This window comes from Orbicella faveolata, unplaced genomic scaffold (genome assembly GCF_042242905.1).
Source record: "Orbicella faveolata isolate gen_17 unplaced genomic scaffold, um_ofav_v1 contig_25, whole genome shotgun sequence".
NCBI classification, from domain to species: domain Eukaryota; kingdom Metazoa; phylum Cnidaria; class Anthozoa; order Scleractinia; family Merulinidae; genus Orbicella; species Orbicella faveolata.
This window is the reverse complement of record NW_028301553.1, coordinates 31,113,792-31,235,972: the sequence shown is the minus strand read 5'-3', so window position 1 is coordinate 31,235,972 and position 122,181 is coordinate 31,113,792. Positions and strand designations below refer to the sequence as shown.

The window sequence follows — 122,181 nt, the reverse complement described above, 5'->3', positions numbered from 1 at the left end:
TATACCCACATCACAGAAGAACTGGTCTTCTTCTAAGTGTCTCGATCGTTTCTTCGACGTGAGAGCATAATTCCTTCAAACGAAAAATCTTCTGCTATTCTACAGGCGAGATGATTTGGTGTTAACTCAAGAGAGAGAGAAAAGAGGCTCTTAGAATTGTGTTAAAACTTTACCTGAGGAAAAAAAAAATGTTTTAACATGCATGCATTGTGCATGTTTATGTTTCTTGGCGTTTTGTTGCATTTTGTGACTCGAATATTTTTCACGTGTGAGGGCAACGAGCTGTGACCAGACAGAAATCTAGACAAGGCATGACAAGGAACACGAGTGGAATAAAGTCAAAAAGGTATCGTACTAAAACATAGCCCTTAAATTACATGCAGATGTCGATTAATTTGTTCCGGTAATTGCAACCTTTGGCATGGGTCCATTTTCCTAGTCTCCGTAAGGGTATTTTTAAAACGGAATTCGCAAACTGCAAGTGGCCGCGCGTTTTCTATGCCAATGCAAGGTGAAGCAAAGGTATATCTTTTTTCCCTGCTGCCACCAAATACTGTCTGCAAAAAGATCTAGAAACGCCTGGTTCCTTTGCGAGGGGACATCGGTCTCTCGTGAACAGAGAGGATGGACAAAGGAAAACGTCGGTAATTTACATGAGGCCGTATCTAATTGCGTCCGCAAGTCTTATGTAAGCCAGCATTACATAACAGATCGAGCGCTAATGATGGTGACCTTTTTACCTTTGCCGCGAAATTTCCTCAGGGGTCTCGCCCGTTGACAAGATTATGACACCTTTGAAAATGTTTTTTCTTTAATAACTCGGCCGCTTTTTGAGATCTTTAATGTTTTTCTTTTGGAAACACTAGATAAAATGACGAACTTAAATTTTGTCAAATAAAAGAAAAGAAACGATTTTTTTCCCTCTGAAGGTGGGAAGTAACCTTAAGGCGCTACGACGTAGCAATCATTGTTTATTTTCGATTTATTACAACTTCTCTATAAAATATTATGATTCGAGGATATCTTCGATTTGGAAGTAATTCTGTCCTTTAGATAAAAAAAAAACCTCGCAATTTCGTCACATAACACCTTTAAATTCCCCATTCAAAAAAGTCTAGGGCACTAATCTTTAGACCTCTGCTCTCTCTTCCGCAGGGGGAGTAGGCAGGGGTGAAAAACAGAAAAAGAGGGCGCGCGCGAGGCGTGACCCAAGAGCATTTTCCTCTCTTTCTATCCCGCCTTCGAACTGCTAAGGTACACAGTAAAGGAGTGCTAACGAGGCTTCTGTAAAGGATCGGGAGTGTTTCCTGGGAGAGTCTGGCGAACGCAGGCTGTGAAGGGGTTATTACTGACTGTGCCATATGAGAGCCGAATGCTTATCTGCTCCCCAGAAGCCTCGATCTCTAAAACTCGTAAAATGAAGTTTAACTCGATCTTAGGATTACAACAAAAATCTGAATTCTTTCAAATCCGAAGACAGTTTATTTAATTCAAACAAACGCGTTTGGCTCGAAAATTCTTAAATATACCTTAACTTTCTTCAGTGTCGCTGTATGTACAGAAAAAACCATCACACGTTAAAAACACTGTAAAAAGGCACCAGGCCACTGTAGACTTTTCCCCATGAGAAAGACGGTAATACCTTTGACAAAAGCTAGATGAGAGAAAAACGACTTTAAAGAATGCAACGAGTACACGTGGATTGGGTAGGTAAAAAGACCTTACATACTGAACAGTAACGTTTTCAAATGAAGGCGTAATTAAGGCTCGAACACATTGTTCAAGAGTCACAATGTGTCGGGAGATGTTCGGCTGGCTTCGGAAGCTTCTTGGTGATATCTTTGTGACGGTGAGGTTTTCGTTGATATTTGCTGTTGCTGTTGTTGTTTTTTTAATATGGGAATCTTGCTTCCGACAGTCTTCGGAAAACGCCGGAAAGTTTTCCACAGGCTTCGGTTTTCCGTCGGCCCTGCTTCGCTACGTTGTAAAAGCAGCAGGCTTTGCGTTGACCAGTTCCATAGCTCGGACGAATCGATCGCACAGATCACGTGAGCTGGTCGGTCGTATGACCGGCGGCGGTTTGATTTCGGGGCAAGATTCGTTTGTGACGTCAAGCAACTTAGGCAGATACTCTTCAAGCTTGGCACGATGGCGATCTAAAGGAGACGAAAAAGACAATTTCATTCTCATTGGAACTGCTGTAACTAAGATAGTCCTCAAAACGTCAGGCACGGGTAATGGGAGGAGACAAAAACTTTGGCTTGTCACGCAGTCTTCGTTTGGAAAAATGTTGCGTGACAAAACCACGGACACTGTTTATCTCATTTCGGACAAATTTCGGACGACAATTTTGGACACTTTGTAAGGCATAACTTAAGTAAATTTACGCCTGCAAAACACGAATTAGACTGAAACAATATCTATGAAAATGATAGTTTTACTGCACCCTCAAGGTTTTGTGAATACATCGACGAAAAAACAACACAAATTCTATCAAACCGTTACGTATGTCAAGCAGTGCCTTCACTGGGGTTCGCTCAGTAGAGGAAACTGAGAGCTTTGAAGCTACTTCAAAGTTTTATTCTGTGCTGATGATATTTGGGACACTTAAAATTTCGTACGCTTAAAAACTTCGACACTTTTCTTGTCCGACATTAAACTCGTCCGAATTTTTTTTGGCAAGTAATGTAACCTTTTTAGTGTTTCCTTACCGTCAAGCGGAGATCCCAAGAAGTTACACCAGCAATTTCTGACCTGTTCCACGGCCAAGCTGTCGTCGGCCTGGGGCGAGACGCTGAGTCTACGAATACACGGCACGACCAGTTCGCTGACTAGTTCCAGTCCGCCGCACACAGATTTCCAATCGCTGCTTTTAAACATCCCCACCGCCAATTCATTCAAGCGGAGAAAACACACGCGCCGCCAGTGGGTCAGCAGCTGTACGTTCATGGCTTGGCCGGGGTTGCCTGGGTTGAGTAGCTTGGAATTGAGGTTGCACGCGTGTACCAAATATGGTAATGCTTTACGACAACTGAGAATACAACAATAGAAGCCGTAATAAGAACGTGTGTGTTACTGAGCAGTACTTTCATGTGGTACAGTCTATCGTGCTGTACAAGGTGCTTCTAAATTTAGTCTGTGGATGAAACCCTAGTGTGTGACCATTTAAATGAAAGCTATTGAGCAATACTTTCATGTGGTACTGTTTATTATGTTGTACGAGGTGGTTCTAACTCTTAAGTCTGTGGATAAAACCCCAGTGTGTGACCATTCAAATGAAAGCTATTGTAGAGTACGTTCATGTGGTACTGTTTATTGCGCTGTACAATGTGGCTCGAGCTCTTAAAATTTTGGATAACACCTTAGTGCCATTTGTTTATCACTTTTACTTACTTGTTACTGTGCAGATGCTCAAGGCCCGTGAGGAAACAAGAGTTAACTTTTTGAAACAAATTATATTGTTCTTTCCAGGTCTGAAAAAACCAAAAAAACCAAAAAAAACACAGAAACACAAAAACGAAGTGATACACAAGATCCATTAGTATAAATAGCATAAGAAACTAAACCTCTGAAAACAGGTACTTTCGCGCCAAAATAACAGCATGAAATCCAAAATTTACGGATCTTTAACTCTTGCGTAAAGAACCGTAAATATAAGGCCTCTTCTTTACGGACAAGTTACGAGTTGCGTAAAGATGCGTGTAAAGATAGCGTTTTATAGTCTCTCTCTCCGTAATCTTTACGCACTATCGTTTACAATGCGTAAAGACGTTCTTTACGAAAGTGTAAAGAGGTTTGTAAAGACGCGTAAAGAGGATCTTAACGCAGGAAGAGAGAGAGACCCTGGGCCCGAGGTTGGACAGATGACTGGAAGTCATTAGCAGTAGAGGATGTAAAAAGTTTTGACATGATTCATAACTACCTGAAATTCAAGATTTGCTCCTTCTCTCTCGGCATTCAATCGATTCTGTCCGCACTGTTTCACCATAAGGAGACTAACACGGAAAAAATTAAGAAACTTACTTTCGTACATGTACTACACATTTCTGCTGTCCAAAACACACTTAATATTCCTTCCCTACATCAGATTAATCAACATCTGATCAATAACAAATCAGCCAGTTGTTGTAGTCAATCGAATGACGGCAACCAATAGAGAAATGAACTGCTGGAACTAATATTAAATTCTATGTACATGATCAACTTTTACTAATGAAGGACATTTTTTTCCACTCTGTTTCTAAACCAATGTCTTCTGTTTTAACAATAGCTCTGCCATCAGCAATTGGAAGGAATGTGAAAAGCAGCATTTTCCAAAAGCCATAAAAAAGAGTAACATTTTACACTCCCTTTCACTGCTCTTATTCCTTCTTTCCATTCCACTCCCAGCACCCTTCCCTCTCCTCCTCATTCATCTCTTCTCCCATTCCCTCCGTCTCCCCTCCCATTCTACCTCTCTTTTCTTTCCTTCCCTCTAATTCCCATTCATCTCTTCTCTCATTCCCCCAGTCTCTTTCCCTCCTTTCTTTCTTCTCGATCCCTCTATATAACTCACGTTTCTTCTTGTGTCCTAATATCTTCCACAATTTGTTCCAGTATCCCCAAGCTGATTGTATGTTCGGGAGCTTTACATTTCATGAGGTAGATGGCGAAGTGCTCTAGGCGCACATCTCCAGGGTACTCATGCGAGTATTCACGGGCGAGCCTCTCCAGGCGGGTCCGTTGCTGAATGCACCATTTTGTCAGAGCTTCTTCCACGCCCAGACTCCTTGCAGCATCTAGCAGTGAGTTCAGAGAAGATTCCTCATCAGTTTCAGATGCGTCAGGAGTCTGGGTACAAGATTCGGCATCGATGACAACGTCTGGTCTGGGAACTATGGATTTACATTGGTTTTCTGTGTGGAAATCAATCAATCAATCAATCAATCAATCAATCAATCAATCAATCAATCAATCAATCGGTCGGTCGGTCGGTCGGTCGGTCGGTCAGTCAGTCAGTCAGTCAATCAATCAATCGATCAATTGCGATTTTGGTAAAGCAGAAGTTCCTGATTAAGATTAAAGACAGCGTATCTAAATGATTACGTTGTTGAGTTCGAAACGGACAAGAACGTCAACTTTGAATGCAGACTGTTTGAATGAGCGCGGGGGTTCTTGACTTTTAACTCAAATTCCAGTCAAGGCATTTAGCATCATTCTTTTGCTTTTAAATTCTATGCTCAAGTCTTGATGTCTACAAAAAATGTGTTCGTAACGTTTGTTCTGGGAGCCCGCTTAATGTCGACAGCCGGCAGGGTTCGCACTCTTTTAGGTTTTTGAAATTCCATGGCTTTCCATGACCCTTTCAATCTTTCCGAGTTTTCCAAGACCTATGTTAAGCAGTTGTTCTCAAAGTATAGTAAAAAAATCTCTTATTTATGGTATTTTCCCACATTATGACGCATAAAATGCGTGCTAGTGTTTATTATTTTTTTTTACTGGAATTAACTGGTTTTCTGACTTGTTTGTTATTTTTTCCACTTTTGATTCTTTTTTTTTGCTTGTTCATTCCCAGAACGCTTATTGTTTTTCCATGACTTTCCATGACCCACACTTCAATTTCAGGACTTTGCAGGCCTGGAAAATGAAATTATAAAATTCAATTACTTTTCAGGTTTTCCGTGACCCTTACGAACCCTAACCGGATAATACAGACACCTGGCTTGTCCTTTTCATAACCGGATCCCACTGTAATGTGTTAGGAGAATTCCTATTTTGATCTTCAATTGTCCTCTTACCCGCGGCAGCCGCTTTATTCAGCTGCTTCTCGTCCCAGTCTCTCATCTCATTTTCAAACTCCGCATTGTCTTTATCAACGAGCTCCTGCAAGTCCGCTGGCAGCTCCTGAATGTTACCGCCGGCGCCGATACAGCCCTCGCGCCGAGCGTCAATATACATCAGACAGTACGCACTCACGTGACGAAAGCCACCCAGTGACTCACGGGATACCTCGTCCCACGTGACCTCGCTGACAGTGATGTCATTGAATTTGCACCACCTCTGTTGGTTAGGATCTTGAATGTACGCCCAGTAATGGCCACCTGATGCTTGACCCTCGTGGACAAGAACTGCGTGCAGACGGTACGGCAACTGCAAAAACAAGAATTACAGCGGAACCTCGTCAATACCAAACGAGCGATAATCAGTCCCCAAAACGTTTGGTGTGAGCTGGTAGCACACTTCTTGAAACCATTACCTTAATTTACATCAGATTCGTATTTTCGGTGTTGGACTGGAACTACTCTTTTCACATGCAAATGACATTAATCTCTTTATTTTTAATGATATTTCCCCGCATGAACCTTCATTGCAAGCTAGTTCCAGTCCAAAATAGAGAATAAAAATATGGTGTAATCTCTATCTACACCTGACCCAAATATCACTTAACTCCACCTGGAAATTGCTTTGGTTAGCGTAATCATTTGAGAAGAGCTTGAAGTCACAGATTCCTGATAATTCGATTAACCGGCTCTAAAGACAAACGATGCTCGTATTTTGAAATGTAAGCTACAACCCAACCAGCTTTTGATGGAACCAAATGCTGGCATTCGAGGGGGGAAGACCAACTGCTGTATATAACACAGCTTTGTTAAGTATTCGTAAAGTTTCCGATTTTCACCGACAAATCAAAGAATTGCCCGAGCACCCAAAGGTACTCCGAAAAGTGTCACCCCATTATCGGGCCCTCAGTTGCTTAACAACCCTAGAAAACTGCAGGGAAAGTCCAGTATTCGCTATCTTGTAATACTTCTTCATACATGACATGACTTACCTCTGATCAGGATTGCCAAGTGTTCCAATCACCTGCTTGCTTGACAAATTACAGAAATGCTAGGTGGATCATGGTTCAACTCACCTTTTTAAGACTTGCATCATCATATATAGTCGATATAACGTCTTCTGTTTCTCGAAGATGGGCGTTGAGATCTTTCAAAGAAGAAAAAGATCAAGAAGATTAAAAGAGAAAGGTGTGATTCCACCACTCTCTCAAGTTGTAATAGATCTTAAATTTTCCGCGAACTATGTCCGTGTCGTCGCAACTGTTTTTAGGCGTTATGGGCTATTCTTTTGCTTTTAATTACGCGAGAAAACGTTTCCTCTCGATTCGAAAATTCAGGAAAAAGATTGGTGAAGGGACCATTTCTTCCTCTGCGTTCGCCCTTCTCGCACGATGATCATTAAGAAGAAGTATAGAGTCTTGAAGTCTACCGTTAAGTGAAGCTTTATATCTGATATTGCTAGTTTTGTTACACCTTGCGGTGTCACACCAGTGAACAGCTCTGCCATTCTAAGTCTTCTGTTTCTTACAAACAAAACGGACTTGACATGTTTTCTACGTGCTGACTAAATAATCAGACTACGCAAATAGCACAGGTTCATGGAGTGATGCTGGGGTGCACCCGTGAAATTGGAAGAAAAAGTCGGAAGAGTGAAGTTTCACCTTGGGGTTCTCTCTCAACTTTAACTCGACAACTCGACAAACGTACAACAAAAGCATGGATGGATCATTATATTACATAATTGCGAGAAACAGAGCCTGCCTTTTTGGGTTGTTGTTATGCCGGGGTTTGCACTAAATTTTTTTGTCTAAGACATAAATTCGCTTTAGTTCACATCATATATTTCTTCTACAGTACAGCTACATGTGAGAATTTGGTGATTCATCAAGCCAAGTCGCCTAGTTTATGATGTTCTTTATTCAGATCGCGTGTCTGCTTCACGATGCACTGGAACTGTAAGGAGAAACTAGATGTTTGATCATTTCGGTGCCCTACCTTTAACATCCTGCTCCATCTCTTGTCTCCAGCGTCTTAGACACCCCTCCAACACAGCCACTTCTGTTTCTGTCACGTGACGCGGGGCGGGGTTCCACCGTACCTCGGACAAGGGGCACGGCGAGGGAGTGGATGTGTGTGTATCTGTCGCCATACCCGAAGTGCTCATGGGGGTGGGTGAACCAGAAATTGGAGTTTTCATGTCTACATCTACATCAGAGTCGAGTTCGTCGCTAGAGGGGGGTGTGCTATGTACAAAAGTCATGGTGCTCTCTAATACGTCTTGGATTGGACAGCGCTTGGATCCTTGTCCGTACTTAAGGTACCTTAATAAGGAACGTCATAAATGAGCAAGCACTAGAAGGGGTAAAATGCACGTGGAGTTTGGGAAATCATCCAAGTCTCCCACAGGCATTCAGAAACTGTAGCCTGGTATATCTAACAAACAGATTACAAGGCTGTGGTCTCAGGAAAATTACAAGAAGCCCAAAGGTTCCTAACCATGAATTCCTGGGTGCCCAGCACTTAACCTTATATGAAAAAGGTAAGTTTTTCCAATCGCCCAATTTAAGGCAAAAGTTAGTCGCCTGTGGCACCTGAGCACCTCTAGAGCACAGCCCTGATTATGAGTTCGAGATTTCTATCGCGTGATAGTTGACGAGGGCGCTCACTCGTAGATTTATACTAAACCTAGATATAAAATATTGAAAAAAAATTTAAATAAATAAAACACTTCATTACAGTGCATGCTTTTCTGTTGAGTGTGGTAAAACCAAAACCAAAGTAATCACTCTAGCCAATCACAAAGGATTAAGACAATCCAGTGAACCAATCAAAACTCGAAGCAAATACATGTAGCTGACATAAAGCGCGGGAAAACGTGTGCGAGCGAGCCACGATTGGTTTTGGTTTTACTTCTGATTGGATGAAAAAGTGGCGCGAGTTTTTTTAAGCCAATCGTGTAACGTAGTGGATGCTAAACCAATTACTGTTCGACACTCAAGTGAAAACCACTCCAAGTGTTTTTTAGCATGGTAAATCCCATTATTCAAAATCCCAACTGGTGGGAGGCTGACCAGTTGACTGTTTACAAAGCATGTAGGAATTGAATTCGGGACCACCGAACACCAAAAGTGTACTTACTTTTCAAGGCTGTTTTTAAGCTTGGTTCTTCTCTCTTTCAGCTTCTTTACTTCCTCCCTGTATCTTCGCGTAACTTCCTTGTTACCCTCCATGTACCTGAATGAAATGTGACACTGTGTTCAACTTAATGCTGGAATCAGTTGACATAATTTACAAGAAGCCTTCTTAAAGGAGGTACGTCATGGTTTGCGCACCTTGAAAAGTTTGGCCTGAATTTTTCAAGTTTGTCATCCGTGTTAATCTTCTCCATCCTAAACCATCCTTGTTCCTTTATGGTTTATTATTATCTCTTTGGTGTTGTTCTATCTTTGCAAATGAATATTTTCAGGTTTCCTTTCAATTCAAATGTAATTTTGTACGTGGAAATAACTCGAAATAACATGACTGAGCTCCTTTAACCTGCCCACTTAGTACTACAATATACTTGCAAGGTTAAAAGAGTAGTGGATCTGTACATTCAGTCCATACCGATCCATGAAGATAACACGGTCAAACAAGAACCTCTCGTGGATTTTCTCTGCTCGGCCAGTTGATTGATTAAACAGGAATCTGGAGAGCATAAACTTCAGTACAACTGGAAGACCAGTGAACCAGTGCTGAAATAAAACAAACAATGCACCATAAACGCTTAAGTATAAGTCGCATACCACATTTGTAAGCTCAGATTATTAATAAAAAAGGAGAAGACCATAATTTGTTAAAGTTCCAGTGAAGGCTTGATGGTAAACAAACTAAAAAGTTGGAAATGGCTTAATAATCCGGCATTTTTTAGGGAAGATCTCAAATTTTGTTTACTTTTTTTTGCAGGGGGTAGAAGGAGTTGGAAAAGAAGCAATTTTAGGGTACAATTTTTCCCTTAAATCCCAATTCCCTTCCTCTATATGGTATGATATGTCTCCAACCTCTTGTCCAGACTTGTGAGATCCCTCAGGTCCAACAGGCTCAATCTCCACTTGAGCCATGGCTCCCTCTAAACTATCATGAAGGTCACCATACCCCTGAACTTGAAGAGGAAATGCGCCAAATGTTTCCTTTTTGCTGAACGTCTTCCCTGTAATGACACAGATTAAAATACCACAAAGATGATAATACAGTCAGAAACAAAAACTACTTGTAAGTAGGATAACTTTAGCACTGTTTTGTCAAAACTGCAAGATCACTGAGTAATGGTTAAGTCCATGCCAATCAGGCCGGAGCTTATTCTGGTTTCTGTAGCATGAAGTGACTAGAAGTATTTCTACTCCCCCCTGGATGGGATGCTAGTCCATCGCAGGGTTACCCCCTGCATTAAATGCGCCGGTACCCATTTGTACACCTGGGCGGAGAGAGGCACTGTGAGAGTAAAGTGTCTTGCCCGAGAACACAACACAGTGTCTCTAGCCAGGGCTTGAACCTGGACCGCCCAATCTGGTGACGAGTGCACTAACCATGAGGCCACCATGCCTCTCACTAAAAAAAATATCACTGTGATAGTAACCCTTTAGAGACACAGTGAAGCAGTGCTTTGTCTGTCTACAACAAAGACCCTTGCATTGGAAAACTTACCTTCATAAACACCTTCCACATTTGATTGTCCAAAAAACAGTTCAACAACTGGATTGAGATCATTACCACTGCAAATGCAAAAAAAGAATATTGGAATCTCAAAAGAAATGTTATGCTATCCATGGAATGAAATTTAAACAGTTGTATTTAGCAAAAGACTGGACAACAAGATAAAATCATATTTAAGTTACCATTCTGGCAACATCTCATTTTAATTAGTATACTAAAAACAGCTTTTTTGATTAGTTTTCAGTATTGCAACCTTAGCTAGCAGATGTTAGTGTCTGTATCACCTTGATTGTTAGATAAAATTGGTTTAACTAACCATTGCCCGCATATTATATGCACAAAGTGGAACCATGTGGTACTAAGTATAAGAGAACTCTGCCTTGCAACCATCTCATTAATTACTACTGCAGCAATTTCAAATTTTGTTTTTGTTGTTTTTGGAAGAAGGGAAAATAGTCAATAATTCCAGCCATCTTGCCGCGATAAACTAGCGTCCCTTCTTAGGAGTGACTAATAGTGACTAATAAGTTATTAGTCACTATTAGTCACTTGTAAGATGGGATGCTAGTCCATCACACGGTCACCCCCTGCATTAAATTGACCGGTACCCAGTTATAAACGTGGCCAGAGAAAGGAACTGTGAGAGGAAACTTTCCTCTCACAGTTAATAGTCAGCATAGCATGCTACTTTATTACCGCTGTTGCTGATGTTGCTTGTCTTACTGACCTTCTTTTTGGCATGTTCTTTGCACTATTGTTGTGGTCTACTTTAAATGAGTCTTCCAACCACTCCAGCAGCTTGTGAGTAAACTCACTAACATCCTATGAAAACAAACAAGCATTTCAGTAACATTGCAGAAGAGAAGTCCTGCAAGTTGCAACCTATTAAAGATTGAGTAACACAAGTATGAAGCAACCAGGCACACTGTTACTTCCACCTGAATGGAACTCTACAATTAGTTACAGTAAGCCTTTCAGATCCAACAATTGCCACAATTCTAAACAGGAGTTTCATTAATGTTTTCAGTAGGAGGGAACTGGTTTTCACAGGCAGACAACACTTTTTGAACTGAACTTCTTTATCACAAAAACTTTCCCTAGATTGTCAAATCAGGCAGGCAGAGTCATTCTCACAGCAGGTCACTTTGCTCAGTGCCTGGACCTTAATGAAGTCCCTGTCTAACACGTCAGCAAATTATTACAAATTATGGGAAATTCAACAAAAATTCATATGCTCCAGCTGTTCTATCTAGCAACTGCATAAGCATTACAGATCTCATTTAGATTCTGTTTTGGCAGTTTTTAAAAGCTTTTTATTTAACTGCTATTCAACCTTAACACTCCCCTAATCAAAAATGTAATTAAACATTCTCTGTCAGTCTACTGAAAAATTTACAGAAATGTTGAGATTTCTGCACTGACTGCAGTCTTCGAAGCAAGAGAGCCTTTCATCTTGGCTACACTGCAGTTGTACTCTGCAAATTGGTAGGCTATTACTTCCTGTGTGCTTAATCACTCTTTGTCTTCATCTTCACTTTGTCCTTAGCTTCTCGTTTCTAGAGATTTCCATTTAAATACAGCCTCACAGGTAGAGAAAGGCTTTGTGACTATGAGAGCTAAGCATCTTGTCCAGGAAGACAACAGGAAGATGGTTAATATGATTGCACAGTTTATCTTCTGGAGCATAAATCTAACATGCCCTCCACCTTGTTCAAGTGCACAAACCAGAGTAAAAAATAATTTTAATTGTAAATTATTTACACACACCTGCTGATTACCAGGATTGCTTTCACTGCCATTATATTTCAGAGCTTCCTTTAAGATCTGAAAACAAATCAGTTAATAAGTACTTCAATTGTCTTTTTCAAGTGACAATAATTATGGTTGACCCTGTGAAGAAACTGAAATTTTTTTATTTAAACTTTAATTTACAAAGCATGCAGTACGTGTTTTCTACCAAACCTGCACAGCCTTGGTTGGGTCCACATATTTTCTTTTACTACCAAGCATTAATGCAAATAGGATTCGTAGTTCAGTCATGAAGGAAACACGATAACCATCCTACAAAACAAATCCATGAGAAAACAAATTTCATGTTAATGGCACTTCTGTTATATATGCTGTCTTGAGAACTCACGCTTAATTTTCCAGTAGAAATCCCATAAATGAACTTGTCAAGTGTGACTATACAAGTGGCAGTTTGTAATGTAACATAACGTAAAGTAATGTAAATCATTTAATTCTCTCCAAGCACTTTATTTCTTTCTTTGATGATATCAGGGTGTGGAATGTAAGTGCTCACCTCTTGTTTCTCTTGAGGATCTAATGGTGGAGTATAGTACAGAACCAGACGTCGAAAAACAGGAAGATGAAACAAAGACTGTTGATAGTAACAGACAACACAACATCATATGAAATGACATAATTATCTTAACTATTTGATGCAGGATATCTAGTATTTGACAAGTACCACCTGATAGATAAATAATCCTTCACTGAGGAAATTGTAAAATGTGTCTTCACACACTCAAGATGAAATAATTTGACAGCTGCTCAACTTAACCACCTATGCCAGTGTCTTAGTCAAGAGTTATGTGATTTGATTAATCACCCAAAACGTCATCTTACTCAAGTGAAGATTATATTCAACTGTATCATACAAGCATCAAACAGGTTTGATAACTACAGTAAAAACCAGTCAAACCTGATAATCTGACCCTTGAATGGATTTCTTTAGCAGCCCTGTTTACTAATCCAGCCATGAAATTATTTTAACTGAAGTAGTGATTGAGGGTGCAATTTAAAACTTAACTTCTCAAAGTGTTTAATCATTGATCTTGGGTTTAAACAAAGAAATAAATTATGACCGTGACCGTGTTTCGATATCTGGTCTTAATTAGCATAGATTTTTATGATTTTATTCCCCCTGTTTTCTCTTCAGTTTTACTTCAATTGAGAAGATAATCAAATACTAAGAAACGTATTTGATGGCAATTCCAAACACCTAGAAATTTGTTGAAAATGCTATGCTGTTCATTGTATTTTCAATGTTCTTCTTGATGTCTCTGTTTGGAAATATGGCCAAACAGAATCTTCCATGTTTGATATATTACTTCCAAATACTGATCAGCAGCTTTAGTTAGCTGTCCTCCACATAATCAGTACAATTAAACCTGGCAGTCAGTTAAACTAGTTAGCATTCCCCTTCTCCCCCCCCCCCCCCCCCCCAAAAAAAAAAACACTTGCTAGTACAATTAATCATCAAAACAAAAATTTAATTTCATATAGCATCTCTATTCCAAATATTCTCAACTACAGTATTTTCCCCAAAAAATACACTTGGCCATCAGGAAAGAGGAGTAGCAGAATCCATAACTAAGGGACCATAGAGCTGCAAGTTTGTTCGCTTGCTATACGCGGCCTTCATGGTAGCTGCATATCTGAAATTCAGGTATGAGTCACATAGAATATACACCTTACCTGTATCACAGCACTAAACCAACAAGTGTTTCCAACATTCTTCAAGCCCACAGGACACCCATCTTGCCGTTGTCGTTCATAAGGGTTCACAGGATCCACAAATCTCACCCAAGGATCGCCTCTCTTTCTTTTCAGTCCAGATTTGTTCTCAGCTAAACTTGCCTCTAAAACCCTGAAACAGACAAACGAAAGAAAAACAAAAACAAAAACAAAAAGGAAAAAAATTAGGCATGTTGTACCTAAATAGGATGAAATTCCAGGGTGGTATGAAATTTTTGATCATTTAATTGCCCCCTAGAGATGATAGGTCAGGCTGTGCAAAGCTGTATCACATCATGGAAAAGCCAAACTAGATACAAGAGCAGGGCGTGAAAAAAGTGTTGTCTGGTTGTCTGACGGGACAAGCAGATTTTCCTGGCAGGCAAGCAAGTTTCATTTCCAGTTGCCCGATGGGGAAGGGCCCATGCAAGTTGTCTGGCGATTAAGTAAAGAGGAGTCAACTAAGCCTCACCCAGGGCAAGCAAAATTTGAGAGCTGCTTGTCCGAAGGCAAGCTGGAATTCTTCAAATTTTTTTCAAGCGCTGAAGAGACTTACCAGGAAACTGAATGGTTTAGTACATTGTATTAATACCTGCTAATATCCTGTTCTTCTACAGTAATTCCCTGTAATGTAATCAAATATTGTTGAAATCTTCAGTTTTGCTGAATTCACATGTAGCTTTAAAAGCTTCATTAGTGCAAATGTGCAGCCAAAATAAAATGACTGAAGGATAAAATAAAAGTTGCTGGAAACTACAGTATTAACCCTTAAAAGTTTATTCTGCATTTATTGGCTCTTGGATACTTGATTGTTCACCTCTCCTGGGTAGGTTCTGCTCACAATTTATTAATCTCTAATTGTTATTGAAAACCAAATGAATTCCTTTTAACATTAATAGTACTACAACTGTCAATAAGCCCTTCTGAATTGAACAAACCTTTCACAGAGATGTGCCAGAACAAAACCCTTAGCAACATACATTTAGGGTATTTGTCTGCGCACACCATCTGTTCTGAGAGTGTGGCTGGAGGAAAACTGTCAGCTTTGGGGAACAGATACTGTCCAAGGACAAATATGCGAACATATTTTCGCACCAAATGCAGGCTATTGCGTTTGCTATCCTTCAAATATTTTGTGCAACACACATGTTTTGAAACTCAGATATTCCCCAGTTTTAGCTGGGGAATAGTCAGTCCTGTGACGCATTTAGACCAATTGTGTGCAATCGCAAATACTTAATTGATTATACTTACAGGTATCCAACTAAAAAAGTAATTGAAATTGGATGCGTGCAGTTAGATGCCCATGTGATTGTGCAGCAATTTACATAACAACAAATAGGCATGCAGAGACAACCAAATTATTAGGATCAAGAATTTTGTTATTATACATGTATATGATTAATATTAAAACTGAACGGAAGCGTGAAAACTGTGCACCTGTGCCTCTCTCAAACTGAGTGCAATGGCCAAGTCTAGGTCTTCATTTTCCTTTGTCAGGTCAATTACATCTGCTACAAGTTTAATAAATACATAGATTACTAAGATTGTATTGTCTTTCTATAAATGGACTTAGAAATGAAGAGTTAGACAACATTGGCATCTACAGTAAAAACCTGCATATAAGAACCTAGGTTTTTTCAAGTTAGCCTCCATAGGTTCTTATATAAATGGTGTTTACTATAAAATTAGGCTACCTAGGTTCTTAATCAGGTTCATTATTTTGGTTAAAAACAAAAACAAAAACAAAAACTCGCACACATTGGTGTGGCCTTTATGTTGAATCATTCACAGTACAGTATTGAGGTCTTAAAAGCCTGCCAGTGTTCTGGCTAGTTTTTGCTACATTTTTTGTATCGCATGCAATGTACTTTATTATATTTGAAAAAAAAACTATTTTAAAATAAGAACCTGTATTGAGATTTTAGCCTACAGTGGTTCTTATGTGATGGGTGCTTCACTGGGAAGTTTTAGCCTAACAGGTTCTTACTGGGTTTTTGCTGTATTTAGGTCTTAGTCAGGACAGTGGCCCATATAGCCGGATCTCCTAGCTTCTGTAGCATATATAAAGTGACTAGGAGTATTTTTACTTCCCGCTTGATTGGATTCTAGTCCACTGCAGGGTTACACCAGGCAGCATTAAATTCCCTGTCACCCATGCATACACCTGAGTGGAAAGAAACACTGAGAGAGGTTAAGCATCTTGCCCAAGAACACAATGTATTGACCCTGGCCAGAATTCGAACAGAGACTGCTCAATGCACTAACCATTAGGCCATTGTGCTTGATCTACACAAGGTAAGGTTAAGCTACATGTAGGCTAGCCTAACTACAGCTGAGAATATAAACATTAAATTCTTACTTTCTGGTTTTTGTGGTCCAATAAAGGTTTGTGTTCCTGTACAAAAGGAAAAATGAAATATAACATTAAATAAATTTCTTTTTTGTGCTGTTCAGACGAGTATTCTTTAGTTTACTATAGAAATCTGAACTGACAAACTGCAGATGTTTGTGGGACTTGTGTGAAGCCCTGTAAGTTTTCGTTGAAGCTATACAAAAAACATACCTGTTTGGTTTGCAACACCCTGTGAAAGACAAAAGACACAGATGTTAAGAATTACATGCACAGTACAGTCTGTCTTTAAATATAGGATGTTTAACAAGGTATACAATCATACAATTATACACTAAGGTGGCTTATATTAAGGAATCTTGTTTTCTGTTTTAAGCTGTCCTCAAATTCATTGGATTGAATTGTTCAACGTCATGTAATTTGGAATTTTCATTAAAGATTTTTTTTTTTAATTAAAGAAAATATCCATACCCCTCCCACTGTACATTTTAGCATAACCCCCTTCCCCTTCCCCCCACTCAACCCACTGGAAATTCCAGAATAGCTTTATACTTTTCTCTGGAAATTTGGGCTTTTGAGACCTGTCACCTCCTATACTTCAGAATTTCCAGTGACTTTCCAGCAACATGCAGGGTTGTCGCTAAGTGCCTACCGTCAGCGGAATTTGCCAGCTGAGAAAGACATGATTGCCGGCTGGATTTTGTCATGTGATCATTCGGTAAAGGGCAATGAACTGTCTTTAGGTTATGCACGTACAATCACTTGATATCTGATCCATATCACACTGTCTAAATGAAAAGTTTGGAATAAATTCCTGACTACCTTGAGTATCCGTGGTACTGTGACAAGTAAAGTAATTGAAATAAAATCTTGTTTTGAGCACTTGTTTAGCATGTTATTTTTCCATGTACCGTGTCCACCATCTTATAAACATGAAGCTTGGTAGCCCTGTATTCAAGGTGTTGCAAAAGATTGGGGACGAAAAATTTGTTCCTGGTCTCTTGGGAAAAATGGTGACCAGCTCATTGAAAATCTTAGCCAGGAGACTATTTTCTTGGCTACAACCCTGGGCATGGATAAATTCTGGAACTGCACAACAATTTTCTTCAGAAACACACCATTTGTTTGAAATATGTGTACATATATTTCAAACAAATTCAAAGTCTGTATACCAATATTTTAATATTTAATCAAAATTTACAGTTGTATATGTATCCTGTGCACCAAATGAGCGCAAAATGATTTTTTTTTAAAATACGAGTCTTAATAATTATTTTAATACTTATTATTGGGAGACTTTAAAATGTTAAAAAGGCCTTTTCTGTATACGTTCTATGAACTGTTGTGAACTTATTAAATACAACCCACACTGAATGGGATATCAGTTCATTGCAGGTCATGACCAGTTGACATTTTGATAGGTTATCCCAGAATTAACAGCATTGTAGCAAAGTTTCGAAGTAGACAGCTCAATTGTTGGAGTGGGCAGCTGATTTGGTCAGCTTTTCTGAAGAGTCAAGTGAATACCTAGGCAGAGTAACTCGACAAGATTGTCTGCAGAAGCAGATGATGATTTTTGCCTTCTGCTGATTGACCCACTATACCTAGTACCGGTTTTTTGGATGAGTAAAATTAATATACTGTACATATTATTATTATTAATTAATTAAAAGGGTACATATTTATAGATACACACCTTATATGAAGCACTATGATCCTGTTGGTCAGTTAAAATGGATACGGCACGTCCTATGTCGTGATTACTAGCCTGTATACATTGAAAACAACAGCATTTAAAAGTTACTGACAAACAAAATTAGAGTATACATTGTTAGCCCAGTATTACAGTTACATCAGCATCCATGAGCTATCTACTACTGTAGGTTTTACAAAACTAAAGGCAGATTATGCCTATGTGCAGTAATAAATCTTTTGATCTTGGCTAATTTTCAATTTCAGCTACAGCTGGACTACACTAATTCAGCCTTGCTAATTGTTACTTCGAACTCAATACCATTTCTGTTTGATTTGCCCTTCATTCATTTACTGTCGGCTATTTCGAAGTTCTGCCATTTCTTACTATATTTCATTTCCCCCCAAAAAAGCGGGGTTCAACTGTACTTGTATTTTGTTTCCTTCTATTTATAGGTACTAGTAGTTTACAGTAATTTTAATTAAAATGCTTTAAAAAGCATCAATACAGTGGCCCTAGCTACAAACAGGACATGAACCCACTTGGCTCAATTCAGAGCAGGACATGAACCCAGAGCAGGACACGAACCCACAGCAGAGCAGAACACAAGCAGGACACGAACCCACTTGGCTCAATTCAGCCTAACACTCTACAGTTGAACCTCCAGTTACAACCACCTCTAGTAAGTGACCACCTCTCCCCAGTGACCAGTTTTCCAAAATTTGAAAAGTTTCCAAGTCAAATTACTATATTTGGAACCTCTTGTAAGCAACCACCTCCCGTAAGCAACTACCTAGGCTTGACATTTTGGGTGGTCACTTACAAGGGGTTTGACTGTAGTTATTAAATCAGTGTGTCCCCTTCCAGAGAAAAATCCTTGATTATACAGGAAATCTAACAACTATTCACGCACAATGTAGGCTTGGTTGGCTTGTTCGTAAGTTGCACCAGTAGCCTCTTTGAGTTGAGACACCTTCTCGTCATTGACTATAACCTGAGGTGACAAAAAAAAAAAAAAACACTCCATATAAACTAGATGTCTGCATTGTACCTTGCTCCAATATATATTACACAACCATTAGGAAATATTTATGTTCTAAGGTATCAAAATCAAGTAAATAATAACAGAAAAATACACTTTGAAAGACTTCAACAGAATTATGTCAGCTGTGTTTCTTATAACACCCATGAACATTAAGTAAAAGGACTAAGCTAGTTCTCGCACTTTTTTCTGAGAATGTATTTGAGGCTGACCCTAGCGTCTAAAAATGGCCTGAAAAAAATTTAGGGTTTAATTTCACCACTGCTTAAGTTGTGAAAATAACTGCAATGATCAATCATGTCTTCACATCTTTCTCCGCAGTTCAAATATACGATCTTTCATATATTCACTTCTAAGAATAATTTCTATCAAAAGAGAATTTTATTTGGTACAACGTGCAGCTGCGTAAAATAAAATAAAGTACAAATGGATTATCGTAGTTTCACGTTTTTACGAAGAGCATGGTAGTTTACTGTTATTTCAAAAACAAATTTACGCTTAACTATGTATCCGATAGTTAAATCTCTTAGAGAAGATTTGATCACAGTCGTTTCCTCCGTAAGCGTGATGACTCAAGTACCACATGTCATATTGAACGACATAGTAAAACACTGAATGAAAATCTGCATAACGTTCAAAAAATTAAAACTTCGAATATAATACAAATTAGCTTTACGTAAACAGCAAGCGATTTACTGTCTGCAAAACTCACCTTTTTGGCGGATGAGGGGTGTTCAACGGTCATAACTGTTAAAACTCTTTGGCAGCAAAACGCTGCCGTAACCCATTCACATTGTTGTCAAAACGTAATTATTGGCACAAGTGTTTCGTCTTCGAAGGACGGCGCCATTTTGCAAATCGAGATTACCCACAATTCCTGTCCTTGATCATTCATGGCGATTAGTCTCGACCCAGTCTCCAAGATAACAGGTGCACGTTTCTCACAAATCACGCAAACCACCGTAACGCAAAGGAAATATAACACAAGAAGGCAACGCTGTTCCTACATCATGCTCTTTTTCCGTTTCTCCCTCGTGGATAGCCATTTTTAAGAACTAGAACACATTTTTTTTGTGTTTTTAAGTGTTTCCACCTTTTTCCCAGTGTTTCACAAGTGTTACGAATTCTATAACTCTACAGAAAGGGTCTGAGGAAGAGCTAAAGAAACATTAACAAATTGACGACAGTTTTTCATGCGTCTATCCTGTTAGTGATCATGAATTTTGTCATAGCATTGTCAAAGTAGCTGTGGATCCAGGAGGCGATCGTCTCCTGATCCACAGACTACTTTGACAATGTTATGACGAAATAATTCATTGTCGATAACACGACAGACACATGAAAAATGACGTCAATTTGTTTTTATAATAATAAATTGTCAAATGTCGCCTCGCTACTTGACACATCACATAAATTATAAATTCATTTGCCTGTCCGCTTATTGATAATGAAAAAAAAAAAACTGTATCTTTGGATAATGCAATTCAAGAGTTTTTATTCGCTTAGCCATCAGGGGTTATGAGCCATGCTCTGCAAATGTGGTAAGCGTACGCCTGGTTTCGTGGAGCATTTTAATTTTTATTTTAGCTTAGTTTGCTGTATTTGGGGGGCGTTTTTTTGATAAAACAATTATTCCACCCACGTGTGTCATTGACTATCTACCATCTCATATTCAATGCGCGCTCGTGGAATAATTGCTAATTAGCCATTGACAGCGCTAGAATTTCTGCAGTTATTGTAACATAATTTTTTTTTTACTTTTTTCAGAAAACATTAGGGAAAGAAAGGAAAATCACCTGTTTAGTTTGCTCCTCAAAATGTAAATTTTCTCCGCGCGCTCAAGCCATCATTAGGTCAACAAGTCCGTTGCTAGTTTTGTGGCTATGATAGAATTTAGAAGAACTGAACATTCTTAGCACACGCTCTCTCAAAGGGTGTTTTCCAAGGCATGTGGAAGACGTTGCTCGGTTTTACAACTTTGACGCTCACGGACTAATGATTGATTGATTGATCTATCGATCGATACATCGATCGATCGATTGATTGATTGATTCATTCATTGAGGAACGAACGCTGCAATCCCCCGACCCAAATAGTTTCGATACCTATACCTGTGCCCCGCGGTAATGTGGAGTGGTTACACAGCAACTAGGTAGCCAAGCTTCCAGCTGTTACAGTGGTCATTTCATCTGATCTGGGCAAGGCATTTTCCTTTCGCCCACCGATTTTATTAAACTTTTTTAGCCATGCTCGTTGGGGTACCACCTCGGAAATCCTGAAATCCAGCGGTCAGAAACTCTTCCTTGGAAAGGAACGCTCCAACATATGCTATGGAGAACGGTTTTCCAGCTCGGTTCGATCTGCAAGAGCAAATCGGAAAGTTAGTGTACTTGTTGATTTTCTGACGGGTCGCGCGAACTTTTTCTCGAATCTGCGAATCATTTTAGTTCGCGTGGTTGGCTTTTATCTTAGTTTTATGACTTCTTATCTTCTTGTATTACCTTGTTGATGTTTCTTAGTTTGTATCACTGTCGAAATGTGCAGACTCCAAAGCGAAATTATTAATGTGTTTGCAGAGGAACCTTCAGTGTCATTCGACGATGCTTCGACAAGAGGAACGAGCGAGTATGTGCGGTGAAAATTGTGGACCTTGCGAAGATGTCATCTTCCAGTGGCCTTACAGAGGAAGGTAGGATACCGTTATCTTGCCGATTGTATACATAATATTCCTGTGCAAGGGGATTTTAGTTATTATCCCTAAGCTAATGTTTTAAATCTAATGTAATGAAAAGCATTTGGATATATTGCATGTGCTCAAAGTCGCAAATACGGCGTACTTTAACATTCGATGTCGATTATTTTTTTGCTGTCAAGCGGCGCTGTTAAAGGCCAAATTGCTATGAAATTACAGGAGGAAAAGTGCTCTCATAAGTTTTGTTTTTCAATATAAACACTCGAAAGAAACCTATGACACAATGTCCCCAAGGAAAACGCTCAAACACAACGTTAAATGCAAGCGAACTCCTCTTAACGTTGTGCTCGCGACATTTGACCATCATTTATTCTTTGTGTCATAGATATTGGACTTGCACAGTTAGTGAAGCAAGATATGTTTTCTTTCGTTAATATATCCTCACTGACGGGGTTATCAATTGAAAGAACAAGATTTGTATTTTTTTGTGACCATTTTCCGGTTGTTTCGCGTCGCTATGTTTTTGCGTGTTTATAGGCTTGACTAACATTTTCTATCGAAGCGGTATCCATAACCATGCAAATTTTAAGTGAAATAACAAGATTGATTGATCGATGAGGCAGTCAAATGTCCGTGCTTTATGTGTTTTTATTATTTTCGCAGATTTACAAAGGGAGGCCCGCATTTGTCAGAAATTGCGCCATCCACATATTGGTAAGAAACATTCACTCCTTTATCAGGGATTATCGTGTCCACGTTTTTTTTGTGTGTGTGATAAGATATATCCATTATCAATCATTTGTACTTGGAGACCACTGTTCGGCCTTGACGAAGGAATCAGCACATTCTGTTTGATACAATGTACAGTATATATTCTTTCAGAAATCCCTGAGATTGTGAATTAAAACATCAGAGCTAAATTACATGCCTTTAGGAAGGGAGATAGTTAAACATTATTTTTTAGACCACAAAAAAATCTCTTTTAATCACTGAAATAAATCAAATGATTATTTCCTGTTTTGAAATGCAAGTTCGATTTTAATGTCTAATGTAACCTTCCTTTAATCAAACACAGAAAAGACATCTAAATACATGTTGTATGTATAATTAAAAATCTTAGATCTAGTGAGTAAACGAAAAGAATGCTCCTTTACAGCACGACAGCTGATCTTGGATCTTTAATCAATGTATGTAATGATTTAGTGCAATATTTTGATAATAAAGATGATCTTATTTGCATTGAAGTTGCGATAGAACAAAAGGATATGTTGGCAGAATTTACAGCAAATTTCTTCATTGTACTGGGCTGAAGCCTTGGCAAATGTTTAGGGTGAAAAACATAAAAGGATAAAATTGTTCTATAATTTTATCTTACTTTGACCATTATACCTGTATCATGCTGGCTTATAAATTCAAACACAGAGTTACTGAACACCAACGACTACTGATTCAGACTGAGAAATGGGAGTGAAGAGTTACTTACCTAGAAGGAAATTGACTAGAATAATCGTTTTGATTTTTGAATGGTCTGTCGGCTAATACTTGGACAGTGTAATGATAATTATTGCAAGATTACTTTCTAAATATGAAACAGAAAGCTCTTGCTACTTTGGTCACCGCTCACACATAAATTTACTTACCATAGAATCATTACTTTACCTTAATGAAATATTATGTATGTAAATGCCCTATATAGATAGTGTAAATAAAGAATTGAATTGAGTCTTTATTACCTGCTCAAACAACTATATTATGCATTCAGAAACAAGTATTTTCTAGTGAGTTTGTTCCAGATGACTTTAATATCATTCCTTTTGAGTTGGACTTTTGAGGTGATTGACCTTATTATCATACTTTGTGAATCTTGAAATCCTGTCCCGTGTAATTCATGTGTCAGACTTTTCTTCTGTGTCACATGTTGTCATTTGAGTTGTGCTGTTGATATTAAAACATTAGAAATTAGCTGATATTGTTATAGCTGGTGTAATTCTGTCTTATATAAACTGATTGGCTGATTATCAATGATGAATTCTCAAAATATACCGCTGAAAAAATAGAATGATCATAATCTTATTTAGAAAGGCATTTTACTACGAATGCAAAAATTTATTTGTCAGCCTTTTCTTGTTCCTCAGATGTTGACATTAGTGTAATTGTGTCTTATGCAAACTGATCGCATGACTACTAGACAGATATAAATCCTCAAACTACACCACTGAAATCATAGAACAATCGTTTATTTAGAAAGGCATTTTACTAAGAATACAAAAATTAAAAAGAACGCCTTGACGTTTTAGCGCACTACCTAACAACATTATCATGAAAGGAAGTTGAGAAGTTAGAAACAGACTCCATTCCCACTACAGTTTATTTGTTTGTTGTTAATAATTTATCATCAATAATTTTATGTCTCTCTTTGATGTTTTCCTGTGCTAAGAAGTAATAAAAATGTTATTCTTGACTAAGGAACTTTCTTTGATATTTGCAGGGTAATTTTAATCTGATTGGAAGATATTATAAAAGATATTAACTATTTATATTTTTTTCTTTTGTAGTGGAAATTATAGGGGCTTACTCGATGGATGGCCATATTTACATGGTGTTTGAGTAGTAAGTATTCACAAAACATACTATTGGAGATTAAATCCAAAAACATACTTTCAGAAATTACATGTACGTATACACAGTGCAATATATAAATAATCGAGAAACTTATAGTAACCTTTAAGTTCCAAAATGTGGTGTTCCCAAGCTTATGCTTGCCAAACAAAGAAACAATCCATGAGGAGGAAACTGCACGTCAATTTAGGCAACTACTACCTAGACAAAATTGTTGATCGCTCAATCTGAATGGTTAAAAAAAATCCATATATTTTTTTTTTATCTGGATCACTTGGAATGCATTTTCATCTAACTGCTTGCAGCTGGCCATTCTTTCTGACCTTTAATTTTTTGTTGACCTTGTATTTTTTTCCTGTCCACTGTGGACCTCAGGTTTATCTTGGTTCAACAATGAACAAAAAAAGAGAGTAGATGTCAAATTGAGTCGCTTTTTATTCTGGCACTGAGAATGCAGACACTGGTGGGTTTCCATGCGTAGACTTTCAAATTGGTACTGTGTTCCTGGTGTTGACCAATAGAAAGCAATGTCTTGGGACTACAATTCAAAACTGTGTTTCACCACATTTTCAAATAGCAAGAAGAGAGTTAAAAGCACAACGTGTAGCAGAGTATTTTTGACGAACTTCGAGGTGTTTGTAAATGTGGTCAAATACTGTCTTGACTGTTTCATATATATCCTCTCAACTCAAACTTGAAAGAGAAAATCTAGACATAAAGTTGTAAAAATCTATGCTACAGTGTAGCTAATGATTTCCTTCTTTTAAACTTGATGAACTAATTTATAATGAGTTTCACCAACAAGGAATTTTTATTTCATTTTGATTTATTCCAATTCTCTTTTATTTACAGCATGGATGGTGCAGACTTGTGTTTTGAAATAGTGAACCGTGTTCATGCAGGTTTTGTTTACAGTGAAGCTGTAGCAAGGTGAGAACTCTACTGATTTATCCTTTAGTTTCCAAGCTTGAGCACTGGCTTATTTCTCCTTACTGTATTCTTGCATTATCAAAAAGACAGTTGACGAGAATAAAAGAAAATGATCACTCAAGGGATTGTCTAATGTTCTACTCTGTAATGTACTAGCAACAAATGGATGTCAGACTTCAGGAAAATTATTTTAAAACTGTATCACTCTCCCTCAAGTAGAAATGTCCCAACAATTCACAGCCACCAAACTATACTCATGGATAGTGTATACTTGGTGGATACTGTGAAAGTAGTAATGGTAAGTGAAGCTTCTTAAGGTCATCTGGCTCATAGCTCTTGGTGCTAACCTCTGATCTCTGTAGCATGAAGAGGCTACTCCCGAGTATTGTTACCGTACTCCCTCCTGGATGAAATGCTAGTCCATCACTGGTTACCTCAAGGCAATCTGTCAGGTTGCCTTAACAATTTGCCTACTTGTACACCTGGGTGGAGAGGGGGACTGTGAGAGTGAAGTGTCCAACTCAAGAACACAACACTATGACCCCGGCCAGGGTTCACATCCAGACCGCTTGATCTGGAGTCAAGCGTGCGAATCATTAGGTTGCCATGCATTCCCCAGTACATGTAATTACTAACAAGTGAGTGTCTTGCTCAAGAACAACACACAGCGACCACAACAAGGCTTGAACCAAACCACTCAATGAACAACCCAACACAGCCAGCCTGCCAGGCATCCTAAAATGTGGAGAATGTTCATCTTGTAATGTTGATCTTATTGTTTTTAGTCACTACCTCAGACAAGTTCTGGAAGCAGTGTCTTTCTGTCATGAAAATGATATTATTCATCGTGACCTCAAGGTAAAAAAAACTTATGAAAACTATAATAATAAATAATAATTAAAACATATCTATACAGGATTGCTGCATCATTTTTAAAGAAAAAACTGCTATCAATGCAAGTCCTGTGTTAAAAGATAAATAAATAAATAAATAAATAAATAAATGAATAACCATATGAGGAAGTAGCAGATCCCATTAAGTAACAGCAAATCTTGCCTCTTCGTTATTACTCATAAATAAATGAATAAATAAAAAATAAGTAAAACTAGTAAAAAGTTTCATTAAAATTATGTTACATTAAAAGGAATTATTAAAAATAGCTGCACCTTTGTAGAAAAAGGCACGCTTGGTGCATTCCAAGTTAACTTTTTCTAAAATAAGGTCATTACTATTCCTAGTTTTATAACAGAGAATATCAAAATTTCTTACGTTAAAATAGTTAAAAAGATAGTCTATCTGGGAACGCTATTTGCATTTACATTCACTAACAAATCTTAAGAAACTTGCCCTGATAAATATCCTGCCTTAGTTGTTGATTACATATTTCTAAGACAAGGCTTTTCTGTTTGGTAGATCTTGAACAGGCTATACAAGAGTTCTTTCATCTTGTGCAGCCTGTTCAAGATCTATCAAACAGAAAAGCCTTGTCTTAGAAATATGTTTAGACCAAAAAGGTACCTGGATATTTGTTCTTGGAAATTGTCTAATTTTTTGGTCCTCAAAGCTCACAGTTTTGTAGAGCTTTGCTCTTCGAAAACTGTTTGCTTTTTGGGACAAGTACTGTCCATAGCAAATATTTTCCATCTATATCTTTTATGAAAAGTGTTTCAGTGACGATCTTTGTTTGCTTTAATCTCCTACAAATGACCACCCACAATACCCGTGCTACACTGTATGTGGTCATGTATAAGAGGCCAGAACACGGGACTCATGTGAAATTGCCTTGTACAAGCAGTGTCGGGGAGCAATTATCCTGTCTTTTAGACAGAATTGGCTGCTTATGAAAGGTTGCTAGGAAAATGGCTGGTTGTCAAACTTTTTTGTTTCTGTAGCATTTAATATGGCAACATTTAAGGTGTAATAAATGTATTTGTTTGGTATTTTGAAGAGGGGTGTGTGATTGCAAGTGGTGGCTGCACATGGATTTGAGGGGGAAGGGGTAGGGGGGTTGACTGTTTTTCTATTTCCATGTTATATTTATCAGTAATTGAAAATACATGATGTACGGTGTGGCATGTTTATTATAATTATGCTTTTGATTCATTACAGCCTCATAACATTCTATTATCAAGTAAGGAGAATTCAGCTCCAATCAAGATTGCTGACTTTGGTGTCGCTACAGAAATTGGGGAAGAAGGTTATGTCACAAGTGGTAAGACCAAAGGGACCATAATTTGTTGATCAATGCATCCCACTCTGTGTTACTTTCATTGAAGTTTTATTGTATTAGATAAATATAAACATTATTCTATGAAGTGCAAAACACATAATTTGTTTGCCAAAATAATGTAATTCTGTAATGATGTAGAACAATTCCCTACAACAGCGGGCATATGATTGGAAGAAGATTTTATATATTAATATCTCTTAACACCTACATGTAAATGTAAAATGAGTAGGTTTTGGGTAGTGTAGAAGGTAAGCGGCCTGCCTAGGGATAAAGCTTTGTATTTAGCAGTCTGAGATTGAGAAGGCTATGTCATAGACTGATTTTGAATTGTTTTAGATTGGAAGAATAATGCACTGATTTGTGATTTTACACTGATTTTGTAGGTCGCATAGGAACACCACATTTCATGTCACCAGAGGTCATAAACAGGGAACAGTATGGAAAGCCTGTGGATGTTTGGGGATGTGGTAAGCTACCATGTTTCTTTACGATGTTCAAAAAATGCCTTTCCCACAATGTAAGAAGTTCTACTGTATGTGTAATGAAATTGAAATTTGTCTTTTCTTGTCACATGAAGTGCTCTGTTGGGTGCATGTAGCCCAGATTAGCTTTTAGAGATTAAGATTGTTCTGGTACAAATTAAATCTTTTAAGTTTTACTTGTCCCTTTTTACAGTACTTCTCTTGGTACAACAATGTAACTTTGTTTTGCTGATTTAACTTGTGCACAAGCTAGTATAAGGTTATGAAAGCAGCCATCTTTGTCCTTGACTGTGAGGAGAAGACATCTTAATACCAGGGTTCTGTTTCAAACATTTTATTGTTTAACTTAGTAACTTTGGCTGGGTGTAAGATTATTATTATTAATAGTTTGTTACTCTACAGACTTCATAATAAAGGTATCTGTGATGTTAGTTTCCACTGTAGTTGCAATCTTTGAATTCATGTACATGTAACCTGACTATTGCATTGTCTTTCTTAGGTGTAATACTCTTTATTCTCCTGAGTGGATCCTTTCCCTTCCATGGCACAGGGGAAAAAGTATATGAGTCTATCAAGAAAGGCATCCCCACAGTATGTTAACTTTAGAAATAAATCAAGAATAAATAAAAAAAAGAATTAAAAATATTGGATACAGTGCTCAACAAATTATTTTGTAAATATATGTATGAGACATATGTGTGTACAGTAGTATTGCTGCACATTTTCCCTCTTCGGTTTATTTTGACTCACCCTACCAGGTCACCAAAATGCTGCAAGACGGATATATACACTGATGCTACATGCAATAAAATATGTAATAAGATATACAAATGTGTTTATTCAATTGAAGGGCTAGGTTGAAACATTTGTTAGGTTCAAAATTTGTATGAAATAATTTTGCTTGAAAAGTTATTGTTTATTATTAGTGCCTGAATTTTTTCATGTGTTTGTCAAGTTGATAGAAAAATGTTGCCTGTGCTTGTACATGTATTAATTTGTTTTTCAGATGAGAGCCAAGATTTGGGACAACATTTCTGATGAAGCAAAAGATTTAGTGAAGAAGATGTTGACACATGATCAGAATGACAGACTGACGGCACGAGAAGCACTTCAGCATCCATGGCTAAGTGTACGAAACTTTGAGCACTGCATATTTTAAGACTATGAAAATTTATGTTCCTCTAATGATGTGAGAGTAATTAATGTTGTGTTTCACTATTAAACAATAACAGTCCTACCACAGATTAGTCTTCCCATCAAACAATTATCCTTAAAATTAGACGAAAGAAAAGTGCTTTTTGATGAACGTGGTGGGCATTTTTGTGGCCATTATAAATTAGTGGCTTACCACTGTTTAATCTTCAGAGGTAAAAGTGGATTTAAAAGTAGATTTAAAATGTTTATATTTGTTCTTGTTGTTCACTGTCCTTACTGTGTATTTTGTTGTCTTTAGAATCGCAATGTGCCTCAGAGAATGCATCTTCAAGACTCAGTAGATGAAATGAAAAAGTTCAATGCGAGAAGAAAGTTGAAGGTGATGTACATGTACACTAATAGTTCAATGTTTTTCTCTGTGTGGGAGGCATAGTTGTTTTATGGTTTGTGTGCTGAACAACCCATCAAACAGGTTGGGTTTGAGCCTTGGCTGCAGTCATTTTCATACTTTCTTTGGCAAGGCATTATTTTCAAATTGTCTCAGTTTTTAAACCCAAGTGTATAAAGAAGGTGCAAGGATCTACTGCTGCGCTGATATACAATGACACCGATATCTCCACTGCTATGTCAAACTTGTGTCTCATCCATAACCAAAATCTAAAAGTGTTTATTTCACTCTGCAGGGAGCTATCTTGGCTGCTGTAGCCAGTAGAAAATTCCCAAGTAAGATAATTTTAATTTCTGTTAATTAAATTCTGTGTTTTCCTATTACTGAAACTCAGTTTGGAAAAAAAACTGCCACTCCTGTATCCCAATTTTCAACTTTTACATTTTGAAAAAATTATACATGTATACACTTGTTTTAATTATGTCCATGTTTTAATTTGTCTTACAGTGGCAAATGGCGATGTTATTGGGTCTCAGGTAATATTTCTTTTAACACTGCGAGGAGAAATTACATGTAGATCACAGAAACAACAACATACTTTTTTCTTACAATTTACATTTGTAGATAAAATTACAGCTTTTTATATTTACAGTATACCTGTTTTCAGTTGATTAATATTTAAGTTAATGTATCGGGGTCAAGTAAACCTTTCAGTTTTCTAGTTGGCCCACATATTTGCAAAATTAGTTAACTTGCGGTGCGGGTTAGGAACCAGAAAGGTGCCGAGAAATTAGTAAAAATAATAGATATAATAAACCTACAAACGAACAAAACAAATTACAATTACAGTGAAATAAGAAGTAAAAATAAGAAATACAGTGTTATTACAGTTACAGTGAAATAAGAATAAAAGTAAGGTAAAATGGACAAGTTTTAGGAGAGGGCGAGTTAAAGAGAGCAAATGATAATTGTTACAAGAAGTCAGTTTTTTGGGGCATTGTTTAGACAGTAGATAGCATTATTTTGATGTGTTTAGATCACACGGGTTACCCAACGTTGATTCTATATACTTCTTTGACTTTTAAACAGGACGATGTTTTTGAGTATGAAGATGACGACTTGTCGGCTTCAGGTAGTGATTTCTTGTCTCTCTATACAAAATTCAGTTTACTGGACGCATGTTGCACAGGGACAGTACACATGCTGGTGCAAACGAAGCGGATTCAGGCGTGAAAAAAATTGAGTTGTAGCGGGGACATTTTACAAGAGCAGTGCACATAATGCAAGATTGAAAATTGAGGCCATTTTGTCTGTTCTTCATGACACACGAATTCAAAGCAGATGAATTCCATGCAGCATGTTGCTGGGAAAGAAAAGTTTGTCTCCGCGACAAAAATTGGCAATAAATGGCACGCAAAAAAAATAATCTTGCTGCAACAAGTCCCTAATTTATGTTCCCGCAAAAAGTCCCCGAAAAATGTCTCTGGGAAATGTCCCCGCAAAATGTCTCGGCAAAATGTGCCAAAGAGCGAGGGTAAACCAAATTACAAACCGATAATTAAGTTGGAAAACAGTAATTATTAAATTCTCTATGCAACATGTCATGAAATCTCAGTACGAACTGGAAAATAAACATGCTGATGTTTTTAAACATGAGCATGTTTAACTCTGTTTAAAAACAAAGATAAATAGGCTTAATAGCTAACTGACCCTGGAATCTATAATCGACTAAAATTTATGACCTAGAGCTGTACTGACGTATAGTTTGACTCTCTCTCTCCAACTCTTTACTCTGATCTCCAGGGGCTATTGGCCAACTTCTCGACTCACTAGAAGAGATCCAAGTTCTCACTGGAGCGAACGACGAAGATGTAAACTTTTTACAAAACTTTTTCGAACATCAAACTCTGCAAGCCTTATTAGAGGTAAGAAAATTTTACATTTTTTTGGCTCAAATAGACCCACACACGACCATTTAAACCCACGCCTACCTCAGATTAGAAGGATTATGCAAGCTTATCGATTCAACGTCTTTCCCAAATATGCGATAAGTCCATTATAAATCCAGTCTTATTATAAATCCGTGTCTAATCCTCTTAAAACACCACAGACCTCGACACAGACCACAGACCTCGAGCGTTATTGTATGTGAATGGGTTACAACCGAGACATTTAGGAGAAGGCGAATGAAATGCAAGTCAGTAGAGAAAAATTAAAACTAACCCTCGAAGATCAAGAGGAACAATTATACGATAAGTTCAACCTCTATTAAACGGCCACCCTCGGGAAATGGATAGTGGCCGCTCAAAGGGGACTGGCCGTTTAATAGAGGTAAAAAAAAAAAAAAAAAAAAAAATAGAAAAACCCTCATCGGAACTTTGATTACTGGCCGCCTAATAGGGGTTCGACTGTATTACAAATCTTATCGCACGTGTGATAATCTGATTATTTCTGTGGTTTTCTATAACTTATTGTTCATGCATTATAAAGAGTGTGTTACTCTAAGATTTGCGCCCACGTCGAATAATCGTTGCACTTATTTTATGCCCAACTTTTAAAATTTCGACATAGTAAAAATGAAACTATAAAATTGTCAGTTGAAAACGATTTTAAACGACGTTAACAAAAACCTTGGTTTCCGTTAACTTTTAACCTCGGAATACGACTAACGGTCACTAACATGGTGTCAATGTTAAGTGGGTGTCCTCTCAGCGAGGTTTGATTGTCACATTATCATTATCTCTGAATTCACCTTCGTTGATATAATTACTGAGTGTCTAATGAAGAGTGGGCGAATTTGATTGAGTTATTTTTAAGTTGTTCTGCGTTTATGATCCTTACCGAAACAACAAATTATTAGAAGCAATAGGTTCAGTTTACTTCTTCGCCACAAAGAGATATTGAGATTTTTCTTCCGTGTGAGCGAAACATCAATGCTTAGAAAAGAACGCGCTTTCTTTGCATATGTCATTTAAGTTAAAGCTTGATCGCATCAAATCTTTCGTGATCTTTGCAGCTTTTTGGCGAAAGAATGAATGAAACTTTCAAAAGTTGGAACTTTTGAATTATGTAAGCGGGATAGCTCAGCTGTTAATGGTACTGTAGCATTAGCAAAACCCAATGCGCATTTTGTGTGTGTGCCTTTTAAAAAAGAAAAAAAATGAGCTAGTCCCGCAAGGCAGTTTTTTCTCGGGCATTTTAGCCATTGCGTTTTAATGCTTAAATCTGAATCGTTTTAATTGGACGTTTTCCTTTTATTTAGCAATAAAATATTAGGCGAGTTGTTTTCAAAAGCTGCATTTTTGATGAAAACAATACTGCTTTCATAGCAAGCTTATATGGCTATTGTTAAACATGCCAAAGTTGTGGTAAAGGAAGAAAAAAACATAACTGCTTCGACACATAAATTTTTAAATAACTAATTTCAAATTTGCCAAAACCAGTAGTTTTACAGATGGAATCCGAGTCACATTCTCTCGCAATTGTTCGCCGACGAGCTCGCGGCTTACGTTCCCCTCTCGAGTTTTTCAAATGATATTGTAACGAAAAGTTATTTCGACGGAATCGTTACAAAGTTTCGTTTGCTAGTTAGTAGGTTAGTGGGTATTGTGGGTTTTGATATTCAAATGCTATCTCGGTTTGGTTAATAATTGATCCTATCTGTCAAATATCTTTTATAAGATGGCTGTATAATGCTTCCGTGCGCGTTTGTCTCAAAGCCGTTGTTTCGCCATGTTGCAGGTCTATGATAGAAGTCAAGAGTGGACTGATGAAAATAGGACTTGTCCCTCAGCGTCCTCTCCGAGCGCCGTGCAAGACGCAAAAGAGGTGAGACTGTGAAATGTGATCACATTCTGTGTGGTTTTCATTCAGAATTTTAAGCAAGTGCGTTTATGTGCTGAAGGTTAATTTTGGGCTGCGCTCTAAAATTGTCCTGTTCGGTCATTCGAGGGGAACTTGAGTCTTCGCAGTTCTACTCAAGGAGCTTTTTTGTCCACTTGCCGAAAAGTTTAGGTTAAGCTGACCTTTTTTGGTACCCAAAATGACAATTATATCAATCCGAAAACAACAGGCGTTAAATTTCTCATATCACGAAAGTTCGAGGTGACAATTCTCTTAAGAAAATCGGCGGAGATTATAGACCTTCTGAACAGAGACTTTACCGAAACTATCCGTTGGGTTTTTCATGGTTTGTTTTGAATCTCCTTGCATTTGCCTTAGCCACTGTTAACAGGTTAATAGCGAGAAACTTGCCTGTCAAAGCTTCAATATTCATTATTCATAAAACTACCGACGGCTTCCATTACCGCTTTCTAGTGCTTTCTATTGTTGTCAACTATTCGTTACAACTCGTGTGTTGTTTGTGGTGACAAAGAAGACCACTTTTATTGCTGTTAAAGATTGCTCGTTGTAACTGTTGATTCTGTATCATGCGTAGATGCTGAAACTGCTTAGCGAAAACCTTTTGAACAAAGAAAAAATTGATTAAAAAAAAAAAAAAATGTAAGGACCCATTCCAGCAACCTGTCTACAACACTCCTTTCTTTCCCAATCTCAAAATGCGAACTCTCCATACCAGTGGCCATAGATTCTTTGCTTTCAAGTCTTGAGAATTTGGTAGTTCGTCAACACATTATTCTACAGTTGATGATTTATTTTTAATTCTCGTCACCTGTTTGGTAAACAATGTATGGACTTTGTGAAGAGAAAAGTGACCCTGGTCACTTTTGAGAAGTGAGAAATATAATGAAAAGAACTGGCTACTGATCATTTTACGAAGCAGTTTTCAACAGTTGAATATTATTTCGGCGTCAGTGTTTGAATCTTTCAAGTATTTTTTTTTTTGAAAACGTGACCAAGTCTTCAAATGATTGGCGATTTGGCTGGTGAAATTGTAGTTCAAATCTGCAAACTTTGAAAGATTTGTCCTGTAGAAAAAATATTTTAATTTTTTTTTTTTTTTATAAGGGAACTCGAAGCATTTTCCCATAATTATAATTATGGCTGTCTATGTCCGTGCCAGATCGGCGAAATTTGTGACATCTCATCAGCTTCGCTTTACCGTCTTAATGTTGGCTTTCCTCATTGGCCAATCAGAAGGTAAGTTTGATCGAGAGGCGGAGAAATCGTCATCGATCAATTGCACGAGCGACAGCTGGTTCTTTGATTGGCTGAGCAGTTAAAAGAAGCCAACTGAAAGACGTCAGAACCTTTTGTTGGAAAGCGATTAGCAATGTTGGTATCTTGTGAAAGACGATGTTTTTTTTTTTTTTCATCGATCACGAAACTTTCAGATAAATTGACTTGAAATTTTGGGCATGCGCTCTCGCCTGGCCTGTCTCATTCCTGACAAGTGATCACGTGGTACAAATCGGATTCGGCCAGATCTCACCTTCGGCTTCACCCACAAGAGATGCGGGAACGAAACTAAATCGCACGATGAGTTGAAAATATAAGTACGCTTTTTTTTCTATAATAACCTTGCTTATATAAGAACTTCGAGGCTGGGGAAAGGCTAACATTTTAAGACCACTTTAAGACTGTACCTACCCATGGTCGATTTTTTTTTGGCGAGTACGTTTTTCCTTTTCTTTTTTGCCAACGATGACGTGAATCCAAATTTTTATTCACATTGGTTCGCTCAAACTGTTGTCAGCTACCTCCAGTTAACACGTCATTTATGGTACCCTGAAACAAATTAATAGAACTCTTGTTACAGTTAATTCTTGAGTTCTTGTGATCTCCTTCTAGCTTGAATTTACATTAAAAAGAATAGGTCATGTTTGAAGAGGCGGAGAATTAAATATCAGAATATCCCTTGAAGAATTTTGTTGTTTTCAGTAGGATTAGTGCCAACCTGTTGCAGGTTGTAGTGTAAGCAGGGTAAAGGTAATAAATCGATGATTAGTTGAAATTTTGATTTTAGTTTTATTACTTCGTAGTCAAGTTTTCGGTTCATATTTTCTTTCCTCCAGTTTTGACCGCAGCTGACATCAATCGCCAATTTATAAAGCAATAGCAATGGAAAACCTTTGCGACTTATGAGATTTATAAGAGAAAATGAACCTTGATCAACTTTTAATCTTGAATTAGTGTTAATCAGCTCTCAAGCAACCTGGCCCAGTTAAACCGATAAGTAATCACAATGTTTTCCGTTATCTTTTGCCCTCTACATTTTAATTTGATTAACTTAAAATTGAAGCTTAAAGCAGACTAATATTTATTCTTCTTAGGCAGGAAACGTGCCTTTTATGTTTCGAAATCAGATGAATGCTAATCAGCTGGGTGCGGTTCTTTATCCGGCAAATCTCGAATGTTTAGAATAGGACTTTACTAAAGTACACGCATTAAATTATTTGACTGCTTTCCGGTTTAAATTCTTTTCCTGCGAAAGCTTTATTGGAGGTGCAGCATTTGCTGCCATCTGCTTTCCAGCCTCCATTACCGTGAGATAACTGCTCTGTAGTTTTGCTTATTGAACGATGCTGATTGTTATCTGTGTTATTTTACCCGTCGTGCTGATATCAAATGATATCTTCCCGTAGGTTGTTGAATTGATCGAGTTTCGGGCAGAGGACGACGACGATTGTTACGAGTTACAAAATATCTTGTCGGACCCTCATGTCATGGTAAGTAGTGAAATAACTGTGACATCTTCATATTACACGTCACTTTGAGAGGTTATCACATAGTTGATCCCACAACAACATTTGCAGTGTTATCTCAACTTACATTTGACTTCATAGATCTTATGTCGTTGACTCTTTTCCCCTGCTGTACGTAAATGTTCTTTGATTTGACATATTAAGTTCTTGTTTGAGGTGATGTACAGCATTACCTTGTATTGTAGCGGAATCTCAAAAGCAAAAGAGTAGTTCACTGAGACAGAAAACAAGAGGTAATTAAGAACTAAAATCAAACAAGGATGTTTTAGGCTGTTGGAAAATTGAGTCGGATTACGACGGAGCGGTATGAGCGACTTAGGCTGAATTTTCACAGAGTGTCAACTACGACTTCTTCTTTTATTAAGAGCTCAGTATCAGCTGTACTGGATATGGAATCGATTTTATGCAAAGTGATACTCTGTTAAAATCTGCACGTTGTTAGCTCGATGTTGATTAGAACCCCTGCAATAATGAGGTTGATTTTGTTGAACAGCGCTGTGCAAATGACGCGATCCCATCTGAATGCAGTCTTGTTTTGTATCTGAATTTCTCCAAATAGAGTAAAAAATGAGTCACGTTTTCGTCGCGTTATTGGTCGAAATAAGTCACGTGGCACCTGTTCCCTAAACCCCACCAGTTAAGAGGGATAATGTCCAAGTAGAGAAAATCGAATTTCCATCGGTTAAAACTTTCCAGTGTCAATCAAAGTCGTTATATGCGCAGTAATGTGAGACTACAAGCCTATATAGAAGACACGCGATATCGCGCTGAAAGTGATCCAAGTCTAACTAGTTAACAAATACATAACATGCTGCCGTGCGTCTGTTCAGTGATAGATCACAGACAGATGCATTTTGACGTCATCTGTGATCAATTACTAAACCAAATCTGAGAGGCACGGCAACATGGAATCCACTTGTTTTATGTAATAACGCAACCAAACAGATGTTAATGACGTCATCTGTACATCTGTCCTCCAATAGATCATAAGTAAGAACCAATCAAAACGCGAGAATAATTCAACTTATTATATAATGATTGTTAATCGCATTCAGATGTTTAACCAGAAATGTTTTCCCACCAGGCAATGCTGCAGTCGCACGATGAGGTGCTGAGAAATACTACCTCAGGTGAAGAAGTCAATCCGTATCAGCCTGATAACACAACTCCGTACAGCAGTAGGATGGACGATTCTGTAGGAGATCGACCGGAAAAACTAACACGTGTTCGACTCGTCCAGTTTCACAAGAATCCCAACGAACCTATGGTAAGTTCATGTGTGCACGCTCTGCTTGCCTATCTCTCGCGAATTCTCGTAGGGCGCAAAAGCGGCGGTACAAGACCGAGATTAATTGTGGGCATAATCCCTTCACAGGGCATCACTCTTAAGCTAAATGAAGAGGGAAGGTGTATTGTGGCGCGGATCATGCATGGGGGAATGATTCACAGACAAGGTGAGTTTATCATGTTGACATGTTGAAGTCAACAGCTTTGAAACTTTGTTAGAATGTTCTTGTTGTTGGTCGCCATCGTGGAAAACAAGAGGCCATTTTTTAGCTGAAATGAAAATTGCTGAACGAGCTGTGTAGCGATTGTTTCTTTTTAAGCACAGAAAAATCTTTTCTTTTGAATTGTCTTGTTTTTTCGCGGTTTAATTTGGCTGGAATTTCTAATAGCAAATGCCGATAAAGTCAGTGGTATGTTTTACTTCTTCTCCACAAAACCAGTTTGTTGTCCTCAATACTTTGTAGTTTTGACGATAATCACAATGCTGAGATTTTGGCAGCTCTATTGCATAACACCGGTAATCTACCGCAAATATTGTAGTGAAAATTCATTCTTTCACTCAACGTAACTAAATTCTAATTTCACTTTTGTGTAATACTAAAAAATATGGCATCCAAAGGCATGTTTTACGTTTTCTTGTTTTAGTTGTATTGCGCATGCGTGGAAGAGTTTTTCGGACAACCTCCCTGAAATTTGTGAATTTTGATATCTTGATTATCGTTACGTGGCATACTTAATTTGCACAGGAAAATCGTATTTTTTAAAGCGGATAATCAAAATGTTTAATTTCATGTGCAACATGCCCTCCCACAAGTGTGGTGTGGTGATCGCATATAAGACAGCTTTGTTAACTATCGAATCTTTGCCTTAAACTAATGAGTAAGGAAAATAACGATCTGGGTGACGCCAGATCTTGTGGCTAGTGTCACTTTCAATTTTTTACGGAGTTGCAGGCTGCCCTCGGGTGACCCGCTTACTTCTGCGGGATGCCCTTGTTGTAGCGGCCTCCGCCACAATCCCCACATCACAAGTAGAAAAAGAATCAGCGCACTTGGAAGTTCTATAGGAGCCTGGCCGCTAAGAAAAGAAGTAACAAAGTGAATATATTATGAATAGTATGGCAGAAATATAGGGAAACACCCTGGTCGGGTTCCTCATTGTAATTTCTGCTTTGTGGCATTGCTGGTATTTCAGGTTCCAATTCTCAAATTACAACATTTTGCGGACATGCCCCTTCGATTCTGTAACCCCAGGGTACCAGCTCGCCCCACTTGAAAAATCCTAGATCCGGCCCTCATTACGTTGTTGTTGTTTTCCTTGACTGATAGGTCGTAACATTCATTTGTAAACTTCTCATTCGTTCAGTTCAGTACAAGTCTTTGTAGAGGGGTTTCTGTTGCGACTGTCGTTGTCCTGGTTTTCTTTGTAGCAGTCTTACAGAAGTTTATTCCCCGTCCACACCGCGCCGAAGAAATTTGAAAACGCAGCTTTGTTTCTACGGTTAGGCCTTCCGTCCGCACTAATCCGTCACGAAAACGGAGCTTTTCGAAAACGCTCTTCAAACCAGATGAATTTGAAAACGCCGGCTCTTCGTTTTCATTAATGTAGACGGAAAACATTTTGAAAACGAATCTTTGCGAAAACGATGACGTCACGATAATCACGTGATCTCCCTGACCGAATTTTCCTCAAACACAAATCCAAAATGACCTCTGTTTGTTGCGTTTTCAAATTTCTCCGGCGTAGTGTGCACGGAAAACATTTCATGCGTTTTTCAGTATGAAAACGACATTGTCAAATTTCTCTGGATATTGTGGACGGGGCCTTAGAAAAGTCTGTTTTACCGATAGATTTCTCTGACTCGTTGGCTTCCCTCCTTCTCTTCAGGCACACTACATCCAGGAGACGAAATCAGAGAAATAAATGGAGTGAACGTGGCGGATAAATCAGTGGAAAATCTTCAAGCTATTTTGGTAAGTACTGCGATACCCTGACGGCATTGCTTTCACCATATTGTGTGTGAAACAATCTTCCCATTAGGCGTATAACCACAGTGATCAAAACAGAATTTCTCTTTACAATTTCAATACTGTTGAAGGAAGAGAAGAGAAGTGAAGAGAATAAAGAGAATCATCAAAGAGGGGAGGCCATCTTGACTGACCTCCAAATTCTTAGAATCGACATAAAGGAAATGTTCAACTGTCAGTGATGAGAATTTGTTAGTCGATCTTGGAGAGGTTTTGATAGCTGTTACGACACAGGTGAATCGTCTAGAAAAGTTTAGTTTAAATTTTATGATATTATCGTTTGTATTCCGTCGTGATCTTTCTTAATCCTAAGCATTCTTATTTCTATTCGAGCAGCTATCACTTCTGTGGGCGTCATTTTGTTCCTTTTGTGATGCACATTTGTCGTGCCAAGTTTCAAGAACACTGCTTCAATATTTCTAGAGATATCGTTTATTCAGTATTTTACCATTTTTAGTTGCAAACAATATGATGTCATCACTGATCTAATTTGCATAATAGAAAAACGTCAATATCTCTAAAACGAACAAAGATATTTCAAAAAGAAAAAGGCCATTCTTTATTTTGAAAGGCCTTTCAAATAAGCAGAAATTATTTTTCATGTCATATGTACTTTAAGCTTAATTTGTATTTAATTTGGTGGACTACAGAAAGTCGCGTAATTTTTCGGGGCAGTTGTTAAGTTACTTACTGAAGGAGAAAGAAAATACGACATCACCTTTAAAAATAACTGTTTTTTTTCTTCTTTCCGTAGCGTGACGCAAGTGGAAATGTGACGTTCAAAATTGTACCAAGCTCAAGAAATGTCACGCAAGTTTCTGAGGTAAGTGTCCCATGAAGTGTAGTTAATTTTCTGCTTTAGGAACTGATTATCATCTCAACTGTTAAGTGTTGGTCTTAGTACTTTCACAGTGCCTCTCTCCACCCAGGTGTATAAATGTGTTTGGCAAATTTAATGCTGGGGGGGACCTTGCGATGGACTAGCATCCCATCCAGGGTGGAACACAAATACTCCTGCTCGCTTAATGCGACGGAAAACGTGATAAGGTCCGGTTTGACCCAGCGAAGACTTAATCTAACCGTAGAGTTAAAATTGTGCAGCGCCGTTTGTTCGGGGACTATGATGTCAATGCTGCTGATATTTTGTGTAGAGAGTTTTGTCATAACAAGCTAATTGCTATTATAACATAACTAAAGCAAAGTGCGCGCTCTGATTGGTTAATTTAGCGTCTACTATTTGCCCATGGGTGTACGCTGCTGACGTGTGTGCTAATGTTCACAAAGTAAATCTTTTGACAGACATTGTTTCCAAAGTAATGGCCGACGTTCTTCTCCCAGAAATGCGAAACTGTCTTCACAGTTGTGTGAAGATGAAACTTTATCGAGTAATTGGTGTGCAGTCGGTTGTCATGAATGAATTTTCGCGCGCTTGTTTTCTCTTGTCATGTAAGACGACATTTTTTTGTGATGTAGCTCAATAAAAGAACTTCTGTTGTTCCAATGTCTCAATGTTATGTTATAAAACAAATGGTAAACGCCATAGCGTGTACTATTGAGTTATGGATGCACTTGGGAGGTTTGCTGAGCACTCAAGAAGCTAGAGTCGCACTCGGCTACCGCCTTGTGCGACTCTTACGCTTCTTTCGTGCTTAGCAACCTCCCGCGTGCATCCATAACTCAATAGTACACGCTATGGTGTTTACCATTTGTTAATTCTCTTATACACTTATACACAGCAATACCTTCCCCAAGTTATAGTAATAACATTCAATCAGTTTTTGGTAACCCAAAAAACTTTTGTCATAGTAGGATACCCACCACCACCCTCTCCCCCCCCCCCCGGGAATTCTTCCACCATGTGGTCTTCGCTTCAATAGTTCATTTTAGCGTGTTTGTTCGAAGGCCAGTTAGTATTAATCTATTTAAACATTGCAATAAAATTGAAAAATTTGAAACCAACTTGGTTTGCTTCACGTCATTATAATATGATATTTATTGACGACTTAGAAGTATTCACTGTTTTTACTATCCCTATATCTGCGCTTCCTTGTGGACTCGTCATTTCTTTTACATAACGTACTGACATACCACTGAATGTTTCAGGTGTTCGTGCGGGCGCTGTTTGATTACGACCCCAGAGGGGATGACCTTATTCCATGCCAACAGGCTGGGCTATCGTTCTCTTGTGGGGATATTATTCAAGTAGTGAGCAAAACCGACCCATATTGGTGGCAGGCTATGAAAGCTGATGATAAAGACGGCTTTGCTGGACTCGCTCCCTCGCCCGAGCTACAGGAATGGTTAGTATTCCGAGTCTTTGTCGAGTTATTCCGATTAAAGCCGAATGCTGTCGAAGTTGAGTCTCGTATAACGTCGTTTGTTGTTAAATCACCGTCATATTGAATGATATAACGAAATGGTCAAACAGACCTGAGAGATCGTATTTCAGCACATTCCCAGTCACTGAGAATGCATCACGGTGTTGTTTGTGTAAGTATAGATAATCGTGTTAATCCGAGTGCTATAAGTGATGTTGTAGTGACACACTACAAGTGGTATTTCATCCTGTTAGCTACCTGTTGTAACAAGCACCTTTTTTCTATTTTTAGGCGAGTTTCGTGTTTAGCGGCGGAAAAAGCCAGGAAACAGAATGGTGGTGAGAGCGTTTTTGACAGTAGGAGGGGTGGGGAATTTTTGCATTATTACCGTAGAATGTTACCACCGGCAGTGCATCGCGGCAATCTCTTAAGACGGGAAGGGAATTGAGGCAGGGAGGGGTGAACAATTGTTGTGATGAGGATCAGATCGTATCCACTGGGGGGTAGGTTTGACTCCAAAACGCTGCAATTTGTAATCTATCTTTGAATTAGATGATTTTGTTGCCTAGTAAATTGAAAATACTGCTTAGCGTGTATTCCGTGTTTCCCTTCCAGTCAGTTTTAGCCGTTGTTTCTATTCCTCTTTTGTCCGTTTGATTGATTTTAGCGAGAACGTTTGGACTGTCGTGGTAGAAATGTTGTTCTCTGAGCTCTAAATACTTAACTTCACATGTACCGTGTTAATTTTTTTTTACTATTATTATTCCAGCAACATGCATCTGGTTCAACAAGAAAAAGAAGAGCGGTCGGGATAAGTACGTCGCTAAACATAATGCAGGTTTGTATGACTTGATCGGGAAACAAACTTGCCTTCAAATTGATTAGAATGTCAAAGGAGCTACGTCACGGTTTGGGGGTCTTAAAAAGTTTAGCCTAAATTTTTCAAGTTTGTCGTTAGTAATCCGTGTCAGTCTTCCCCATCCTTGACCATCCTTGTTCCTTTATGGTTTCTTTTTATTTGTTTGGTGTTTTTCTATCTTAGTAAACTACTATTTTCAGGTTTCCTTCAATTTAACGGTAATTTTGTATGTGGCCAAAAGAACTCAAAATACCGTGACTGAGCTCCTGTTAATCAAATGTTTTTTTTCAACTATTGTTTCAGTGTTCGATCAGCTTGATCTGGTTACTTACGAAGAAGTGGTGAAGCTGGATTACTTTAAACGAAAGACGCTTGTTCTTCTTGGTAAGGCATTGAATATTTTTAAACTCCATTTGCCATACATAGATGTTTTACAAGCTCTGAGAAGATGGAAGTAGATAATGTACTTCCACGCTATCAAGCAACTTTTTAGGAAAGTGTTTCAGTCCTGTTCGGTTTCTGGCAAAAAGTAAAAGGACCCGCCATTTTCCCAAATGATTCTTCCAGGCGTTTAACAATACCGGCATTCTTTGCTCGATGTCTCGTGTTTCATAGCAACGCCGCTGATCTTGAAGTGAAAATTGCTGGCTCAAATGGTGTTGGGCAGAAATGTTGTTGTTTGCCATTAAGTTTTAGATGCAAGTCATTCATAATCGACCTGTTTTGTTTCTTTTAGGGGCCCATGGTGTCGGAAGAAGGCATATAAAAAACACGCTCATAAATAAATACCCCGAAAGATTTTCTTACCCGATTCCACGTAAGTACGATTTCATTTGTTCAACATGTTTCTTATGTGTAGGTCATTTCGCTGTTGGCAGCCATCACAGGGTTGTCTTGAAAAACTGGCGAGTGTGTTTTAGTGTGGTGGGGGTGGGGAATGAACAAGTTGGCCTCTGGGGTTGAACCTCCTTCTGTCCCCACCCCTTTCCCCCCACCCCTCACTACCCCCTTCTTTGTATTGTGCTGATCGTGTTAAGTCAGGTGATTTGTTAATTTTCAAGGTATTCACATTCTGTTAACTTGTGAACCATCCTAGATTTTTGCACTTTGGACATTCCAGAAATCAGTTTAAGACATGGGATTCTGTATTGAGCGCCATGTTTTTAACCACTAGAGGAAACCACCAACTGGACATATGAAGATACTTAAACTACTATTAAACTTAAAACGCGCTTAGAGCGGTGTTCATTTGAAGGTATTCGGATCTGCTTCGGTTTTACATCACCACGGTTAACGATTGGCTGAAAAATCGCGCGCTACTTTATTATCCAATCAGACGTAAAACCAAAACCAATCGTGACTCGCTCACGCAAGTTTTCGCGCGCTTCGTGCTGACTGCACATATTTTTTGGGAGTTTTGATTGGGTCAGTGGATTTTCTGCGCCGTTTGTGACTTGCCAGAGTGTTTGTTTTCGAGGCACTCGATTGAAAAACCGCTCTATATTGTTCCTGACCTCGAGAACAAACGAAGGTGTACTAACTTCAGGTCATTTTTCCTGTCAGATACAACACGAGAACCAAAAGACGGGGAAGAGGATGGGAAGAACTACTTCTTCGTCTCCGCTGAGGACATGTTATTGGACATAGAGGCAAACAAGTACCTGGAGTATGGAACACACCAGGGAGCCATGTATGGCACCAAACTCGACACGATAAGGGACAACCTCAATCAGGGCCTTACAGCTATACTCGACGTGGAACCTCAGGTAAAGAGAGCCCCCCAGAGAGGCCTCTCAGTACGATTTCTTTCCAGCCCTCCAACAAACAAATGAAATGGGAATTGCTGCATACGCTCACGTAATGGAGAGTCCGTAAAGTTAGATGGGAAGCTGGGATGGAACTGATAAAATAAAATAAATAAAAGACTTTATTTAACCTGAAAGGCCAATCAGTGATCACTGGATCACTGGTATTAACTGGCGATCAGCATTTACATATAAATGCTGATCTGGAATGGTACTGTAATGGGCTGCCACAAGTCAGGAGATAGTCAGGGAAAAAAATTTCAAGGTCAAGGAAAGTCAGGAAATTTTACTTTGAGTCAGGAAAACTCGACATTTTGAAGTAAAGTCAGGGAAAATTGATATAATTACACACGGCTGATTTAATACCACTGAAGGCTGAAAGAAATATTTGTGGTCACTGTGATTTCAACGATGTTTGTCCTTAATGAGGAAGGATATTTTGTAGAAAATTTGTCAATCGCTGTTATATCTGACATTTTGTATATCTTTGGCCTGGAAAATTTTATTTTTATCAGGGTCAAGTCAAGAGATTTTGAAAAGTGATGTCTGTGGAGACCATGAATTTGGCTGAACCAGTCAATACACATTGTACAGCTGTGAGCTCTTGAGAAACTCTTATGTACGTAGCCCGTCCAAGCATTAACCAATTGTGTTCATTGTGGTTTTTCTGTCAGGCACTCAAGGTTCTTCGGACGGCCGAATTCTCTCCGTACGTTGTCTTCATCTCTGCGCCAACTATCGTTGGAAACGACAGCATGAAAGGCCCGTCCACGCCAAATGGAGATGTTGCTGTGAGTTTGAATTTATTATTGTTTAGAGCGGTTTTCACTGGAAAGTCGATAGCAATTTGCATTCGCCTTGGTTTTGCATTACCACGCTTTGCGAAAAACTCACGCCACTTTGTCAGCCAATCAGGAGTAAATCCAAAAGCAACCGTGACTCGTTCGCACACGTTTTCCCGCGCTTTGCGTCGGCTACATGTATTTGCTTTGAGTTTTGATTGGTTCACTGGATTGTTGGTTTTTTTTTCTTTCCATTGGCTAGGGTGATTACTTTGATTTTGGTTTTACGACACTCGATGGAAAACTACTCAAAGCTAATGATAATAAACCAAACATGAACCTGAATGATTTGGACGGGAAAATTGAAACTGATTGCAAAATCCCCAGGCTCACTCTGATTCTCTTGACAAGCTTGTCATCTTGTGTTGTTGTTGTTGTTTTTTTTTTTGTTACAGGACGAAAGTCTTCAGCGGCTTGCCAAAGACTCGGACTCACTCCGTCAGACTTATGGACATTTGTTCGATCTGACAATCGTCAACAATGATATCGAGGACACCATACGCCTGCTGGAGGACGATCTCGAACGCCTCCGAAGAACACCCCAGTGGGTACCCGTGTCATGGGTGTATTAAGCCCCCTGCCTCCCTTCCTGCGAATTATGCGAGTATGACGTGGCGTAATCCATCTCTTCCCATTCCCCCTCTTCCAGATCGAAAATAAGGTCACTAGACCCACTCCCTCTGCGCCAGCTGTAAGACGAACTAACATTTACAGTCATTCCACTTATACACAATCCCACTGCTGGAGTTTTGAGTCGTCGCCTGCCTGTTCCGTTAGGATCAGTTCATGTCCATCCACCAATCACGTGATAGCCTCGATATCCGCGGAGTTCTACAAGGGGCACTGGGCACCAGGGCGGGAGTTTTGAAAACCTGCTGTCTTGTTGTATAGGGGAGATTCAGTCTCACTTTGAACTGCTATATACCAGTAATAATTGAAAATTTATTTTGTGTGCGACGGAGTAGCAAGTTTCACACTCTCAAGTCTTGGTAATATAGTCACGGAAAACGGAGTGATAGCCTTGAAGAGGCTATCACACTTCATTTTGTACAGATCTTTGTAGTATTACTGCATTAGGATTGTAGCTGTTTTCTCTCGCAGATAAAGTTAGAAATAAAATTGCTATGAAATACGCTATCCCGTTCTTGCTCAGTTTTTAACTTGGTTAATTTATGACAGATGTTATGTTGGGTTCCTCAGTGCTCGACCAGTCACCGTGTAAGAGACATGTCGTATGTATACAAAGTTAACACAGGCACGTGCCGATAAGTTGCACGTGTGTTTGTTAGTTCTGATTGGCTGGCAAGTCTGGAAGCCAACAAAAACATGTCAAACCTAAGCAAGACTTAAAGCTAAGAGTAGCGGCAAGTCGCAACGCATGCTTAATAGAACTTAAGTTTTTCTCCCCTTTGATTGCAAAGGCTGAGTTGTTTATCTTTGCGAAAGAATTGTTTATTTTATGAATAGAACCAGCATTTGGATTGAGAAAAAGGTTTGAGAATTTAACCGTGTTTTCCAAGTTCTAGTAAATGGGTTTACACTTGCGAAATATGTGTAAAAGGCAAAGATTACTGAATTTCTTAATATAAGTTATATAAAATTATATCTTCTCTAACAATTCTACATGAGTGAGTTGTAAAGCCCTGGCCATGAAAATTATTTTTGTTTTTAAGTTAAATGGTTCAAAAAATAGACAAAATAAGCCTTTTTATGGTGACTGTCTGAGGTTCAATTTCCTTGCAAAACGTCAATCTTCGAGCGTTTTTTTTTCCTTTCTTTTTTCACTGAGATCGTGTTTAGATTCGCAGGAAAACGAAGCACCGTTTTAAGATGGCCATTAGCAGCATATTTAAGAAGGAGACGTGGTTTCTTCTATTTGTTTTGTTTGTTTGGTTTTGGTAGCTTGGTAGCTTGCATGTAGATAAGGCGTTTGGTAACACACTGAGTAAACCCTCGCTATTTTGAACACGGTATAATTTAATGTGCCATGTCTGTGGACTTTAAAGCATCATTAAATAAAACTGGCCCCTACAGCTTGGTATGAATGAACGTCAATTAGCATTGGATATTTCTCGAGATTCGCTCGGAGTCATTCGTTGTAGTCGATTTAGGGCTTATCTTGTAAATCATGTCACATTCAGTGGTAATGTAAATACGAGCGGGCTTCTGGCGCGGTAAAGGTTCTGAATTGAATAGCATTGGTAGATGAAACTCGCTTTTGTAATTAACTGTTTTTATAGAGGGATAATTGTACAATAAAGTATTTGGAACATGTAGATAGTATGACTGTTTCCTTTATTTTGTATTCCTCTCGCTTAACCTAATTTCAAACGTTAGCCTAATTCCTAGGCCTCGATATTTCACCGCCGTCCGTCTGGGTCGGGTCTCTTCGGTCTAGCGAGAAAGCAAGGCTATTCGTGTCGGTTACGTCACCGAAATGCTGCAATGGAAATAGGACAAAAATGAAAGCACAGCAAAAAATATTTCAACAATTGGCATGTATATTCCCCTGATTACTCGGGAGAAATTGTTTTTGGTAATAACCTCGGCAAAGTCTGAATAATTGCTGACAATCAAAGGCCTTCGTTTCAAATCTTCGATCAAAATTAATGTAAGAACTGCGAGACTTTGAGTCACCTCAAATTCCCGCTCATGTGTACTGTAACGACATCGTCCAACAGTGTTGGCAATTTTACTTCGCCAGCTGTAATATAAGTTTTCAAATGGAAGCCTTCAGAAAAGTCACCGTGATTTACTGAACTGCTGCTAAGGAAGCTATGTTTCTAACCATGCGAATCATATCTAGAGATCTCGAACCTCTATTGATAAGCTGGGTTTGGCAGTGATCGCTACATTGAGTTCGAACCATGTTCATGTTGGGTTGGGTCACTAGACCAAAGTAGAAGAAAAGTAATTTATCAAACACGAAAGATCGTGTTTGACCGCATTTTCATACACCGAGAAGAGAGTTGAAAACACGACGCGTGGCGGAGTATTTTTGACAAACTTCTTGCGTGTTTGATATATCTTCTCAAACAATCGAAACTAAAACTAAGGAAGCAGAAATCGTAAAGATTATGCTAATTACGATCAGATATCCAAACACCGTCACGGTCATGATTTAATGACTTATCTAAATCTCAAATATCAACATTTTTTTTACATTAAAAGCAAAGTCAAGAGTTAAAGAACGTCCCAGGAGAGAAAACATCTTCTGGATTTGTTGAAATTCAAGGTATTAGATAAGTTGAGCTAATATAACGACGCATATTTTAAATCATAATTCTCTATCGATCTCTGGACTGTCATAAGGACATTGCGTCACGATGGGGTACGAAACTGATATTAGCCGTGAGCAAGGTCCGAGGCTTACATCCTTGTTTTCCCAGAGAAGATCGAAAGCTTGACGCCACGGTATAAATGATAAAAGCTAAAGTCTGTATCGTCAGTCAGCTCAAGTACACCATTGCAACCGAGTCTGAGGCGCCACCTTTGGAAACTTGGAAATTGGAACCGAATAGAACGTTCTGTTGCTTCACGAGAAATAATGGTACATAAGTTTGTTTGATAATCCTAATTTCATTGATCTCTATTTCTTCGAGTCACTCACGGTAAGATAGAAAAATGAAATGATTTAGAATTCATTTGCATGTCTGTCAACTATCGAGCGAAACAACTTTGGCTCCAATATAATTTCATGGACTGACGGACTCAAAATTCTATGTCAATAACTGAAGAGCTGATGAATGCCAATGAAAGCTACGAGCTGTCAGTAGTAAATAGTCAGAATTATCCGTTTGCTTATTTGATCTTTTTTTTTCCAGGCTTTTCGTGTTGGATCCTGTTTGCTTGTGTTGTTCCTAGTTTCCGCCATGATGCAAATCTCAGTGGTTGAGGGTAAATGAAATATTCTGTATTCCAACCCCTGAAGTTAAGTCGAAAGCTGGTTTATTACTTGAATTTCTAGAATGGTGTTCGTCGGAAAGGGCAGCATACATACCTACCTACCTACCTACCTACCTACCTACCTACCTACCTACCTACCTACCTACCTACCTACCTACCTACCTACCTACTTACCTACCTACCTACTTACCTACCTACCTACCTACCTACCTACCTACCTACCTACCTACCTACCTACATACATAAACTTTATTTAAGCTCGAATTTCAGAGTAGCTTGACAAGCTAATATTTCCGAGAACAAAATATTTGATAACGAAAAATTTAAAACAGCACTTTATGCATTTATATTGCTGTTCATTATATATAGCTTAAATATCCAAGACCTGTAAGACTTTTTGTGACACTGACGGAGTTGCTCGTCGAAAGTTTAAGGAAGTTGAAAACTCGCACTTTGGTACAAATTCAATTTCTTACGTTATAGTTACCGCAGCAGAATAAACTAGGAAAAATATTAAGTTCTTTTTCCTTGCAACGGCTGTGAAAAGGACCGTGAAGCAAAATTATAAATGCGATGATTTAGTTGATAGAAAATCACAGGCTATTCACACAACCGGCGTACGACGCGAGTTTCTTTTCCATGTGTCCAAATTTTCGAACTGCCAGTATCAGAGAGTTCTTCTCGTGATGAAATACAAAAATATATTGAAATCAGTGGATATTAACCTCTCTCCATGACATGCAGAAGTTCGGGCGTTCGTTATGTAAGTTTTTCAGTCCCGATTTTCCGTAGTTACAGTTCGAAAGCGAGTGTCGTTTTAAAAAGAGTTCGCTTGAAATCACTTGAACTGAAATGCAACGTTCATTGAAAGGCTGCCATATTTTTCGTTTTGCAAACCTTAAAAAAACAACAACAACAACAACATAGCTTTCTCCTAGATTCTACTCAAAATTTGAGGACCAAGACCAAATAAATCCTGAGATTTCCTTCATTTATCGGCATTGTGTTTTGTCGTTATCGAAAAAGATTAAGTCTTTGCCCATGACGGAACGCACGGGGCTTCTACTGTAAGTACCGCAGAGAAATGGTGGAAAATTTTCCTAGCATTCCTTACATACTCTCACTAGGGTTCTTCGTCTTGCGGCCAGGGAAGGCGTGATCATCTGTTTCAGTGAAATGTCGATAATAAAAATAAACCAGAAAGGGCCGATGGAATATGAGACAAGCTTTCAAATGAAGTCACGATATTAATAGCGCTTTAAAAGTAAATAGTGCGTTCGAGTCATTTCCGATGCTTTCAAATGATGGCGGACTCCACCCACGCCAATAATCTGGAACAAAACAAGGTCATTGTATATCGGATCACGTCTAAACACACGTGAAGAAAGACTTGGGCAGGAAAAAAACGTGAGCGGACAAAACCGGGGAATGCCAATAAATCAAGTCATCCCGCAATGATGAACGAATTACACAACATAAATCTTCCTCTGCTTCTCCCCCTGAGCGAAGTTTACATATCTACGAACTGAACTTAAAGATACCAAAGTGCCTAAGAATGGATGTTGAGCGCGGCGAGCAGATGTAAATGTCTTGTTTACCCAATGAAAGCCATCACAATAAACTCTGAGCTTGCATCGAGATGCTTGTCCAGGCGTAAAGGAACGTTTGATTAATCAATCTAAAACAGATCTTGAGGAATAAAAACCCAGATGATCTGGAATACTTGTCTGAGTATGTCGTTGGCAGTGGGAGCCACATGCAGTATTATCGGGCTCGGCAATTGAAGTTATTGCGTAGAAAATATCGCACAATTACACAGCCGAGGGAAAAAAAAGCGCGAGGAGAAACTTAGTACATGGAGCTAAGATAGATTGTCAGTGCTTTAGGTGACCATGCACGGCTACCAATGGCTTGGCCAATCACTTGACCAATGGCTCGTACACGCAACGAATCGTAAAAGTCCGTAAGTAACGACCTCCGGAAAAAGTGAGCCCCCGCCCCCCCATCCCCTGAAAATAGAGGAACTAAGGTTCAAAAGTATAATTATTTTTCCAATCAATAACCTGATTAACGTACAATAAACTGAAGACGATTCAACCAGGAAAGGTATAGCTTATTCCAGGAGGCGTCATGAAGCGCCCTGGTAACACAAACCTCGCACAATTTTCATCAAGTAACAAGAAGGTGCTAACAGGACCTTTTCTTCAAATTGAAATTACTAAAATTGACAACTTTGCATCATTTTTAACAGGAACGCATAACAAGAACGTTTAATCATATTGAAATTAAAAAGAGCAGTTCAATATTTCTAAAGCAGACTAACGTAGCAGTGCATCATGAACAGTAAAAATAGTTTAAGGTATCTTACATCACGGTCTACATATAAAGTGCCCGTCAATGTGCCAGCAACATAAATTTGAACTGGAACGAAGAATTTCTAAACGATTTATAAGAACTCAGTGTTTTTACGAATTGCACCCACAGCCTTAAAGGAATACAGCCCTGTTCTCATAAAAAAAAAAAAAAAAAAAACACCAGGAAGAGATACTTACGTCTCCTCATGGGGTGAGAGGTTCTCACCCCTATCAACTTTCTTTTCTCTTGTAAGTTCTCGCGCGTTTAGAGATGCGCCACACTCGCGTTTTAGGTGCGGGAATCCCAACGAATGCTCTCCTAACTTTTTAAAGTTGCTACTTTTAGCCCTCCCCCAAAACTACACACGTGTATTTCATTTGTGGAAGTCTATTGATTTGGATAGTGCTTGAATAAGAGAGTCTGGCGCATATCAACTTCCTTTTCTTTAGTAAGTTCTCGCGCGTTTAGAGATGCGCCACACTCGCGGCTTTGGTGTCGGGATCTCATGTTTACTGGACTTATTAAAGATGCTAGATTTAGCCCTTTCTCAAATCTACACTGGTGTATTTTACTTCTGGTAGTCAGTCGTTCTGGACAGTGCTTGGGTTGGAGATTCTCGCCTATTTATATTTTTTTTCTCGCGTGTTTCCGCGCGCTTAGAGATGCGCCACACTCGGGATCTCGGTGTCGGCACCTCATACTATGCTTACTGGAGTTTTTGAAGATGCGAGATTTGGCCCTTTCGCAAATCTACACACGTTTATTTCACTTGTGGAAGTCTATCGATTTGGACAGTGCTTGGGTACGAGATTCTCGCCCATATCATCTTTCTTTTCTGCACCACACTCGCGTTTTAGGTGCAGGAATCCCAACTAATGCTTACGTAACCTTTTAAAGATGCTACTTTTACCCCTGCCCCAAATTTACACACGTGTATTTCATTTGTGGAAGTCTATTGATTTGGACAGGGCTTGGGTAAGAGATTCTCTCCCATATCGACTTTCTTTTTGCTAGTAAGTTCTCGTGCGTTTAGAGATGCGCCACACTCGCGGTTTTGGTATCGGGATCTTAAACTATGTTTACTGGACTTTTTAAAGATGCTAGATTTGACCCTTTTTTTAAATCTACATACGTGTATCTCACTTGTGGAAGTCTGTCGCTTTGGACAATGCCTGGGTTAAAGGTTCTCGAACATCTATATCGTTTTTTCACTCGCGTGTTTTTTTCAAATTAGTTTAGAGTCCCTCTGACTCTAAAATATCGCCCCAAGTTCCTGGAAATCGACCCAAAGTTGGTCAAAATTATGCTGCATGTAGCCCGGTCTCGGCGAATTTCTATTCACTAAGTGGCTATATTTCGGGCAGATTGCTCAAAACCAATTGTTAAAAAATATTTCCTCTGTCCATTTCACTGAAAACCAAAGTCTTAGAATTAGTTTAGAGTCCCTGGGACTCGGAAATATCGCCTAAGTTCCTGGAAATCCACCCAAAGTTGGTCAAAATCACTCTTTGCGTAGCCCGGTTTCGGCGACTTTCTAGTCACTAAGTGACTATATTTCTGCCAGACTGCTCATAACCAAGCGATCAACAAATTTTACTTTGTCCATTTCACTAAAAATCAAAGTCTTCTCGAATTAGTTTAGAGTCCCTGGGACCCGGAAATATCGTCCAAGTTCCTGGAAATCGGCCCAAAGTTGGTCAAAATCACTCTGCGCGTAGCCAAGTCTCGGCGACATTCTAGTCACTAAGTGGCTATATTTCTGCGAGACTGCTCGTAACCAAGCGTTCAAATATTTCTCCTCTGTCCATTTCACTGAAAACCAAAGTCCTCTCCAATTAGTTTAGAGTCCCTGGTACTCGGAAATATCGCCCAAATTCCTGGAAATCGACCTAAAAATGGTCAAAATCACGCCGCGCGTAGCCCCGTCTCGGCGACATTTTAGTCACTAAGTGAGTTAAGGAGGGGCCATATTTCGGCCAGACTGCTCATAACCAAGCGTTCAAAAATTTTTCCTCTGTCCCTTTCACCGAAAACCAAAGTCTTCTCGAATTAGTTTAGAGTCCGTTGGACTCAAAAATATCGCCCAAGTTCCTGGAAATCGACCTTAAGTTGGGCAAAATCACGCTGCGCGTAGCCCGGTCACGGCTACTTTGAGGGCACTGTCCAAATTGATAGACTTCCACAAGTGAAATAGACGTACGTAGATTTGAGAGAGCGCTAAAAGTAGCATCTTTAAAAAGTTAGGTAATCATTGGTGGGGATTCCCGCACCTAAAACGCGAGTGTGGCGCATCTCTAAACGCGCGAGAACTTACGAGGGAAAAGAAAGTTGATTTGAGCGAGAATCTCCAACCTAAGCACTGTTCAAATCGATAGACTTCCACAAGTGAAATACGTTTGTGTAGATTTGGGGGAGGGCTTAAACTAGTATTTTTAAAGAGCCCCGTAAGCACAGTTTGGGATCCCCACACCAAAAACGCGAGTTTGCCGCATTGCTAGACGCGCGAAAACACTTGAGTGAAAAAAAGATATAAATGGGCGGGAATCTTTAACCTAGGCACTGTCCAAAGCGACAGACTCCCACAAGTGAAATACACGTAAGTAGATTTGAGAAAGGGCCAAATCTAGCATCTTTGAAAAGTCCAGTAAAATTAGTTTAAAATCCCGATACCAAAACCGCGAGTGTGGCGCATATCTAAACGAGCGAGAACTTACTACAGAAAAGAAAGTTAATAGTGGCGAGAATCTCTTACCCAAAAACTGTCCAAATCAATAGACTTCCACAAGTGAAACAAACGTGTCTAGATTTAGGGCAGGGCTAAAAGTAGCATCTCTAAAAAGTTAGGTAAGCATTGGTGGGGATCCCCGCACCTAAAACGCGAGTGTGGCGCATCTGTAAACGCGCGAAAACACGCAAGAGAAAAAAATATAAATGGGCGAGAATCTCCAACCCAAACATTGTCCAAAGCGACAGACTACCACAAGTGAAATTCACGTGTGTAGATTTGAGAAAGGGCCAAATCTAGCACCTTTAAAAAGTCCAGTAAGCATAGTTTGAGATCTTGACAACAAAACTACGAGTGTGGCGCATCTGTAAACGCGCGAGAGCTTACTAGAGAATAGAAAAAAATGATATGGGCGGGAATCTCTCACTCAAGCACTGTGCAAATCGATAGACTTCCAAAATTGAAATACACCTGTGTAGATCTGGGGGAGGGCTAAAAGTAGCATCTTTAAAAAGTTAGGTAAGCATTGGTTGGGATCCCCGCACCTAAAACGCGAGTTTGGCGCAACTCTAAACGCGCGAGAACTTACTAGAGAAAAGTAAGTTGATAGGGGCGAGAGTCTCTTACCCAAGCACTGTGCAAATCGATAGACTCCTACAAGTGAAATACACGTGTGTAGATTTGGGGCAGGGCTAAAAGTAGCATCTTTAAAAGTTAGGTAAGCATTGGTTGGGATCCCTGCACCTAAAACGGGAGTGTGGCGCATCTCCAAACGCGCGAGAACTTGCGAGAGTAAAGAAAATTGATATGGGCGAAAATCTTTAACCCAAACACTGTCCAAATCGATAGACTTCTACAAGTGAAATATACGTGTGTAGATTTGAGAAAGGGCCAAATTTAGCATCTTTAAATTTTCCGTGCATGCCTGCCCCTTTAATCATGTTTTTTAACACGAGGATCTCCCCTATGGGGCCAGGAGCACGTCACCGGCGAGGGGCCAATACAATGGCTTATATTCGAGGAGGTTGTGATGGGGGTAACATTGTTTTGTCTTTATAGAATGACGTTTGATTGTGTTCTAGGTACTTGCTATGAAACTTGGAGCAGATGTTCCCGGTGGAGTAGGTGGGGGACTGGAAGATTGTGGAAGAGCTGCAATGACCGGTATAAATTCCTTTCTTCGTCACACGTTGAGTTTAAGAATTTCGTAGATTGTCCAAGTCGCAGCATCAGTCGGAAGTTTTTCAGTTTAGTCCTGTTCCCTCCCTTTGTTACGCGACCGGGAGCGTGACAGAGAGCCCGAGGACTAGGCTCAAAAATTTGCAAAATTTCGTTGTTATGGAAACATCAAGTTCCATGAGACCCATAGCAAATTATTTTTAAATATCAGTGGAGTAAAGCCACAAAGGTTTGTAGCCTTGCCGACTTAAATGTTTTGTATTTTATTTATCTTTATTTAATTTTATTGTAAGACCTGGTTTTGCAGCCTTGTTGCTTCACATACCGTATTTTCCCCCATATTCAACATATAGTAAAGCTCTAAAATAGTGTCAAAAGCTCGCAGTATCAGTATCCTTTGTCTGTACTAGAAAGGAGTCGGCCTTAGATATTGCTTTACTAGTACTTTACTTTAATTTCACAGGTGCAAAGAGCTGGGTTACACTGGGGGTAGTTGTCAGAGGTGTCCAAGTACCTGCTGGATGAGCGACAAGGCTTGGCAGTGCAGGTGTTATGGAATGGGATTCTGCTGATTGAGGCCAGCTAACATGGCCGGGATCTTGCAAACAGGAGACTCGCATTATATTGAAGCTTAACTCTGATTACAGATAAAAAAAAAGACTTAATCCACTTTTTTACATTGGTGTAGAAATTAGATTCCGTGTTAACTGGTAATTGTGCAAAGAATTCCAGCCGGCTTTGCTTCTATGGCTGTGGTAATCGAGTTATATAAAATGTATCGATTCAGTAATAAATGAAAACTTGTTCTAAAAGAAACCCTTCCACTTGTTATTTTTAAGACGATTTTAGTGTTCAGGGACTTCAGTCGGAGAGATATAAGCGCACAGAGCTACAAGAACCACTTGCAGAGGTGCAAGAACAAATCATAACTAGAAGCATAGCATGCAACCGGTGCCAAGTGGCCGGAAAACATGCATACAAAAAAGTAAACCAGTGCCGAGCGCGGGAAAACATGCAAGCAGTGTCAAGCGCTGGAAAACATGTATGTAAGCATCCAAATTGAAGTCAAGAATTGCAACCATGGGCAGTTGTTTCGACCAGGTTGGGTCTCGATCGATCAGCACGGTGTAGCGCAAAAAAGAAATGCAAACAGCACGAAATATCTACTAAATGCACAAGGTAATGACCTTAGATGAAACTTGGAAAATGTTTGCGGATTGGTCAACGTCACATACACAACGCGTGACCGTAAACAATAGGCAAAATTCAGAATACCATGTTGTTCTCGCGATGAGGAGATTGTAGGAATACCATAGCAACAGTAAAAACCTTTTAACAGCTCCCCTTAATTTAAGCTTTAAGTGTTTATAACTAACAAACGAGCTTAGTGACCCTCATTTTTTTTTTATTACCGAATTATGATAAACATGATCGACGCACCTTTTGAAAAAAACAATGTCTAGTGGGCTCATACTGCGAAAATCTTGGGCAATACTCGGTCCATTTTTCTTAGCAGGCTTTTACCGTGTTTGGAATTTATTGTCACGTTTTTTTATTTTCGAAATCTGTTTTTCGTTCAAATCGCTGTTCAGTTAATCTTCATCTGAACAAAAAAGTTCATAGTTAACGTCCCTGTTTTAAGATTGCTAGAGCTTCCTGTATTCTCGATGCAGAACTTCGACGTCGGCAATTGTGTACCACGAAGGTCGCCATATGAATCAGCCGTCGCTCCAAACTTCAGCGACAGGGGTATTTTGCCGAACGCCGAACGCCGAACGCCGAACGCCAAATGCACTGTTTGCTTGCGGTTTAGTTCACTCATGTTTGCTTGCGGTTAGTTTTGTTTGTTAAGGACAGCATTATATTGCATATGGCCCAGTCCAACAAATAAAAGCTAACCGCAAGCAAATATAAGTGAAACTAACCGTAAGCAAACAGTGCATTCGGCGTTCGGCGTTCGGCGTTCGGCGTTCTGCAAACTACCCCTTCCGTAACTTCAGTGGAGTTTGAACTGGTCTTCCGTAGGACAATTTACAATTTTTCTCTAATATAATACTAGACACGAGAACTGGATTATGAAATCAAGTCATTCCAGTAATTTAAATGACACCTTCGAAGCATTCTTTCATTTGGGTACATTGCTGTTCTAGTTAATAGTCTTTCATAGACCACCATTCAAAATGTGTCCCTGATTTCGACTGACAAGATGACCGTACAAGTTGTTGAAGATCAGAGCGAGCCAGTTGCGTTTCCCTTCTCCGTCGTGGTCGCCCTCTCCCTCTGCTACCCTGCGAATTACACCAGGGGGCTTGCCGGGCAATGCAGTCCGTCGGTCGTCTAAGTGTATGGCCTATCCGTGACCGTTTCCTGTTAATGGTCTGCTGTTTCAAAGGTGCTTGACCCGTAATGTCCCACAGGTTATGGTTACTGCTGGTAGAGGGCCAGTTAATACGGAGGATTCTGCGCGGCATCTATTTGTAAAAGTATGTAGTTTTGTCACGATCTTCTTAGTCAGTCTCCATGTTTCAGGACCATAGAACAATACAGACGTTACATTAGATTTAAATAAGCCCTTGGAGAATGATATACGTCATAACAATAACACCCGTACATAGTTAAGAAGTAACCATCGACACTGTAAACGCAAAAATTGCTTCGACTGACAAAGCTTCTGTTTTGTCGATATCTCTCAGTATTAACGGGCAAGCTTGTTTTTAGTTTATCCAGAAGCCTGACTAGACTCTATTTTACAAAATTGAGTAAAAGGAATCCAACAGAAATTTTCACAACTTTGAGTGAAAATACATTGCTAGATGGCTGATAAGCGATTCTGGTAGTTTGATTTTCTTGATTCCCCCACCGTCTCTCACAACCCCCCGGGCACAACCCCAACTGATGATATCCGGATATGGCCCTGAGACCACATACAAGTGTGTTCAGTGTGTGTGAACCCGGTTACTATGTCTGCTGGCTGGAAAATTTTGACAGAAATTTTTCAGCGAGGTAGTCAAGTACGATAATAGGGAGAAGCTGACAGATAAAAATTTGCCAGAAACGGCCCGCTGTGTTTCCCAGCCTAGTTCAGGGTTGGTTGATATCGAGCTCGTTGAGACTAGCATGGGTCTCAAGAATTTGTGTACTGGAAGCTGCAATTTCAAAACGGTCCTAGGATACAGAGGGTCTTGATCTCTTGGTTTTAAAATTGTCATTTACTGAACAAAATAGCTCAAGAACGGATTCCTTCGCTCTCTATAGTTACATAGCTTTTATTGTACCCATTTCTCCCTCTTTACATAGGAATGCATACACAGTCATCCAGAAAGAGGAAGCTCAGGTCTACAGTTTGGCTTTTTGCACATTGCTACTACACAAGATCCTTCGTTGGCTTTACAATAAGCTTTGTGTAGCTGGTATTCGGTTTTGGCCACACATCCACGATGAAATTCAAAACCGTCACCTTTCTTGAAGCTGCCCACCGCACAAACCTCATTTGTTTTGCAATCCTCAAAGGCAAGGTTGTTCTCACAATCCTCCTGAGCATTTTCTCCTTCGGCATAACATTCTGGACACCCGAGTGGCTCCACAAGCCCTAGGAATAAGTTTACCAGTCAGCTTCAAAGAGCACTAGATTTACGAACTAACTATAATTGTTTTGCTTATATTAAATATTATTAACCGATTTTTCCTCGAAATTTCCTCACGATTCAGGTCTACAATATTGCTAACTTCTTGTTGCACTGTCCAAAAATGTTTGGTAGATTTATCGCAATGTTCCATAGAGTTTTACTTGTTTACAAATTTATTCCACAACTTGTGGGGCGAAGTTGGCATGGCGGTCATCTTTCAGGTGAAAAAGTAGTTATTACTGGTCAGTGTTCATCTCCACTCCACGCTGTCACGCATTTGATGTAGAATCGCATAGCTCAGAGAATTCTCGTACCCTGATTGGTTACCTGGGCGAGGTATTCAGCGTGGAATTGCAACTCTTGAAAGCGAGGCTTTGCGTGATATTGCGCTGGAGCGACAACAAAACAACAACTCAAAAACAATTAGAAACAATGAAAATTTAATCATGTTTCAAAACCATTGTCGCCGTCCACGAAGCCGAAAACATTCACAAGGTTATAATAAAGTTTTCTGATTCTAGCTGGATTTCCATTCGCTGGCTCCTGACAGTCTTGATAGTTGATTCTACTGGAATGGCTTTTCTCGAACGCGCGTTGAATATTAACTTTTTGTGGCAGTAAAATTCAGTGACAATTGAGCGAGTATTGTCAGACCATTTAACTAAGGTTTTTATCAGTAACAAGAACTAACCTTTTCTGCTCTGTACGAAGCAAAAAGTGAGACTGGCCAAAACAAGAACCAGCAAGTGCACCAACATCATCACGAATTCCTGTTTGGCAATATTAATAACAATAAACAATTTGAGCGAAGAGATGATTTAAGACTGTAAATAAATAATTAATGACATGATTTTTTTGCGGTGTGGTAAATTTACCTCATAACATAGCCTCTAAAGCGTGAGCATGAATCAACCGAGTGAAAAGAACATGACTCCATGGCACCGAGGACTGAAATAAAAAGAACTCAAATCGAGACTGATGACGAACAAACCATTCCCCTTAGCCTTAGCGCCATGAGAGAATTTGAATATATATTGACACTGGCCTATTACTATACAATCTCGATAGGATAGGAGAATATGGATAGTAAACCAAGCGCTGAATAGCTCTATTCAAGAGGGTGGATTGATGCGAGGAAAAAGAACTACCCAGAATTGCCTCATATGCATGCCGACTTGTGTGTGTAATGCAAATGCGAAAAGCTAATCGTGAACGAGGGCTAATGGTTAAAATTACCTCGTATCCAAAAAGTGCAAGTGGAATAACTGCTTTAATTACAGGAAAAACCCCCAAAATATTGCATTGTTTAGAAGGTTTCTTTAATCTTTTTCCTATCAATTCTGTCGCGACACGATTTTTCTTCGGCTGTCATTGTTTGATGTGGTTTAATGGCCGCTTAGCCAATTAAAGCTCTAAAAATCCTTTATCCAACACTGCAAGGTTTAATAAGAAGCGTCAGCAGGCTGGAGACCACTTTGATCTTTAGCTTGCTTAAAAGTTAGACAAGTATTTTAAAGTTTCCATCACTATTATAATTATAAAATTTGACTACACGAAACCAGCGACTGATAGTCTCTCTGAATCATGGTTTAGGTTAATCGCACTGATTGTTTTGAATTTTCATCGGTTCGGTCGAGATATCGTTATATTTTGTTTTTTTTTACGCTTTCCCACACAAAAAGGTAATTGATACCATATTTTAGAGAGATAATGTCGTAAATCGAGAAACAGGCTAACTGAATTTGTCTGTGTGTCGCAACTCACCGTGCTGTAGTGCTTCCTCGATCACTTTGGTCCTCTTAAGTCTGCGAGTAGTTAGGTTTTGGTTAGGATCTGTCCGTGTGTAGAAAACTGGATATATACGGCCAACCAGCGAGAGTTTCTCTTTATCAGTAGGGAACCCGGCTAGTTATATATGTCTGCAACATGTTTTCTACCGGAAAGATGAATAGATTATGGTTATGTCTATGATAAAACCAAATTTTAATTAAACTCTTCTGTGAACTTAATGAAATTGAAAACTGTAAAGCAAATCAGAATATTATAAAACCAAACATGATTATAACCAAAGATGATTACAAGGGCAACGGCCAATCAGTCGCCTATGAAATATTATCCCTAAAAACCGCAATTTTGGAAACGGATTTACAGCTTTTTATACATAGGGGCCTAAGTTAACGGAGAGGAAAAAACCTGAGAAACAGTTACGTTGTTTAAGTTCATATTAATTCATGTTATACGTTTCGTTTGATATTTCTTTCATGTGAAACAAGCACTACTTAAAAAGGATATAAAGTGATTAAATGTTATTTGGGAAAAATAGGTTGCTCTTTTTATTGAACCTTTTATTTCATGCTATATTGTTTGCATTCATTTATTTAAATCTCTAATAAGGAAGAAGAGACAACTGAATATTTGAACAACACAAGATTTGTTTTTCATTAAACTTTTTTCATGTCATTATTCATCTGACATATTTCTATGGACTCAATCAGGACACAGGAAGGACGGAATGACAGAGTGTCCTTACGCTTATAATGCGCACTGTGATTGGATGTGGTCTTACACTATAACGCGAACTGTGATAGGCTGTTTATTTGCTAGCTATAGAACACACTGTAGCGGACTAAAAAGCGACCGCCTGTTATTTGCATAACTGATGCGGACACTCGAGAAAGTTGAGCAAAAAAACTTTTCCAATCTTTCCAACAAGGCCAAAAGCACTAGGACGAAAAAAGACCAAAGTTGCTCTGTGGTATCCTGGTTTGACCGCTTTAGAACCAAGCGGATACAAATTGTTGTGTGCGCGTAAGACGAAAAGACATTAATGCCGGAAGTTTGGATAACAAATGGAAAAGACCCTCAATAACAATGGGAATAAGGCAGTGGAATAATGAATCCTATAAAAATCTGATGGTTTGACGGAAAATACACGTGAACACTCTACTCGTTGTCCGCAGTCTTTCGCCCTGCATGGCGTTAAAAAATCCCGCAGCTTGACGTAGAAAGGCTCACCCAACGTATTTTGCGCAGTTATTCGTGAGTTTTTATACATTTGAAGATTTTTAAAAATAAAATTATATTTGAAAAGCAAACATTTCTCTTTGTTCGGCTTTTTATTAATAACCTGACTCAAAACACACCTAGTTATCATATCAATTATGATGTTCGTGGCATGTGGTCAGGGATTCAATTTGTTTGTCATATACAAAGGCCTTCTTCGAAATATAAGAATCTCATTTGTACGACACCGCACAAAACTCTTAGTACACAGGACGTGTGCTACATATGAGCCTTGACCCTGACATATATTTGCTACTCTCACGTAAATTTTATTCTCCTTTCAGCTCTTCTTCGCCGCTGAGAACTTCTTGTCCTGGGTATCATCTCATGTTGTCTTCATGGACAGTTTCTGGTCGGTTGGGCATTCAAGGACATTGCAACATGAATGCGATTGGTGATTTGCCCCTTTGGCATCCCATAATAGCTATTTGAAACAATAGAAATCAAAATGGCCGCCATATCGCCGAAAAGATTCATTGACACCTGTCAAACAAGGTATCCGCTGACCAGTATCAGGTGACCACATCCCGGGCGCAGGTTTAGAGCTCATCGAGGTCACGTGTTTTTTGAAGTTGAGCGCTAACCAGAAATGGTTTTCAATTGGATCGCAGGCTCAAGCTAGGGGGTTTATTCCTCGGTTTTCTCTTTTGCTTGGTCAGTTTCGATATGAAACACTCGAGAAGTGTTTATAGTTACACAAAGGCTAGAACGCTGCTTGCAAAATATTATAGTCTGCGATTTGTAAAGTACATTTGGTTGATACTAAAACGAAATGTACCTTAAGCATAGAGTCGGAAGGTAAAAAAGAAATTTTCTCGAGAAAAAAAAATGTAATTGAGAAAAACGTCATTTTTGCGCAGGAGTATTATAGTTGAAGTTAAGAATTGACTTGTCTTCTGCGGTCCTAGTTTTTAGACCTGGGTAATTAATTGTCTCTAACACAGAATATTTAGTCCTTTTATCGCCAGCTAAATTAAACTAGCCGAATATTATGAAAGAATTTTAACTGGGCTTTTATCGAGTTTCGTTTACCATCATAACGTCACGAGCCAGGTCATTACGCTAATCTGTCATGCATGAAATGAGGGGAGCCCCCTCTCCCGATTTAATTTGTTATTCAACCTCCTGTTTCACTTTCTGTTGTGTCCCAACACACGGAAAGGTAAGTTGCGCAGAAGTTGTTCGATTCAGAAACTCCAACTGTTCAAATGCTTTAAATGTAATTGCTGTAATCTTTTCTCCACAGGCCACCGAGACATCTGAATCATAGTTTTTTGTCTGATCAGCTGAGGTGAAGGTCTGAGGTAGCTATTCTATATAATTATGCATTTTCTCTGTTGACGCATTTTGAATCTATATTTTAGATCTAGTTTTTCGAAGGAAATGAATTGTGCACATTTTACCGAATAATTGAAAATGCTTTGATTATCCAATGCAGAGAAACTGCTAAGCTCTCAGACTTAAAAACTCTGTCGAGTTATAAACTTAAGCATAAACATAAAACAACGTGCTGCTCCGAAAGTCGAGAACTCATTAATAGTGCCTTGTACTGAAACCGCCCAGGAACGGCGAAACGCTGGAATGCCGGAATACATAAGCCCGGAACACAAAATTGGTACAACCTAGAGCACATAAAAAATCTTAACCGCGGATTGCTTAAACCCGAAACGCAAAAAACAAACAAACAAACAAACAAACAAACAAATAAACCAATAAATAAATAAATAAATAAATGAATAAATGAATGAATGAATGAATGAATGAATGAATGAATGAATGAATGAATGAATAAATAAATAACCATTTGGAATTCTAAGGTCAGGACACACAAAAAAATTCAGGATTTCCTGAAGTTAGCTGAACTTTACGCAAAGGCAATGCGTTGGTCAGCGGTCCCAAGCTGAAGTATTTCATGATCAGAATTCAACGGAATTACAGAAAGTATTTCACAGTGTATTCCCACAGAAAAACTGCATCAAATTAGAGTTATATGAGGTTTCCCTTGCCAACGAGACAAAATAAAATGCCGAACCAAAACTGCGACAAGGTCTATCGATTGTTTAGTGGAGATCTCCACGGCCGACGCCAAGGTTTACAGGATCTTAAATTAAAAGCATTAAACCCTGCACTGGACTGAAGCCTGAAATCTTCCATCTCTTTTCGTGGATGTCAAGTCGCTAGCCGAAAAAACTGCTTACCTTTCTTCTCCTGGCTTGTGGGACTGAAACTAGCAAACATGATTGGTAAAACAATGATTAATTTGGTGATCTATATTCCTTTGTACACCTTGAATGAAAAGAAACCAGCTAGCCAACTCACCGTGTGGAAGAGCCCTCCATCTCTCGATGAAAGCCCCCCAGGGGGGAGGGGGAACTCTCGTAAGAAAAGTCGGGGATACTGTCGTCTCGCTCAGGGTATAAACGAAGGATTCTGGTCTCACTTACGGTGTTGATGACAAAACGTCACTGTTTTTAGCTGTCAAAGTAGTGCACTCTAAGAAGTAATAATACAAGAAACGCTCTTAGCCTGAGGGCTCCTTTCTGGATCAGCAGCTGGTAATCGAGCTATTTCGTTTCAAGTGGTATCTTTCAGGGGTCAAATAAAACTCAAGCTACGCCCAGACTGTTCTCCTTTGAGGGTTCAATTCAAATTTTCCGACGAGCATCTTTGATGCCCATCTTTTCATCTGGGGATGAAAGCACACCTGACTGTAGTAAATACATTATCATAATTACATTTTAGCGGGAAAACATCACCACATGTACACAATTTCTCTTGCTTGAAGCATCTGTTTTAGTATTCTAAGTATTCTAAGTCGCGGGTTTAAGTAATCCGGCGTTAGGGTTTCTTATCTGTTCCTGGTTTTAGTACTTTTGTGTTCCCGGTTTTATTAATCCGGCTTTAACGTTTAGGATTTTTATGCTTTCTGAGTTTTAGTAATTTTGTGTCTATGGTGCTAGTATTCCGGCGTTCCACCGTTCCTCCGTTCCACCTTTCTAGGTTTCAGAACTAGCATTAATAGTCCAGTTATGCATGAAATAAGGGAAACCCCCCTATTTAATTATTTATTATTCAACTTTCTGTTTCACTTTCTGTTGTATCCCAACACACGATGAGGTAAGGTGCGCAGAAGTTCTTCGATTCAGAAACTCCAACTCTTCAAATGTTTTAAATGTAATTGCTGTAAACATTTCTCCATAGACTACCGAGTCATTTGAATCATAGTTTTCTGTCTGATCAGCTGATGTGAAGGTCGGAGGTACGTGTTCGATACATGCAGATTCGCAATCTTTGTTGACGCATTTTGAATCCATATGCATTGTTTGTATTTTAGATCTGGTTTCTCGTGGGGAATGAAGTGTTCGAATTTTGCTTAATAATGAAAAATACTGCTGCTGAATACATTTTTTCTACAAGTTACTCAATCATATGTATTTCATATCCAGAAAATGCGAAAGCGACCACTCAATATCGCTGAAGTTTATTGAAGGTCGTACTCAGTTATCAAAGAGTGACTGTCTGTATTTCGCGGGGAAAGGAGGCAAGTTAGGTGATCTAAGTGGAGCTATGTCGTGTATTCGACTTTTAGCGGTGTTAATGTGTATTTTGTTAATGACGTTACTCGCCAGTGACTGAGAATTGCTCATTGTCAAGATATATCTTTAAAAGTAATCAAGTGTGAAAAACAAAAAGTCTGAACGAAAACAGTACACAAGCTGTTGTAGGAGTTTCTGTGATATTCGCAAAGTAGCCTGCGAGGAAGCTATCTGTGCACCTCTTCTCAGCAGGGGTGGAGGGAAGGAGAACGAGAGAGAAAGTGTCACGGATTGATCGTCTATCAATCATTTAGCGTTTTGGTAATTTGACAATAAGGTTGCATTCATAATCAAAGACGAAAAACTTACTAAAAATACTAACAAGCGCAAAGAAAATAATCAAGCAAGTAACACACAGGCGACTTTTCGATTCCTTTCTCGTACACTATTGATCACGTGCACAAGCCAGATTAATATTATGAGGTTACGAGCCAGATGGGCTGATCTTTCATGGAAGGAGGGAAAAACCCCTAAGTTGATTATTTGTTATTCAAATTTTGGTTTCGCTTTCAGTCGTTTTCAATAGACGGTAAGGTTATTTGTGCAGAAGTTACGCCGATTGAGAAACTCGATCTTTTCTTTGCGTGCAGTAATTTATATTAACTTTTCTCCTCAGCCTACCGAGCTGAGATGAAGATCTGAGGTAGGTGTTCGATACCATTTATGTATAGTCTGTGTTTTATGTCGCTTGTGGGAACGAACTCTTGAAGTTTAATCTACTAATTAGGAATGCTTTAATTAGTGAATGGCAAGAAATTGCTTAGCTTTCAGATTTGAAAACTCTGTGGAACATAAACAAAGCACTGCAGCGGAAGTACGCACTGCAGTTTTCATTAGGGATACAAAACTTTTGGTCGGCCATTTGTGACTGAGTAAGTGCGTCAAACGTATTTTTTTTATAAGCGACTAACCTTGAAGGTTTTGTAAAGAAGCACATCGTGCCTTTATATGACTGTGGAATGTAATGTCTCCGATATGCATTGATTTAGTTCAATTTTTGACTTGTGTTGTGACTCGTGCCTTGTTGAGTGTATTTCAGTGGTGGTGGGGAGGGTCGGAACATTTGCGTGGCGTGGCTTTTTTTCTTTAAGCTCCTTTTCGCCACATTGTCCCTCTCGTATAGAACTTTAATTCACGTGTTTTACGGTCATACTCTCGCAGGGTCACGAGGCTCTTTAATGTTTTTAAAGTAAGAGGGACCCTCTAACGTCTGACCTGTTGTTACTATTGTGCAAATCAGCGCTCTCGAATTGTTTCCTTTGTCTGCGCTCGTGAGAATTGTGAATCTCTTTAAAGTTCTTACAGAAGAGTCGGCTAAGTCTGGCGGGCTGCTGACGGGGAAATTAAATGATACGAAATTGTTTGACATTAAGCAAGTTCTAGACGACGATGTTATTTAGAAGTGTTCGGAGGAAACATCAGAAACCGAAAAATTTAACCGAATGAATAAAAATGCAATGAATATAATGTATTTTCCTTTATATTTTAGTCATGGCGGAAAGGCAAGTCAAATCGCGTGAAGCAAAAGTGGATTTGGATGAAGATGTTTTAGAAGGTGAGAAGGCAAAAACTCCAAAAGAAACTCTCAGAGAAATGAAATGTTTGACATCAATTTTTGAAGAGCGATGTTATTTTGCAGTGAACAAGGTCTACACTGCAGACTGTGGAAATCTAATGTCATATAACTTAGTTGAGGAGCCAAAATAACTAATTTATACATACATACATACATACATACATACATACATACATACATTTTATTTGTTATCAAATTAAAATTACAATTGTAACATGCCCGCGGATAGCTGAGCTAATCTAGGCGGGTCATGTTTGGACGAGTTATTTATGAGGCTTGGATGCCCTTAATACCTGGGAAAGGTGGAAAACAACAAAAACAACAACAAAAAACAAACAAACAAAAAACTTGTTCAAGATGTAATAAGGCGAAAGAAGACAAAAGACAGAACCGAGACCTTGTTTTTTTCTAGAGATCTAATCCATTACTTTGATGTCTCACTTTTGCAACGTTATTTGTTACTAATTGTTATTAATTTTAATTCTGTTATTGCTGGTAGTTATGAAATAAAGCAGTTTTCAACTGAGTATCGTTATTAAACCAAAACCAAAGCTTTTCTCTAACCAATCACATAGGACACAGGGAATCCAGTAAACCGATCAAAACTTGAAGTTAATACGTGTTGCTGACGCGAAGCGCGGGAAAACTTGTGTGAGCGAATAAGGATTGGGTTTGGTTTCATTTTTGACTGGATGAAAAAGTGGCGCTTAACTCAAGTGAAAACCGCTCTAAATAGTTTTTGAATAAACAAGTGAAGTTTCTTTTCCCGACGTTTTATCAGTCATAGTCCAAGGCCCAGCTCCAGGCCCAGGCCCTTCTGATGAAACACTTGATTTTGATGACGATACTCTTAAAGGTGAGAAAAATAACTGCAATGATTAGTTTATTATTATAATGCACTATTAATTTTACGCCAAATCGAACCTTTTCGGTTAGCTTTGGTCGGATTTTGTTCTGTGGTAACCAAAAAAAAAAAAAATTTTATTGGTTATTGACGAGATCAAACGACCCTGCCATATCGCCGAAGCTGAAGCATACCAAAAGGGTACGATTAAACATAAGTTAACCCCAAAGCTGACCACATCTGGTCATTGATCATAACAATTATAATTTCCTCAAATGTGATTGGTGCATAAACTGCTGTATTTTGCTCTAATTAATCTGCAAAGTTGTAATCGGACAGTTACATGAGCCAATCATTTTAAGTCATCTCCACTAAATCTACCAATCACAACATTGATTACAATCACTATAGTAACCACTGACTGAGACTGACTTTGTAAAATTGTGGAGGTTTAGTCTCTGGTGACTGTTTTGAAAGAGACTTGACAGCCATTTTGCGAGCTGTTCTCCCTATTTTATAATTATGATATTTAAAATGACAATAAAAAGCTCTTTATAAAATGAAACTTTTACTTTTGTGGGAAATTGTAATTGTTCATTTTTTTCCGAAGTAACACAGTCCTTGTGCGCCCCTCTGCCGCAAGGAGTTCGCTGAAGGTGAGGTGAACACAGCCATCCACAGCTAACATTCTGTATATAAGTAGATTTTTAGCTGGGCCCGAATTAACCCTGGAAAACAGGTCTCAATCAAATGGCATTTAAATCTCTGTTAGTTCTTTTCTGTGAAATGGTCTGTGAGTTTTCGCTTCGGACTACAGTAATTACCACTTTTAACAAATATCATTCTGTAAGTATTTTATCAAAAGGCTTTTTAGGCTTCCCAAGTCTTGTTACACTACTACGTACTAGAAGATAAAAGAGGTCAAACCGAACAGTTGTTTGTATCTCGGAGAAGTTTACATGTAAACCAAGCGGTTAATGATTTACTTTTTTATAAAGAAAAACAATTTTTTATAAAGATATCAAATGACTGATTAATAATGGTAATAGGACTGAGTGGAGTCCAATTCGGTCTGTAATCATACGAGTGATTAACAAAATCGGACGACCGCGAAGCGGGAGTCCGATTTGTTAATCACGAGTATGATTACAGACTGAATTGGACTCCACTCAGTCCTATTACCATTATTAATCAGTCATTTGATATCTTTATAAAAAATTGTTTTTCTTTATAAAAAAGTAAATCATTAACCGCTTGGTTTACATGTAAACTTCTCCGAGATACAAACAACTGTTCGGTTTGACCTCTTTTATCTTCTAGTACGTAGTAGTGTAACAAGACTTGGGAAGCCTAAAAAGCCTTTTGATAAAATACTTACAGAATGATATTTGTTAAAAGTGGTAATTACTGTAGTCCGAAGCGAAAACTCACAGACCATTTCACAGAAAAGAACTAACAGAGATTTAAATGCCATTTGATTGAGACCTGTTTTCCAGGGTTAATTCGGGCCCAGCTAAAAATCTACTTATATACAGAATGTTAGCTGTGGATGGCTGTGTTCACCTCACCTTCAGCGAACTCCTTGCGGCAGAGGGGCGCACAAGGACTGTGTTACTTCGGAAAAAAATGAACAGTGTAAGGGAAACAAATTATTCAATATACTGTAGAAAATAAGTCACTAATCAAATCAGTTTTGCTTTTTCAGCGATAGCAGAAGTGTATCAGGAAGACGGTGACAAAGAATTCACAAGAAAAGAAGTTTGCAACGCGATATACTTCTACACAGAAGGAATTCATGTGAACTGTAAGGATGTCCAACTGAACGCCAAGCTCTACGACAACAGGGCAACAGCTTATTACCATCTCGGTAAGATCTTGATCTAATCATTTTTAAATTTATCCGCCAATTAGAAGAAATTGCTGCTTTCTTTGCGCTCAGCCCAAAATTTCTGTGGATAACTATCTAGCTTACTACGCAGATGCACAGGACACTCACAAATAACACAAATGCTCACAAATTGCTTACTTCAAGATGCTCACTTCCTCTCCCAGAACTTGGGGGAGGAAGATTACGTGACGAACCCAAAGAGCGTCTGCACCGGAGGCTAGCAACTATCAGGGCATAGGAAGAAACAGATGAAAACACTTTATTAATGCGACAATAGTGCACGATAGCTCAGCCAATCAGATTGTAACACTGCGGTAGTGTACAAGTGGAATTGTACTAATTAACTGTTTATAAGGGTTAAGCTTCTACTTATCATTCCATGGTATTATGATACTCAAGTTCTACGTCATTGATACTGTCTTTGTACTCTTGATGTAAACTGATGCAGCTTTGTAAACTATTATTAATAAAAGGTAATTGTTCTTTTACTACAAGTTACCTGTTCCGACGCGCTGAGGTAGCTCAGCCGGTCAGATTGTAGCATTGCGGTAGTGTACAAGTGGAATTGATTGAATTAATTGTTGATAAGGGTTAAGCCTTTACCCATCATTTCATGGTATTATGATACTCAAGTTCTACATCATTGTCTTTGTATACTCTACATATACCTACGTTTTGTGCACTTTATAAATAATAAAGTTATTATTATTATTATTGTTATTATGTAAAATGATGCAGCTTTGTAAACTATTATTGATAAAAGGTGGCTGTTTTTCTACTAAGAGTTAGCTTTTCCAACGCGGTGAAAAAAAGTTCAAACATGGATCATCGTCTAAAGATTAGCACACTGATGTTGCCTTGAAATGAAAATAGACCTTTCTATAAACACAGATTTGTCCCAGAGCAAGGTTTGGCGGCAACTATTGGCTCACAGAAAAAAATGAACCTCAAAAACCTCAACATGAACATAAACTGAAAACAGTAAGATTTTGTTGTCGAAATTTCTAATCCCTGTGGTGTAGTATAGCTGTCTTATTTCCCATTAAGATATCCTCTTTTGGTGAAATTGAATTTGTGGATATACAAATAATTTTCGGTGTCATCTGTTGACTTGCAAAAGGTTGGAAAACGAAAAATTAAAACCTGTTTTTCATCCACAATCTCAGACCTCTGCGCCCACTTGCCGTTTTAGTGTACCATAGTTTACTGCAGTTTTCAGCCTAAAAACTACTTCTTCGAGCTATCTTCACACAAGAATTCACATAAGAGGGTCTTTTTTTTCAATCTTGGTCTACAAAATTGAAATAGGAAGACGAGTTGAGCCTCTTCGCTAATTGGGTACTATCGTAACTGAAACGCCTGATAATTCCCGCCCAAAGTTGTACCACGTGATCAGTTTGAGCCAACGCTTGAAAGTGGTCCCTCCACGGTGGACTAATCTGCCGCACCACATGATCGGTTTGAGCCAATCAGAATAATGGAAAATTTTAAGTTAAGCAAAAACTGATAATAGTTGATGACGTGGAAAAATTTGACGATTATATTAGGAATGTCCCTACTCTTGATCTAAGAAAACTTTGGGAAAGACTGCAATTTAACTCACTTTATTACATGCAGCTCACCATTAGTTTAGAACTATACTGTTCTGTTTTGTTTTGCTTCCTTTCATGTTGGCAACAACATTTACAACCAACAACAACAATCTTTTAGTTATCCTTTATGTAGTATTATTAGCGAAGTATGTCGTTAGTTTTTCTATTTTTCTGAAATAGTCCTGATTGAAACGCGTACCGTATAATTCCCTAATTTCCGTTGACTTCGTTTTTTTTTTTATCACCCGAAGACTCGAATTCCTCATAGCACAAACCTTTCTTGATAATTCGTTTAAAGATGCCAGTTATCAGGAGTCACGCGTAATGCGTGCTCCTGATTTGAGAGATGAGTCATAACATTGAAAGATAAGATGCTGTTTAAATATCTCTACAACCTCGTTAGGTTTCAGTGCTTCTAATTCTGTGCCTGATTATTTCAATCCTCTTCAAAAGGAAATTACCAAGAAGCCCTGAATGATGCAACAGCTGCCGTCAATTTGGAACCAACTTTGATTAAAGCTATAGAAAAAGGTAAAATGCTTGACTCAATTGATTATAACATAAAGAAAAAAACCATCGTATTAAACCCGGACGAATCAATGACTGGATTGACCTGGCAAAGATCCTAATTCTTTCATGAGGTCAATTTTCACAATGTAGATTCGCCGTTTTCAGCAATGTCCAAAGCTGCCTTGATATCTCTCCTGCAATCTGTCCCACATAGATCAGAAACTGGATTAAAACAAGGGATAATTCAGCGAATGTATATGAAATCAACCCAGGTTTCATTGAAACACAGTGAGTCATTTGATTTTTACTGAATTAAACTATTCAGCGCTTCGCCTTTACCAAAGTGCAGTTCTAAATTTCTCTGTTAAGCAGTATTTCTATGCGCACATTTATGTAGCTCGGTTGTTAAGGGTTAATTACAAGAATAAGCCAGGCTTGAGTTGTTTTCACCTTTATAATGCATGTAGTATTTTGGTATTTTTGAAGAAGCAAGTGCTTGTGAGCTGCTACAGTGTTATGAAGACGCCATACCGTGGTGTGAGAAGGGATTGGCAGTATCCTTTACAACATCTTTTATGTCTTTTTGCCAGCTGTAAAACGGGGCTTTCATGTTACCTGTAGGGATTCTAGTAAAAGTAGGTAAGGAATAATTTTCAAAAAATTAGAGCAAGCCTCAGGCCATTTACAAGACAACATTGCTGTCAGAATGTATTTTAATCTGGAAAAGTTACGGAGGTCTTCAATTCTACCCCTTGCCCGTTGTCAATCGTGAAGGTTTAAGTTGTTACTTACCTTAAGGACATTACATAACCGTATATAGATTAGTTTTTCGATATAAGCCATTGAACGAGTTTCTATGCCTTATTACAATATTTCTTAATGAGGTCCTCATTACAAAGTGTGTCATATGCCTTAACCCTAAGCAGATTGACAAGACTAACAAGACACTGATAAATTTGCGAGCCAGGTGTGCTGGTGATCGAAATAACATACAAGGAGCAGAGAGCAATCCAGAAACTCACCCTGTGAAGGGCCAGGTAAGAAATGTTACGGGAAAATATATTCTCGGCTTTGAATGGAAAGATTAAATAATGTCAAACTTGACATATGGTGTTGAAAAATCCTCCTGTAAGAAAATGCGCACTAAAAGATGAACTTTTACAACTCACTAGAAACACAGAGCTAGCACGAGCTGTTGACGTGAGGTCTCAGCAAATTGAATTTCCATTTTTATAATTGAAATGAGACCATTGATTTCCCTTTCTTGTTTTTCGAAATGTTTTCTTGAAGAAATAGAGAACATTTTCTCCGTGATTCTATCCAATTCACTATTGATCTACCAACGTTCTATAACGAATGTCGTTCTCTTATTGGCTTCGCTGCTTACTATCTATTCTGCCGTAGATTGTGAGTACTCTTGCAGCGTGTGGTTGTTAACAATGTCGCGAACGCTTCTTTACGTTTTCGAAGTGTCTTTGAAGAGGACATAGATAACGTTTTGAAGAACATGTAGATTTATATTCACACAATTAAATTATTAGCTCTCTGTTTGTATGCGTGATAGGCATTGATTCAGGGGTAGGGGTGGTTTTATTTCTTTTGTTATTCTGATCAAGATTGCCCGAGGTCCACACTAGCGTTACGAGAAGCTACATAGCCTATGCAGATCATATTGGAGAGGATGAACTGAGCTGTTGGCGCACGTTAGTCGAAAAGAACGTTAGCCAAAATAAACCCTAGTGAATCTTGTGCGTGATTGAAACATCATTGAAATAACTTCACGATATTGTTTATTTTTGGCCTGTCATGTACTTTATTGATACGAAAATTGAATATGCATGAGTGCGTGTTTAAGAATATTTTCAACACAAAAATTAGCGAAAGAAATAAGCGACGTTTCTACATTGTCAAGTAAGCGTGTAGGTTAGTTTTTGCAATATAAATAGATCTACAATCATGCGCACAAAGTGGCAAAATGCGTTAAGTGGACCTTTGCTTGGAACCATTGCTTTACTTTTACCGACTTTACGACGATGAGCCGCGTTCGCCCCCGGTCTCACCTGAGCAGACTGGGTCTGAGAAATAGACACACATGACGTAGTAGCCTGGATGTCGATATATCGATTGAAGAAGTTCGATTATGCCACGTATCGAAAGCTTATTGACGTGTAAGTGACAGAATGTCTTCTAAATAGACGTTTTGGTGGTCAAAGGACATCATTTAAGTCTGGCGATCGGTAACTTGACATGCAGCATTCGAAGAACTGAATGTTTGCGGCAGTTGGCGATTCCAAGAGTGCTATTAAGCGCTAAAAGATGGAAACTTGGTTTGCGACTGTGTCAGGCCAAAACAGAGCAGGTCTAAAAGCAGGTCACTTCAAGGGCACAAAAAAGGTATTTTGGCGAGTTACATGACAAGTAGTAGGTACCGGGCCTATGAAAGTATGAATGTTTTGACCTGGTTTTAGACTGAAATGTCTTGACTTGGCGGGAAGGTGCATTCCGTGTTACAACAGTATAGTTACCCATAATGCATTACAAGATGTATGTGACAATACAGGCTGCTGTTAGCCAGGAACCAGAACAAGCAAAGTCAAGACTATAGCATATTTGAGGAAAAGAATGACCCCTTGAATTGCTCTGTCTAAAAGCTTTCCCCGGGATTGAGATAATTATCACAAACAATGCAAAATAGCGACCTACACGAACTCGTTGGCGAGGTGATTTTCGACGTAGCAAAATTCTGAACTTCGAAATTCTGTAGGTTTCTCAGAGTTGAAAATAACCGAAGAAGGGTTTTCTGCCCATGAAGAAAAAAAGGAAAAGACAAGATAACGAACAAATTTTAAACCAAGGTAGCTGGGTTGATGATTAGAATTAACGCTACTGGACTATAGTAATTCTAGGACTTGAGAATGTGGACTGGACTTGGAAATCCGGATCATCACTTTTTCTGCCTTATTTGGTTCACCTTCTCGATGTTTAAATGTGAGTTTCTATAGTTCATTGTGCTTAACCAGTGACCCAAAATCAGTTCCAGAGTGAAATTCTTATTCTGAACCATCTTCCTGGCAGATAATTTTGCACAAACGTACAGAAACTGGTGTTTGAGGCTATTCCAAGACCCCCAGCTGAGAACATAAATGTTTCCAAAAGCCCATATTATCAAAAAAGAAAACTACTGTGCTGGGTGTTTTGGAAAGAATAACTTATATTTTATCATATAAGGGGTATAAAAGTGATGTTCAGTGTCGAATGACAAGTTTCGTGGTCATGACGTCACAAAACACATTTTTGTAAATAAGCTAGTTTGTAAAAAAAACTTTTACGCCAATTTGCTGCCGACGTGTTGCTTAGGTAAAGGAAATGTCGATAATATGATACGACATTAACTAACCCGTTTTAAAAAGATTTTATGAATACTTTAATATTGTCACGTGACCTATCTCCCAACATTGCACGGATTTAATGCAGAATACGCAAAATTTAAAATACGCCATAAAAAGGTCTTTGTAAAAGAAATTGAAAAATTACTAGTCTTACTCACTATCAGTTGTTTTTTCCGCTCAAAACAGGGTACAAAGTTTTGAAATAATAACTAGTCACGTGACAAGGCAATGGAGCATAAATTTAATTGGTGCTGCTTAACAATGTGAAACTATTACGGGTGCAGCTTTTTAGGCTAAATGATCATATATTTATCACTTCATTAGTGAAATAAAGACTTGTTATCGCGTTCAAGAACCCAGCATCTTATGCCTGTAGTTTTTCTGACGTATTTATAAACAAGTAGTACTATTTCGTTCTCGAAGTGTACAATCCTATCTTTGGCTACCTTAAATGACATGAATAACTTCAAGCTGCCAGTCCTTAACTAAAGCAAACATTTTTTACTCCTACTTACCAAAATAAACGTCACGTTCTTTTATTTTTTCCTTTGAAACAAATACATATTTCTATTTCTCAACTGATATGCTGACCTTAACCCTAACCCTAACCCTAACCCTAACCCTAGCCCTAGCCCTCGCCCTTGTCCTAACCCTAAGTCTTAGCCTAACCCTAAAAGCTAACCATTACCCTAAGCCTAACCCTAAAAGCTAACCCTAACCTTAAGTGAGGTAACCCTTACCCTAACCGTACCCCTAAACCTGACCCAATTTTTTCATCTATGTTGTAAAAAGCTTCCGTAGTTGTAGGAAATGCTCCTTTTCATAAGGGAAATGAATGAGCCTGTAATGATAAATCAGGTCATATTGGGTGCCTTATTTACCTCACAAGGTCATGAAGCGTCTCCAGCAATGATATTCCTAGACAAAGGGTTAAATTTCCCTTCATTTTATGAAATATTGAGGAATTTTATGTTCATTACGCAATAACTCAGTGGGGGGCAGTGCAGCAATTACGTCATAGTCATAAATCACAAGAGAGCTTTGTGTTACTTAAAATAATATATGGTAAATTTGGCATGGCACTTGCCATTTGCCATTTGTTCCGTGATAGACTAGTGCAAACCCAAAGATCCTACAAACACTGACTTCGCGCCAACATTTCTACTTTGCAAGGTTTTTAAGTAGAATTCCCGAAACTTGGGCTCATCAAAGACCAATAGTGTCGTGATGTTATAAACCAAAAAAATTGTAACATTTTAAGGTTTGTCACGTGACATGAGATGATTTGTCCACTGGGTGTGGTAAAAAATAAGGTTATTTCCAAATAAAGCCTGTAAAAAGCACTGTCAAAACTTAGGTTCATTGCACAGAACAAAACGATATGCTTATTTGACAGTCAAATCTTGTTTTGTAAAAGAGCAGGAAGTGTTGGCGTCAATACTATAAAACACTACCTCAAAAGGCTGTGGCTGGTTTCCATAGCAATCATTTTGAGTAAAACTCTAGAAATTTAATTTCTCTTCTTGAGCGCAATAGCACACAATTGATCTTTCTTCACCATATTTAAACAAACTTTTTGGTCCATTTGAGGGTATCCTACCCCCTTAAGTGACAAGAAAAAGTGACTATTTGGAAACTATGGCTATTAAACACACAGTTTTGCTCTGATTGAGGCTGACTGAGTATTGATTACTGGCTTAAAGTGCCACTAACTCCCCAAATTTTTATTCGCTAATATAAATCTCCTTTTTTCCTGATCGCCACTGCGAAAAATTATCGTTGTAGCTATTTTGGTTAATTTTCTGTTAATTTCAAAGTTGATAAAATTGGTATTTTCCATGACTAGTGGAGAATGGGACGAGTTGGCTTCGGACGTCATTTCTTGAATAACAATGTTTTGTCTCTGAGAAGAATATATGCGAACATACGACACTGTGTGTCAAAATAGTTACATAATACAAGGTAGATGTATTGTTGGAGTCTGTAGCAATACAGGATGTTTAGGATAGAGTATTCCCCTTCATCCAATACCTCTATCCCGATGAAACTAGACCAGAAACGAAAAAAAAAAAAAAAAAGACCAGACAAAAGGGCTGATCGGTGCCGGGGACCCATCCAGGGTTTCGTCTATCTGGCGTTCTGAAAAACCAAGAGATTTTCATGGCGTGCATATTTTTGTCTATCTCTAGTGGAAAGCTTGACATTGTCAAGGGACTGAATAAGACACGAACTTAACATAAACTTGAAAAAATCTGACCGTTCCCAAAGAGCTCAAAGGATCCTCCGCGACGCAGACCAAAATAAATAATGGCAATTATAGGTTAGGAAATTATACGGCAAATTAAACGTATCGCGTTTTTGTTCTCGAAACGAGGCGTTTAAAACTGTTAAGGTTTCGAACTAGTGAACTAGCCATATATTTGTGGATTTCAATAAAAACACATGTACCAGGAGGTCGTAATCCGGCCGTGTTTCTCAATGGCATACACAATTGTTTTGTTCTCTGAGCCTCGTCTTTGAGTGGGGGATGAAAGATATCTAAATCAAAAACTTAGAATGGATCAAGCATTGATAAATATACGAGGAAAGTAAAACAAACGATTAAATTAGACTCCATAGGTACCGACGGAGGTATCGTCTTGCCGAGAGAAGATTGCGCTTGTCAGTCAACCAAAATGCAAACGAGTACGTCTAATAAGTCGACAACTCCCAGGTTATTAGCGTACGTAAAATAGACTTTTCAAAATAACAGTGAAGTAGACATATATTCATATCACTGAATCTATACTGAACCTCTTTTTAAGATCTTGTCGAAGGATTTTCCATGATTTACTAGTACGAAATATGCAAATTTGTGTAGCTTGCGATGTTTGTGTTCGTCGTACACAGTAATGACTATGACTATGGATATTAATACTACGGTCGATCGACAATAATAGAGAAAAGTTACTTCACCTTTGGATATTGTTGTTACTCCCAGTACGGCTTTGGAAAGTTTGGGTTAAAATAGCACTTCTACGAAGTCTTTATGATGTGAAATATACATGAAATAATTGATATTTTGAACTGCGGTAGTAGATGAAAGTGAAAAATGATCATCGCAGTAAATTTTCCAATTTAAGCAATTGGAAAGAAGAAGCCTGAAAAAATCGGGCTTCAACGGGATTCGAACCCGTGACCTCCGCGATACCGGTGCGATGCTCTACCAACTGAGCTATGAAGCCATATATTGGGAGCATAGCTCAGTTGGTAGAGCATCGCATCGGTATCGCGGAGGTCACGGGTTCGAATCCCGTTAAAGCCCTGATTCTTTCAGGCTTCTTCTTTCCAATTGCTTAAACTGAAAAATTTACTGTGATGATCATTCTTCACTTTCATTTACGAAGTCTTTATTACGAAACTATACTCTACATGTAATACCTAAACTTAGGATGTCAGCGCAACCATTGAGCTCTGATACAGGTGACTGTGACAGAGACCGCTTCCTTGTATCGCCGATAAATAGGTTGGCAAGGTAGGTAGCTTGGTACGGGCTTGGTACGGGCTTGGTACTGGCTCCCTTTGTCTTGTCACGTTGAAACCGTACTTACAATCTTGGACAATTTAAATGGAAAATTAAGACCACCCTTCCTCCCATTTCAATGATGAAAAAGAAAAGACGCCTTGTGGGTTTGGCGTCAGTTCATCATTGATTCGGGAAAAGGGATGGTTTTATCTCTTATTTATTCTGACCAAGATTGTTGGATTGACCAAGATTGTAGCTTGTTGCCTGCTGTTTTTTGACTATTTTATCTTATAACGAGTACATATACATTATCGTGCCTTGTAATTACTACTCACAACCTTTTTACTCTTAACGTAAACCCTTCAATTGTTGCAGTATGTGTGAAATAATGATGTACATTATGAAACAATACCAAAACCGTCTCCAGAAAAACTCAATCGCTTTAAGTTCTCTGTTCTATATCAAGAAAGTTAACTCACATTGTAACTAAACACCTTTAAACAAGAAGAGTATATTGATTAGAAGCGCCCTGGAATAAACGTCAGCAAAGTTATATTTTTGTAATTCCCGCATCTTTTGGGCTCAACAGAAAGCTATTCCAATCAATATGCAAAATTAATATAACTTTAGAACGGTATGGGTAGTATCTGCTAAATAACTCCCAAGGATAGCAGTTTGAAAACTTTCTGGGTAAATATTCACGATTTTGTCAGTAACTGACAAGCGTTTTTGTCTGATAGAAAAATACCAACGTTTTACCGAAAACTACGGAAGTTATTCAAGATAAAACACAAGCTGAAACCGGCAATGATTATAACACTGTGGCAGATTTGAAAAGAGCCATTGTGGAGTACCATAAAAGTTGTCTAAAAATTGAAAAAGAATTGGGAGACAGAACTGGAGAAGAAGCGTCCTATTGTAATCTTGGCAACACTGGTCAAAATCTAGGAGATTTCGAAAAAGCCATCGAGTACCATAAACGTCATCAAAAATTTGCCAAAGCAGTGGGAGACAGGTCTGGAGAAGGAAGGTCGTATGGTAATCTTGGCAACGCTTATCAAAGTCTGGGAGATTTCAAAAAAGCCATTGAGTACCATGAACGTCATCTAAAAATTGCCGAAGAAGTGGGAGACAGGGCTGGAGAAGGAAGCTCGTATGGTAATCTTGGCAACGCTTATTACAGTGTGGGAGATTTCAAAAAAGCCATTGAGTACCATGAACGTCATCTGACAATTGCCAAAGAGGTGGGAGACAGGGCTGGAGAAGGAAGCTCATATGGTAATCTTGGCAACGCTTATCGAAGTCTTGGATTTTTCAAAAAAGCCATCGAGTACCATGAACGTCATCTAAAAATTGCCAAAGAAGTGGGAGAATGGCCTGGAGAAGGAAGGGCGTATGGTAATCTTGGCAACGCTTATTACAGTCTGGGAGATTTCAAAAAAGCTATCGAGTACCATGAACGTCATCTAAAAATTGCCAAAGAAGTGGGAGACAGGCCTGGGGAAGGAGGATCGTATGGTAACCTTGGCAACGCTTATCAAAGTCTGGGGGATTTCAAAAACGCCATCGAGTACCATGAACGTCATCTAAAAATTGCCAAAGAAGTGGGAGACAGGGCTGGAGAGGGAAGATCGTATGGTAATCTTGGCAACGCTTGTCAAAATCTGGGAGATTTCAAAAAAGCCATCGAGTACCATGAACAGCGTCTAAAAATTGCCAAAGAAGTTGGAGACAGAGCTGGAAAAGGAAGGTCGTATGGTAATCTTGGCAACGCTTATTGCAATCTGGGAGATTTCAAAAAAGCCATCGAGTACCATGAACTAGCTCTAAAAATTGCCAAAGAAGTGGGAGACAGAGCTGGAGAAGGAAGCTCGTACGGTAATGTTGGCAACGCTTATTGCAATCTGGGAGATTTCAAAAAAGCCATCGAGTACCATGAACGTCATCTAGAAATTGCCAAAGAAGTGGGAGATAGGGCTGGAGAAGGAGGGGCGTATTATCATCTGGGTATGATCTTTGAATCTCAAGGGTCTCAATTGCAGGCTCTTGAGTGTTATATATCTAGCGTGCGATTGTTCAATGATGTTAGGCAGCATCTGCAAGGTAAAGATGAGTGGTGTATTAGGTACCGCAATGTTAAGGATGTGGCTTATACTAGATTATGGCGTCTAATGTTAAATCAAGGTAACGAAGTTGAGGCTTTGTTTGCTGTTGAGCAAGGACGCGCACAAGCTCTGAAAGATCTTTTAAATTCAAAGTACGAAACTGAAACACCACCTGTAACGGATAAAATGACTTGGGACACATTAAGTTGCCTTCCATCGAATACAGTCTTTATGGCAGTTCATGAAAGAGAAATTATTTTCTGGATTATTCAAAATGGAAAGGATGTTTAATTAAGAAGAAAAGAAATCAACCATAATAATTCGAAGGATTCTGTGACTGCTGTGTTGGAGTTGTTAAATTACAATGTTCATGAGGAAATTGGTGTCAGAGGTGGTGTGAAATGTGAAGATCGCTCATTGAATAGGACGAGCAAAACCAAGCCGTCCAAGATGAAGAGCTGTCAAACCCTATCCCAATCCACGATCATTGAAACCAATGCTTTAAGAGCATGGTATGACGTCATCATTAGCCCCATCAAAGACTTGATTAATGGCAATGAGGTGATATTTGTTCCCGAAGGTCCATTGTGCTTGGCTCCTTATGCTGCATTTATGGATTCTAATTCAAAGTACTTGAACGATTTTTTCAGAATCCGTGTCATTCCGTCATTGAATAGTTTGAAGTTGATCAAAGATTGTTCACCAGATTACCACAAGAAGTCTGGGGCACTGCTTGTGGGTGATCCGTGCTTAGAAGAAGTTCGTGATTGTGGGATAAAGTTAGAACAGCTGCCATTTGCAAAGAGGGAAGTAGAGATGATTGGGAAAATACTCCACACTGTTCCCATCACTGGAAAAGAGGCAACAAAACATGAAGTATCGAGGAGACTCTCCTCAGTTTCCTTGGTGCACATTGCAGCACATGGCTGTATAGAAACAGGAGAAATTGCTTTGGCAGCAAACCCTACACGAGCATCCCAGATCCCAGTTGAAGAAGACTTCTTGCTAACAATGAGTGATGTAATGAGAGTTCAACTGCGTGCAAGACTTGTTGTGCTAAGCTGTTGTCATAGTGCTCGTGGCGAGATTAAGGCTGAGGGGGTGGTTGGTATTGCACGAGCCTTCTTGGGTGCTGGTGCTCGTTGTGTTCTTGTGTCTCTGTGGGCAATTGACGACGAAGCCACTCTGGAGTTTATGAAGAGTTTCTACCTTCACCTAGCAGAAGGAAGAAGTGCCGGTGAATCTCTGAACCGTGCCATGAAGTGTCTCAGAGAGTCTGAGAAATTTAGCGAAGTGAAGCACTGGGCTCCATTTGTACTCATCGGTGATGATGTTACCTTGGACTTTGCTAAAGGCGATTAGATGAACTTCAATATATTTAAAGGTACTTAGGTGTTTGTTAAATGTTGAGATGATACAAATGGAAACTAAGTAATATTGAAGTTTCGACCCAGTGCAGTTTCTTTGTCTCGCATAAATAACAATACTTTCGCGTTTCTTGAAAATCTGAGATGTCCGATTTAATTTACTAGACACATAAAACGTGTTTCATAAGTGCAAAAAGTTACGATGGAAAATACTACCCTACTTGCGCTGTACGCGTTTGGTCGCCATTGTGGCGATACTATTACATTCATTGTGATGAGGTACGTCATCAGGGTTAAGTGTTTCTTTCCCTTTGCGCCATAAAGAGACTCTACTAACTTCAGAGGCTCATAGAAAATCGATGAAGTGATTAAACCTTCCTCTCAATAGTAGCTAACAGTGTTGTTTTCTCTTTCCCTTCAGGTTCTTCAGGGCTTCTATCAGTACGGATGAGAGGGACAATTTCGGTTTTCTATTACGAGAATGCCAAATACTTTTATATTTTTTAATATAAATATCTAACTGGCCAACAGTTTGTAGGAAAATGCTCATCTGATTTAGCATCAGAGTCGATCAACTTGTATGCGTGAAAGATTTGCACAAACGCTAAACATGAGTGATTATTCAAGAAGATCTAAAACTGATTATTTGATACCCCTGGACATATTATTTAACAGGCTGTGTTAGAGTAGCTTAGAAGTAATCATGAGAGGATTGTAAGTTCAAGCACTGCCTTACCTTGACAAAAATAGCAACACTTTAGTAAAACAGCAACAAAAATAGCAACACTTTGGCAATTTCTGAAAATTGCGAAGCGAGCTGCTTTTTTTCCGTAATATGTTAAGGTGGCTCAAAATAGTTCTGGTTTTTTGAGACTTCTAGAACTAGGTGCGATTTTTGAGGCTTGGAACTGTTCTTTTTTGAACGGCTGTGCTATTTTTTTAAGGTAACTCTCTACTGTTCCTTTCATTGTGTTTAAGTCATAAAATAAGGTAGCACTGTCCTGTTGTATAGCAACAAACTTGACCCACTTTTTACCGTCAATTGCATCTATCTTAAAAACTAGCTAAGCTGGTGACCCCATATTTTTTTGATAAAAACTTTTTATTACACACAGAAGAGGAAACAGGGAAAATTAGAAAAAATTCTGAGGAGTAGATTTTGCTTAAATTAAAAAAAAAAATGGAAATTTCCAAGTTGGAAAAATTCACTTCGCATTTTTTTTTAAATTTTGCACGTGCATTCCGCTCTTGGTGTTGAATAAGTTATTGCATTAAAAAAGTACGGTCACCGGACCCGTTTTCGAGATATTAGCTTTGTGAATAAGGAATTTTCGCGCGCGTTCTACGCGCAAATTAAAATTTTGACTTTGCAAGATCGCTCTTTGTGCACGCGTGAAAGCAGTCCGCAGCTCAGTAAAGCCCGCAATTCCACGCGAATAAACGCGAATAATCTCGAATAGTGTTTTCGTTTTGCTGTTGCCGTTACCAGTATAAGTGGTAGAAGCAGGGTACCATGAATACCCGAAGGTGAGACTGGCCTAGTAAAAAGAACGGAGAAAACTTGAAGAGTAGTTTTTTTCCTGCTGTTTTTAGATTGATAGCTGGCGCAAAATCAATCATAATTTTCGTTTACGTTCCAGCACAGCGGTTTAAAAGAATGTTTTTTCCATTTGAAATTGCCTGAAAGATAAATGTTTTCGGAGATAAAAATAAGCGATATCGCAAACAGCTCACTAATTAGGTGGCAACAGAGTTTTACGAAGTACGCCTCGCCGCCATGTTTGTCGTGAGTTTTGCAAACTTGAAATCTCGCGCGCGACCCCTCGGTTGATTGCATGGCCTAGCGCTGAAGTGCGCGTTAGAGTCCAGGCTTCTCACGGAAATATTACTGTTTTGAGCCGCCTTAAGTATCCAACTGAAAAGAAATAAGTATTTTGTTAGAGAACAGTTGCAAAAGGTTTTCAGGATTTAAATAAAAGGAATATGCTTAAATTGTTATTAGAAATGGACGAATCGCTAAGATAGAACAAACTGTTTCTTGTTGACTTAATAATGTGTCGTGTTACGTATTTTGTGCACATTGTTTGAACTTTTTGTGATATCATTTTGAATTTTCACCATTTTTTTAATGTAAATTATACTCGTTGAACTGAGATTAGTCCTAGATTGATTTCAAATACTATAATAATATTTGTTTTAGAAGAGCAACAATGAAGTGTGTCTTGAGTGTCTTTGATGGACCCTGATTACATTTTACTTTACGACGGTATTTTAATACAGTTGGCATGAAATACTTTGCCGTTTCAAGTTCAGAGACTTCAATTAATTGGAATTCAGGAATTCCTGCTTCACTTGTTCTTCTTTGGGATTGTGGGACAGATTCTCTTCGTTTATAATCGATCAAATATTTTTGCTCGCACGCCATTGGTCTAAAGGCGTCTCGTGACTGAACATGCCTCAGCTAGAATTAGGTAATTTCCCAATATCACCCGTGCTGCGAAAAATATTTGAATGATAATGGGCAAAAGAGCGTCCATTAGACTTCAAAAAAATGGCTCAGATATCTGTCTTTGGATATTATCCGTTCCTTGAAGGTCAACGCTTCTCAAAACAGATACTGTTTCCGGGCAAATACCCGAGCACATTTTCCCGCCAAATGCAGGCTATTGTTTATTTTTAGCACTCATTGATGACTTTGAAATTTCTATTTCGTAGGTTTCTCTCCCCTTTCTGTCCATCTGGTTTTCGAACGTAGCAGTAAGCCCTTCACTTTTCCCTCGTACAATAAAATGAGTTGTTGTTTTAGAATTTCCTTTTCGCGTAGTGCATCGTTGATAAATCCGGCGTTGGTGCTGTCAGAAATCCTTTTTCTAGTTCCTCTAGGCGGTTTTGCAAATCCGATTCCCGTTTGCGTTGTGTTTTGCCTTTGATTTTCGAGTAGGAAATTGTAAGGCCCTTTCTTTCCATTTTAATAAGTTCCCACTATAGTCTCTGATCATCCAGGTCTCGGTATTTTTCACCTATAATGGGATAATTTTCTAATGCGATTTACATATCCTTCATCATCAACAAGGGAGTTGTTAAACATCCATAGGCCTCGAGCCCGCCTCTCTTCCGAAAGTTTTAAAGAAAGTTTCATTGCTCTGTGGTCGTGTGCGTTGGAGGCCTTTGTAGCTATGTTAACAACTAGAGAAAGAGTGAGCAACCAGAAAAAAATATATTCCTGAGCAAACTTTCAGTGCTTTGGATTCATGTGAAAAGCTCAACTTTTGCGGGTTTGTTTTCGGAAGATTTCAATTATTTCTAATTTTTCCATCATTGAAATAAGTTTGTGTCGATATGTAGATACTTTCCATGGGACGCCACCTCTTTTATCAAATCAGGATTGTAGTGTGACATTCCAATCTCCACCTACAACAAGATTGCTTGTATCTGCATTGGACATTAAATACTCATTTAAATTATGCAAAAACATTTGTTGTTGTTGTGAATCGTACGGGGCACATACGTTACATAACGAACTATTAGCTGATGTTAAAACTAAATTAATAGAAATGATCCTGCCATCTCGATCTCTACTGAAATTTTCTATTGATGATGATAAGCTAAGAAAATGGTTAATGAGAAAACAGACGCCTCTACTATGAGTTGATTCATGGGAAAAGAAAATGTCACCACCCCACTCGCTTCTCCAGATCTTTTCATCATTTGGCTCGGAATAGATCTCTTACAGGAATAAAAACTGGCAATTTTGGTCTTTCAGATAACTAAAGATACTTCTTCTTTTTAACTGGCTCCTTAGCCCTCTAACATTTAGAGTCAGAATAGAACAATTACCCTGTATAGCGCCGAAAGCGTTTAAGTAGTGCGAGGAAAAACAATAAAGGTAAACAGGAACTTGCAAGGGTTAAATTGTGCGGAAGAAAAAATAAAAAAAGGGACATAAACTGATAGAAACATATACAACCTACCTATGTACACATACATTTTCCTTGTGAGCGTAGAAGTGTTGGGACAAGCCAGATAGGAGACTCAGGTTGTTAGCTGCATTTTTGTTCCGTACGGCGGAAGAAGGAAAACACACAGCTTGGTTAGTACGGATTACTCAACAGCTGATTGATATTCACTAGGGACAGAATAAATGTCAAGAGCCTGGTTGTCAATAAAGAGCTTTCGGTTGATAACTTTAGCATCAAGACCCTTTTCTCTGGCAGCGGACATAACCTTGATTAACGACTTTCTTTCCTCTTGAATCACACGAGCGTAGTCTTTGGTTATGAAAACAATAGACAGCAAGGCTGATACCGCGTGAAAAATGTTTCGAGACACCAACATCGCCGGCCAGCCTAAACATTTAAACATTCAACCGCATGGCCAGTACCATGCTTCAAAAACTCAGCGTATCGGATCTCAAAAGACCTACGGTCCGAAAATTCATAAATGAGAAACAGAAACTGCAAGGAACCGCATACGATAAACGTTGCCAACGTAGGATCTACAAGAGATCTGATCAGCCAAAAAATGTATAAAGACAAACAATAGACTGCAAAGTTATTTAGGCTGGCCTTGTCCAGCCACATTTATTTTTTGCTTTTCGAGATATCAACCAGTTTTTCTTGAGTTTCTTGAGTCGCAAGATAGTTTGATGATATCAGGAACTTTACCCGCGGGTAAAGAGAGGCTATTGTCTAGGAAAACAACGCAAAGACCCAGGTCAGGGCAAATACACTACTGCAATGTCAATACCCCTATTCCCTTGCATACCTGAAATTTGAATCCCTTAAATTTGAATCGACCAATCAGGATTTAGCAGGCGGGAAAAACAGAACTGTCCTGACCTCCATGTTTGTTAACAGGACAGGCATTGAGAAGTCGGGCAACTTTTCTTTCTGGAGATGGCATTGAAAATTTATCGGAGGAGATTATTTATTCCAAAATCAATTCCAGATGTATTGTAGAAAGTGAAAAATATGAAACATATTTTGTCTGCAAGCTTTAGTATGGCATCACAAATGGATTGCTCGCGTCCGGCAACTCGCTCATTGCTCGTCGAGTTGAACTTTTTTTTTCAATAAAATATGTTGTTCTTCGTTAAATTAAACCCAGAATTCTTGAGTGAAGTATTGGAAGAGACCAAAAAAGTTTATTAGCATTGTCTTTACTTTTTTAAGCTATGAAGAAAAAGGCTCTTATCGACTCCTTTCGGTAGGACAACTGGGTTTTGAGTCTTATGACAGTCTTTTAAGACTACTTGCAATCATTCTCCTGCCCTGGGGCCTGAAAAGGTGGCATGGGCAAGATCCGGGGGAGGACTCCCTGATGGGGGATGTTAGTCGTCTCGCTTAGGGGTATATATCAAGGATTCTAGTCTCACTTAGGGTGTCGAAATGCCAGTGTTGTTAGCTGTCATGGTAAAGCCTGGTTCTCATATGCCGCCGACATACCTGGGACACCGTTACGGCATATGTGAACATTTATCGCCGAATCATAATCTGTCCCAGGCATTGACTGCCGGCTTGCCTGCGAAGTTGAGCTGAGTTCAACTTCGCAGGCAAGCCGGCGGTTGTCGGCGATGAAAATACTTTATGTGAACATCATCTGTGGGTGCAACGTACTCCAGTAAGACTATTCGATCCTTATTTACAGGTAAAATGGTTGAAAATTGCGGAATTCGATTTGCATTTCGCGCAAATTTCAGTACGTTGGCGATCCATCGCAGATGCGCCGGGGACCCACTGGGACAAATCGCCAAACGTTGTCAGTTGCAGCCGGCGACTACGTCGCAGGTAGGTCGGCGGGATATGAGAACCAGGCTTAATATCGGAGAAATAATGATAATAAAAAAGCTCTTACATGTATTTCGTTTTTAGGCTCGATTTCCGCCGGTGTCTCTAGTCCAGTCTACTAGGGCGGGCTTCTGTCCTGAACAGCAGCTGGATATCGAGCCTTTTCTATTTTACGTGGTATCTTTTACGGGTCAAATAAAGCTCCAATCGCGCCCAGATTGGTCTTCTTTAGGGGTTTAATTCAAATTTTCCGACGAACATCCCCGTCCTGTCCATATGGAGGGCAAGAATGGGTCGTGCAGTCTTGTGTAGTCTACACTCCCATCTTATCGTAATCTCGTTCTGCCTTAAAACCTTTCCCCCTTACTTATTTCCGCAGCTGACATTTAAGAAAGAAACAGGCTCGTGAAAAGAGATTAATATGATTCTCACGGTAAAGTACTTGGAAAAGTTATCACTTTATCACTGGTATAATTATTAATTAAGTTAATGCTAAAACCTACTCAGTGCGGCAATTCAACAGAGAGTAAACTGTCTCCAGTGGTGCAGCGGTGTTGTTTAGGATGAGTTTTTTAATGGAAGGTAAAGAATCCTTGAACTGGTCTGCCATAAATGGAGTAAAGTCGTCAATCCTTTGCCACAAGTAATTTTCACTCAGGTTTAACTGCTGTGGTCGACTAGTTACTTGAAATACATAGGACCAAAGAAAAGAAAGTAAAGTAACACGATCATTAGCCAGCCATTCTTCCTCCCTTCACGCCCTTAGGTAAAAAGGGTTTTTCTTTGATTATTAGGAGCCAACAACTTGTCAGAAACCTCAAGATACATATGTTTATGACTGTATGCCAAAAGGCTGACTAATCATAATAATAAGATTAATAATTCATTATAATTATTACATGACAGAGAAAATTACTTGATTATATTATGATAAGCTTAGAGCAAGCCAATTCGTAAGAAAATACCTACAATTCTTTTAGGTTTCGAAGAATGTAATAAAACTATTATGAATTTATGTATCATAAAATTTGTTCAGTTCAGTTAATATTTACTTCTAACCTCTTAGTGATGATGATGATGATGATGATAATCAACTTTATTTATTGAGGGTAGCACACAACAGTAATCACTGAAAAACCAATGGCCCTCATATAAATGTTCACATAATAACAAGATGGCGCTTAAAAAATTAAAAATACAGAAAGATTTTCAAATATGCAACGATAATATAAAACAAATAAGATATGAGACACACTAAAATATTAAAAAGGAACGGATTTAATAAGTCTAACAATAAAATTAAGAATGTCATGTATATTGTATATAAGTGACGTATATTGAAAACCAGAAAATTAAAGACCAGAAAGGTCATTCTTTGCCAGATCCAACTCTACAGCATTTGGTCAAATTGATGCAATCTCTCCAACAGGACCTGCACATCTGATTCCATGGCCATCAAGGGTGATGATTCGTTAATTGTGGTTCATTTTCAGAAGTGTTCTGATTGGCAGTTGGAAGTGTAACGGTTTTCTACACACTGAAGACGAGCTATACACCCGAAATGTCTGTCTCTTGAAAGACTTTTATGACACTTTTTGATATTTTGTTATAATATCAACCTATAAGCTATTTAACTGCAAGTTTGACGCATCTTTAACGGTTTTTTCTTTCTTCACTTATTTAATTGGAAGTGATGTATATTTTGCCTTCTATATAGTTCTATATGTTAGAAAGTTGAGAAAATGTAACAGTTTGAATTTCAAAAAATGTAGGATTAAAAACTGTCAGTATAAACAAAATCTTACGTCTCTGGCCCTCTAGGATAATAAACCTTAAAATTAGCGAAATTATGCTACAAGTTGTAATAAGTTTTTCATAAATATATCTATACAAAACTGGCAGTCGAGGTTAATAACTGTCCTTTAATATGTACAGTTTGAAAACTTGGACCATTTAAACTTAACTATATTCAATAATTGGCCCGTTGTACAGAAAGCTTTGCAGACAAGCATGCTACTAAGTCCTCGTGTAAAACCTTTCTTATGAAAATGAGTTTGATTTGCATGAAGATGAACCTGTGGGGAAACACATTTTCGTGTGAATTGTTTCTCATGAAGACTCGTTTTGACACGGCTGCAGAGGCAAAAGGCAACTTGGAAATGGTCTACACTAACTAATAAGTTGAAATCACTGTGAGCACTAACGATGCAAGCTAATAGGCCCTTTGCAGCTCGGGTTACGTGACCAAATTTTTCCTAAAAAAGATTTGTATTATGGGCTATAACTTAAAGAATGCCCGAAACGGAAAGAGCGAAATGGCCAAAGTCTGAGGCCCTAGGAATTAACGAGTAAGTTTATTCCACAGTTTGAATTTTCGGAAAATTCAGAGGATTTGTATGGAAAATGTTGCTGGAGAGCAAGGTCTTGCTCTCCAACAACTTTTTCCATACAAATCGTCTTACACTTTCAAAAATTCAGACTGTCATAAAATCTCATTCTCTGATGATGGGGGCCTCAAACTTGGCCATTTTGATATTTTCATGCTTTTTCCATTTCTGGCATGCGTTAAGTTATAGCCCATAATTTTAGGAAAAGTAGGTCACGTGATGGCTTAGCTGCAAAGGGTCTGTTCAGCGATTTCTCGATGAAGGTTCTTCCAGGAAAATGAGGCTTATTCAACAGTAAGTCATCAATTGGTGCAAAAATAAGCTTAATTATTGCTGGAGCAAGTTAAATGTTGAACAAATCACGTGTAAGCATGTACGAGCCAGATTGATATTATGAGGTCACGAACCATATCGGTTCGCTGATCTCTTATGTCTGGAATGAGGGGAACCCCCCTGCTAAATTATTTATTATTCAACTTCCTGTTTCACTTTCAGTTGTATGCTAGCGAACGGTAAGGTAGGTTTTGCAGGAGTTTAGTTAATTCAGAAACTCAAACTTTCCCAATGTTTCTCAACGACCGGTGTATTAATTGCTGAAAGCTTGTCTCCATAGAATACCGAGTCATCTGAAGCATATTATTTCTGTTTACTCGCTGAGATGAAGATCTGAGGTAGGTATTCTATGTAATTATGAATAATCACTGTTGACGCTTTCGAAAATAGAATTCATATTTATCGTCTCTGTTTTAAATCTCGCTCGCGGGGAATGAACTCTTGAAATTCAACGTGATGATTATAAATGTTCTTAGTAGTAAATGGAATCGAAAGAGCTCTCGGATTTGAACTCCGTCGCGGAGATATAAAAACATAAACAACGCACTTCAGCGAAGGAACAGATTTGCATAGTCTCCTTCGCAGCCATCGTCACTGAATTTCTGCGTCAAACTTATTTTGAAGGTTTCTTAAACTGGAAGCACCGTTATGTCTTCATGTGACTGTTGAACAATCTCCCCGATGTGTGCACTTTCTGAGAGTAAGCAATTACAAGAATTAATTGTCAATAAGGGAGGCAGACCGAATTTCATTCGTAAAATTAACGGAAAATGTATCCTGTCTACTTGATCTAGCGTTACGCTTGTGTTACACTTATTTGGTTCGGCAGAGGATTTCTTCGCACTAAAGAAGTGAAACCGGAGCCTTTGATATCGATTGCTTTTTCAGTTGCCTTTGTGAAAATTATATTACTATGAGATTAACCTCGTCTTAAAATGCAGGCACATGATGTGAGATGCCTTTCGATGAAGCAAGGCAAAACATCTTGTTAAAACAACGCGTGATGTACTCATTTGAAATCTCATTTGAAATCGTGTACTTTTATGCAAATCACGAGACCGAGACTAAAACTTCGCTAAACCTGGCTTTTCTGTCAAAGTCTAAATAGAATTTCTTGATGGCTCTTATAGGAACATTCCTCCCTCTCTTACAGCACGCCGATTCCCGTTTATTATGGTCATACTCTTGTAGGGTCACGAGGCACATTAATGTTTTAAATGATAAGGGAGACCCCTAACGTCTGACCTATTTTTATTATTGCGCAAATCAGCACTCTCAAATTGTTTCCTTTTTCCGCGCTCGTGAGAAGTAAATTTACATTGTTGTCAGTCTTTATCCAATTTTACTGACAGAAGAGTCGAAACGGGATTGGTTGACTTTAAGCAAGTTCAAGACAGTCATGTCCATGAATGGTGTTTGGTAGTGAGGTTTAGAAAAAGAATAATATGGATAGATTCGATAATGTTAACAAAAAGAATACGAATACTTGTTTCCTTTTGTATTTCAGTCATGGCGGAAAGTGAAATTAAGTCACGTGAAGCAAAAGTGGATTTTGATGAAGGTGTTTTAGCAGGTAAGAAGGCAAAAGCTCCAAATAACTTAACAAGAAATGAAATAATTGACATCAGTTTCAGTTCGCGGCTGGTTTAAAAGTATCAAATATTGCAGAGGAAATTACGTGGTTTCAAAATAGTCGTGGAAATTAAAGCGCGATGTTAACTTGGAGTAAACAAGTCTAAACTGTCTAAACTATCTAATGTCATTCCCTATAACTTAGCTGATAAGTCAAAATAACTGATTTATTAGGTTGGGTTGCCCTAAACACTTGGGAACAGTGGACAAGGCAAAAGCCAAAAATTTGCCAAAGATTTAGAAGGAGAGGGTCACTCCAAAAAGCTTACTTTTTTTGTCTCCATCTATAACAAGAAACATTAGGTTTTTCCACTCACGGAAGTATTAGCCTCTAAAGTGCCTGCTATCCTGAAGAGAGTCGTCTCGAAAGAAGCCCAAAATTCGACTTTGGACGCTGCCATTTTGAAAATGTATTTGGCAGCCAGGCCGTGTTTATGTGACGTCATTCTGTCCAACTCGAAATTGGCGGGAAGCAGAAAAATCTGCAACTGACTTGGGATCCTTCACAGGGTAAGCAAAATGTATTTTTTCCAACCGATTATCCACTTCACTATCTTCACTGTTATCATTTTCGGGGTTTGGAGCACGTTTGCCTCGAAATAATATGGCTCAAGTGCAGCTATAACCTAGAGTGGTAATTAAAAGGCCTGTCGAGAGCTACGGACAAAATCCCTTGGACGGAATGACGTCACGAAAACGCGGCCTGGCTTCTGAGTACTGTTCAAAATGGCGGCAACGATGTTGAACTTTGGGCTTCTTTGGAGACGAACTTGTACTTTAGGGGATGAAACTTCGCTGGTAGCTAAACTTAGTGCGAGATTATTTCTTCTGTGGAAAAAAAAAAGATATTTTTTTTGGAGTGACCTTCTCCTCGAAGCACGAAAAAAGACATCCGAGACCTTTTTTTCAGTAGAGAACTAAACCATTGTTTTGTTTTCTCAGTTTTGCAATGCTATTTGTTAGTAATTGTCATTAGTATTAATTATATTGTAAATTATTGTTGTTAATTATGAAATAGAATAGTTTTCAGTTGAGTATCGTTATTAAACCAAAACCAAAGTAATCACTCTAGCCAATCACAAACGACACAGACAATCCAGTGAACCAATCAAAACTTGAAGTAAAATGCATGTAACTGAAGCGAAGCGCGGGAAAACGTGTGCAAGCAAATAAGGATTAGTTTTGGTTTCACTTCCGATTAGATGAAAAAGGGGCGCGAGTTTTCTAAGCAATCACGTAACGTAGTATTGCAAAACAATTACCTTTCAACACTCAAGTGAAAACCGCTCTAAAGAGTTTTTAGATAAAAAAGTAAAGTTTGTTTTCCCGACGTATTATCAGTCATAGCCCAAGGCCCAGCTCAAGGCCCAAGCCCTTCTGATGAAAAACTTGATTATGATGATGATACTGTAAGAGGTGAGAGAATAACACTAGGTAAACTATTAATTTTACACCTTATCGTGTTTTACACCTTATACCTGTTCGGCTAGTTTTGATGGCATTTTAAGCTATGGCTTACGATCCTGGCCCCCGCAGTCAGCGGTTGGTTCGCCGGGGGAAACTTGCCGAAGCCGAAGCGTACTAATGAGGTACGAATAGGAGTAACTGTACTTTAATTTGACCAAAAAGCTGACCACATCAGATCAGCGAAAAAAGGAGATCATTTAAAACCGCCTGGTTAAATGTACATGCAGTCTCCGAGCTCTGAACAACAGTTCGCTTACGTCACTTTTATCTTCCAGTACTCAATAGCGTAACAAGACTGCGGTAGCCTGGGGGGCCTTTTGATAAAATAATTTTAGAATGATATTCAGCTTAAAATGATAACTAATGCACTTCGAAGTGAAAACTAAAAGAACTTTTCTCGGATAAGAGCTGAAAAAGTTGTAAATGCCATTTGACTCAGACGTGTTTTTCAGCGTTAGGCGGTGCGGCTGGTTTTGACGCTAACTTTAAAATATTTTAAAACATGGTGTTAGCTGCGTATAGCTGTGTTACTTTGCAAGAAAATAGACGATGTCTTAAGTAATTTAAGAGTAAGGGAACAAATTATTCATTGCCGGCACTGTATAAATAAGTTGCTAATCAAATTAGTTTTCCTTTTTCAGCGATAGCAAAAGTGTACAGCAACAGGGCAACAGCGTATTACCGTCTCGGTAAGATCTTAATCTGGTAATTTTTAAATTTATCTACCAATCAAAAGAAATTGTTGTTTTCTTTCTGTTCAGCTTTTCCTAGAAGATATCATTCAAACAGATGACATTGAGAAAGTAACTTTGGGAAAGTTACTTTCCGGGTGCAAGTATCAGCCCATACGAATGAAAGCTAAATAAACACTCAGTGCGTACGAACAATAGCACCAGAGCGAGGTTGGGGGGGACATTTTCATACATTTGCTGTATTTTTGTCCACCCTGACCTCGACTCGGTGCCATTGTTTCAGTGTTGAAATGCGGAAAAGGTCCGTTTGTCTTTAATGTTCACCAGTAAATTTTCCGATGTTTTCCGCTTTGCTATTTTTCGCTTTGGTTTTCCTTCTTTGGGTAAAATTAAACTTGTATGCGTAAACGAAATTCTTTATGTCAAATATTGACCTGCAAAAATAGGAAAAAAGCCGGAAAATAGAAAAGTATCTTTTCTTTACAATGTCAGACCTCTTTCAAAGATCAGATCCATTGATTGCCCCTAGATTGAAAGAGGTCAGACCGTTGAAATAAAACAAGCTCTTTGGATATCTCTTGAACCTCGAGAACTTTTATCGTTTTTACTTTTGAGGTACTGCTTCTCAATCTGTACATAAAATAATTGTTTCAATTATTTTAATCAGGGAATTTCCACGAGGCCCTGAATGATGCAACAGCTGCCGTCAAGTTGGAACGAACTTTGATGAAAGCCATAGAAATAGGTAAAATCCTTGACTCGATTGACTTATAACATGCTAAAGTTCAAAGCCATCGTATCGAACTCTGACGACTCAAAGTGCACGGATGTCATCCATCGGACAGCCGAGGATCGTAATTGTTCGATCAGTTCAATTTTCACAGCACAGTGTCACCGTTCCCAGCAATGTCCAAAGATACTTCGTACATTTTTCCAGTAACCCGTCCCACATAAATCAGCAATTTAAACAAGGGATTATTCAGGAAACGTCGCTGAAATCAACCCAGTTTCGATTGAAGCAGAGTAAGCCATGTTTTTCTACTGGATTCCACAATTCAGTGCCCAGCCTTCACCAAAATGTAGGTCGAAGGCTCTCTGTTAGGCATTATTTCTCTACGCACATTTGTGTAGCTGGGTTGTTAATGGTTAAATACAAGAATAAACCAGGCTTGAGTTGTTTTCACCTTTGTAATGCAGGTAATATTTTGGTATTTTTGAAGGAGCAAGTGCTTGTGAGCAGCTACAGTGTTATGAAGACGCCATACCGTGGTGTGAGAAGGGATTGGTAGTATCTTTTAGAACATCATGCTTTTATGTTCTTTGCCAACTGTAATTAAAAAGGAGCTTTCATGTTACCTCTAGGAATTCTAGGTATTCCCTTGCGCTACTTACAAACGAACATTCCTTTCAGAAATGTATTTTAATCCCCAAAACGTAAGGAGGGCTTCTATCCTACCCCTTGTCCTTTGTACAGTCGTGGAGGAATGAGTGGTAACACCTAGGGGTAACTTGAACGAAATACTTTCGAGGAGATATGTGCCGCTTTATCCGACTTATAGAAAGGATCGTACGACTAAAACTTCATTGTTAACGATTGATAGTGTACCTAGGGAGAGTTGTAGCAGTTACTTGGGTTAAAAAAAAATCATATTTTGTTTTACAAGCTTTTTTCGTATTATCCCCACATCTCTCGTGGTTTATTGCGCCGGTAAACCCATGCAAAGAGTGCTCTATCACTGGCTTAAATATAATTTTGTGTACATGACACAGTCAGCTTTTTGTTAGAGCTTTATACTTTTATCAGTAGAAAAATCCAAACAGCTCAACTGTTTAACCTACATAAGCTTACTGATTATTTGTGTACGGAGGACGAGGCCTTAGGCCGAGTCCAGTTTAGCAGTCTGAGGAATTTTTCTCATCCAGTTATTTTCAAATTGGACAAGCAAGTAGTCCTATTACCTATTAAGTATATAGCATCCAAAAACAGATGAACAAGGAAAATATTTGACCCTCAAAAGCACAGTAAATTTGAAAATACCCAGGTTTTTGTGCTTCTTTGAGCGTTCTTGTTCTGATTATTCTCCTTCATCTCGAGTAAATCAGTAGCATCTATCTCTGGAAACCGCAGGGTTCTCCCTTATTTTCAGTACAACAGGTAAAAGAGCATTTTAAGCCGGTAAAGCAATCATGGGCGGATCGCAGCCTTGTTTATTAGGTCTGCCCTGTACATTACATGGAATTCAAATCAATGTAGGTGATGTGCTTTCCAAGACAGGTGTTTCTTTCTCAAGTTGCAAAGCCACTTCATCGCCGATGTTGTCGTTTCCTAATAAAAACATTTTCTTTGAAAAGACCTCCATCTAATATGCATTACGATTTACTAATTTTGCACCTTTAGCTTTAGATGTCAAATGAAATCAAACAGCATTTTCATTTTTAAGTGTTTTATTCTTTGTCTGAATTCTCTTGCCCTAAAGTCACAGAAAAATAGGCCAAAGCCACATTCGGGGTATCCTCGCTGTGCTTACATGAAGTGTCACTACAAAATCAGCGGTCGTCTCTCAAAACCAAACGAAATCGTTTTCATTCACGTTCTGGAAGGGTTTCATTGTCAAGGATTCTCTCAAAATGTCGTCTGAAAATAGATTTTAAACACTTTTGACCTGAATGTGGAGCATTTCGTGACGAAGATAACGTTTTCGATCAACACACGTCAATGTTGGTCGATTTAACAACACCAGTTTTCTAAAGCCGATTGTTAGGTGGGAAGCTCATGGAACTGTAACTGTTTCCATTCGTGACTTCTTGCCATTATGACGGAGAGAATTGAGAACAAAGCTCGTTGTCGGTTCATCGTGAAACTGAGCGTAAACAACTACCGATGCACGTGCGAAGAAATGACATCTGTCCTGATGGAATTGTGACAGAAAGCCCGCCAAAAATTCACGGATCTTGCCTCGAAGTTCGAAAGCCACAGATAGTACTTACAAACCATAGCCTGCGCAGTTTATTTTTTAATCTGTTTATTTATTCTTTTACAAGGATAAAATACCGATTACGTCGGTGAAACAACTATGCTTTTTTTTTCCTTTACCTGTTGAATTTTCAAGAATTCTAAGGGATTTTAAGCGGTAGTGAGTGGTGCTACAGGCGGTAAATTTTACCGGTTACCGCCTGAAAAGGAGAACACTGGAACCCAGCTGAAGACTCCATTTGAAAGTTTGAAACGTCAAAAAGGTGGAGAAAAAAGGTCGGGAAATTCCGCCATTATCAAAACATAATAAAACTTAGCGAGCTACGCTGGCGTTTTCTGGCAGTGATAATAGCTAAACCTGATTGGCCAATACTCGGTTCTTTTATTTATCTTGACATTTGATTGGTTGATGGAAAGTATCCAGATTTTTCTCAAATTGGACAGTTTGTTCAAAGCGAAACTAAACGTTTGAGCCAAAACTATCCAATTTATTTTAAATTTGGACAGTTTGCAAAAATTAATAAAAATGGATCTGTTGGCAAATTGGATTTTGACGCAGCTATATAATTAGTAAATTAATTAATTACTTTATGAGCAAATATCACAAGTTGGCTTAAAAGGCCTTTTGATAGGAAGTAAGTTGGAGTTTGAAATCCAATTGTATATCCTCAGTTACTTGGCACAAAAAATCACAAAACAACCAAGAGACTCAAGTGTATAATTATAACAAAAAGCGTAACGGTACTCTCTCGTATATTATTTATCCGCGCACTTAAAAAAAAAAAAATCGTTTACGCCTGGAGTCATATCGGGTTGGGACCTCCCCACCCCGCCCTTTCCTTAAGTCAACAAAGCCACTGATGTTGTTAATTGGAATAAAAACGTTCTCTGGTTAAAAATATATTAAAAACATAAGCTTTCGGCTATCAGTCTATAGCCTTTAACGAATGAAAAATGTGGCGCGCAAGCGAAAATATATACGGATAGGGTGCGAAAAAATTGAGAATAAAAACAAGCGTGAAAAAAGGCAAGAAGATAAAAATGTAAATGAGGCCTGATTACAATAAAATAGAATATTGCCTAGGCAACGGTTTTGAGTTGTTATCCGCGTCAACGGTTTTTGCTGTATGCCAAGATTCCAGTGTTTTTCGAACGCGGTAATTGCCTTTGTCAATGACACAAGCATTGTCGAAATCAATGGAGTGATTGTTTTGCCACGCATGGTTGGTAACATTAGAGCCATTTGAATAGTTCTTCAAGTTTCGTTGATGTTCCTTTTTTCGGGTTTGGAAGCATCTTCCGGTTTCTCCTATGTAATTCCAAGGGCAGTCTTTACATGGAATTTTGTAAACAACATTACATTGAAAATCTGAGGGTTGTCTGAACTTTGGTGACGGGAATTCTTGTTGAAGGGTTTTAAGTGGTTTGTTGACAACTCGGGTATCATTTTTGTGGAGTAATCTTGTGAGGGGCTCGGTTAGGCCGCTGATGTAAGGGAGACATGCAAAACCCTGGTACGTATTAGATGGATCAGCCCATTTGAAGAACATAGAAACCAGTTCTTCTGGTGGAGGAACTGTAGATGGGGGTGGCTTCTTATTGAGGATGTTAGAAATAACAGCCGGTGGGTAACCATTAGCTTCTAACGCGGCCCTAACATGATTGAAAACAGACTATGACACAAAAATGGAAGCCCTACTTGTTGACCGTGACACCTACCATCCAGTCGACAAGTCACCATTCTCTAAAATTGAAAAAGAATTGAACAACAGACTCCTCGATCTTAAAAGACAAAATAAGATTGATGAATTGACTTATCGCAAACTCCGTTCTACAGACGGTTCCCCTCCCGCCATCCGTGGTTCTATTAAACACCACAAACCGGGCTTCCCTCTTCGGCCGATTGTTTCTTCCATTGGCTCCGCCCTTTACAATACATCCAAGTTCCTTTCGGAAATCCTATCGCCGATACGGAATCACAATGGATATTCTGTTCTCAATTCCTCACAGTTCGCCAAAGAAGTGGCTAATATGGAAATCTCTGATGATGAAGTTATGGTCTCATTTGACGTTGTGTCGCTTTTCACAGCTATTCCAGTCAACAAAGCCTGTAAATACATTCGGAGCAAATTAAACAATGACAACATATTACGATCCAGAACAATTCTCAGCACAGATGACATCATTTCTCTACTGGATTTCACTCTTTCAAACAATTATTTTGTCTATAATAACTGCATATACAAACAGATCCACGGCTGTGCAATGGGCAGTCCAGTTAGCCCCATTGTTGCTAACCTCTGTATGGAAGTGATCGAGGATTTAGCTATCAGTACCTCACCAGTCCCACCAAGGGTTTGGAAACGATATGTTGACGACAGCTTTGTGATTATCAAGAAGGACGCCGTTTCTTCCTTTCACGATACTCTTAACGCCTGTGATCTCAAAATTTCTTTCACAATCGAACTTGAAAACAACGGCCTTCTTAGACACCTTGGTTTCCAGAAGAAATGGAGTTGCCTTTATTGATATATTTCGGAAGCCAACCCATACTGACCGTTATTTGGACTTCTCTCCCCATCATGCAAAAGAACACAAAATCAGCACGGCCTCGACCCTCCTGTTCCGGGCATCCAACCTTCCTAGCAGCTTTGAAGGAAAAACACGTGAAACCAATCATGTTAGGGCCGCGTTAGAAGCTAATGGTTACCCACCGGCTGTTATTTCTAACATCCTCAGTAAGAAGCCACCCCCATTTACAGTTCCTCCACCAGAAGAACTGGTTTCTATGTTCTTCAAATGGGCTGATCCATCTAATACGTACCAGGGTTTTGCATGTCTCCCTTACATCAGCGGCCTAACCGAGCCCTTCACAAGATTAAACCGCAAAAATGATACCCGAGTTGTCAACAAACCACTTAAAACCCTTCAACAAGAATTCCCGTCACCAAAGTTCAGACAACCCTCAGATTTTCAATGTAATGTTGTTTACAAAATTCCATGTAAAGACTGCCCTTGGAATTACATAGGAGAAACCGGAAGATGCTTCCAAACCCGAAAAAAGGAACATCAACGAAACTTGAAGAACTATTCAAATGGCTCTAATGTTGCCAACCATGCGTGGCAAAACAATCACTCCATTGATTTCGACAATGCTTGTGTCATTGACAAAGGCAATTACCGCGTTCGAAAAACACTGGAATCTTGGCATACAGCAAAAACCGTTGACGCGGATAACAACTCAAAACCGTTGCCTAGGCAATATTCTATTTTATTGTAATCAGGCCTCATTTACATTTTTATCTTCTTGCCTTTTTTCACGCTTGTTTTTATTCTCAATTTTTTCGCACCCTATCCGTATATATTTTCGCTTGCGCGCCACATTTTTCATTCGTTAAAGGCTATAGACTGATAGCCGAAAGCTTATGTTTTTAATATATTTTTAACCAGAGAACGTTTTTATTCCAATGATGTTGTTAATGTTTCCCACCTTCGGCTCAACTTAGACGAGTTTACTACTGAGTTTCCTGCGGTGAAATAGATGACTTTTCTGTTATTTATTTTTACACACTGGCTGACATGAGAGGTCAACTCCCTTTATACTGTTACGTGCCAAATTCGTATACAAATTGCTTACAAACAATAATAGCCTTTGATCTCCATAATCGCTGGAATCGTCACGTATTCGCGAGGTTGTATAGCTTTCTGCACCTGTTAGGTTTGCTAGTTTACATTAATTTCTTCCCTACCTCGTTGCTTATTTTCAATACATTTCATAGCAGTATATAGGTCAGTCTTTCGCAAACAATAAAGATAAGGCATTGAACGAAATTCAAAGGCCTTACTACAATATTTTTTAATGAGGTTCTCATTACAAAGTGATGTCACGTGCCTTAACGTTAAGCAGATTGACAAGACTAACAAGATATTGCTAGATTTACGGGCCAGGTGTGTTGTTGGTCAAAATAAATTACAAGAAGCAAAGGGCAACCCGAAGACTCACTCCCTGAAGGGTCAGGTAAGAAATGCTGGAGAAAGACATATTCTCGGCTTTGAAAGGGAAGATCAAATAATTGATATGTAATGTTCAAACAACCTCCTGTAATAAAGCATGCGCTAGAAGTTGTACTTCTACAACTCACTAGAAACACAGAGCTTGCACGAGCTGTTGACGTAATGATGACGCAAAGAACATTTGTATTTTGATACCTGAAATGACACGATTGATTTTCCTTGCTTTTTCTCCCATTATTTTCCTAAAGAAATAGAATCACTTTCTTCGTGTTTCCATCCAGTTTTACTATAAATCTATTTGCTTTTCACGAATGCCCCTCTGTTCTTAATTACGCTACTCGCTACGCTATTCTGTGAATAGGTAGTGAATAGCCTTGCATCGTGCCACCCTTAAGAAAAAGAAGAGTCTATTGATTGGTAGCACCCTTGAATTAATATCAGTATAATTATATTTCTGTGATTCTAGCATCTATTGGACTCAAAAGTAAGAGACAGGGCTAAAGAAGGAACGTTGTATGGTAATCTGGGCAACACCTATTACATTCTAGGAGATTTCAAAAAAGCCATCGAGTATTATGAACGTCATCTAAAAATTGCGAAAGAAGTGAGGGACAGGGCTGGAGAAGGAAAGTCGTATGGCAATCTTGGCGTCGCTTATCGAAATCTGGGAGATTTCAAAAGAGCTATCGAGTACCATGAACTAGATCTAAATATTGCCAAGGAAGTTGGAGACAGGGCTAGAGAAGGTGCGTCGTATGGTAATCTTGGCAACGCTTATGACAGTCTGGGAGATTTCAAAAAAGCTATAGAGTACCATAAATGTCATTTAAAAATTGCCAAAGAAGTTGGAGACAGGGCTGGAAAAGGCGCGTCGTATGGTAATCTCGGCAACGCTTATGACAGTCTGGGAGATTTCAAAAAAGCCATCAAGTACCATGAACGTGGGCTAAAAATTGCCAAAGAAGTGGGAGACAGGGCTGGAGAAGGAGCATCGTATGGTAATCTTGGAAACGCTTATGACAGTCTCGGAGATTTCAAAAAAGCCATCGAGTACCAAGAACGTCATCTAAAAATTGCTAAAGAAATGGGAGATAAGGCTGGAGAAGGAAAGGCGTATGCTAATCTTGGCAACGCTTATGACAGTCTGGGAGATTTCAAAAAAGCCATCGAGTACCATGAACTAGATCTAAAAATTGCCAAAGAAGTGGGAGACAGGGCTGGAGAAGGAGAGTCGTATGCTAATCTTGGCAACGCTTATGACAGTCTGGGAGATTTCAAAAAAGCCATTAAGTACCATGAACTGGATCTACAAATTTCCAAAGAAGTAGGGAACAGGGCTGGAGAGGGAAAGTCGTATGCTAATCTTGGCAACGCCTATGACAGTCTGGAAGATTTCACAAAAGCCATCAAGTACCATGAACTAGATCTAAAAATTGCCAAAGAAGTGGGAGACAGGGCTGGAGAGGGAAAGTCTTATGCTAATCTTGGTAACGCTTATCAGAGTCTGGGAGATTTCAAAAAAGCCATCGAGTATCATGAACTGGATCTAAAAATTGCCAAAGAAGTGGGAGACAGGGCTGGAGAAGGAACGTCGTATGCTAATCTTGGTAACGCCTATCACAGTCTGGGAGATTTCAAAAAAGCCATCGAGTATCATAAACTGGATCTAAAAATTGCCAAAGAAGTGGGAGACAGGGCTGGAGAAGGTGCCTCGTATTGCAATCTTGGTATTTGCTTTGAATCTCGAGGTTCTATAAATGAGGCTCTTGATTGCTATCGTTCTAGCGTGCGATTGTTCAATGATGTTAGGCAGCATCTGCAAGGTAAAGATGAGTGGACAATTAGCTACCGGGATGATAATGAAACGCCTTATACTAGATTATGGCGCCTAATGTTGAAACAAGGTGACGTATTTGAGGCTTTGTTTGCTGTTGAAGAAGGACGTGCACAAGCTCTGAGAGACCTTATGTATTCAAAGTACGAAACAAAAACACCATATACAGAGGAAAAAATTACTTGCGACACATTAAGTTGCCTTTCATCGAGTACAGTCTTTATGGCAGTTCATGAAAGAGAACTAATTTTCTGGATTATTCAAAATGGAGATGTTCAGTTAAGAAGAAAAGAAATCAGCGATAATAATTCGAGGATTGTTGCGACCAGTGTGTTGGAGTCCTTAATTAACACTACTCGTGAGGAAATTGGTGTCGGACGTGGTGTGGAATGCGAGGATCGATCGTTGGATAGGAAAATCGACAGCGACCTGTCAAAGAAGAGGGATCAAACCATATCCCAACGCACGCACTTTGATTCCAATGGTTTGAGAACATTGTATGACGTCATCTTTAGCCCCATCAAAGACTTGATTAATGGCAATGAACTGATATTTGTTCCCGAAGGTCCATTGTGCTTGGCTCCTTATGCTGCATTCATGGATTCTAATTCAAAGTACTTGAGCGAGTATTTCAAAATCCGGGTCATTCCGTCATTGAATAGTTTGAAGTTGATCAAGGATTGTTCACCAGATTACCACAAAAAGTCTGGGGCGCTGCTCGTGGGTGATCCCTGCTTAGAGGAAGTCGGTTATCCGGGGTTAACGTTAGAAAAGCTACCATTTGCAAAGATAGAAGTAGAGATGATTGGGAAAATACTTAACACTGCTCCCCTCACTGGAAAAGAGGCAACAAAAGCTCAAGTGTTGGGAAGACTTTCCTCAGTTGCTTTGGTGCACATTGCAGCACATGGTAGAATGGAAACAGGAGAAATTGCTTTGGCACCAAACCCTACTCGAGCATCCCCGAAGCCTGGTAAGGAAGACTTCTTGCTAACAATGAGTGATGTGATGGGAGTTCAAATGCGAGCAAGGCTGGTTGTGCTAAGTTGTTGCCATAGTGGTCGTGGTGAGATTAAGGCTGAGGGCGTGGTTGGCATTGCACGAGCCTTCTTGGGTGCCGGTGCTCGTTGTGTTCTTGTGTCTTTGTGGGCAATTGACGACCAAGCCACTCTGGAATTCATGAAGAGTTTTTACCTTCACCTAGCAGAAGGAAGAAGTGCCAGTGAATCCCTGAACCGAGCCATGAAGTGTCTGAGAGAGTCTGAGAAATTTAGCGATGTCATGTACTGGGCTCCATTTGTACTCATCGGTGATGATGGTACCTTGGACTTGGCTAAAGGTAATTAGATGAACTTTAATACAGCTAAAGGTACTTAGGTTTTTATTAAATGTTGAGATAATAAAATTGGAAACTAAGTAATATGGAAGGTTCGACTCGGGTCAGATTTCTTTGTGTCGGATAAATAACAAAACTTTGGCGTTTCTTGAAAATCTGAGATCACTGAATGAATTTACACGATACATAGCACGTGTTTGAAAAGTGCAAACTTGTGTTGGAAAAGGCTACTTTACTTACGCTTTACGTTTGTGGTCGCTATGGTGGTGATACTTTTACATTCATTGTGGTGCGGAACATCATAGCTAAATGGACTAATTGTTTCTTTCCTTTTACACTATAAAAGAACGTACTAACTTCAGAGCTTCAGAGAAAATCGATGAAGTGATCAAACGTGCGTTATCCTTGATGGTTGCTAACAGTGTTGTTTTGTCTTATCCGTTTGGTTGTTGAGTTCATCTATCAATACGGAAGAGGGCAACTCTTTCGATTTGTTATTATTATTAGAATGCTAAATACTATTAGGTTTTTTAGTGTAAATAGTTTACTGGCCAACAGTGAGTTTGTAGGAAAATGCTTTTTCTGCTGACTATAGAGCATCAAAATCGTGTCGATGTGTATCCGTAAAAGCTTTTCGCAAACACAATTTTAGAAAAGAATTACAATTCAATTTAAACGTTTGTTTGGTACACCTTGGCATATGATTTAATAGGGCAGTGTTGAGTAACTTTGAAGTAATCAAAAATGAATAGTAAGTCCAGGCACTGTCTAACCATACCAGAAATAACGACATTTTTGAGTTATTTTTTTGTAAAAAAAATACCTCTTAGTCGGCGCGTCGGGTATGTTATGGACGGGTCAATGGGTGAGTGAGTGAATGAGTGAGTGAGTGAGACATGTATGTATGTCACACCAATCAGATTGGATCTACTATAAACAGCCAATCAAATTTCTTGCTGTAAAGATAAATGGTAAGTGGGAAGATTTGATCCCGATACAGTTCAGAACGGCCATATTTATTCTTCTATAAAAGAGGAGGAAGTATTCATATATTGGGTTTACTTCGACATTTTCTGTGGGTTAGGCTGAGGATTTTAGTTAAATGAACGAGATGAGCCTTGAGGTTTGTAACAGTTCGTGAGTTAGTAGTATGCAAATGCAACGAGATATTTTTATTTTTAGTTACAAAGGTAACTTGATACTTTTATTTTTCACAAGGAGTAAATTCAATTAGAGGTCACGAATCGTCGCGTCTAGTTCTTAGGACATGTTGTAGAGGGGACGAGACTTTAGATTTGAAACAGTTCTAATGTTTACAATAGTAAGTGCGGGTAACGATTGTTTTGTTCTTGTTGCATGCGAATATAACGAGATATTTTTGTTTTTTTAGTTACAAAGTGTAATTTGACACTCTTGTTTATCACAAGGGAGTAAATTCAATTAGAGCGGACGAATCGTCACCACGCTTTCCCACGAGATGTTTGCTATCTTTAGTAACAAATGGTAACTTAACACTTTTGTTTTTTATATGAGAGTAAATTCAATTAGAGCTGACAAGTTATCGGCTATTGTTTCCAGGATATTAAACAAAAAAGAAGCTTTCGTTTCTGGACTGTTTTTACGTCTCTGCAGTAGCAGTTTAATAGTTTTATTTGATGACATTCATTTCAGCCCGATATTTTTAAAGGTAAAAAGTGTGAAAACTGTTCAAATGTTCTTTGAAGACTGCGTGGCACCAAGTTAAAGTGCAATTTAATTAAATCAGACTTTCAACGTGTCAGAGGTTTTTTTCTCTTTCTTTCTATTTTCGGTGAGGTTGTGTTGTGTTGTGTTGTGTAAAAAGGTAAACTTACGACTCGTGTAAAATGCGAAAAAGTCTCTAAATTAACTTGAGTATTTTTGAGCAAAAATTCCTCTTGGGGGTTGGAAGGGTTATGTGATCGGTGAGTGATCATGAGGGAGTTATGCATGTGCGCGTGTCATACCAATCACAGTGCGGGTTGTATCAAAGAACGAATCAAATTGCCTGTTAGAAAATAAGATGGTATCTACATTAATCTGGAGACGTGTCAGATTACTGTAGTTTTTTCAGTCAAACATTTTATGGCGTACTATTTAGCTATCTTACCATGACCGATGTAACATCGCAACCAAAAAAACTTGTCAAATTAACCAAATCATTACTGTACCATGAATGCTTCTATCTCCAACACTTCACACAAAAAAATAACTCTTGCACGCCTTGCGTGCCTATGTTTAGTAATTTCTGAAAATTACGAGGCAAAGTAGTTCCTGTCTGTAATGTGTTAATAGGTATTTTGTTAGAGAAGAGTAGCGAACGTTTTCGGAATTTAAGTGATAGGAAAATGCTTACATTGTTTTTTTGGTTTATTAGAAATGAACGAGTCGCTAAGATAGATCAAACTGCTTCTTTTTGAGTTTACAATGTGTTCTGTTACGTATTATGTTACGTGTTATGAACTTCAGCGTTTTGTTTACATGCAATAAGTGTTAGTTCTAGTTCTAGTTCTATTTCAAAGATTGTAACAATAATATGATAATCAGAGAAAGGCAATGAAGTGAGTCTTGAGTGTCCGTTGCATACTTCCTTGTGACGCTACTTGGCTAACATGAAATAATCTGCCGTTTGAAAGTGCTGAGGCAAATAAATGACATTCAGGAATTCCCGCTTGACTTTTTTTTGGAAGGGGGGGGTGGGGGGGGGGAAATCTTGGGGCAGAGTAGTATTTCCCTTTATAACACTCATTGATGACTTTACACAGTAATTCGAAGCCTGTGGAGACCTTTGGCAGTTTCTATTGTTGACGTCACCGTTGTCCAGTTCTCGAAAGACAGTAGCAATCAATTTAATCGAGTTCCGATCGATTTCCTCGTTATCCTTGCGCGCGCTTGCGCAATATGAGCGCAGTGTTAACGACCGAAAAGATGAGTTTTAAATAGTGAAAACAAACCATTGTCGGTGCACTTTACAGAGAAAACTGGTAAACTACCAGAAAAGTCCCGATCATCCCCACCCATGGATTTCTCGGAGACTGGGGCCCATGACTTCACCCTAAATGAGATATCGTTGATAGACTGTTTTCGATATATTTAAATTCAGCTTGGCAGTGAGGCTTAGAGGACACAAACAAAAGGAATTTAATGGCATGTTTATTCATTTCTTTTGTTTGTGTCCTCTAGGCCTCGCTATCAAGCTGAATTTTAATATGCCGAAAGTGGCCTATTTAATGGACCCAGATTGCATTCTTGTTTACGACGCTGTTTAGCTGGTGTGTAGTAATTAATTTGCCGTTTGAAAGTGCAAAGATCTCAAATTATTGACATTCAGGGATTCCTGCTTTACTTGTTTTCCTAAGATCGTGGGACACAACATCTTTGTTTATAATCCATCAAATATTTCGGTCACACGCGATTGGTGTAAACGCGTCACGTGACTGAATATGCCCCGGCTAAAACTGGGGAATATCCGAGTGATATTCCTCAAATTTCAATATAACGCGTGTTGCGAGAAATAGTTGAAGGATAACAGACAAAAGAGCGTCCACTTAACTTCCAGAATATGCTCAGATATTTGTCCTTGGACATTATCCGTTCCTTGAAGCTCTGCACTTTGCAGAACAGATAATGTCTGCGGACAAATATCCGAGCTTATAATCCATCAAATATTTTCGCTCGCGCGCGGGGAACGGTTTAAACACGTCGCGTGACCGAATATTTCCCAGCTGAAACTGGGGAATATCCGAGAATATATACTCTTTAATTTTCAAAAGTGTGCGTGTTGCGAAAAATATTTGAAGGATAATAAACACACAATAGCCTCCATTTGACGGACAAATACTCTCGGATATTTGTCCTTGGACATTATCTGTTCGCTTCTCGGAAGAGGATAATGTCCACGGACAAATATCCTTGCATATTTTCGAGCCAAATAGAGGCTATTGTTCATATATGTTACCACCAAGCGCAGACTATTAACTTTTAACACTCATTGATGACTTTACTCAAAGATAGCAACAATTCATTTCATCGATCCACGTTATCCTCCCGCACGCGAGCACTCGCTAATCATACAAAAAGTCAACTCTTCAATATTGAAAGTGAACGGTTATTGTCGGTGCACTTTACAGAGAAAACTGGTCAACTACCAGTGGCTTCCCGGCCATCCCCTCCCATGGATTTAACGGTGACTGGTACCCATGACCTCTCCCACAATTGCATGGTCGTAAGTATATAAACGCTTCTCTTTCTCGGTGACCAGAAAGCAACGTCACTAAACACTTGACGCCATGACCCTGAAGTCTTTTCAGACACCATTAATTAACCAGATAATGTGCTTGGGATTTTTATGAGGTAAGACGGCAGGCCGAATCAACTTTGGCCTCATAGAAATAAAGTGCAAAGAACCTAATTGTTAATTATTAGAATTCTCTTCGTTCACTGTACAACTGATTGGCTGAGCTATCGCAGACTATCATCCATGAGTGTGCTATGGCTTGGGGTTGTATTAGAATGGGGACGGTTTCTCGTTTCTCCAAAGTTCTCCAGTCATTACACTCTAGTGGCTGATAGGATACGACAGCTCAACCAATCAGATTGCAGCTTTTAAATCAGTCTACAAAGTCGCCTTAGGAGGCTGGAAACAGTTTCCAGCACTTTTCTAACAGCTATACGTTGAAGGATGAATACTACCTCTGTTTAACAACTGATGCTACACAATAATGGTATCACACAAATGCACGATTGCTTGGTAAACAAGTTGCAGTCATCCTTTTTATATGGAGGGTTACCATAGCAACAGTGCAGCTTGTTAAAACACCCTTAAATTTAGCTTTAAGCATATATAACTCAAAAACGAGCTTGGTGATCTCACTTTCATTATCGAATTGCGAAAAGCATGATAAGATGTAACTTTTTACAAAGTTTAAACCCTCCTGTCTTACCTACAATATATATTTCCAGTGTCTAAAGGCCAACCATAACTCCTAAACATATTATTATTTACGTCCTAAGGTTTTTATATCAAACCTTTGGATACCAACCTTGAAACTATTTTCCATATAACAAACGAAAACAAATCCTCAAAGTGAAGAAATTGTGAAAAGCTTATTGGGAAGGAGCATGTACATGTATAAGAATGTGGATAGAAAAAGTCTTTGAATATAATGAACAGCTAACGGTCAACGCGGGCGAGTGAACGAGAGAGTTAAGGTTAAAGAAAATGGTTACCCCTGTCTCGTTCGCTCACTCCAAGCTCACTTTACTACTGATACAAAAGATCTGTATCTGTCGGCAGGGCTACAATACAGCTCGTGGAATGGACATTTAACAAGTAAAGATATCTTAATGTTCAACTGGATTTCTAAATTTTAAGCAAACTGATCAAGAGTGGCCTTCATTGAGAACTGTTGTTTTGTTATTTCTACAACGCATGCCTCAAACACAATTAGTTTTAATCCTCTGAACTGTAAAAAACGTCCATAAAGAAAAATCACTATTAATTAATCTTGAAACGGTGCTCTGCTAAGTCAGCGGCTCCACACATGTATTTCATCTCCATCTTTCATGTTGTACGTATACAGCTTTTTGGGGCCATACTTCATTTCGTCAAGACCAAATGAAAACTCAACATCGCGGTAAAGTACCTTGAATCCGGGAGGTGGTAGCCCTACAATCTCACTTAAATATTTTTTCAAGCTTGTTGTACTCTGCATAAGGTTTATTTCTCTCTTAAAAAGAGGTTCATCATCAAATACAAACGAGATCAAGGCAGATTCTTTAGCTTTAAGGTTGACCTCAGCCAGTCGGTCTAACACACCATGAGCATCTACCAGCTCAAGATACCTTGAAGGAGGACTTTCATCATCCATGTGATGACGAATGAAAAATCGTTCAGCGTCTTCCCGTTCTTCGTCTGTCACACCGGTCTTGTTAAGCTTTGTAATGTTAGGGAGCCTTGCAATAAGAAGCTGGCGCTTGTGTTTATCTGAGTACTGCTCTAGAAGGGGTATGCCCATGACACTGACATCTGTCAATCCTGGAAAGCATTTCAGCGCATCAATGGCTTCCCACGAGTCAAGTAGTGTATCATTTAGGTTCAGCACCTTCAGGTTGGGAAACTGTTGTGCAATCTCCGTGGCAGTAATATTTTCCAGTGGGCACTCTGACATACGCAGCTCTACCAAGCCTGGGAACACAAATCCCACCTTTCCAATCTCGTTCCATTGTGTGATGACATGTTTGTTGATTGACAAGCTTCTGACGTTTGGATATTGCTCTGGTGTATCTGGAATGTTTTCGTAGCCATTAAGACTCAGGTAAAGGTCTTGTACTCTGAAGTTTAAAGATGAAAAACAAAATTTAAACCTGCACGTTTTCCATGGAAATGAGCTTGTGTGCTCTAGCATCAACATAGGCAAACAACCTGTCCAAAGGACTAATTATGTAGCTGTATTCATAGAGCTTGGGTAACGCAAAGCCACTAGGAGTAATTGCTACTTGCCTTTATTGTGAGCAAGTGCACCATGGGCACTCCCCCCCCCCCCCCAACCCCCCACACATTGCCTGGCTGCAGTAACAGTCTGACAAAATCAGGTAACACAAAGCAACTAGCAGGAATTGCTAACTGCCTGTATTGTAAGCAATTCTACGCTGGGCAACCCCCAAACCCCTGCACATTGCCAGGTTGTGGTAACAGTTTGAAAATATCAGATACTTTACCTCTGGGTAGACTAAGAGTAGCCCCACTTTCTGCTAGTGCAAAACCGGGGTCAATAGATGCACTTCTCGCCCCTTAAGCTTTGGCACTGCCATTTTTTCTGCACTTTTTCACATCACTCTCAATTGACTTGGGAAAAGAAGGACTATTCATAGCCTAACCCTTGGGTTAAGACAGACCCCATGTCTAAGAATATGACACAAAGACCTCAACCAGGGCTACTGCATGACCAAAATCTCAATCCTTCCCCATGTTCTCCTCAGACTACACATGCCACTTGTAGTCAATCTTTTCCCTTGGGACCTGATGAGCACCTTGAAAGCACCTTAAAAGTATGGTTCCCACTGTAGAGAACTTGGAAAAGTTAGCACCTTCTCACTGGTATATTTATAAAATATTTAAAGCTAATGGTTTAATACTAAGACCTACCCAGTGAGGCAATTCAACAGAGAGTAAACTGTCTCCAGTGGTACGGCTGTGTTGTTTAGGATGAGTTTTTTAATGGAAGGTAAAGAATCCTTGCACTGGTCTGCCATAAATGGAGTAAAGTCGTCAATCCTTTGCCACAAGTAATTTTCACTCAGGTTTAAAAACTCCAACTTCTGTAGTTGACTAATTATTTGAAATACCTAAATGGCCAACAAAAAGAAAGGAAAGAAACACAGGCATTAACTAGCCATTTATTCCTCCATTGATGCCATCAAGTAAAAGGGTTTCTACAGCATGTAGAAGATCGAATTTTCGAGGTTAATAACTTGTTTATTAATAATATATTACGGCTTTCTGCTTTGTTTTGCAAGCCTGTACGGGAGAATAATGCCCTGGAATTAGCCCATCAGAATATGTGTTAATCAGTTACAAACACAAGCCGTATAATAATACATTAATAATAATTATCATAATAGTAATTATTATGTGTCTAATATTATGATTATGCGACTGAGAAAAATACTTCATTGTAATTAGCTGAGAGCAGGCCAATTTGTATGATATTGCGTAATATACTTATTTTTGATATTGAAGAATAATATAAATTATTATCAATAAATTATGTATCCTAACATTTGTTCTGTTCAGCTAGCTCTTATTTCTAACCTCTTGAAAATCAGAAAGATCATTCTTTGCCAGATCCAACTCTATAACATTTGGACAAATTGATGCAATCTCTCCAACAGGACCTGCACAGTTGATTCCACGGCCATCAAGAGTGATGATTTGTTTTTGGAAGTGGTCTGACTGACCAAAAGAGGCTGAAAATGATGCATAAATTATTCAGTTAACAATGTAGATAAATAGATTTTTTAAAGGCATAATACATATACATGTACATGTAGCTGATGCCATCCTACAGACAGCGCTTCTGAAATTTCACGCGATCGCAGAGCCACAAATTGTGAGCAAATCTGAAAAATCTCTAATGTTGCAAAAAACTGGGTAGTGGCCATAATGTAAAAAGCTTTGCCATTGGTTCATTCTTCCAGCACATTGTTGTTCAAAGAGCAAATGATGATCTCTGTTATAAAGAACATCTTGGTCAAACAAATAGCAAGAGTGTACGACAGTTCACCCAAGTTGCTGAAATTTTCCTGAAAAATTGCCAGTTTTAGAAATGCAACATTTGTAAGTAATTAAGTCAGTGTTTCTGTTGCTGATGTTATATTGCATAGGCTAATGCTCATCATTTTCCCCTAAAAATGGCAAAATTGCCATCTTTTTTCATTAAAACCGTTCGTCAAGTTGGTGCAAAACCGATCACTTTCCTGCAAACTTTGCCCAGAAAAATTCCCACAAATTATCGGCCGTTTTTACCAATCCATTTTCGGTGATATTTGCCTTGAAAATTCCTGTGAAATTCTCGTGAAATCCACCAGTTTTTTTCGCAAATTTGTTTCTGAAAATCCCGTGAAAGTAGACTTTTTTCCCACAACCTATCAGAAGCCTTGCACAGAACACTAATGAATGATAAAGGCAGGGGAAAGCAGGTCGACATGTCGACTAGCTGGAATAAAGCCCTCCATTCTCACAAAATGAAAAGTATTGTCTTTTCCCAAAATAAAAATACCCTCTGTTTTAACCAATCAGACAATGCAATTCAGCAATATTTTGCATGTATGCTATTTCATAAGTTTGTTGGAAAGTTGTGAAAATATAATTGTTTGAATTTTAAAGTGTAGGATGGAATCAGTGTAACCATGTAAACATGAAAAAATATATATATATAATAATAATACTAAGTAGAAATAAAAAAAGTCAACATGTAAAAAATCTCTGGCCGCCAAGGCAAGCACTTGGTTTAAATTAGTGAAGTTTTGCTATAAATTTTAAAGTGCTTTTTAAAAAATTCATATTTATACAAATTGTTGAATTTAAAACTGGGGGTCAATACTGATATGTACACATTCTTATGTCCTTTTGTTTTAAAAACTTGGACCTTGAACATAGCTATGCTCCATGATTGGTCAGATTCCACTGTTTACGACATGTACATGAAGCTTTGTAAACAAACATGCTATTTCTATTTAACAACCAATCCCAAGGAGCAGATCAGAATAGCATTAAAGATACAAAGCTACGTGATTCCTTGACAAATGTTTATACATAACGATAAGGTTATTTTGATAATAAGTCTTCAATGTATACAAGAAAAGCTTACTTATTTTTGGCATAATTATGATTTCGGACTTCATGGTTACATATAGCATAATATTAAAAAAAAAATGTGCAGCGTTTAAAGTTTTACCGCTGATTGTCATTTGGGACAATGGTATAAAGAGAATATTCAAGAACCGCGTTTCTGTAACCAGCACAAATAAGTTGTTAGGAACACAAAATAAGGCTATAAATAATTTTATTTAAGCTTAAATATATACAAAACAACTCACAATTTTTGTATACGCTTCGTTTACGAAAAAATTCCTCTGATTAAGCTTAAGCAAATGTTCGATATCAATGCAGCCAGAGGCCAGAAATAAGTTTAACTTAAAGATTCACGTGCTCTTTAAACGTACCTTTGTGCTTTGGAGATCCCGTAAAATGTATAAAGCACAGGTCTTCATCGCTCTCCTCGTCATCAAAACTGTATTTACTTAACAGAGCGTCTTTGAAAGAAAGCCTTCCTTTCTTCGCTTCTGAATCCACCATGGTCACATCAAACGCATCGAAAGGACTTGTTCACACGTGTAGAAGTTTGTATATTCCTATAAACTACTTGATCCGCAAAATTCTGCAGGAAAAATGAACAATTTTTGCTGATCTTTCAGAAAAATGGTGATGCGTGTCACGCAATGATGCGAAGAAATGAACTAGTCACGCGACTAAAACGTAGGAAAACTTAATTAGCCGCAAGCTTACAGTTACAAGTTGCTTTTGTTATAAATCCTTACCTATTCGGGATATTCAATGGGTAAATTTTCGCCAATATTTCCTCAGAAAAAGACTCCGCAAATATCTCTTTGTTTTTGTTTATGAGTGATCGCAAAGGATCAAGGAATCTGGACGAGTGGAATCTGGACCCAATTACGTCATGGATTGCGAAAGGAAACTGGTTCCCAGGTCGTTCCCAAGTTGTTTTCCTTAATTCTTTATTTCCCGACAGTCTTGTGAGGTTATTTCTCTTCGTGTTTCCTTAAGATGTGACCCATCGGAAGCACCTTGGTTGCGGAAAAGAAACAGAGAGAAATCAGCGCGATTATGTTTAGCTCTTGGATTTTCGCGAGAGTGGTATTTTACCCATCTTTGCTATGGGGAATAGTCACCGAGAGTGGTACCAAAAGATGGTACGACCGTGTAGACACTAACGTTATTTTGGGGGCATTACCGTTTAAGAGTCAAACTAAAGAAGTAAGTGCACCTTTTAGCCCAGTAAGCTTACGGAGTTAGAGCTTAAAAGCTAAATTAATCCTACATGCAAGCTTTTAGAAAATAGCCTAAAGAAAATCTGTCTACTCATTAAAAGTAACCGCCTATAAGGCTGTTCAGCTATGAGAGGTCAGATGTTACCTATAGGGGATGTGTGCCCACAAGTTAAGTTAAGTCTGCCTTTTGCAGGTATCCATCAATGGGAGTGTCCACCTTTGGGGTAGGAGGGTGTCTGCCGACAGGCAATGTCTGCCTTTGGGAGGTGTCTGTCTACAGGAGTTGTCACCTTAAGGAGGTGTTCCCCCCGAGTCCCCTGTAAGAGGCATCTGCCTATTAGCCAGCGTGGCAGGCGTTCAAAGGGGAAGGAGAGTGGAAAACTAGAAGTGCGAGGTACGGTCTTCGTGCTTCTAGTTCCCCCTTCCCCTCTCCTTTTAGCGCATGCCACCCAGGTTATCTGTGTCTTTGCACAAGAGGACTCCATTACTGGAGTTTAGAGAGTTCACTGCCTAACAGGTTCTACTTTTGTACATTTTTCTTAGCTTGTGGAAAATGAAAATGTCCGAGGAGTGGTAACAATGAATGAAGACTACGAGACAAGATATTTGGCTAACAGCAAAGAGGTAAACACATGTTTAATATGCACTTCAATAAAATTATGCTACATCTGTTTTCAATGGTTGTTAATGGTTTGCCAGACTTCAAATGATTCATTTGATGACAACTCAGGCAACCTTTGATGCCTAGTTAGATTATGTTACCAAAGAATTCTAAAAGTAATGGTCTCAGTTACTTTTGGATTTAGCAGTCCAAAGTGGCCGCTACTTTTGGGTAGCTGTTACTTTAGGATGATTAAAAAACGTTAATAAGAACGTGTACAGTAACAGCCATTTCAGACAAGGTGGACGTGCAACACATGAATTTAATAGTTCTGTGTGTACACATGCATGTTTCTAGGTGGGTGTTCTTTAATTATCCAGTGTCAATTCATGTAACAAGCTCTTCCATTGAGCTGTGCTTTCTTACTTCCTAGTCAGGCCGCTCCATCCACATTGCACCTGAGAACAGAGCTTGATTCTATTTTAGTGACTTCTTCAAAGGGCTGCTACTTTTGGCTGGGCTATTACTTTCAGGGGAATGTTACTGTTTGAGTTCAATAGGAAGGTAAAAATAATCCATGTCACTTTCGGGGAACCGTTATCTATTTATTTATTTATTTATTTATTTATTTACTTATTTAATATTTGTTTATTTATTTTATTTTATTTTATTTTTTAAGGGGAGGGTGGTTACTTTCAGAATTCTATGGTATGTCATTACATTTTTATGCTCCGATGCAACCACTGGTAGCACGTACTTATGTCAACATCAAGTATTATAATCGATAAAATATTTTTGTTCAGGTACGATTGGTTTAAATGTGTCATGTGACTGAATATTCCCCACCTAAAACTGGGGAATATCTGTGAGTGGTATTCCCAGATTTTCAAAAATGTGTGTGTTGCGAAAAATATTTGAAGGATAATAAACACAATAGCCTCCATTTGGGTAAAAATATACTAGGATATTTGTCCTTAGACACTATCTGTTCCTTGTAGCTCACAGTTTTCCTTGAGGTATGCTCTTGGAAAATATCCAAGCATATTTCCATGCAGAATGGAGGCTATTATTTACATAACAAAGTCTTCTCTGTGGACACAGCAACCATACATGTACAATGAATCTAGTTTATGATTTCAATATACTCTTGAGTGATGGGTAATTCAGTGGTAACAAAATCAGGGACCTCCAGTGCACGTGTACATCTGGGTTATTTTTAGGCATATATTTGCACTTCAAAGAAATTTGACAACTTTTGCTGTAATTTGAGTACATGACATCTTGGGGCTTAATCACAAGGCTGCATCTGATAGCTCCTGAAAAAGGAGCCTTATTCTTTTGGCAAGGCCTATATGTTCATTTATTTCATAATCTGTGTTTAAATTTTCATAATCTCTATTTAAACATGGTTTAAAAATTCATCAGCTTAAAAACCTAATATATTTAATTCCTAATGTCTATTATAATGGGAATGATAAAATAAAAAAGCTGCTTTCCATGAATGCCATACCTTAGACGTCTCCTTTGAGTAGGTGTTTAAATTGCCCCAGGGACTATTTTTGGGATGGAGGGAGGTGCTTACCAGTATATATCAGAATTTTATGGCTACATACAACATCGCAGTTTTTGTTGTTGTTGTTGTTGTTGTTGTTGTTTACCGAACAGGAATGGGCAGAGTGGGGTGTTGTGCAATTGCAGCTGGCTACAATCGATTTTAACAACGCACCATCTCAGGAGATGCTCCAGAGGGGAGTGGGGTTCATTGAAAAGATGAATAGGAATGAAAACAGTGTTTATGTTCATTGCAAGGCAGGAAGAGGACGAAGCACAACACTAGTGGCTTGTTATCTGATGAAGGTAGAGTCAAGAACAAATGAGTTATAATTATTACTTGATGAGAATGCTTGGACATCATAGTGGCCAGTATACGCATATTCAATTGTTGTTCTTAATGAATAAAGAATTCTCTTCTTTTCGTAATTGAGTTCTCTCAATAGCATGGCAGCCTTGAAAACACTTGGGCCACTGTCTTGCATAGTTCCTTTGCCTTTTTCTTACATCACAATCAATCCATTTCGGGTTATTCTGTTTGCAAAATGCATGCACCTCCCCTCTTTGCATCTTATCATATATTAAGCAGACTTTTTTTTTTTTACCCATACCTTTATCCCTCTTCTATCATCCCGGCATAGTTCTATCATCCCAGCAAGACTGTTGAAGATCCTGGAGGGTCCTTACAAACATCTTTGCAAGATCTTACAAAATTCTAAGGATGGGAGGAGGACCTTAAAGATATTGTAAGCTCTGTTAAGGTTTTTCACCAGAGAATTACAATCATGTCATTCCATGGGTGAGTACGGATAGTTTCTGGAACTGTTTCAATGTTTTGTTTGATTTACCCTACAGGCCAAGAGATTAACACCAGAGGGAGCATATCAGTACATCAAAAGTAAACGACCTCATATCCTTCTTGCTCCTCGGCAGTGGGAAGCCATTAAAGTGTTTCATAAGAATCTGTCACAAGATGAACATGATGAAACATGATTCATAAAATGTTCAACAAGTTACTGAATTAATATATTTTTGTAAAATTGTATAACATCAAACTAACAGTTGTGATTGTTGCATTAGTTTATGCTTTATTAAATGTTAGCTTATTTATTGTTACATATAGAACTATACTATACTATAAAATATGCTAGTTCCTGATCAAAAATAAGCACAGTTTCAGATGTCAATATTTTTGTCAGTTGAACTCAATATGAAAGCATACACATTGTACTTAAGTACCATAATAGAAATGTTCTATTTGATTAATTGTGAGTCCAGGAAACTAGCGCCATCTCGCAAGGTATCAACAAGTCTTAGTTTGTTGGAGACTTGCCAACCATAAACACAGGAAAATACTGGACTTTGGAGATATCTCTTCGGAAATCTTCGGAAGGTGTTCGGAAATCTTCGGAAAATCGTCAAAAACGTTATTTTGTATGATTTTAGTATCTGTGTAATAAACAAAACAATACTTGGTTGCTTGTAGATATGGAATTTCTCTTCTCGTGTTCTACTTTATATCTCCAGACCCCCTAAAAGTTAGCGCCTCTGGCACTCGCTTGTAAGCCCCCAGTTCAAAATACGCTCCGCCATCCCTGATGTCATGTTTGGAACTTCCTGGGCAAAATTACAGCTTGTATTCTTCATAAGCAATGCATACCTTCAGTTGGACAAGCTTAAAGACTTTCTCCAAGCTTCCACTTCTTCGTCTTCGAGCATCTTCTTGCCTCAAGAGTTCCAACTCGCCTTCGGAAGAGCGTTACGTCTTCACAGATCAACGGAAAACATGGTTTGACGCAGATTCCACAATTTAGCATGAATATGGATTAGAAACTCAAGCCAATCGCTGACAAATACGCCAAATTATTGACCTATTTTGTTTGCACGCTTTTTTAGTCAGCGAATCAAGAACCACGAGAAAAGAAAGGCTATATTTTCTTTTGTTTATTTGTTATTCCCTGATGTTCATATTTACGGTGGCAAAAAAATAAAAGTTCACGTGGAAATCCATCTTGGCTAAAAGTAGGTTTGGCAAAGAAGTAAAGGAAAAGGTGTGATTAGATTTTTATGAAAGTGTTGTTGCGATAACAGTTAAATGATGCTCCATATTTTTCGGGTAAAAAAAGACAGTGTCATTTTTGCTTCAAATAAGTAGGTCTGAAGCTTACACCTGATCTCTCGGAGAACTTAAAATTTCATTGAATTTATTAATTCACTTAACGGAACGGCGAAAAAATTGAAATATCACGCATAGTATAAAAAGGAAACGTTGTAACTGTATTCCCCGAAACACAAGAAAGATAACTGATTCCGATAACTGTTATGTGAAACCATTGCAAGATAAATTAAGGTCTCGTACGACATTACGCTAGAGAAGTTTGAAAACGCAGCTTTATTTCTACAGTTTCGCCTACCGTCCACACTAATCCGTCACGAAAACAGGGTTTTTCGAAAACGCTCTTCAAACCGGAGGAATTTAAAAACGCGGGCTTTGTGTTTTAGTGTGGGTGGAAAACATTTTGAAAACGTTGGAGCTTTACGAAAACAATGACGTCACAAAGGTCGTGATTTTCCTGGTTGAGTGTTTTTGTTTTCAAACACAAATCCAAAAATTAAATGACCGGTGATTGTTGTGTTTTCAAATTTCTCCGGCGTAGCGTAGACGGAAAACATTTGAGTTTTCAGCATGAAAACACCGTGATCAAATTTCTCCATCGTATGTGGACGAGGTCTCAACTGGAACAGACCGTTTTCGTATTCTCGGCATTGGACTGCAGCTAGCTTGCAAACTGAGGCTAATGCGGGCAATATTTTCAAAGGCAAATGATATTAATCTCTTTTTAATAATATTCCCCCGCATGAGCCTCCAGTACGAGCTAGTTTCAGCCCAATACCGAGAATGCGAAAATTGTCAGTTCACTTCAAACAGTGTTAAAACCAAGTGCTAATGGCTTCCGCGTACGCTTAGAAGCGACAAAACACCCGCACACAAAAAAAAACCGGCAAGAAACAAAAAACAAAACAAAACTCTACAAACAAGTTAGTGTTTTATTGGCGGAACTCTCCACAATTCATCTGGGACTCAAATCACCCAACTTATCTTTACTCTTACATGTAACAATACTGAAGCTCTCAAAGTCATGCTTGTCAGTTATCATACTGTAACAAACAAGAAGAATTCGATTTTGGCCATTTTGGTCTGGTACATATTCACTAACGTCTCATAACAACTGTCGTGCCAACTAGGTGTTATTCTTTTTTTTTTAATTGCTATAATAAGAATGGGAACTGAAACTACTATGTGTTAACAAGGTGCCGCATTAAATGTGCAACTATTAACGGGGTATGACTACACTGCAAAGTTTCTACTTAATGAGCTTTCGATATGACAACAAAACCAACATTAAAGTCACGGTGAGTACAATGCCCAGGCGTTAAATTCGTTTCCAAAATTCTGTAGGCAAAGGTTAATTTAATATGGATTTCATAAGTAAAGTTCCACAATGCAATGTTGTCATAGCATTCTGTAGAAATTTGACTTCCATGTTCAGTAACTCATTTGCTCTTATCTTTTGACGCACATGTCATGTACTTGTACACTAGTTACAGTCGAGGCTTAAATTCAGGTTTTGTTAGCTCACTTCATTCATTGTGACCTGCAAAATATAAATTGAAGAACGAATACTTTTTTAATCCTGCGCCTTCATTCGTCACTTTGAAAAATAGATTCCATGTTGCCGTGCGTCTGTTCAGTTATTGGTCACAGATGACATCAAAATGTGGTAAGAACAAAACAGCAGCAGTCAGTTTGTAGAAGCAGAACTATGTATGCATCAATAGCCTTATTGTAAAAAGCATTTTTTAAATCGATTTTACCTCTTGCGAAGTGTGTTTTTCATTATCACTTTTGTTCTTGGCCTTTTTCTTGCTCTTTTTTTGAAAGTTTCTTTGGAATACCTTGGTTGATCCTCTACCAAAACATATTGTTCTTGGCAACCTGGAAATAGAAACAATTAAAAATTACAACTCAGTACGTCAATTAATGACTATTAATAAATTATTCTGATTGAAATGTCAAGGAATGACAAAGGGCATAAGGTAATTAAACAGTCCTCTCAGGCTGGTACTTGTTTCCGGTTTCTGTACTACAATGATAATAAGGAAAATCATTTCAATCCTGAAAGCACATAGTTCTCAAAAATTTGGGGCCCCAACCAACATTTGTAACTGTGTTTTGTAATAATGTAGTAGGCTGCCAAAAGCAAGTACACTGTAAATAGAAATTCTGGTAAATTGTTTTAGACTCCATGTTACCTCTGTTTTGGTGTGGTGTTGGCTGTG

The 122,181-nt window shown here is 38.7% G+C and overlaps 10 protein-coding genes, 1 non-coding gene and 1 pseudogene across 17 annotated transcripts in view; 8 read left to right on the top strand and 4 right to left on the bottom strand.

Moving 5' to 3' along the window:
• Positions 1-1,459: 1,459 nt before the first annotated feature.
• LOC110059217 (ubiquitin carboxyl-terminal hydrolase 25-like) lies at positions 1,460-20,006 on the bottom strand. Its single transcript, XM_089295058.1, has 24 exons — positions 19,831-20,006; positions 18,990-19,070; positions 18,080-18,151; positions 16,597-16,615; positions 16,393-16,428; positions 15,471-15,544; positions 14,623-14,654; positions 13,992-14,163; positions 12,814-12,891; positions 12,474-12,572; positions 12,279-12,335; positions 11,239-11,333; positions 10,503-10,570; positions 9,860-10,008; positions 9,426-9,553; positions 8,958-9,053; positions 7,815-8,140; positions 6,896-6,966; positions 5,778-6,129; positions 4,556-4,895; positions 3,923-3,995; positions 3,394-3,473; positions 2,712-3,031; positions 1,460-2,156 (listed from the first exon to the last, which is right to left on the bottom strand). Exons 1-24 carry the CDS (start codon positions 19,861-19,863, stop codon positions 1,978-1,980), a joined length of 3,030 nt encoding a protein of 1,009 aa, XP_089151184.1. The 5' UTR covers positions 19,864-20,006; the 3' UTR covers positions 1,460-1,977.
• Positions 20,007-21,275: 1,269 nt separating this feature from the next.
• LOC110059234 (peripheral plasma membrane protein CASK-like) lies at positions 21,276-47,693 on the top strand. 2 transcript variants are annotated; one of them, XM_020765935.2, is made up of 29 exons: positions 21,276-21,498; positions 21,695-21,807; positions 22,474-22,524; positions 24,366-24,420; positions 25,282-25,359; positions 26,145-26,217; positions 27,469-27,571; positions 27,973-28,056; positions 28,571-28,662; positions 29,078-29,200; positions 29,525-29,605; positions 29,910-29,949; positions 30,122-30,150; positions 30,704-30,746; positions 31,418-31,539; positions 33,356-33,442; positions 36,160-36,243; positions 37,364-37,546; positions 37,655-37,733; positions 39,454-39,539; positions 40,348-40,416; positions 41,697-41,893; positions 42,203-42,246; positions 42,681-42,749; positions 43,074-43,154; positions 43,507-43,587; positions 44,334-44,536; positions 45,250-45,366; positions 45,813-47,693. In XM_020765935.2, the coding sequence occupies exons 1-29, from the start codon at positions 21,449-21,451 to the stop codon at positions 45,987-45,989; spliced, it is 2,694 nt and encodes an 897-aa protein (XP_020621594.2). In that variant the 5' UTR covers positions 21,276-21,448; the 3' UTR covers positions 45,990-47,693. The 2 variants fall into 2 exon arrangements, with proteins under 2 accessions (XP_020621594.2, XP_020621593.2); XM_020765934.2 differs by having other exon boundaries at positions 42,203-42,249.
• LOC149109872 (U12 minor spliceosomal RNA) lies at positions 38,429-38,578 on the top strand. The gene has a single exon (XR_016208873.1). It is a non-coding gene; the product is annotated as a U12 minor spliceosomal RNA (small nuclear RNA).
• A 1,134-nt stretch (positions 47,694-48,827) lies between the features above and the next one.
• Positions 48,828-56,398, top strand: LOC110059155 (hydramacin-1-like). Its single transcript, XM_020765844.2, has 4 exons — positions 48,828-48,967; positions 49,242-49,314; positions 55,486-55,567; positions 56,046-56,398. Exons 1-4 carry the CDS (start codon positions 48,965-48,967, stop codon positions 56,152-56,154), a joined length of 267 nt encoding a protein of 88 aa, XP_020621503.1. The 5' UTR covers positions 48,828-48,964; the 3' UTR covers positions 56,155-56,398.
• Positions 56,399-58,832: 2,434 nt separating this feature from the next.
• On the bottom strand, positions 58,833-61,166 carry LOC110059154 (uncharacterized). Its single transcript, XM_020765843.2, has 3 exons — positions 60,973-61,166; positions 59,900-59,978; positions 58,833-59,171 (listed from the first exon to the last, which is right to left on the bottom strand). The coding sequence occupies exons 2-3, from the start codon at positions 59,967-59,969 to the stop codon at positions 58,894-58,896; spliced, it is 348 nt and encodes a 115-aa protein (XP_020621502.2). The 5' UTR covers positions 59,970-59,978; positions 60,973-61,166; the 3' UTR covers positions 58,833-58,893.
• A 5,324-nt stretch (positions 61,167-66,490) lies between these two features.
• LOC110059236 (uncharacterized) lies at positions 66,491-107,781 on the top strand. 4 transcript variants are annotated; one of them, XM_089293585.1, is made up of 9 exons: positions 91,299-91,333; positions 91,430-91,487; positions 92,657-92,722; positions 94,129-94,197; positions 94,890-94,937; positions 95,608-95,685; positions 96,161-96,228; positions 101,822-101,932; positions 102,395-107,781. In XM_089293585.1, the coding sequence occupies exons 3-9, from the start codon at positions 92,659-92,661 to the stop codon at positions 105,107-105,109; spliced, it is 3,153 nt and encodes a 1,050-aa protein (XP_089149711.1). In that variant the 5' UTR covers positions 91,299-91,333; positions 91,430-91,487; positions 92,657-92,658; the 3' UTR covers positions 105,110-107,781. The 4 variants fall into 4 exon arrangements, with proteins under 4 accessions (XP_089149710.1, XP_089149711.1, XP_089149709.1 ...); XM_089293583.1 differs by having other exon boundaries at positions 94,123-94,197; XM_089293584.1 differs by lacking the exons at positions 91,299-91,333; positions 91,430-91,487 and adding an exon at positions 66,491-66,510 and having other exon boundaries at positions 94,123-94,197.
• LOC110059235 (uncharacterized) lies at positions 67,359-84,858 on the top strand. The gene is made up of 8 exons (XM_089293588.1): positions 67,359-67,422; positions 68,225-68,299; positions 69,993-70,154; positions 72,221-72,298; positions 72,764-72,831; positions 73,204-73,314; positions 79,912-82,660; positions 83,065-84,858. Exons 1-7 carry the CDS (start codon positions 67,359-67,361, stop codon positions 81,565-81,567), a joined length of 2,214 nt encoding a protein of 737 aa, XP_089149714.1. The 3' UTR covers positions 81,568-82,660; positions 83,065-84,858.
• On the top strand, positions 81,727-84,858 carry LOC149109871 (tetratricopeptide repeat protein 28-like). Its single transcript, XM_089293581.1, has 2 exons — positions 81,727-82,660; positions 83,065-84,858. The coding sequence occupies exon 1, from the start codon at positions 81,727-81,729 to the stop codon at positions 82,636-82,638; it is 912 nt and encodes a 303-aa protein (XP_089149707.1). The 3' UTR covers positions 82,639-82,660; positions 83,065-84,858.
• Positions 99,137-101,103, top strand: LOC149109870 (uncharacterized; annotated as a pseudogene).
• Positions 107,782-109,976: 2,195 nt separating the features above from the next.
• Positions 109,977-115,301, bottom strand: LOC110059237 (tubulin-specific chaperone cofactor E-like protein). Its single transcript, XM_020765941.2, has 5 exons — positions 115,218-115,301; positions 114,843-115,057; positions 112,930-113,084; positions 112,264-112,463; positions 109,977-111,449 (listed from the first exon to the last, which is right to left on the bottom strand). Exons 2-5 carry the CDS (start codon positions 114,973-114,975, stop codon positions 110,645-110,647), a joined length of 1,293 nt encoding a protein of 430 aa, XP_020621600.2. The 5' UTR covers positions 114,976-115,057; positions 115,218-115,301; the 3' UTR covers positions 109,977-110,644.
• Positions 115,302-115,406: 105 nt separating this feature from the next.
• On the top strand, positions 115,407-118,965 carry LOC110059238 (phosphatidylglycerophosphatase and protein-tyrosine phosphatase 1-like). 2 transcript variants are annotated; one of them, XM_020765943.2, is made up of 5 exons: positions 115,407-115,674; positions 116,232-116,312; positions 117,955-118,146; positions 118,482-118,586; positions 118,696-118,895. In XM_020765943.2, exons 1-4 carry the CDS (start codon positions 115,525-115,527, stop codon positions 118,557-118,559), a joined length of 501 nt encoding a protein of 166 aa, XP_020621602.2. In that variant the 5' UTR covers positions 115,407-115,524; the 3' UTR covers positions 118,560-118,586; positions 118,696-118,895. The 2 variants fall into 2 exon arrangements, with proteins under 2 accessions (XP_020621602.2, XP_020621601.2); XM_020765942.2 differs by lacking the exon at positions 118,482-118,586 and having other exon boundaries at positions 118,696-118,965.
• A 1,905-nt stretch (positions 118,966-120,870) lies between these two features.
• LOC110059311 (zinc finger protein 511-like) overlaps positions 120,871-122,181 on the bottom strand; it is a 7,675-nt gene continuing 6,364 nt past the window's right edge. For both annotated transcript variants that reach the window (XM_089293660.1, XM_089293661.1), the window contains 3 exons: positions 122,155-122,181; positions 121,717-121,837; positions 120,871-121,496 (listed from right to left, as the gene is read on the bottom strand). The exon at positions 122,155-122,181 is cut by the window's right edge and continues 11 nt beyond it. In XM_089293660.1, the coding sequence (XP_089149786.1) occupies positions 121,487-121,496; positions 121,717-121,837; positions 122,155-122,181 (158 nt within the window). In that variant the 3' untranslated portion in view covers positions 120,871-121,486. The remainder of the gene's footprint in view (positions 121,497-121,716; positions 121,838-122,154) is intronic.

Excerpts from the sequence above, each read along its gene's own strand:
- LOC110059217 (XM_089295058.1), bottom strand. The coding sequence starts at position 19,863 with ATGACCGTTGAACACCCCTCATCCGCCAAAAAG. Across the intron at positions 14,164-14,622 it reads GAAGAACAGGATATTAGCAG|GGTTTTAGAGGCAAGTTTAG; the intron begins GTATTAATACAA and ends TGTCTGTTTCAG. Across the intron at positions 6,130-6,895 it reads ATGATGCAAGTCTTAAAAAG|TTGCCGTACCGTCTGCACGC; the intron begins GTGAGTTGAACC and ends TTGTTTTTGCAG.
- LOC110059234 (XM_020765934.2), top strand. The coding sequence starts at position 21,449 with ATGGAGAACGGTTTTCCAGCTCGGTTCGATCTGCAAGAGCAAATCGGA. Across the intron at positions 22,525-24,365 it reads ATTGCGCCATCCACATATTG|TGGAAATTATAGGGGCTTAC; the intron begins GTAAGAAACATT and ends TTTCTTTTGTAG. Across the intron at positions 36,244-37,363 it reads TGTCGGACCCTCATGTCATG|GCAATGCTGCAGTCGCACGA; the intron begins GTAAGTAGTGAA and ends TTTTCCCACCAG.
- LOC110059155 (XM_020765844.2), top strand. Across the intron at positions 49,315-55,485 it reads GCAAATCTCAGTGGTTGAGG|GTACTTGCTATGAAACTTGG; the intron begins GTAAATGAAATA and ends ATTGTGTTCTAG. Across the intron at positions 55,568-56,045 it reads TGGAAGAGCTGCAATGACCG|GTGCAAAGAGCTGGGTTACA; the intron begins GTATAAATTCCT and ends TTAATTTCACAG.
- LOC110059154 (XM_020765843.2), bottom strand. The coding sequence starts at position 59,969 with ATGATGTTGGTGCACTTGCTGGTTCTTGTTTTGGCCAGTCTCACTTTT. Across the intron at positions 59,172-59,899 it reads CTTCGTACAGAGCAGAAAAG|GGCTTGTGGAGCCACTCGGG; the intron begins GTTAGTTCTTGT and ends ACTTATTCCTAG.
- LOC110059235 (XM_089293588.1), top strand. The coding sequence starts at position 67,359 with ATGGCGGAAAGGCAAGTCAAATCGCGTGAAGCAAAAGTGGATTTGGAT. Across the intron at positions 70,155-72,220 it reads AACAGCTTATTACCATCTCG|GAAATTACCAAGAAGCCCTG; the intron begins GTAAGATCTTGA and ends CCTCTTCAAAAG. Across the intron at positions 73,315-79,911 it reads CTCACCCTGTGAAGGGCCAG|AAAAATACCAACGTTTTACC; the intron begins GTAAGAAATGTT and ends TTTGTCTGATAG.
- LOC149109871 (XM_089293581.1), top strand. The coding sequence starts at position 81,727 with ATGAAGAGCTGTCAAACCCTATCCCAATCCACGATCATTGAAACCAAT.
- LOC110059236 (XM_089293582.1), top strand. The coding sequence starts at position 92,611 with ATGTTAACAAAAAGAATACGAATACTTGTTTCCTTTTGTATTTCAGTC. Across the intron at positions 94,198-94,889 it reads TGATGATGATACTGTAAGAG|CGATAGCAAAAGTGTACAGC; the intron begins GTGAGAGAATAA and ends TTCCTTTTTCAG. Across the intron at positions 101,933-102,394 it reads CTCACTCCCTGAAGGGTCAG|CATCTATTGGACTCAAAAGT; the intron begins GTAAGAAATGCT and ends CTGTGATTCTAG.
- LOC110059237 (XM_020765941.2), bottom strand. The coding sequence starts at position 114,975 with ATGGTGGATTCAGAAGCGAAGAAAGGAAGGCTTTCTTTCAAAGACGCT. Across the intron at positions 112,464-112,929 it reads ATCTTTCTGATTTTCAAGAG|GTATTTCAAATAATTAGTCA; the intron begins GTTAGAAATAAG and ends TTGGCCATTTAG. Across the intron at positions 111,450-112,263 it reads CTGTTGAATTGCCTCACTGG|AGTACAAGACCTTTACCTGA; the intron begins GTAGGTCTTAGT and ends TTTAAACTTCAG.
- LOC110059238 (XM_020765942.2), top strand. The coding sequence starts at position 115,525 with ATGTTTAGCTCTTGGATTTTCGCGAGAGTGGTATTTTACCCATCTTTG. Across the intron at positions 115,675-116,231 it reads TTAAGAGTCAAACTAAAGAA|CTTGTGGAAAATGAAAATGT; the intron begins GTAAGTGCACCT and ends CATTTTTCTTAG. Across the intron at positions 116,313-117,954 it reads ATTTGGCTAACAGCAAAGAG|GAATGGGCAGAGTGGGGTGT; the intron begins GTAAACACATGT and ends TTTACCGAACAG.